At 39.0% G+C, this 103,726-nt stretch overlaps 4 protein-coding genes across 12 annotated transcripts; 3 read left to right on the top strand and 1 right to left on the bottom strand.

The window, feature by feature from the left end:
• Positions 1–31,685: 31,685 nt before the first annotated feature.
• LOC113655191 (golgin subfamily A member 6-like protein 4) lies at positions 31,686–43,532 on the top strand. Of its 8 annotated transcripts, XM_027165579.2 has the most exons (15): positions 31,688–31,909; positions 32,142–32,181; positions 32,352–32,434; positions 32,743–32,814; positions 33,120–33,203; positions 33,340–33,423; positions 33,597–33,680; positions 34,221–34,340; positions 34,831–34,884; positions 35,803–35,934; positions 40,328–40,462; positions 40,902–40,958; positions 41,366–41,536; positions 42,061–42,180; positions 43,178–43,532. In XM_027165579.2, the coding sequence occupies exons 5-15, from the start codon at positions 33,162–33,164 to the stop codon at positions 43,283–43,285; spliced, it is 1,107 nt and encodes a 368-aa protein (XP_027021380.1). In that variant the 5' UTR covers positions 31,688–31,909; positions 32,142–32,181; positions 32,352–32,434; positions 32,743–32,814; positions 33,120–33,161; the 3' UTR covers positions 43,286–43,532. The 8 variants fall into 8 exon arrangements, with proteins under 8 accessions (XP_027021377.1, XP_027021379.1, XP_047666580.1 ...); XM_047810624.1 differs by lacking the exon at positions 32,142–32,181 and having other exon boundaries at positions 31,687–31,924; positions 43,426–43,532; XM_027165573.2 differs by lacking the exon at positions 32,142–32,181 and having other exon boundaries at positions 31,687–31,924.
• A 10,698-nt stretch (positions 43,533–54,230) lies between these two features.
• Positions 54,231–60,333, top strand: cdk2 (cyclin-dependent kinase 2). Its single transcript, XM_027165609.2, has 7 exons — positions 54,231–54,625; positions 55,265–55,342; positions 56,117–56,237; positions 57,498–57,668; positions 57,952–58,053; positions 58,607–58,810; positions 59,250–60,333. Exons 1-7 carry the CDS (start codon positions 54,510–54,512, stop codon positions 59,352–59,354), a joined length of 897 nt encoding a protein of 298 aa, XP_027021410.1. The 5' UTR covers positions 54,231–54,509; the 3' UTR covers positions 59,355–60,333.
• A 1,139-nt stretch (positions 60,334–61,472) lies between these two features.
• Positions 61,473–76,337, top strand: LOC113655145 (SAP domain containing ribonucleoprotein). The gene is made up of 11 exons (XM_027165476.2): positions 61,473–61,624; positions 63,127–63,226; positions 63,543–63,583; positions 67,151–67,218; positions 68,209–68,260; positions 68,852–68,925; positions 69,102–69,136; positions 69,221–69,246; positions 70,511–70,579; positions 75,937–76,023; positions 76,158–76,337. Exons 1-11 carry the CDS (start codon positions 61,592–61,594, stop codon positions 76,197–76,199), a joined length of 627 nt encoding a protein of 208 aa, XP_027021277.1. The 5' UTR covers positions 61,473–61,591; the 3' UTR covers positions 76,200–76,337.
• Positions 76,338–77,718: 1,381 nt separating this feature from the next.
• On the bottom strand, positions 77,719–103,331 carry gdf11 (growth differentiation factor 11). Of its 2 annotated transcripts, none has more exons than XM_027165475.2 (3): positions 102,522–103,331; positions 83,121–83,494; positions 77,719–82,052 (listed from the first exon to the last, which is right to left on the bottom strand). In XM_027165475.2, the coding sequence occupies exons 1-3, from the start codon at positions 103,030–103,032 to the stop codon at positions 81,675–81,677; spliced, it is 1,263 nt and encodes a 420-aa protein (XP_027021276.1). In that variant the 5' UTR covers positions 103,033–103,331; the 3' UTR covers positions 77,719–81,674. The 2 variants fall into 2 exon arrangements, with proteins under 2 accessions (XP_027021276.1, XP_027021275.1); XM_027165474.2 differs by having other exon boundaries at positions 77,719–82,055; positions 102,522–103,329.
• Positions 103,332–103,726: the final 395 nt, after the last annotated feature.

Below are 103,726 nucleotides of genomic sequence, written 5' to 3'. Positions count from 1 at the left end.
CACTTGTTATATGACAAGCAGGCAAGTCATAAAAACTGAGAGCTTAGTGTGTACTGTACTGTAACTTGCTATTTGAACAAGCCAATTTGCAAGTCATCCGGGTAATATGGGATTGTAATGTACTGTGAAAAACACTGCCCCTGAATCGATGTGTGACACAACATTCCCCGTATTTTGTGCATAAAACTGTTATAAGAATACTTTCTTACTCACATACCGCTAGCCTGCATAATCAAGTTGCATATTGCTTCATACAACGGAATATAGCTGCAGCCGCCCTCAACACATTAGCGAGAAAGGCAAAGCCAATCAAACAGCGACATGGGTTAGAGAGGCAGGACTCAAAAAAAAGGCAAAGGCCAATCCTTTTAGAGAGGTGAGTTACAGAGGTGGGATTCATTGCAGGGGGTAAATCTGTTAACAGTTTGTGTTTCACAAGTTGCGCTATTTTTTACAGAACACCGTTGTAAAATATTTTTCATCTTATTTAATGATTCCTGGATAAATGTTAAATGAAATAAGTAAAAAAATTCTCAACACAGACGGACGTCAGTGGTTATGTATAAATATATATAGGCTTGGTCGAATTATTGCTAGGGACAATTGAGTGTTCCCTGGATATTGGTAGGGACATGTCCCTACTGTCCCTACCCAAATCGACGCCCTTGCAAGCAGGAAAAATTCATGTTCATTTAACACCATCATGGTCTATGATAAATAATGACCTGTGCATACTGGAATCTATTTGAATTAAAACAAAACATGCATGTTATCAACCGTGTTGCAAGATATATGGCTATATAATATATCTATATAAATATTAGGTAGAAGAAGATTTTTGATGTACAACCACCTGAAAAGTTTGGACATTTGGGCAATTCCACAAAAACAAGAATCTGTGACATCTTAATTCTATAACATTTATTTGTCAGCAACGTGAACTAAAATGATTCTGAACATGTTGCCTTTAACAAACGTATGAAAAAAAACTTCCATTAAAGGGTTTTCACCTTTTACATTTTTCTCTTCATGGAATAAATTATTTTTTTACATAATTTTTACTATTTACTTTTTTTTTACTCCCTTTTAACATGCACTTGGCTTTACCAGGTACCTTGCCAGAATTGATCTAGTCCATCAGAGTCTTTTTCCACAGCCTGGATCTCCTCTGTAGACCACTTTCTCTGTGGGTTTTGTGAAGATCCTGAATAAAATAAAAGTAATTAGTAATTGTGATAAAAGTGACTAATGACATCAGAAAAATACACAATCTTGTTTGTCTTTTTTAATTGTGTTAGTTTTATAGACACATTTATGCTGAACTGCTGGCTTGCATAGTCACATTTACATACATCAACTTTACATGGTCTTAAGCGTAAATTCCTGCTCTGGGAGTTGGTTATAACTTAATACAGGAGGACCTTTCCCTTTATTTACATGTTTAAGCCTTCAGTAACTAAACATTGTAGATTCATGTCTATTACATGTCTAATTGGTTATTGCTAATTAAAAACTATGCATATGATTGAATTATATTGGTCCAGGGTGACCAATATAATTCAATTCTGGGATATAGTTCCAGGGATCCAATTCTGGTAGCTAGTTTCACCACGTGAAAGTCAAGGGGACTATTATTAAAATGGGTCCTGGTGCAGATTCCTATTGAAATTACTTTTGAATTTTGAGAGAAAATTGAGTGACCGTTTTCATAAGACATTTGTAAAACAACTTAGTCTTTGTTGTATATTGTTCTTCCAAATCATTGCCAATCGGCGGCAGTACTTTTGAACAAAAGATAAACAGGTGAAATTACAAAAAAATCTTTTCAATTCATTCTCTTCTCAGGATATTATAGCATAAGATTAAAAATAATAATAAAAGCAAGTAAGACATTCAAATCATAAAAAAAAAGCCCTGAACAGAATGCAGTTTCTTTACAAGTACATTTATCAGATGTTTTCAGTATCAGAATATTATTACCTTTAGCTGGTTGATGATGTCTAACTTCAGCAGTCTTTGATTTGTCTGGATAAAAAATAGCTCTTTTATTAAATAATTCAATAAGAACTCCTAAATATCATATCATAAAGCACTTACAGTGATTGTTTTCTTCCAGTAATATTTCGCCTCTAGCTTTCCCATCATTCCCTACATTAGCTGACTGCATACCTGCAGAACTTGGAGGTGAAGCACCTTTTTCGTTTTCAGAGTCAGTTCCTTCACTGTCCATCAGTACTCTCTCTAGTAAACACAGCCACCACAGAGAAAATGAATATAATTAAAAATATTTTTATTTAACTGCTACATTCATCAAATATATAACCAACGATGGTGTTTGTGTTAATCATAACATGGAATTTAAGATTTTTAAAACATCTTTATTTACTCAGGCCTGTTTTATCTTGTGGATCAATCTGCAGCTCATCTAGATTCCTTCCTTTGAATTGAGAGTTGTCCTCTCTCCATGGCTAGAAGAACTTTACTTATCTTTGCCAGCTGCAATGTACCTTCAGGTAGCCTGTAGTACTGCCGATGTCCCTGATGTCATGTCCTAAAAAGTCAGCAAGGTCATCCATTTCATTGTCTTTCAAATTAAGGACCTGGGACATAGTGTGCTTTCTCAGTCTAGAGGAGGATAACGCTTCAGGGTGTTCTGCTCCACAGCTTCGATCAATCTGATGAATAATGTCTGATCCTCTGAAGTGACTCTATGCTTGTGGTCGTCCAAACATGAACAAGTTCTCATCAGGCACATCAGTTATTGGGAGTCTCCATATCCGGGATGAGAAGAACGGGGACATTTCACCAACATTTGCCTTTTATCTCAATTCTCTTGAAGTGCTTACACAGTTTCTTTTCAAGGTCTGTCAGAGCGAGCTCTACATCTGGATGAGTCAGTGAGGTGTCCCTCAATGTAATGGCAGTAAGGGACAGCTTGGATACCTCTCCTTCCCTATGGAGGCATATTTTGCTACCTCCTGAATTCTTGTGCAAACGCCAGAATGCTTGCCACTCATGAAGGCAGCTCCATCGTAGCCCTGTCGGAGGAGGTTGCTATGATACTCCAGCCCATGTAATCCAGCCCAGACTTCCCTCTCCCCAGATACTTCCTCCAGCTCTTCCGGGGGAATACCGAGGCGTTCCCAGGCCAGCCGAGAGACATAGTCCCTCCAGCGTGTCCTAGGTCTTCCCCGTGGCCTCCTCCCGGTTGGACATGCCCGGAACACATCCCCAGGGAGGCGTCCAGGAGGCATCCGAAACAGATGCCCGAGCCACCTCAGCTGACCCCTCTCAATGTGGAGGAGCAGCGGCTCTACTCTGAGCTCCTCCCGAGTGACTGAGCTCCTCACCCTATCTCTAAGGGTGCGCCCAGCCACCCTGCGGAGGAAACTCATTTCGGCCGCCTGTATCCGGGATCTTGTCCTTTCGGTCATGACCCAAAGCTCATGACCATAGGTGAGGGTAGGAACGTAGATCGACTGGTAAATAGAGAGCTTCGCCTTGCGGCTCAGCTCTTTCTTCACCACAACAGATCGGTATATCGACCGCATCACTGCAGAAGATACACCGATCCGCCTGACGATCTCCCGCTCCATCCTTCCCTCACTCGTGAACAGGACCCCAAGATACTTAAACTCCTCCACTTGAGGCAGGAACTCTCCACCAACCTGAAGAGGGCAAGCCACCCTTTTCCGGCTGAGAACCATGGCCTCGGACTTGGAGGTGCTGATTCTCATCCCCGCCGCTTCACACTCGGCTGCAAACCGTCCCAGTGCATGCTGAAGGTCCTGATTTGAAGAAGCCAACAGGACAACATCATCTGCAAAAAGCAGAGACGAAATCCTGTGGTCCAAAAACCTGACTCCCTCCGGCCCCCGACTGCGCCTAGAAATCCTGTCCATATAAATAATGAACAGGACCGGTGACAAAGGGCAGCCCTGCCGGAGTCCAACATGCACCGGGAACAAGTCTGACTTACTGCTGGCAATGCGAACCAAACTCCTGCTCCGGTCATATAGGGACCAGACAGCCCTTAACAGAGGGCCCCGGACCCCATACTCCCAGAGCACCCCCCACAGGTCATCACGAGGGACACAGTCAAATGCCTTCTCCAGATCCACAAAACACATGTGGACTGGTTGGGCAAACTCCCATGCACCCTCCAGCAACCTGGTGAGGGTATAGAGATGGTCCAGTGTTCCACGACCAGGACGAAACCCGCATTGTTCCTCCTGAATCCAAGGTTTGACTATCGGCCGAATTCTCCTCTCCAGTACCCTGGCATAGACTTTTCCGTGGAGGCTGAGGATTGTGATCCCCCTATAGTTGGAACACACCCTCCGGTCCCCCTTCTTAAACAGAGGGACCACCACCCCAGTCTGCCAGTCCAGAGGCACTGTCCCCAACCGCCACGCGATGTTGCAGAGGCGTGTCAGCCAAGACAGCCCCACAACATCCAGAGACTTAAGGTACTCAGGGCGGATCTCATCCACCCCCGGTGCCTTGCCACTGAGGAGCTTCTCAACTACCTCAGTGACCTCAGCTTGGGGGATCGAAGAGTCCACAACCGAGCCCTCTGCCTCTGCTTCCTCAATGGAAGACATGTTGGTGGGGTCGAGGAGATCCTCAAAGTACTCCAGAGCCCAAGCTGTGCGTGGAGGCGAGCCCAACTATCTCTAGTCGGTATCTCTCAACCTCCCGCACCAGCTCAGGCTCCTTCCCCCCCAGCGAGGTGACATTCCATGTCCCTAGAGTCAGATTCCGTGTCCGGAGATTGGGTCGCCGAGGCTCCCGCCTTCGACTGCCACCCAATCCACATTGCACCAGCCCCTTACGGTTTCTCCTGCAGGTGGTGGGCCCACAGGAGATCGGCCCCACGTCGCTCCTTCGGGCTGAGCCCGGCCGGGCCCCGTGGGGTAAGACCCGGCCACCAGGCACTCGCATGCGAGCCCCAACCCCGGGCCTGGCTCCAGGGTGGGGCCCCGGTTGCGCCATACCGGCGACGTCACGGACCTTGTTTTAATTTTCTTCATAAGGGTTTTTGAACCGCACTTTGTCTGGCCTGTCACCTAGGACCTATTTGCCTTGGGAGACCCTACCAGGGGCAGAATGCCCCAGACAACATACCTGCTAGGATCATTCAGGCACGCAAACCCCTCCACCACAATAAGGTGGCGGTTCAAGGAGGGGATTTTTTTTTTTTTTATGTTTTTCCAAGCATTTTATAATCAGTCCACTTAGACCTGCTGCATCAAGCTGTTCGGCATTCACAAAGTCAAGAAAGCTCTCATTGATGGTACCATTATAATAATTCACACAGGCCTCGCTTTGTTTAACTTCCTTGATTGTCAAGTTGAACCATCTCTGCAAGCGTTTCTAAAATTTCATTTTGAGTGTTCTTACTGATGTATTTTGCATTCCAATGTGCATGCGTTTCATGCGTTTCTCAATTAATGAATTGTGCTGTGCAGTTGCATCCAAGATGGGGAAGAAATTGCCGTGTTATCCGAGCCTTTGGATTCCGTGTCCACGCTGAGAAATATTTTGAACAGCTGTTAAGAGCAGCACCTGAGCAATGGTTTTGATATATATCTGTTTCTCTCTAACTCTTTTTTTTTTCCTTTCTTTGTTTATTGATTCGATCATGGAGTGTTTTTTTTTCAATGACTAATAATTAGGGTTCTCACTCTTTTTTTCAGAGATTATTTTCCAGGACTTTCCCAGGACATTTCAAATTTAGGAAAAAAAGACAAGGATCACAGATTCACGGCCTAAAGTAATATGTTCTTCTCTCCAGAAGTCTTAAAAACAACGTACACTTTATGGCTATTACTTAACTATAAAATTAGAAAAACACCAGATACACACACACACACACACACACACACACAGCTTCTGAAGTTAACTCTTGACTTTATTATAATGAACACATTATAACAACTGCCAAGGCCCTTCTTGTTAAACTTTCCCTTCCCTCTTCCTTAACTGCATTCTCAAAAAAAAAAAAAATTCATTATGAAAAATAACTGCAGAAGCATTCCCAAATGGAATAAACTAATTGTCTGACAAACATTCACTGCATTAAGCTCCAATGAACAGTATCCTTTTGAACTTTTTATTGTAGTTGCTTCAAACTCTCTTGCATGTTTTCCAAACTTTGTTCTGGAGCTGCTAACTCCTCACTTTTCTCTGTGACACTTTTTGGATAGGCATTTGACAGATTTTGACAGTAAGGTGAAGTCATGCTTTCTCTCTGCCCTGATTGCCATTTCATCTGCCTCTTTTTGCATGGTTTCTATGCTATGCATTATTTTTTGTCTTTTTGCATTGACATTTTGCAATTTCTTGCTGGATGTCTTTTCTTTTCCTCTCATTGGCAGTTTCGACTTTCTTTTTCTTTTCATCCTCCAAGTGTCCAACTGTACATATCTCATCCTTGCTCCTTTGCAGTGTAGTATGAGATCTCTTGGCAGGACTTCATCCAGTGGGTGTTCAGCCATTGCATCCTGGACCATGCACGGTGCTACCAGAGACCTCTCTTTAAGGTTTTCAACAAGCATATCTTTGTTGATAGAGTATCCTCGTTCCACTGCCCCTTGTCCATGAAATAGTGTAAGCAGATGTTTAATCAGGTCCCACAAGGCTGTATATTCTGGTCTGCCACTGATAAGATTTCCAAGAAACTTGTCCAGCCTGGAAGTGTATACAAAATGTTGGAATTCTGCTTTATGGTGTGTGTTGATGTCTATTGAAAATGTTTTGTACTGTGCAAGAATCTCATCACATCACACTGAGGTGCAGTGTACCAACCAGCATTAAGCAAATTTTGTAAGAGTTTCTGAAACATTTCTCTTGAACTTTCTCTGTTTGTAACCATGGCCACAGGGTCAAGGGAGCTCAGGTGCCGCACAACTGGGAACATTTAAGGGACTTCTCTCCATCATTTTCTTGCAAGTCATGGAAAGGAAGGAGATGCATTCTTTCTTAAACTGCTGAATTTTTAGAGGATGGTCCTGGAGGTTTTCAGATGCCTTTTCTATAGCTTTCTTTGTACCAAATCCAGTGTCAAGCTGTTTAAGTGGTACATGGTTTGTTTTGTCTTGTGGATCTAGTTTTAGCAGTTGGAGAGGTGTCTCTTAACTTTTCCAGTTCTTCCCTTTTGGTATAGCTTGATAGCAAGCCTCTCGTGGTTGACTGGAGCTCCTTTGATAAAGAAGGAACCATAGGAGCATCTGTCTGGAATTTTTCCAAAAATGGCTTCAGCTGTCTAGCAACAAATGCAAAAAAATGGAGCTTAGCTACAAAAAGAGGGTCTGCAGTAGCCTCCTTTACTGTCCAATATGATGCTGATGATGGAACTTTACTTTTCGGAAGTTTCCTATGGCTGTTGATGTACATCTGCACTGCGGGCCAAATTTCGATTGCTCTCTCTGCCAAGTCTTCTACCCATTGATGAGCACAGAACTTGAAATGCTGATGTTTGTCATCTCAATAAAATCGTGTCTGGCCGGGGAGTCATGAAACAACTGCCAAAGAGCCCTCAGTACATCTCCCACCTTCCAACCTGTTTCTTTCTCTTCGCTTTGAAAGCTTCCATGCACAACATGCAAAGCACAGCTTCCCAAATGCAGCAACTTTGATGCAGAAGGGTCTGATTGGCTTTTGTCTTCTTGGAACATCTTTAGGAATTTCCAATTGACCATAGGGCCATCCATTGAGCTTTGTAGGAGCTTATTGGGATCAAGTGGTGAGAGGGTTTTCTTAATTTTCTCCAAAAGCTTCTCTGCCTGAGTATGTCCCATAAACTCTGAATCAAAATAGCGAACAGCTATTTTCTCTTCATGATCACACCAGTAATGGACAATTATATCCATCTGCTCCATCTGTGTCACTTTTATTCAAGCATTCATCAAATGACACTACATAGTATTTTGCCTTCCTGACATCTTTGATCAACTTCTCTTTGAAATATGGACACAATCCAAAGGATAAAAGGTAAGCAGATTTTGTTGCACCACATGAAAATTGTTTAGCAATATCAATGTCTGGGAACATTTGATTAAAAATGCCTGACACATCAGAGCTGGAATTGTTGTAGTGTGACCTGACCATTTTGATTACCCAGCAAATTTTGGCTTCAAGCAGAGCTTGGCTGGAAAAGAACTTTGACAGTGTTGAGTTGTTTTGTGGCCTGAGCATGTTGCCTCTCCAAGGCCCTCACAAGATGGCGCCAGTGTATTTGGCTGGCCGTCTACTGCTCCTGGTTGTTTGGATGTTCGTAGTGTTTTTATTGACTGTTTTAAATACTCAGACTCTCTGTTGGTGTATGATCAGCAAACTCTTTTTAATATTAGATCGGCTGTTGAAAATACAGCGATCTATAATGTTAATCAGGGTGGAAAAAACTTCTCGCCCTCTCCTCCGCTCCTGTGTGGATTACCTGACTATCTTTGTCGGACCCTATGCTCTCCCAGGAGGAAGAAGCGACGCCGCAGTAAACGCGATGGCCTACTGGTGAGAGCTACAGTAGGACCTTGATGTCCTTGTTTCCAGAGGCTGATCCCCGCTGGATTTTGTCCGAGCTTGGCGTGGATCGTTGCCAGTACAGTATGTTATCCCACGCTCTTGGGATGCCGCGTATGGGTGGCTGGTGCCGGTAACAGTTGCTGGTGTGGATGAGAAGCAGTCAGCCAACATTTATCAGACTCCTGGTTTTAGAAGAGGTGGTGTGGACGTCTCTCTCCTCCGATCCTTTGATCGTGCACTTCCATTGCTGAAAGACTCTACTCCAGTGAGGTTTTCCTAAGTGAATGCTAGATCACTAGCCAACAAGTCTTTTTATTTTGAATTTCTTTCACTCTCAGGGACTTGGACATGTGTGTGACGGAGACGTGGATCGGTGTTGGTGAGTCAAGTGTATTTTTCAGAAGTAGTACCTCCGAATTGTACGGATTTTAATGCTCCACGGCTTACGGGTTGAGGAGGTGGAGTAGCAGCTATTTTTAAAGAACACTTAAACTGTCGTCGTCTGTCTGCTTATTCCTATTCCAGCTTCGAACTGAGTATTTTTGAACTAAGCTTGAGTTATCCGGTGTTGTGCGCTGTTGTCTATCGCCCACCCAAAGAGGCTTTTAATGCTATAGACGATGACTATTCAAGGTCTTCATACGGCCTTAACACTGATGGTCTGACTTTTGTTCTCTTCAACTTGTCTTAATATCTTGGATACTGTGGCTCCTTTTAAGATGGTTCGAGCAAAACCTAGAACTCAACCATGGCAGAACGCTACGACTTGAACTGTAAGGCTCGAGTGTAGAAGGGCGGAACGCCGCTGGAAGAAGGATAAATTGCAGATTTCCTTTGATATTTTGAAGGAGAATCTTCTTAAATACCAAAAAAACTGTTAAATTTGAGAAATCAAAGTATCTTTCTAGTGTCATCTGTAATAACTCCAACAAGCCAGCTGTGCTATTTAGTACAATTAACTCGGTTTTAAACACTCCCCAAGCAGCCTGCCTAGAGCCTTCAGCCGAGATGTGTGAGAAACTTTTAGACATTTTCATTGACAATATTGAGGCTGTTAGAGCTAATATTTTCCTCCCTTCAACTTTTTCATCCATTTTTTTAAAAAAAAGTGCTTTATAAATAAATTTGACTTGACTTCATTTGCATTTAATACTTGAAAAGCTGTGCTTTCCTGATTGCCGCTTACAACATCTACAGTGGTCGCTTGTAGGTCTTTGCTAGATTGTCAGCAGATTTCCTGTCCTCTGTCTTCAGAAGTCATTTCCCTGCGAAAATGTGTATTTTTTGTCTCCTTTTTCATTTGTGTATCAATTTTTTACATGGCCTTGTCCTCATTCATGACTCTTCACAGCAAAAATATGTGTTATTTCAACTCCCGTAGTGTTAAATTTAACACTTTCCCAGAGTTTATATAATCGACACCAGTTCAGAGTTAAATTAACACTTTGGATAGTGTTAATATTTTAAATCCATAATAGTGTTAAAAATGCAACACTCAGTGTTGTCTTTTTTACATTAAACATGTTATTCCTTTTCACTGGGGGTGTTGATTCCTAACATTCACTGTTATTTTATGACACTTTAAAGTGTATTTTTAACTCTATATCGTGTTACTCCCTTACTCTTAGTGTTAATTTAGATCATTCAGTGTTACTAACACTTTACAGTGTATTCATGACAGTTGTTACATTCAATGTTCTGAAAATGCTTTTTCACTACAAGAAAAAAAGAAACATACGAAGAATTCAACTTTTTTTTAATAAAGACAAAAATATCCAAGCACCATTAAACTTGAACTCTATGCACATTTACAGAGAAAATAATGGTACAATATAAAGGCTGTCATCTCCACCATAAGCACTTTGTAAGTCCAAGGGCTTGTAAATTTGAAGACCGTCTGCTTTTATCACATCTTTTTCATCACTTTCAAACACGTTGTAGGCATGAATGTGCTCATTGAAATCATGTCAACCATAAGCTTGTTCACTATGAAGCAGATCATACTGTTGACTAAAAGCATTTTTTTTATTCTGAAAACACAGGCATTTCCTTTTCTGTGCCATTGCAAATCACTAACCCAGCTCTGTACTCTACCCTACTGATCTTTACCCAGTTAGTAGAGAAGATGTCTTTTGCTACATCGGGCAGGGCTTGGGCAAACATTTCACCATTTTCCTCATTGTCCATGCTTTTGAAAACCCTGTGTTTTGCCTCAAATCTCATACTCCACATATGAATTGACGGGTAATGTAACATAAAATGATGTTTAGGAATCAGGTTTCTATCTGGATACAAGTGTTTGAACAAGTCATGATGTTCCATTATTAAATGCTTCAAATGCAGTCATGCCTAGTGTAACAGATGGAGAGAACATGATGGTAATTATCTGCAGTAAGAGCAACAGCAAAGTCCAGTTCTGGTTTCCTTCTGGCACAATGTCAACAAAAATCAAAGGAATGTTTCTTACCAGACAAAGAGCCTGAATAGAGTTGAGTCCTATATTATTGCCTATACTGTCCAAGTTGACCCTTGTCGGACGATTTTTGTGCTCCAAGTAGACATAGTCAAAAGTATAGATTCGTGACAAAAGACCAGGTTTTGACAAAACATTTTCAGAGAGATTAAAACAGTAACTTTATCTCGTACTGAGCCACCCCTTCAAGTATGTCATGCATTATGTCCAAAGAAAAGTTGTAGCAAACATGAAAGTACTGTTGGCTGTTAAGAGTTGAATTCTTCTTTAGACCAAAGACGCACAGCTTTTGTGGATCTGATTGCAACTCTCTGCAGTGCATTTCAAAAAGCTCTTTTCCACGCCAGATTATCATTGGGTCATCCTCTTTGTAAACATTCTGAGAATCAACGTTTTCAATCAAACACAAACGACAGAAATGATGTCCACTGAAAGACTCTGCAAAACCCATTATTCCATGCATCCCCAGTTGTCCCCAGTTATCTGACACACAGTGCCATAGACCTTTTCAGATGAGAGAGGCAAATCAATGCCATGACTCTCCAAAATTTTGATGTCATCAATCAGAGGCTGTAAAATAGGATCAAAGCCATATTTTTTCACATCTTCCGTGTGAAACAATGCAACCATTTGTATACTTCGCTAATTGCTATTCTTCTTTTTGAACTCTGCCTGTTACCTGATTATTCTCTGCCTTACATTTCAGAATGTATGCTTTGGTTAACCCAAGTTAACTCAAACTTCACAGAGGGATCGAGTGCCCACTTTACAAGACTGTTACAACAGGCTTTTACATAATGTCTGTCTACTGACTGGCCTAGAATGTAGTTGGGGTAACGAAATTGAACCCTACCTCCGTCAACGTCTGTGTTTTTGACGCCCTGCGATGCAACATAAATGCTTGAAAATGTTGCATGTTTTTGACCACTTATTTAATGAATTGTATAAAGTTATAAAGCTGTGGAACGCACTTCCAGCACATTTACGATCCATCACTGTGCTGAGTGTTTTTAAATCACAGTTGAAGACATATTTATTCATACAAGCTTTTAACGCGTAGACCCGGTTTCAACTGCTATTTTATGTTTCATTGTGTTCTTATTGATTTTATTTATTTTGTTTTTTATTGTTGTTTTACTTTACCTTTTGGCTGTTGTAAGGTGCTCTATAAATAAAATTTGATTGATTGATTGACTATGTATTTACTACCATGTATGTATATGAGCTGTCTGTTAAAACTATACTGTAGTAATGTTTTTTACTATACATACTTTTTACTATACTTTACTATATTTTTACTCTTGGTTCATATGAATTCATCTTTGCATCTTTTGTCTGTGTACGTGTTTGTTTATTTTTGTTTAGTCTGCAACTTCAGCCTGTCAGCATCTGAAGAAAATACGTATTTTCAAAAAAAGATTTACCCAGTTTCACTTACATATAAATATTCCATTACAATTTTTAGCATTTAAAAATCAAAATCATATCCAATCATATAGTTAACATGAATGAATTGTATATAGTTATGTAAACCGATGAAAGTCTCTGAAACGCTATGGGAATGCCCCTGTGTGACCGTGCTCTGAACCACGTGTGTAATCTGACCAATAGGCGTTGGGATGTGACGTCATCGGCGGGTGACGTTGCGTAAACAGGAAGCTACAAATGGCTGCGAGATGGACAAGACGCTAGCTTCTGCTGGTTCAGGTAAGCGCTGTTTTTCTGATACTGTGTTTCTGATAGTGATGGCTAGCAGACAGAATTTCTGTAAGTGTTTTTTCCGTGTCCCCGTTTCATTACCGGGAAGGATTTGCATGATCGGTGTGTTGTTTCCTTGGGAGTGGAGCATGCACAATCGGCTCTCGAGGGAGTCGATTGCTCGCACTGTAGTCACATGGCTATGTGCACGCTTCGCTCTCGGAGAGCGCTCTTCGAGAAGAGCTCTCTCCCTCGCCGCTCCGGTCCCGCTCTTGCCGAGGCAAAGCGGCGCTGGTGCTCGTGGGCCGATTTCGCAGCGGGATTGGAGGCGGATGAGTCCTCTCCAGTCTCGTCTGCTGTATCGAGCTCATGCTCCCTCGGAGAAGCAGGCCCGATGGCTGCTTCTTCTCCCGGCGCGAGCAGCACGGCATTACATGTCTCTCCCTCTGAGGAAGGAGATCTGATGGATGCTAGCGAGCCCGTGGGCTCCTCACAGCTTGTGCTGTACGAGGAGCTCCTCGAGGTCGTGACATGAGCCGTAGCCAAGCTGGATTTAGATTGGCCGGTGGAGCAGCGCACACCCAGCAAGCTGGATGAGCGTTTCCTGCATCCTGTGTCACTTCCTGGGCGCCGGGGCCTGCCATTTTTTTCCCGATCTGCACGCCGAGGTGTCCAGATCCTGGGAAACCCCGTACTCGGCACGCACTTCTCCTCGCCACTCCTTGCTCTACGCAAATGTGGTTGAGGCTTGATGCCACGTGTGCTATCTCTCCCCTAGCGTAGCATCATCGCTAAAGGCTCCGGTGTTCCCTACTAAGCCGCTACGTGCTACGTCGGCCTTAGTGGGGAAGGCTTACGCGGCAGCAGGTCAGATGACACCACCGGTGTGTTGCACGCATACCAGGCTGACCTGTTACGAGATTTGGGTGAGGAACTTAGTTCCGGGATCGCTGATATTGAGGAGTTGCGTCGGACTGCCGACTTGACTCTTTGGGCCACGACGCACGGCCCGATTTATATCCTGGGACGGTTGAATGTCAGAGCAGATGCCCTGTCGAGGCAGGGCCAGAGGCCTGGGGAATGGCGTCTTCACCCTGAGGTAGTGGAATTCATATGGTGGAGGTTCGACAGAGCCCAGGTGGATCTGTTTGCCACCCGGGAGACCTCGCACTGTCCCCTCTGGTTCTCTCCCTCTCACCCAGCCCCTTTAGGTCTGGATGCCATGGTGCAGTCGTGGCTGAGGCTACGCCTGTACACCTTTCCCCCAATCGCACTGCTCCCTGGAGTTCTGGAGCGAGTTCGCCGGGATGGAGTCCGTCTCCTCCTGGTAGCACCTCGATGGCCGGGCAAGAGATAGTTTGCGGATCTGGTGTCCCTACTCGGGGGATCTCCTCTCTCAGGCGGGCGGAACCCTGGTGCACCCCCGCCCAGAGCTATGGAGGCTGAGGGGGCACAGTTCATAGCGGCTGGTCTCACTACCGAGGTAGTAGAGACCCTTCTCCACTCCAGAGCTTCCTCTCCGAGGACTGTTTATGTCGTGGTGTGAGCACCATGGCCTGGAACCAGTTAACTGCCCAATCGGCTCAGTTCTGGAGTTCTTACGGGAACAGTTTGCCGCTGGGTTAACCCCCTCGACCCTGAAGGTTTATGTGTCTGCAATCGCAGCATATAGCACCCCGCTGGCGGGGCAGTCGCTGGGTAGGCACCCATTGGTGACACGTTTCCTCCGCGGTGAGGAAGGCTGAGGCCCTGGACGTGACCCAGAGTGCCTGTCTGGGATCTGGCACTTGTGCTGGCGGCTCTATCGGAGCCCCCCTTCGAGCCAAAAACCGAAGTGGCCCTTAGGTTTCTGTCTATTAAGACCACCTTCCTCTTGGCGATTTCCTCCCTGAAGAGGATCAGGGATCTGCAGGCCCCATCTCGCCTGGAGTTTGCCCCTGGTATGGCCAGAGTGTTTCTCTATCCGAAACCTGGGTACGTACCGAAGGTGCCTTCAGCCCCCTCATGACCTGTCGTGTTGCAAGCATTCTGCCCTCCTCTGTTTACAGCCCCCGAACAGGAACGACAGAACCGACTGTGTCCAGTCCAGCACTGGTCACTTACCTCTGCAGGACGAGTCCGTGGAGAAAGTCGGAGCAGCTGCTCGTCTGCTACGGCCCTAACAGGAAGGGTATCCCGGCCGCTAAGCAGCCGTTGAGCAGATGGATAATGGATGCGATTGTGTCGGCTCACGAGTCCTCTGGCCTCCCCGCACCGCTCGGGGTCCGAGCTCACTCAATCCGGAGTGTGGCGGCCTCTATGGCCTGGTCCACTGGAGTGGCACTCCAAGACATCTGCGATGCTGCGGGTTGGTCCACCTCGCTGACCTTTTGTCAGGTTCTATGACCTTGACCTCAGAGCCACCCCGGGCTCCTCTGTCCTACGTGCGGGTGCCAAGGCCCTCACTCTCTAAGCAGGGTCTGGTCAGTGTGGCGTGATTGGACACTCGTTCCCATAGCGTTTTGACCCAGCTCGAGTTCCGAAAGGGAAAGTCTCTAGGTTTCGAACGTAACCCTAGTTCCCTGAGGAACGAGACGCTGCGTCTCCGTGCCACACTCCCTGCATCCCTGTAGCATCTTGTCCATCTCGCAGCCATTTGTAGCTTCCTGTTTACGCAACGTCACCCCCCAACGCCTATTGGTCAGATTACACACGTGGTTCAGAGCGCGGTCACACAGGGGCATTCCCATAGCGTTTCAGAGACTTTCATCGGTTTACATAACTATATACAATTCATTCATGTTAACTATATGATTGGATATGATTTTGATTTTTAAATGCTAAAAATTGTAATGGAATATTTATATGTAAGTGAAACTGGGTAAATCTTTTTTTGAAAATACGTATTTTCTTCAGATGCTGACAGGCTGAAGTTGCAGACTAAACAAAAATAAACAAACACGTACACAGACAAAAGATGCAAAGATGAATTCATATGAACCAAGAGTAAAAATATAGTAAAGTATAGTAAAAGGTATGTATAGTAAAAAACATTACTACAGTATAGTTTTAACAGACAGCTCATATACATACATGGTAGTAAATACATAGTCAATCAATCAATCAAATTTTATTTATAGAGCACCTTACAACAGCCAAAAGGTAAAGTAAAACAACAATAAAAAACAAAATAAATAAAATCAATAAGAACACAATGAAACATAAAATAGCAGTTGAAACCGGGTCTACGCGTTAAAAGCTTGTATGAATAAATATGTCTTCAACTGTGATTTAAAAACACTCAGCACAGTGATGGATCGTAAATGTGCTGGAAGTGCGTTCCACAGCTTTGGTCCCTTGATGGCAAATGACCGGCCTCCAAACTTCTCATAATTGTATTTGGGAATGACCAGAGAGGTATGTCCAGAGGAGCGGAGAGATCTGGCTGGTTGGTAGACCTTTATTAATTATGTGAGATAGGCTGGGGCCAGACCATTGATGGCCTTGAACACACAGAGAAGGACCTTATACTCCACCCTAAACCGCACCGGAAGCCAGTGAAGCGAGTGGAGGACAGGGGTGATGTGTGAGCGTTTGGAGGTGTCGGAGAGAAGACGTGCTGCCGCGTTTTGTACTATTTGAAGCCGATTGAGAAGTGATTGATTAAGTCCAGTGTAGAGAGCATTACAGTAGTCAATCCTTGAGCTGATGAAGGCCTGTATAGCTTTTTCAAGGTCAGCTTGAGACAAGAATGATTTTACCTTGCTGAGTAGTCTTAGCTGATAAAAGCTCGCCTTCACTACTGTACTGATTTGCTTGTCGAAGTGCATACTCTTGTCAAAAATAACACCCAGGTTACGCACGGTGGGAGAAAACTGAGGTGTTAGAGAACCAAAAGTAAGAGAACTGCTGGATGAATCTGGGCTAAACAGGATGTACTCAGTCTTTTCTTCATTCAGATGAAGGAAGTACTGGGAAAGCCACTGTTTGATATCCTGGAGGCAATTATGGAGCGGGTCCAACGCAGAACGATTACTCAGTCACAGGAAGATAGATCTGGAGGTCGTCAGCATAGAAATGAAATTGAACATTGTGATTGGAGATGAGTTGACCAAGTGGCAGCATGTAGAGTGAGAACAGAGTAGGACCAAGAATAGATCCTTGAGGCACACCAGATGATAGAGGAGCAACCGAGGAAGAATAGTCATTAAGCATTACTGAAAAGGTTCTGTTAGTGAGGTATAATGAGAACCAATTTAGCACCGCACCCTGCAGACCAACAACATGTTGGAGACGAGAGATGAGGATGGCATGATCCACGGTGTCAAATGCAGCGGTTAGGTCCAGTAATACCAAAACCACTGAGTTTTTCTCATCCAGGGCTCTAAGAATGTCATTATGGACCCTCAATAGCGCTGATTCAGTGCTATGTCTTGACCTGAAACCGGACTGAAATGTATCACCAATGCCGTGCAGTTGAAGGTGAGACTGCAGCTGTGCGGAAACAAGCTTCTCCATCAACTTGGACAGAAATGACAGGTTAGATATAGGACGGAAGTTGGAAAATATGGAGTGATCAAGTTTGGGTTTCTTGAGCAGTGGTCTCACAATAGTGTGTTTGAGAGCAGCGGGAACAGTACCCACCCTAAAACAGCTGTTTATGAAGGGGACAAGGATGGGACCTATGATGTCAACCGTCTCCTTCAAAATCCTGGTAGGAACAGCGTCTAGGGGGCAGGTGGTAGGCTTCAACTCGTGTACAGCTTTTTTCAGGTCCGCCAGAGTAACTGCATCGAAGTTCTCTAGCACACATTGCGCCGCACGAGTGGACATGGCAACAGGGGGGACTTGTGTAATGGTTTGCCTAACAAACAAAACCTTGTCCAAAAAATGTTGCTTGAATGCGTTGCATATGTTTACAGATACGTCATTCAATGCGACGGACACCGGATTTATAACAGAATTGATAGTGCTGAATAAAATTCCAGGGCGGTGGCTACTGTTATTGATGAGAGCAGAAAGGTACTGTCCTTTAGCTTCCTTAAGTGCACTCTGATAGGTGGCAAGACTGTCTCTAAACATCTCCAGAGACACATGCAACCTATCCTTCTTCCATTTTCGCTCAGCCTGTCTACACCGGCGCCTGAGGGCCCGAGTTGTATCATTGAGCCAGGGGTCCAATGTACCATTGGTCGACTTAACCTTGTAGGGCGCAACAGAGTCCATAATCCGGGAGCAGGTGGTATGGAAGGAGGCGAGAAAACATTCCGGGCAGAGGCGATGCCAATTCAGCAGTAGAGGCGAGATCAGAAACAGAGAAAGCAACAGCAAAGTCATCGACTGTAGATGAGGTAATAATGCGACGGCGATGGGGGGCAGTAGACGTTGGTGCAGGTGGAACAGCACAAATGTCAAACCGTATGAGAGAATGGTCAGAGATGGGAAAATCCATGACCTCACAGGTTGACTCAATCACCCCACGAGAGATAATAAGGTCAAGAGTGTGACCTAACCTATGGGTGGGACAGGAAATGGACTGAGCCAGATCTAATGAGTCTAAAAGTGCCTTAAATTCATTAGCAGGTTTATCAGAGGGGCAGCAAACATGAATGTTAAAGTCACCACAGATTAGAATGTTGTCAAACTTTGCTAGAAACTCTGTCAGAAACTCTGAGAACTCAATTAAAAAATATTTATTTAATTTGGGCAGCCGGTAGATTACTGCACATAAGATCGGACAGGGTAGTGTAAGAACAAATACTTGTGACTCGAAACTGGAATACCCTCTAGTGGACAACTGGCGGCACTTCAGGGACTGTCTATGTAAGGTGGCTATCCCCCCGCCCCTACCCGTTTGCCGCGGCGTGTTTAGGTAAAGGTAACCAGAGGGGAGGATTTCCGAAAAGGCACTGACGTCACCTGGGGGAAGCCAAGTTTCTGTGAGGAAAAACAGATCCAGATTGTGGGAGGAAATGACATCATTGAGGACAAATGTTTTGTTATTGAGCGATCTGGTGTTACAAAGTGCCATGTGGAACGTGGACATGTTGACAGGCGACGATGTCACACAAGGAATTGGACGGAGATTTCCTTGGACACAACCCCGAGTGGATGTTTCAGCGCAGCGGAGACGCGGAAACGGAACACCAGTGTTGGAGCCAACCAGCCGAAGCCATCGATAGCATTCCCGCGATCTTCTAGCATTGTCACATCCTGGTTGATCTTGACTTCTCGGAGATGAAGAATCCAGGTGAGTCCTCAGCCTGACACGTAACCCGCCTCTCCGACCGCGTCTTCTGCGGCGCATCCTGCCTGGTAGCAGACAGACAGGGCGTCACAGGAAAGGCTGAATAAATGTCAACAGTGGCGGTGGTGGTTTAAAGGAGTGGGTATTTAAGAGGTGATTCGTTGTACAACGCAGTTCAATCAGCAAGGTGCGATCATACACAATTAACGATGAGACAGTAGCGAAATTCAAACATGAAAAAACAGAGGAGCAAGTGGCAGGCCAAACATAGCGGTGCCATCTTGGAATCTGAGATGCCAATCAAACTACCACGCATGTCTTTGGACCGGGGGAGGAAACCGGAGTACCCGGAGGAAACCTATAGGTTATATGTACATCCCTAAAAATGTTTTGTGGGACTGCCTCTGTTTCTCTTGCTCTCATTTCTCGCTCTTTAGCTTTGACCTATCCGCTTTAAATGAACTTCAGCCGGCAAATATAAAACGCCAGGAAAAGAAGCGAAAAGGACTTCCGCTTTTCCTTTGATGTTGTTGCCGTGTTACTCATTCTTTATGGTGATTGTGTTATATTGTTACCTTAATATTGGAGTCGTGTTTCCTCTCTGAGTCGTAGGAGCTTTTGCTCCTTTTGTTATACCAGAGGAAGTGGGACAGGTAAGATGTCGCACGACTTCCATTGTATCACACTTGGGTAACTTGATGTTTAAATACATTAGGTAAGATGTGTACGCCACCCCCTGTATGTTTTGTTTTATTTAATAGCATAGAGTAGGGAAGTATACGACGCTCAGTGCTGAAGACTTTCTTTTCTTGTTTATTTTCCTTAGTTAGGTTAGAGGTTCAAAACAGTATTGGTTTTGTTATTTTTCTTTATTTACTTTGGCGTCACTAACATCTCATTTTCTCTTGGGTTTATATTTTTATATTTGGTTTGAATTGTCCATTTATCTACTTTCTCACCTGTACATAATAAATCACACATTTCATTGTTATTTCGTGTCCCTGCATTCTTTTTTGCTTACTACACCCACAAAAATTACCACAACCATAAATGTTACTCCTTACCTTAGACAACTAAGGTAAAAATGTTGTAACAATATAACTGTAAAATTACTAACAGTGTTGCTTTTCAAATGTAGATATTATTGAACAATGACCTAAAATATTGTTAGATAGTTCTTCAGTTATTTTGACTTTGTGTTTGATGATGTCTTGTTGAAACATCCATCTCCACTAGAGATTTTTTTAGACCACCTCACATTTAATCTAAGTTCAGTTCTTTGTAACTAACCACTTTAGATTTGTACATATTAACTTCAAAGATCTCCACCCCTTATATAAAAATGTAATCCGGCACCAACTGCCACTGCACCTAGTTTCATCACAGAAAATCTTGTCATTTTGTCGAAAAATGTCATTGTATAACAATTTTGCCTTCACAACTGTTATAAGCAACTACAAGAAGATCAGTCTGAGCCGTTCCGTACATGAATGTTTGAAATCAAAATATCTAACGTTTAGTGTGTCATTAAATTTAAACCTGACACTGCATGTCGTGTCTATTGTCGTGCATTTAAGAGATGGGGTCCAGTAAACTTTCATCTGTTCATTTATTTTACCCCAATCAACCTTTAAATATTCACTGGACTCCGGTACAGTATTTAATTATCAATTATTTTTTAATTATTACTTAAATTATTTAAAATTGTTTTTTTTAATCATTTGAATTACAATTCTACTTTCTACACCTGCACCATTGAGAGCATCCTGATGGGTAGCATTACTTCCTGGTTCGGGAACAGCACCATGCAGGACAGGCGAGCCCTCCAGAGGGAGGTGCAGTCAGCTGAACGTACCATCCACACCAAGCTCCCAGACCTGCGGGACATCTACAGCATGCGGTGCCAGACCAGGGAGAGGAAGATTGTAAAGGACCTCAGCCATCCCAACAATGGACTCTTTTCTTTGTTGCTTTCAGGGAAACGCTTCCGCTCCTTGATAGCAAACACAGAGAGAATGAGAAGCTTCTTCCCGCAGGCCATTCGGAGTTTAAACCAGGAAACACTTAGGATCTACTACTGGACCTCTCCCTCCATCTTCACTTTTCTTCTGCACAACCTTTTTTTGCACTATTACATTAACTCTGGACTGTCACTTTAACTCTAGACTTGCACAGCACAGTGCCACTTTATACCACACCATACTGCACATGGACACTTTAAGGACAATCAGTAAAACCATACACATTTATGTACAGTATATACATATTTTTCACATATATTTTCATATTTTATATAGTTTATACTTTTTACTTACCTCCTTTTGGTTTTATTTTTATCCTTAATTCCATTCCTTTTTATGCTTGAATACCGGACGTACGTACTGTATAAAGCATTTTACTGCATGTTGTACTCTCTATGTATGTGTATGTGACAAATAAAATTTGATTTGATTTGAGTGGATAACTTGAGAGGAACCACTACTGTCACCAGTGATAGGGAGGATACTCCACACAGGAGGAGATTAGACATCTATGCATGCATAAATTGGCAACAACTAAAGCTACCACACGATGAAACTCAAAAAAATGCTCAAGAACAGTTAAAGAAAATGTACAAAGAGGCCATGAAATCAAGGTTATTGAGGATAAGATGAGGGCCACCTTCTTTATAGTGCTGCTGGGTTGCTTAAACTACTTCTCATTTCAACGAGGAGGAGGTTCATTTGTTCTATAAAGTGGATCAAACAACTCTGCCATCTGAAGTAAACTGTGCTGAACTTCCACGTATGCCATGCATAGTTGTGTGTGGTATGTTTGATCACTTATTTATTTTTTGCTATTATTCTATTGGTATTATATTAAAGGGGTAGATGTTATTCTCTGACATATGATGGTATGATGTGGTTAAGGTGTTGGGCTACCAATCGGAAGGTTGTGAGTTCGATTCCTACGTCCACCAAGCTGCCAATGCTGGGCCCCTGGGCAAGGCCCTTAACCATCAATTGCTCAGCTATATAAAAATGAGATAAAATGTAAGTCACTCTGGATAAGGGCATCTGCTAAATGCTGTAAATGCATGAGTTAATGATATTCATGCAAAATGAATGTATGATGAGCTCAGGCTATGGCATGCAGATAAAATATTTCAGTGAGCCAGCAGCAATTTTTTTTTTATTTTATTTTTTTAAACATAACACAGATTTCTCTTTAAAGTATGGCCAGTTAAAGATTTGAATTTAGAATTCTAGGCTGGAATGTGGAATGTGTGGAAACTAGTTTGATGCACTTTGGTGGCTTTTCTTAATATGGATTAAAACTGCATATTCATTGAAAATGTGTTTGTTTAAATTTAACTTGGCAAGATATTTGTGTCTGTAATTTAATGTCTGTAATTCGCTCAATTTTAATATTAATATGATGATCAGTTCATAATTCATATCACTGTATGTAAAAAAGAAAACCTTTGTTATATGTTTTTTAATATTGCTTACATAACTATTTAGGTGAAGGTTCATGGGGTTTATAATATACAGTTCAATCAGTTTGTAAAGTAAAACTTACATTTAATAATGTTAATGTTTAATGTTGGACTTGAACTTTGGACTCAAGTTTGTCATGAAGTAAGTTTCCTCTCTGTGTACACTAGGAACTTTAGAAGCAGAGCACTTCATGTTACTTGTGGACCAAACCATTGTGAACAGAAACTACCATTAGTCACATTAGTCACATTAGCCAATAGTCTTCAGTGATGCTATTGTGTTGATGCTTGCCTCCTACTACTGCCTGAATATCTCCTACCCAGCAGCCCAAGGAGCAACATTGAAGTCTTTGCAGAGGTAAGATAAAAAAAAGTTCATCAGTATGTGGACTTTGCAACGAGAGGGGGAAACATGCTGGTTCTTGTTTACAAACATTCCTGGCACATATCATGCAGTGCCCCGCCCCCACCTCAGCTACAGTTTCGAAGCAAGTGAATACCTAGCCAGCAGGACTCACTTTTGCTCAGGAAGTACACTGACTGGAACATCTTCAGGGAGGCTACATCCAATGGTGGTTTCGTCAACTTGGAGGAGTTCACATCAGTGTCCAGCTACATCAGTGTCCAACTACATCAGTAAGTGCATTGACAACGAGACTGTCTCCAAGACCATCACCACACGTGCCGTGGTTGGTCTCATCAGCAAGAACAATGAGTCAGCATACAGAGAGGAGGTGCTAACTGTCTGGTGTAGAGTCAACAACCTGTCTCCGAATGTTGATAAAACTAAAGAGATGGAGGTTGACTTCAGGAGAGCACAGAGCGATCACTCTCAGCTGAACATCGACGGATCCTCTGTTGAGATCGTCAAGAGCACCAAATTTCTGGGTGTTCATCTAGCCGAGAACTTCACCTGGTCACTCAACACCAGCTCCATCACCAAAAAAGCCCAGCAGAGTCTCTACTTCTTACAAATGCTGAGGAAAGCCCATCTTTCAACCCCCATCCTGACTACATTTTACAGAGGGACTATTGAGAGCATCCTGAGTCAGTGTCACTGTCTGATTTCGAATTGCACCATCTCAGATCGCAAGACTCTGAAGTGGATAGTGAGGACAGTTGAGAAGATCGTTGACATCTCTCTTCCCTCTAACATGGACACTTACACCACATACTGTATTCACAAAACCAACAGCATGGTGGATGACCCCACACCCCTTAGACACACTAAGTATACATCCATTCTAGTATACATCCATGTATACTACAACACCCATATCAAACTGTTTACTTTCTGTTTTTGCAAACTGTTTTTCCCTTTTGCACATGCTCTCTTGCACATTTTTAGTCGATTTCTGCTTTGCACAATACATTATCATATCTTATATACCTGCTGCTACTATATTAAGTGATCAATCCAGTATTTCTGCAAATGCACTATAGAACATGCAGTATGTACACTGGTCAGTGCTGCTTTTGTGTATTGTCTTTTGTGTAATGTCTTTTTGTTTAATGTCTTTCACTGTTTGCACCAGGTTGCACAGATGCATTTTACTGTATGTGGCTAGGACTAACGTACTTAGCTGTCTTTGTTTTATGTAGCAACATGGTCCTGGAGAAAGGTTGCAACAGCTATATATGGTTGAAATGACATTAAAAAGCTTCTTGACTTGAATGTTGCAAGAGGTGCTAATGTTTTCTTTTCTGTTTTTTTAAAGGATTTAAACAGAATGTACTTATAGTATTCCAGCATTATATCAGGATGCTGGGGATGTTTTTTCATCCAGGGAAGAAATATTGTAGTTCCATATTGTAGGAGGTGGTAACAGCACAACACATCACATGCAGGAAGTGTTGTGCTGTTACCACCTCCTACAATATGGAACTACAATATGGAAGTGGGGATGGATTTTAAGAGGCAAAAACTGGGGGAAGAAGCAATAACATACTCTATATATAACTGCCCAGTAGATTTATAAATTTTTCCAGTTTATGTCTACTAGGTAACTCTCCTCAACAACAGGACAACATCCAACCAAACATGCATGAAAGTAAACATGCAAAGTGATGAATCATGAATAAATTGGTCTTAACAGGGAAGGGTTATCTGCCCTTTTCTGTACACAGCTCACAGACACCAACAATTGGCTGTTGTCACTGAGATAGATAGGGGAGAGGTAGAAATGCTAACCCTTCCTTGTAGAGAGCACTTGCTATTTGACTCAGTCATTTTCTACTTCCCATGAAACACAAAAATACGGAATGTCAAATAAAGAGAACATTCTAAGGCACATTTTATTCCCATTTTTTTCAAATGTATTCCAATTGTAGATCGGTGATGATATTTTTTCCTCCTTCTTTGCGTTCATGTATTGTACAATAGCAGGTAAAAAAAGGGAATTATTAAAAGTGAAAAAGGGAGTATTATTATTAAAAACGAGGAGTTTAGGAAGAAAAACACATTAGACATGAATCAAAAATGTTTCTCGCTTGGATCGCTCATTTTGTGGCATGTCCAATGTCCTTATTTGAAATAAAACATAGATTCTCTGTTGAACCATGCATGCTCTTCAGTTCTTCTTCTTCATGTTGATGTTCTCTTTCTGTAACTGAGTATTAACCACAAACAGTTGAATGATAACTATGTAATATAAATTAACTATATAGACTAAATCAGAAACAGACAGACATTTATATATAAATAGATAGGAATAGGAGTTGCACATTTATTTTTTGTTCTATCATTAGTGGTTTCTTCCAGCATCCTAACCTAAATACTCAGACTTCCTGAACTTCAAACTGTAGCCATAGTTCTACTATAAACATATAGTAATAAATATCTCACAATAAATATATATATATTTATTTAATAGAGCTGCCCCTTCACATATCAAACAGCACACGTGAGCAGGACATCATAAAACTGCTCGGGTCCCCAAAAATTAGTTCTGCAGTCACTGTGATCCAGCAATAAATCCAGAGATTTGTTTATGATCTATCTGGAATTTACTATCATTTAACAAAAATATTAGGTCTTTAATCATAAGTTCCCTGAACTAAAAAAGCAAATGTGGTTAATCAAAAATCATGTTATGCTTATGATTTACTTACAACTTTACAGATTACAAAAATAACAATAAAAAGCAACTGCAATTGCATAAAACTGCAATTAGGCTACTGACTACAGTTTCAAACACTCCAAGTGAAGATTGCACTGTCTTAATTATTATTTTTAAATGCAAAATACCCCACCCACATATTCACTGACTCCCAATAAAAGTTTAAATTTAAATAAAGAGCACCAATCATTGTTTCATTAAAACCCATTATACTTGAATCTTCCTTATAAATTAAGTGAAACAGGCTTCAAAGAAGATTTTAAAATATTGAATTTCACCAAAAGCGATGTATGACGGAAACACTGGTAAACATTTCAATGGGGCATTAATTAACTTTAGGGGACGCTGAGCAGTTCCAAGCTAATTATCAATACAATATCTGATTCTGTAGACATTGGCTATGTGTCTGGGCATTTGTAATTTTTTTAGACCACTAAACATTTGATAGAAGCCTTATGGCTTTGAAACTAACCACTTTAGATTTGTATGTATTGATGTACTAATGTATTAAGCTTGACTATTCTTACAAGAACTATTAAACATATACTGTTACCACTAAAATGCCTATTTCTAAAATGCATCTAGTAATGATAGTAGTTATGGCTTCATAAAAATGCTTACCTTTAGTACCTCCTCATTCTGCTTTACCATCTCGTCATACTTTTCCTTTAGGAGCCTGAGAGCCTGTTGTTCCTGCTCACACCCCTGAAAGACAGTAGCGTTTCAAATATAAGTGCTAAATTAGACCATTTACTTCAGTTCAAATGTATTTTTTAGTCTGCCTAAACGCCAAATAGTAATGATAGCAGTTCATAAAATAGGCTTCTTTAATACCTTTAATACCGCCTCTCTCTGCTTTAAAATCTCTAAAAAATCATCATGCTTCTCCTTTATGACCTTGATAATCTGTCTCTCCTGCTCACACTCCTGAAAGACAGTAGAGTTTCAAACATTCGTGATAAAGAAATTTCATGTACAGCAAATGTCTTTTTAAATATTTTCATGATTTTTTTAAAGTGATTTATAGTCATGTATAATTAAATACAATTAATTAATATTTAGCATAACAAACAATCAAAACATGAAAGATTAATACTGTCTGGCCAGCATATGGAAACCCATAAGTCAAAACATTTATTAAAGAAATCAATAAATAACTGACAAAAACTTAACACTGTCTGGTTTGTATTATTTCTTGCAGATAGTTTTAAGGCACAGGTGAAGATCATTTCCAATGTGAACATATAAAAAAAAGAAACACATACACAGACATGATTTGAGCAAAGATGAATTCATAAGAACCAAGAAGTTAATAAAAACATGTATAGTTTTAACAGACAGCTCATATACATACATGGTAACTATAAAATTACTGTGTTGCTTTTCAAATCTAGATAAATTAAACGATGACCTAAAATATTGTTAGATATTGCATAGAACTGTAATACAAAATCAACTGCCTAACAGCTCATTTCTAGCTGGTAAATTAATGTAAATGAGGTTTAAGGAGTACCTCAGGGGTGGCCATGTCCAACTGTGTGTAATTGTATCCATTAGAGGAATGAAGAGAACCTGAAGAAGCAAAACCATCATGTAAGCATGCATTCATCATTGAGTAAATTTCAGAAAAGATTTTTAAATCTTTTTGTATGAATTAAATATGTATGAATGTATGTATGTAAATATATGAAAATCATCGGGCTCACATTCCCCTCCTCATCACCTAAGGGATCCCTCACCCAAAAACCCAAAAACGGATCAGTACTTCCGGATCACTTCCATAATTACTTACATTTATAACACACACAGTGTTTGTACTTTGCAAGTATTGTTAGCTATTCTTCACACCAAGCCATTTGTTCCAGTGTTCACGTTTTTTTAATCCTGCGCTTTTGGATTTTTATGGTTCCCTTATTGCTATTCTGCTTTTTGAACTCTATGTACCTGTTACCCGATTATTCTCTGCCTTACATTTCAGAATGTATGCTTTAATTTTCAAATAAAGCCCCACATATTGATTTTCACTCCACGAAACCCACGTCTACGTTAAAATTTGAATATTGCTCACCATCTAACTGGTTAAAAATTATTGAAAGCAGTGTCTATAATCAACTGTCTGTCTATCTCTCACAGAACAATCTCCAAGATGCCAACCAGTCTGGCTTTAAAGCAGCTCATTCCACAGAGACAGCCCTTTTGGATGTCTCTGAAAAACTACATGCTGCTAGATCAGCCAAACTGTCATCCGTCCTTATCCTCCTTGACCTTTCATCACCGTTTGATACAGTCAACCACAACACTCTCTTGTCCACCCTCAGGAGTCTTAGGATTTGTGGACCAGCATGGGAATGGTTTGCTTCGTACCTGGAAGAACACTCATATCAGGTAACATGGAGGGGAGTGACATCTGCTATGCTGATGATACACAACTTATCTCTCTTTCCCACCCTCAGATACCACAGCTTTTGATCAGATCTCAAGTCTGGCAGAAATATCCCCATGGATGACTGCTCATCAATTTAAGATCATTCATAGAAAAACTGAACTGTTGATCATCCTAGGTGATTCATACCCAGGTCATAATGATCGGATCTCCCCTTCAGTCATAGCTTGCAACTGTGGGGTAAACACTGACCTTTTCCTCTCATGTTGCTAATGTCCACACAGGCTGCTCAGGTTGTTCAATCTTGTTCAAACTCTTGTCATTTCAAGACTGGACTACTGCAACGCTCTGCTGGCAGGCCTACCTATGAACGCAATTCGTCCTTTGCAAAAGATCCAAAATGCAGCTGCCTGGCTTGCTTTTAACCTGCCAAAGTTCTCACATACCACCCCGCTGCTGCGCTCCATCCACTGGCTTCTAGTAGCTGATTCAAAACACTTATGCTTGCCTACAAAGGAAAAAACGGTCCAGTTCCCTCTTACCTCAAAGCCCCAATCACTCCTCGCACTGCACCCCACACTCTCAGATCTACCAGTACTGCTCGACTGGATCCACCATCTCTCAGGGTAAGAGGTAAGTATACTACAAGACTCTTTTATGTTGTGGCAAGGTGGTGGAATTTTCAAACGACGGTTGAAGGCCTACTTATTCATGAAACACTTCAACTAGAACTTCCTTCCCTGTTCATTGTATGTATGAATATTAAAACGACTGGTGTGTCTTTGACGCCCTTCAAACATCTCTGCATCTTATCCTCAATTTACAAAAAAAAAACATGCTACAGCTCCTAGTGCCCACACAGCAAATCTTGTCAAATTATTGAAATATAGCATTATACATCACTTTCACCTTCACGAGTATTATAAACAGCTTGATCTTATGAAGTTCGGAGGAAGTCTGTAACTTTCCGTTCTTAAATCGTTCTTTTAGAATGTTTGTTGTCTGTGACGTCGCACAGAGCGTTTTAAATGAACGCAAGTCACAAACGCAAGGCTGTCAAGTGTCATGCATTGAGAGTGACAGTCACACATTTTGGTTTTTTGTCACGCTCTCCCGCCACACATCATATTTCTCACGCAGAAAATACTTATACTGTCATTATACTTATACTTAGACTATCATTATAATAATTTATAATGGACACATAGTCAAACAGGGAAAAAGTGATGAGATACGATGTATGAGTGTGGTTAAGTAGATGCTATTGAATTATAAATGATCTGATAATATTACTTTGTTGATGTAATTTTTTGCCACTAATGTTTGGTTTTGTTTTCCGGTTAAAGCAAAGAGTCATGGCATGGTACATGAAATGCCCCATAACATATCAATCTCAGAGTCTGCCATCACACTAACCCCCATTTACAATTATGGCTAAATGCACTGACTTCTATTAATTTAATCCTATTACAATGAAGCTCCTGTATGAACTAGACTTAGTAGACTTATTTAATGATAGTATGCAATGTAAAGTGTATGCATTTATTTCACACCAGAAAAAAAATAATGCAAAATTAGCGTTGGGACTATTACTGGATTTATTTTGTTCAGGCTCAAACATGCTGTGGTTTTTACCATCTCTGTGGCTGGTAAACTGTGTATTTGTGTACTGTGTAGTAGAGGGCTGCATTGGGATTGGGCTCCCGTGGGACCCAACGCAAATCTCGCGGGAGCGGGCGGTTTCACCTTTGCCCCGGGCGGGAGTGGGCGGTCAGAAAATTTAGCGGGAGATCCGTGGGACCCGGTGGGATTTGGTGTGTAGCCTAATAATAAGAATGGAGATTAGTATCAGCATTAGTATTAGTATTAGCATTAGTATTAATCTATCTCACTTAAATGGAATCATGTTTAATTCTGTTATTCTGGACATTAGTCTGAAATAATAATTAGTCTGATCATTTGTATACAATAAAAATTTTCACAAGCTCTCAAGAAAAAATCTGCGGGAGTGGACACAAACATTGCGGGTGTGGGCGGGAGTGGAACACGCAGCTTGCGGGCGGTCCTGGTCAGAAATTCAGGGTTTATAAAAACAGTCCCGCGCAGGGCTCTACTGTGTAGTTTATTAGTACACTTCATCAGAATACTCAGTCGCCATCTACTGGTCAATTTGTAAAATTGTAGAATATAGGCAATCTGAAATAAATTATAAGTTTATTGAATGTTGAATTGAACTGAACAAAAAGGGCTCATTAAAAAATATATAAAATTGCTGCAGGTATTTTTAAGTTTTTATTAATTTAGAAATGTTACAACACATTCCTCATTCTAAAGAAAAATCAGCTTTCCTCGGATATCTTGGTGAACTTCTACCGCCGTGCAATAGAAAGTATCCTAACCAGCTGTCACAGTCTGTCGCAGGGCATTGCAGCGGGGGGTGAAAACCGCCCAGCGCATCACAGGGACTCCACTTCCTGCCATCCACAAGAAACGCTGTCTGCTTCGAGCTCGTGTTTCACTTCTGCCCTCCGGCAGGCGTTTCAGGTGCTTCCGGACCAGGACCAGCCGACTAAATAACAGCTTTTTTCCTATAGAGCTGTGTCTTTACTGAACTCTGCCACTCTTTCTCTCCGCCACTCTGTCTCTTTATTGAACTACTGAACTCACCCACCACCCCACCACCACCCCAACACACACAACTCATTGCGCTAATGGACTGTCTAAACATCACTTGTACATTAGCTCAATCACACCCCACAATTCGTTATTGCACTAATGGACTGTTACATAAAATTATGCTCATTTGCACACTTGCTCTCCTTTTTTGCATTGCTGGTCACCATTGCCTTACTATTGTATATACCCACCTGATTTCTGTTCATAATAACAGCAGTATATTATATTATGATCATAGTACATATCCTCCTGTATATTGTATATTTCGGTTTATCGTAATATCAATATATTTTGTTTATAGCACATACCCTTCTGTAAATTTTAGTTTATAGTAATAGACATCTGTATATTATGTTCATAGCACATATACAGTATATTCATCTGTATATTATATTCATAGATTTATGATATTCATATATTCATAGTACAGTACATATATATTCTTTTTGTATATTATATACAATCATCACACATCTGTAAATCACGCCATATTGCCATTATTTTAACTTATTTAACTCTTGTACAAACTGTATATCCTGCACTTGCAACTATTGCACTCTGGTTAGACCTAAACTGCATTTCGTTGCCTTGTACTTGTACACGTGTAATGCCAATAAAGTTGAATCTAATCTAATCTAATTCTCTTTTTTCATATATATGACTCATATAATACATATTTTGCTGCCCTTGAGGTGACACAGGTTTTGCCCTCTGCTTTCAGCAGTGACAGTAGCACTTAATGAATGTATAAATTCCATAATATACAAGGTTTTGGGCTTAAATACAACTAATCTTCACTGTTTGCCAACTTAACAGAAGTCAATCAATCAGAAAAGTATTTTAAATAATTTAAGTAACAATTAAAAAATAATTGATAATTTAAAACTGTACCGGAGTCCAGTGAATACTTAATGGTTGATTGGGGTAAAATAAATGAACAGATGAAAGTTTACCGGACCCCATCTCTTAAATGCACGACAAAAGACACGACATTCAGTGTCAGGTTTAAATTTAATGACTCACTAAACATTAGATATTTTGTGTGACTTGCGTTCATTTAAAACGCTCTTTGCGACGTCACAGTCAACAAACGTTCTAAAAGAACGATTCAAGAACGGAACGTCACAGATTCCAACAAACGTCATACGCTGTTTATAATACTCGGAAAGGTGAAAGTGATGTATAATGCTATGTTTCAATAATTTGACAAGATTTGCTGTGTGGGCACTAGGAGCAGTAGCAGTTGCTGCCGGATTACATTTTTTATACAAGCGTGAGGATAAGATGCGGAGATGTTTGAAGGGCATCGAAAACACACCCGTTGACGGAGGTAGGGTTCAATTTCGTAAGTTTTCATTTTTTTCAGTGATGTAAACAGAAAGTAAAAGGTGAACACTGGAACAAACGCTTGGTGTGCAGAATAACTAACAATACTTTGCGATGTACAGTACAAACGCCGTGTGTGTGTGTGTGTGTGTGTGTGTGTGTGTGTGTGTGTGTGTGTGTGTGTGTGTGTGTGTGTGTGTGTGTGTGTGTGTGTGTGTGTGTGGCATAAATGTAAGTTTTAGGGTGAGGGATCCCTTCAGTGATGGGGAAGGGAATGTGAGCCCGATGATGTTACACACACATTCATATATTTACATACATACATTCATACATATTTCCAGAAATTACTTAAAAATCTTTTCTGAAATTTACTTTATATAAATAACCCACTTTATTTAATCAGTGATGAATTCATGCTTACATGATGGTTTTGCTTTTGCATTTAGACCCAGTACAGAGAGTTTCTTCAGGTTTTCTCAATTTTTCTGATGGATGCAATTACACACAGTTGGACATAGCCACCCCTGAGGTACTCCTAAAACCTCATTTACATTAATTTACCAGCTAGAAATTAGCTGTTAGGCAGTTGATTTTGTATTGTATTACAGCTCTGTAAAATATCTAGATTTTAGGTAATTGTTCAAAATATTTAGATTTGAAAAGCAACACTGTTAGTATTTTTTTAGTTATATACTATATAATATTGTTTATTTTTCTTTAGCAATGCTTTGTCTATTGTACATGCCTTCAAATTTATTTTGGTGCACAAACTTTGTGCAAACATGTGTGTAAAAGTAAATAAAGCCTTCAACATTTTTTCACCGGTCTTTGGGCAAGGCTGGGGGAAAACATGAGAAGGACGAGGTCTCCAGTGTTCAGCTGAACAGTGAGGAACCCAGTGAAGACAAAGTGAGTGAGAAAAGCCTCTCACACATCGTATTACAAAATAGCTGAGAAAATGAAATATATCCACATTGGAAAGTATGTTCATCTGTGCCTTAAAACTATCCAGAAACAATCCAAACCAGACAGTGTTATTGCAATTTTTATAAAGCCATAACTACTATCATTACTATAGTATCTGCATTTTAGAAATAGGCATTTTAGTGATAAGAGTATATGTTTAATAGTAATAATTGTAAAAAGACATTTGTGTACGTTTTAATTGAAGACATTTTTTCATCACTAATGTTTGAAACTCAACTGTCTTTCAGGAGTGTGAGCAGGAGAGACAGACTTTCAAGGTTCTTAAGGAGATGCATGATGACTTGTTAAACATGATAAAGCAGAGAGAGGAGGTACTCAAGGGAACATTTTTATGAAGCCATAACTGCTTTCATAACTATCTGGCATTAAGGCAGATTTAAAAATACATTTAAACTGAAGTAAATTGTCTGCATTAGCACTTATGTTTGAAACTCTACTGTCTTTCAGGAGTGTGAGCAGGAACGGCAGGCTCACAGGCTCCTAAAGGAGAATTATTATAGGTTGATAAAGATGGTAAAGCAGAATAAGGAGGTATTGAAGGGACATTTTTATAGACATAACTACAATCATTACTTTGTGCATTTTAGAAATGGGCATTTTAGTAATATGGCTACATCTGGCTTTAAGGCAGACTTAAAAATACATTTGAACTGAAGAAAATTGTCTGATTTAGCACTTATGTTTGAAACTCTACTTTCTTTCAGGAGTGTGAGCAGGAACAACAAGCTCACACACTCCTAAAGGTGAAGTATGATGAGATGGTTAAGCAAAATGAGAAGGTACTAAAGGTAAGCATTTTTATAAAGCCATAACTACTATCATTAATTTCTGCATTTTAGTGATAACAGTATATGTTTAATATTAATAATTGTCAGAATAGTCAAGCTTAACAAATTTGCACATTAGTACATAAGAATTTAAAGTGGTTAGTTTCAAAGACCTGAGACTTCCATCAAATGGGTGGTGGTCTAAAAAAAAATTTTATGCTCCAATAAACTCCAGAGTCTCTAGGGAGATGGATGTTTCAACAAAAAACATCTTTTTACAAGAAGACAGCAACTTCAAACGCACAGCCAAAATAACTGAAGAAGGCTTTGCATGGGCTACTACTGACCTTTTTGATTCCAATTGAAAATTTGTCAGGATACTGAAATTGTGAATTAATAATAGACCCTTCAGAAACTTTGGAAATTGACTTGGGATTGACTTGCTGAAAGGAATAAGCCAAAACTGAACAACAGTCCTTCAGAAACTTTATCATTTCTTACTGTATACTAATGTATTAATGATCATTTGTGGTGTCTGAATATGGCATTTCTGGCACTTAGGGTACTCTGGAGCATGAGCATGGCAAACTGAAGGAGCAAGTAAAAACACTGCAAGGCTCAGTGAATAGGTTGGAGGGGCAATTCTATGAAGCCCAAAGGGTGTGCGAAGAGCTACTGAATGTAAGCAAGGAAAGCCTGTAAAAAAATGTAGAGGTGGACATACGTAAAATAATGTTTTTTTCAGTCATGGACAGAAGTAAAAACAAAATCCTGCACACTAATATTAATGCTCCATGAAATATATGTTAATAGTGCAGCCACACTGAGTTGGTGTGTGCACATTTTGCATTTAAATAACATCCATTGGACAATGAAACTCTTTGTTTGTTCCACCTCTTAATTGGAAGAAATCTTGTAACCAACAGAACTAACATCTCTAAATTAAACATATCTGTATCCGTCAGACTTACCAATCTTGAACCCCCAATATGATACATGTTAAGAAAAAGAAATATCTGCACACTGAAAATGATATATTTTTAAGGATTATCAGTTATATCACAGCATACGTTTACTGTGTATTTTCCAGTAATAGTGAAATGGCTTATTGCAGATGTGAACATTAAACACTAATTTTTGAATATCTTCTGTCTGCTTGTTTTAACATCAGGAACAAGAGAAAAGGTTCTGCAATGACCTTTTAACCAGTTCCCAAAATTCTGTGGTAAGTTTTTCCTCTCATTAATCCACAGCTGCTATTCTGTGTGTAAGTTTTCAGTTTATGTACCATATTTACTTTTTTTTTACTTCATCCTGTTTACAATATTACACTACAGTATAACAACCTTTGGGAAATTAAGATGTCTTTCTAAAAGAAAGGCTATACAGTATAAATCTGAATAAGGACATTTGCCAAATGTTGTTCAATCAGTGTATGGGTGGGTGCATGTTGTGTTTTTAATAAAACCATTTATTGGACAGCAACAAATTAGAGATAAATTACACAAATTATGGGACTGTATGTCCCACCTGGATGCACTGCTTCTCTTTATGATGTCTGGGAAATTTTTTGAAGGAAGGAAGATTGCAATCAACTCACAATCACTGAAACAGTAATAAGCACAACTGTCATCTCAAACTTAAACAAATCAGTGCCAGTCAGGCTTAAAGACTGCACAAAGCTGCAGAGGAAGTCAGAAGCTTTACTGCTAACAGGTTTACATGACCAGTTTAGTGTTTTTGTTATCTTTGTATCAGCAAATCTTATCAGTAAATATTGTTGATAAAATGCAAAATGTAGGGTTATATTTGTATATTACTTTGTTGCGTAACTATTTTATCTTCAGCATGGCAGACACTACTAATTGACTTAATATATAAGATTTACTTAAGAAATAAAAAAGAACTAAAACATCTGTTACATTGACAATTAATGTGTGGACAGGGGAAGTGGTAGTTAAGAGGTTAACGTTTTAGCCTAACAACCAGAAGGTTGTGAGTTGAAATCTCAGGACCACTGAGCTGCCACTGCTGTGTCCCTAACCTACAACTGCTCTTCCTCTTATACATGTATTCATATATGTATTTTATATATGTTTAACATCTGTTCAATTTCAATAATCATCAAGTACTGAATTTCCAGGTATCTACTGGAATAACTGAGTTGATTAAGGATGATCTAAAGTTCAACCAGATGCACCAGGCACACACTCAGCAAGTACCACTGGAGATGCTGAAGACAGAACCCTCTGGGACGTGTTGTGAGAAATCAACTGTAGGAATAGTCTTTCAGAATTATTTTTGTTGATTTATTCCAGCAATTTAGCTATCACGATCTTTAGCAGATCGTGATATTCAAGATTCAAGAGGTTGAGCACAGTAAAAACATCTCCCTTACAAAAAGAATAAAAATAAATAATAGAAATAAAAAGTATGGAAAACTACAGTGTATACTAAAGTATATAAACATGAATAAGCTACTCAGTGTGGCAGCAGTCAGTGGGGGTTTTGGGGTATGAGGTAGTGGTGTTAAGTGTTGTTCAGGAGTCTAATGGCTTGTGAATAGAAGCTGTTTGTGAGTCTTTTTGTCCTTGATCTCACACTCTTGTGTATTGTGCCTCCTGATGACCCTTGTGTTGTAAATGTCCTGGAGTAATGGGAGGGCCACCACCGATAAACTGCAGTTTTTATGACCAGCTGGTGAGCTTTCCTGTCCTGAAGAGTGCAGCTTCCGTGCCACACTGTGATTGAGCTGGTGATCACACTTTCAAATGTACAGTACATCTGTAGAAGTTGCTGAGCATCTCGGTTGACATGCCAAATTTCCTCAGCCTTTGTAAGAAGTACAGTCTTTCAAGGAATTGTCTCACTGATGTAGATTGGGTTGTGCTGCTCCTTCCTCCTTTTCCTGGGATCAATAATAATTTCATTGGTCTTAAATGCATTTAAGGAGAGATTATTTTCCTGACACCAGCATATCAGACCTGCTACTTCTGTTCTGTATGATGTTTCCTCTCCACCAGTAATAAGTCAGATGACTGTGGTATCATCCGCAAACTTTATTATCTTTGTATTGGTTTGGGAGGTCATGTAGTCATAGGTGAAGAGGGTGTACAGCAGTGGGCTCAGGACACATCCTTGGGGAGTCCCTGTGCTCACAGTTCTGATGCCTGATGTCCGGTTACCCACTATTACTGACTGGTGTCTGTCTTCCAGGAAGTTCAGCACCCAGTTACAGAGAAAGAGTGTCAGTACAAGGGTGAGGAGCTTTTCAGAAAGAGCCTGTGTGGAATAACTGTGTTGAATGCCGAGCTGTAGTAAATGAATAGCATTCTCAAACATGTTCTTACTCTCCAGGTGTGTGAGGGCTGTGTGGATGGTAGTATTGACAGCAACTTAAGCAGACCAGTTTTGTCAATATGCAAACTGAAATGAGTCCAAGGTGGTTGGAATGTTCCTTTTTATGTGTGACATGACTATCCTTTCAAAACACTTCATGACTCTTGGGGTGAGTGCAACAGAATAATAGTCATTCAGGAAGGTTACAGTGTTCTTCTTAGGGAGAGGTATAATGGTGGTGGACTTGAAGCAGGTGGGCACCAAGGCCTGAGCAAGGGACAGATTATAGATGTCCATTAATATGTCAGCCAGTTCCGATGAGCAAACCCTGTGATATCTGGGCCGGCTGCCTTCCATGGGTTTGTATTCCTCAGAGCCATGCACACCTCTGCTGATGACATGGTGAGTGGTGTGTCCAGTATGGACTCTGAGGCCAGAGTCCTACACTGTTGACCAATGTTTGAGGCCTCAAAGGGAGCATAAAAATCATTGGGTGTTATGTATTCCTCTGACTACTCTGTGATATACTGAAGACCTTGCTACATTACATGCACCGTGAATCTGCAGTGGTGTATTATCCCTCCAGCTTCAGACTGTAGTCTCTCTTGGCCTTCCTGATTGATTTTTGTTGGTTGTATCTGGCCTTTTTGTATTCCCCAATGTCTCCTGAAAAAAATGCTGTGGATCGGGCACGTAGTATGGCCCACACCTCACAGTTGATCCAAGGTTTACTATTGGGATAGATCTTGCAGTGTTTTGTGGGAATGATGATTTCAGTACATGTGCTTATTTAGCCCAGTTACAGCTGCAGCATACACCTCCAAGTCTACAGTAAAGTTCTCTCTCAGAGCAGCATTTTTAAACATACTCCAGTTTGTACTCTCAAAGCAGTCTTGAAGCGTAAGTTCTGATTCTTCATTCTGTAACAGACTTTGTGGACTTCAAAAGGAGAATGATTGTCAGCCACACAGATAATTGGCAGGTTGTTTAAAGAAAATTTTAGAAGAAAATTTTCCATATTCTCCCACCAAGAAAATTAGATGACCACCTTGAGTACCACCATCCGGAGGATTTCCCATTGAGGCATCACTAAAAATAACCAGTTTCAGGGAGCTGTCTTTTCCCAGGTTCTGAAATTTTAAAGTCACCTCATCTGACTTTGGTTTTCTGATAAGCTTGTTTACATCATGCAAAGTCAGAACAGTAGCATGTTTTGTAGTTGAAGCAAAGAGAGAAGTGTCACACATTATATCTGGTCTACTCTGTCTAGCAACCCACTGGATTTGTCCAATTTTAGACCTCAGCATGTCAGCTTCCAAGTTTGTCAGTGGAGCTGTATGTTGCACAGCTCTGGTTAGATAAACCATAACAAAAGTTTGAAGATTCCTTATATATGTACATTGATGTACATGTATCTCTTCATTTCCAGAAGAGATTTCCATTCCCACATAATTAAAACTATCACTCTCTTGACAGCCAACTTCAAAAGCTGTTTTTAAATGTGGGTTGACCAAGGAGGAAAACGTTTTCGAACCAGCCCACAGAAAATCATCAACATGAGATGCGAGGATTCCAATCAACTCACCATTGTTGTCCAGCCAGTAGAACACTGCAGGATCACTCTGTGATACATGACCTCACAGCTGTTGCATAGTATCTTTTACCTTATTGTAGCAGTACAGCGAAGCATCTGCCAAACCATACACACATTTGTTTAGTTTCCATAGCTTTCCTTTGCACATTGCTTCTGGAGGAGGACGAATATAGACATTTCTAGACAATTCTTTTCCCTGAAGAAAAGCAGCTTTGATATCAATTGTGTTCAGGTGCCATTTCCCGTGACATATGATTGCCATAAAAACTCTTAGAGAATCTGAAGCACAAGTAGCAGAGTTTTTAGGAAGGTCACTGACATTTAGTTCTTTGAAACCTTTTGCGACTAGCCTTGCCTTAGGCACTAGGCCATCAGGTGTTTCTTTGACTGAACACACCCACCTTGTGCTGATACATTTTTGACCATCATCTTTTACTTCCTGAAACACACTGAAAAAACACTGTTATTAGCTTAGCTGCAGCAAAAGTTTCATCTTCAATAATTAGCACATCATTTTCATGGTGAGGATTACCTTGTACTGTGGTGACTGGGGTAATGATCTGAAGGTCATCCACTAGCGTTAAGTCAGCTGACCCAGTAACACCTGCAACAGTCTCTGGGTGGGTGTACTGTAGATTGTACCAGTCTTTGTGTTTTCCTGTAACTTTTCCTGCCCTGCTAAAAATTTGTGCTGTTCGTGACTCACCGCTTTCTCTGTATGTAAAGATAATGGTTTGTCCCACTTTCAGTTTAGGAGTACAACTTCTTGCATCTTCTCCTGACTGAGTCAGGGTGTCATCTTCTTCATCAATTTCACCTTCGACATTTGCTTGTGATTTCTCCATGCTACCAGTGTCATCAAAAGGGTCTGCACTTCACTATTAAAAATTCAATGTCTACTGAACAGTGCTTTTCAACACCCTGTACATCTGCACAACATCTATTGTTAATATACACGCAGACGCCTCCTTTGGTATTTCCTAAGGCTACTGTGTGGTCTCCGCGGTAAATGGTGTGTGTGAAGACTGAGAGCCGAGTCTGTCGCTTTATCCGAGAGCCAGGTTTTCATGAAAATAAGAGCACAACATTCTCTTATCTCATGCCCAGGTGTTAATCTGGTTCTCAGCTCATCTATCTTATTTTCAAGTTAGCAGACATTAGCTAACAGTAGGCTAGGTAACGGAGGTCGCATAGCTCTAACCTTTAGCCTAGCATGTAACCCGCCTCTCTCGCCTCGTCTCTGCGTTCGTTGCTTTGTTTGTGGTCTGCACCTCTCACTCTCGCACGATGCTGGTATTGCTGTGTCTTGCTGGGGGGATGTTGGATGGGTTCAGGCTTAGTATAATGTTACAGTCCAACAGGTGATATTTAAGTTCGTGATACACTTTACCTATGTCCAGAAGTTCTTCCCTCCTGTATCTCACTGTCGCATGCATGAACTGTGTGTTTACGAAGCATGACAACACAAATACTCATATAAAATTTTGTTTGTATCGGGAGAGCATATTAATTTACTTGAGAGACTGAGAATTAAATACGAAAGTACTAAAACTTCTGATACAGTGACAGTTAATGTGTGGACATGGGAAGTGTTGAAATCTCAGCAACACCAAGCTGCCACTGCTGTGCCCCTAACCTCCAACTGCTCTTCCTCTAATACATGTATTCATATGTGTATTTTATATTTGGATAACACCTGTTTAATTTCAATAATATTCCAGTACTGAATTTCCAGGTATCTACAGGAATAACTGAGCCGAGTGCTGAGGATGATCTAAAGTTCAACTCGATGCACCAGGCACACACACAGCAAGTCCCATTGGAGACGCTGAAGCCAGAACTCTTTGGGACGCGTTTTGAGACATTAAATGTAAGAATAGTCTTTCATCAAGCTGTAAATTTTCAAATTAATTTCATACATTAAACTGCTGTGTCATGGCTTGATGCACATAGGACACCTCCATGAAACTGGTGTCTGAAGTTTGTGTGAAAACACACCTGTCTTGTTCCCATCATAGGCAACCAGGTTACATACATAACTTGAGATGTTTTTCTTCTTATTAACCCTGGTATAACAAGTGGGTGCACATATAAATAGCTTGGGAAAACAATTGGAAAAAATAGTCCTCAAATAATATGTAAAAATCTGAAGAAACCTGGCTCATGAAGAGTTTGAGAATTAGCTTTTGTGTAATGAAACACTCATGACATGCTAATCCTTCAACCAAAAAAGTAAAATATGGCCCATTATACATGTGAATAGTAAACATTCATTTAGCACTTATTTATTCCTCATTGCTGTGTTTTAGGAGCAGATGAGACAACAGGATTACAATGTCCTTTGGTTACATTATGAAAAAACCCTGGTAAGCTTTTCTTCTCATTGAGCGATTACTAGTATTGTGTGTGTGTGTAAGAATATTTTCTGCTGCCCAGGGAAGGAAATTCAGCCAGTTCTTGGCCTCCACTATACTGGTGGCACAAAGGTGGTTGCAAAAAAATATTTAGAATGTCTTTGTGTACTGTAGTATTTTTTCCCTTCTCTGGAACTAATGGCCAGATGAAGGTAATAAATGTGGGACAGATAAACAAGTGCACCTCGGTTAGGCTGTGAATGAACCTCTCTAATCTGGTCATTCTATGTGCAATAATAATATTATTGTCTACTTTTTAAAAATGTTTTAGATATTGTCATGAGTGATGATACTGAAAGTGTTTGAATGTGTGTAGACATAAATACAGCTGAAAACATGTATGTTTGCTGAATTTCTAGAGATCTCTTGCTGAAGCTGAGGAGGTAGCTAATACTGCTGTAGCTTCCAATAATGAACTGGAGTACATGAACTCGATCCTGATGGAAAAGGTTAAAATGCAGCATGAAATAGTGAAGAAGTTGGAAAGACAATTATGTGAGGATCAAAAGACACGTGTTAAGTTATTTAAGGTAAGTGAAAAAAGACTTATGTTAATCAGTACTTTTCTCCTTTAATGAAAATTTTAATATATTGATGCCCAAAGATGCCTGAGATAGGCACAGGCTCCCCGTGACCTGAGAAGTTCGGATAAGCGGTAGAAAATGAATGAATGAATGAATGTTTCAGGATATAATAGTGTATACTTAAGCTCTTTGGCCATGAACCTGAATCTGGAGAGGAGCTTGATGTTTCAACAAGACAACAATCTCAAACACACAACCACAATAACTGAAGAAAGGCCTTGCATTGCCTAGTATATAAACATACTTGTTTGGAGATATTGAAATTGCAATTCTATATAAAAAAATCTTTAATAAACTTTGGGAATCGAAGATGATTTTAACCACAGTCCTTCAGAAATCTTATTTCTTTCTGCCGCAAAGAAATATGCCTCAAAGCTGTCATAGCTAAAAATAGCTTTGCAATAAAGTACTAATGTTGGTCATTTGTGGTGTCTGAATATGTTTGACCCCTATCATTTACATGTACTCAGAGTTCACTGGTGCACGAGAATGCCAGACTGAAGGAGCAAGTAAAAACACTTCAAGATTCAGTGGAGAAGCTGGAGAGAAAACTTCATGAATGCCACTGCACGCATGAAGAGAACCTTGAGGTAAGCAAAGAAAGCATCCAAACACAAAAATAGATTTGTACAATTGTATGACCAAATGTGTAAAAATAAATAAATAAATAAATAAATAATAATAGTAAATAAAAAATAATAGTAAAGACCATATTAAAGGATATATTACTGTCTTGCTATCTTAGATATATAACCATTTTACTGTGGTGTAAGAGGAATTAGAGACTTTATGACATGCTGTTAAATAATCAACCTAATATTAAAAACAGTTATGTTATTTTAATTGTATGTAGATAGCCAATATATACAGAAACAGATATTGTATAGTATTGTGAACTGCTCAGCATCCCATAAAATTAATTAATGTGCCATTGAAATGACCAGAGTTTCTGTCATACATTGCTTTTGGTGAAATTCAATATTTAAGTCTTCTTTGAAGCCTTTTTCACTTAAATTACAAGGCAGATTCAAGTATAATGCCTTTTAATGAAACAAAGATCCATGCTCTTTATTTAAAATATTACTTTTAAATAAAGTGAATATGTGGGTGGGGGTATTTTGCATTTAAAAATAATTAATAGGACAGTGCAATCTTCACTTTGAGTGCTTGAAACTGCCTAAGTAGTCAGTAGCCTAATTGCAATTATATGCAATTGCATTTGCATAAAATTATTACAGTCTGTATTTTTGTAATCTTTAAAGTTGTAAATAAATCATAAGCATAACATGATTTTTTGATTATCTGCATTTGCTTTTTTTTTGGTTCAGGGAAATTATGCTTAACTACCCAATATTTTTTGTTAAATGATAGTAAATTCCAATAAATGCAGAAATTAATTTTGGGGACCCGAGCAGTTCTATTATGTCCTGCACACAGCGTGTGGGCTGTCTGATATGTGAAGGGGGCTGTATATATGTCATTTGTGATATTTACTATTGGATTAGTATCCATTTTCATTTGATTTATTGCTGGATCACAATGAATGCAAAACTAATTTCAGTTCAACTGTTTGTGGTTAATACTCAGCTACAGAAAGAGAACATCAATGTTACAGAAGAACTGAAAAGCATGCAGAGTTCAACAGAGAATCTATGTTCTATTTCAAATAAGGACATTGGACATTCCACAAAATGAGCGATCCAAGCGAGAAACATTTGATTCATGTCTACTTATGTTTTTCTTCCTAAACTCCAAGTTTCTAATAATAATACTCCAAATGATGTGTTTTTCCTTTTTTTTTTTTACCTGCTATTGTACAATACATGAACACGAAGGAGGAAAAAATATGATCACCGTCAGCCACTGAGACCCCCCCCCCCCAAAAGGATCTACAGGTGGAATAAATTTGCAAAAATGAGAATAAAATGTGCCTTAGAATGTTCTCTTTATTTGACATTCTGTATTTTTGTTTTTCCATGGGAAGTCAAATAGCCAGTGCTCTCTAAAAGGAAGGGTTAGCATTTCTATCTCTTCCCTGTCGCTCAGTGACAACAGCCAATTGTGGGTGTCTGTGAGCTCATATGTACAGGACAGGGCAGATAACCCTTCCCTGTTAAGACCAGTTAATTCATGATGCATCACTTTGCATGTTCACCTTCACCCATTTTTGGTTGGATGTTGTCCTGTTGTTGAGGAGAGAGTTACCTAGAAAAAAAATATACAATTACGAGGCAGTTGTATATAGTCGATGTTTTTGCTTCTTCCCCCAGTTTTTGCCTCTTAAAATCCATCCCCACTTCCATATTGTAGTAGGTGGTAACCGCACGACACATCCTGCATGTGATGTGTGCTGAAAAACGGGGCTCTGGTATAAGTTTCAAGTGAAGTCAAGTCAAGAAGCTTTTGTCATTTTAACCATATAGCTCTTGCATTACACAGTGAAAGGAGACAAAGTTTCTCCAGGACTATGGTGCTACATAAAACAAAAGACACAGCTAAGGACTTAGTGATTAGTCCTAGACACCTAAAGTGCAACCTGTTACAAACAGTGCAAGACAAAACAATACAAAGAAGACAATACACAAAAGACAATAAACAGAAACAGCACCGACCAGTGTAAATACTGTATGTTCAGACAATTTCATTGGAATTGCCAGATTTATACAGATTGATCTTGCTTTTTCATCCAGGTAAGAAAAAACATCCCCAGATATAATGCTAAAATACTAAAAGGTTTTACTAAATGCGAGTGCATTTTGTATAAATCCTTACAACACACAATGTAAAAAAAAACAACATTTGCACCTCTTGCAACATTCAAGTCAAGAAGCTTTTTATGGTCACTTCAACCATGTATAGCTGTTGCAGTACATGTGGCGTAAACGTCAATGAGCAAGGAAATAGAGACTTCAATGATCAACTGCCCTCACTATCTGCTGCAGGGTCTTGCGATCCAAGACAGTGCAATTCCCAAACCAGACAGTGGCATTGACTCAGGATGCTCTCAATGGTCCCTCTGTAAAACTTTTTCAGGATAGGGGGGAGGGAGATGGGCTTTCCTCAGCATTCATAAGAGGTAGAGATGCTGCTGAGCTTTTTTGGAGCTGATGTTGAGTGACCAGGTGAAGTTCTTGGCTTGATGAACACTCAAAACTTTGGTGCTCTTGACGATCTCTATAAAGGATCCGTCAATGTTCAGCGGAGAGTGGTCTCCTGAAGTCAATATCCATCTCTTTAGTTATATCAACATTCAGAGACAGATTGTTGGCTCTATACCAGGCAAAACTTTTTGTTCTTGCAGATGAGACCCACCACGGTTGTCATCGGCAAACTTGATGATATGGTTCGATCTGTGCCTTGCTACACAGTGGGCTGAGCAGGATCCAGTTGCAGAGGGGGGTGTTCAGGGACGATACGCAAACTGCAGGGGGTCCCTTGAGGGTGGTAACTGGGTCTTGATGTGCCTCATGACGAGTTTCTCATAGCAGTTCATTAAAATGGGTATGAGTGTGACGGGACAATAGTCATTGAGGCAGGACACTGTAGACTTCTTTTGCACAGGGACGATGGTGGTTGTCTTATCAGTGATTCTCTGATGGCTCGGGGCAGTTCGGCCCTTGCTGTCATTAGGGCTGCCCTGTCCCCTGCTCTGAAGACTCGGTCTCTAGATTTCAGCAGTGCACTCACGTTAGCAGTCATCCATGGCTTCTCATTAGGGCATGTGGTGATTTTACTGCCCTCACTATGTGTAGGCAGACATAGCTATGCAGCAAGCTTAACACTCCTCCAAAAAGACATGAAACAGAACTGAATCCAAGTGTAATTTAATGGAAGCAGTGTAAAACTGCAAAAGACAACAGTAGAAGTATAGATGAACATAAACAATTTAACAATAAATAGCACACCATACACAGCAGTAGTGTAAACAACATTGCACACAGTTTACATTTCCCTTATGCATATGCAAATGTTAACATTTCCCTTATGCATATGCAAATGTTAACACAAGCTTTAAAATGTGTGCTGAAAGATTCGTAATAATCTCAATAAATTCTTACTAATAAATGCCCAGATTACATGAATACAACAAGCAGAGAAGTACTTAGTCTCATATACACACATGTACCTTCATATAACATCTCCAAATACAACATCATGGTCTAAAAAACATCCAAAAACATTAATTTAGAAAACACTTACAGACAATGAAGTGTGAATGGAGATTGGTATCATCAGTGTGCACTCTCAAACAGCTCACAACAAAATGGCTGAACAACATGTGTCTGCTTAAATATATGCAGGTCACCACTAGGGGTCGCTAAATTACAAACCGAAGGCTGAAAACAGCACAGTGATGGTCTTGGAGAAAGTCACGACATTATTAACAAAAATAGGGGTGCTGCAGTAGCTCACTCACTCATTTTCTACCTCTGATCTCAGGCATCATCAGGCACGAAGGCAGGATACATCCTGGACAGAGTGCCAACCCATCGCAGGGCACACACTCTCATTCACTCATGCAATCACACACTACAGACAATTTTCCAGAGATGCCAATCAACCTACCATGCATGTCTTTGGACCGGGGGAGGAAACCGGAGTACCCGGGGAAAACCCTGGAGGCACAGGGAGAACATGCAAACTCCGCACACACAAGGCAAAGGCAGGAATCGAACCCCAACCCTGGAGGTGTGAGGTGAACGTGCTAACCACTAAGCCAACGTGACAATAAACTGGACTACATCCGACACGAACGCACTACATGGTCTGAGCTTAGAAACTGCTGCGTCTTTGTTTTCACGGAGACGTGGCTCAGCGATAGATTTCCTGACGGTGGTGGTGTGTGTGTTTACATCAGCACGGAATGGTGCAACTCTGTGCTTGTTTCTAGTTACTGCTATTTGCTAGTGAAGTTTGTGACTGTTAGATGCAGGACATTTTATTCACCACGGGAATTCACCATGGTTTTCATTGTCGGAGTGTACATTTCCACCAGCGCTAATGCTAAAGAGGCTCTATGTAAACTCTATAGGGCTATTAGTGATCTACAAAATGTTCACCCCGACAGACTGTTTATCATTTCAATCATGCAAATCTCAAGTCAGTGCTCCATAAATTCCATCAGTATGTGGACTTTGCAACAAGAGGAGAAAAGACACTGGATCTTGTTTACACAAACATTCCCGGAGCGTATTGTGCGGCACCCCGCCCCTACCTCAGCTACTCAGACCACATCTCTGTTATGCAGAGCCACCTCTGCACTTCAGGACTACTTTACCAACAGCAACTCTGTCAACTTGGAGGAGTACACAGCATCAGTGACCACCTACATCAGCAAGTGCCTTGATGATGTGACCATCTCCAAGACCATCACCACCTGCTCCAACCAGGAGCCATGGATAACTGCTAAAGTGCGTGTGCTGCTGAAGACTAGAGACTTAGCCTTCATAACAGGGGACAGGGTGGCCCTAAGAACAGCGAGGGCCAAAGTGTCCCGAGCCATCAGGAAAGCAAAGCATGCACATGCCCAGACAATCCACAGCCACTTCCAGTACAGCGGAGACACCCGGCACAGGTGGTAGGACATACAGGTGATCACGAACTATGACAGCTTCACCTGCCAGTGATAGTGTTGCCTCCCTCCAAGATGCGCTGAATGACTTCTATGCTCGGTTTGAGGTGCAGAACAATGTAGCAGCAAGGAAGACCATCCCTCGCCCCAACAATCAGGTACTCTGTCTCTCCACGGCCGACATGAGGAGAACTCTATGCAGAGTTAACCCATGGAAGGCTGCTGGACCAGACAATATTTCTGGCAGGGTGGTCAGGAAATGCGAAAAAACAGCCAGCGCATGTCTTCACTGACATCTTAAACATTCCCCCAAGCAGCGCTGTTGTTCCTACGTGCCTCAAGACAACCACCATCGTCCCCTTCCCAAAGAAGTCTACAGTGTCCTGCCTCACTGACTATCGTCCCGTCACACTCACATACATTGTAATAAAGTGCTTCGAGAAGCTTGTCATGAGGCACATTAAGACCCATTTACCACCCTCACTGGACACCCTACAGTTTGCGTATCATCCAAACCGCTCTATGTACAATGCCATTGCCTTGGCCCTTCATTTAGCTCTAACCCAACTGGACAATAAAAACACTTGCATATGAATGCTGTTCATAGACTTTAGTTCAGCATTCAAGACAATCATCCATCACCACCTGATTGGGAAGCTGAGCCTGCTGGGACCGAACACCTCCCTCTGCAACTGTATCCTGTAATTCCTGACTGGCAGACCTCAGTCTGTCCGGATCGGGAACAGCATCTCCAGCACCATCACACAGCACTGGAGCCCCTCAGGCCTGCGTGCTCAGCCCAGTGCTGTTCATCTTGCTGACTCACAACTGTGCAGCAATGCACAGATCGAACCATATTATCATGTTTGCTGATGATACGACCGTGATGGGTCTCATCAGCAAGAACAAGGAGTCAGCATACAGAGAGGAGGTGCAACAGTTAACTGTCTGATGTAGAGCCAACAACCTGTCTCTGAATGTTAATAAAACTAATGAGATGGTTATTGACTTCAGGAGAGCACAGAGCGACCACTCCCCTCTGAACGTTGACGGATCATCGGTAAAAATCATCAGGAGCACCCAGCAGCGTCTCTACTTCTTACAAGGTTGAGAAAAGCCCATCCTCCTCCCCCCATCCTGACTACATTCTACAGAGGGAACTTTCAGCACATTCTGAGCAGCTGCATCACTGTCTGGTTTGGGAACTGCACCGTCCTGGATCGCAAGTCCCTGCAGCGGATAGTGAGGACAGCTGAGAAGATCATTGGAGTCTCTTCTCCCTCTATCATCGACATTTACACAACAAGCTGTATATGCAAGGCCAACAGCATTGTGGATGACCCCACACATCCCTCACACACACTTTTCACCCTCCTGCTGTCTGTAAAAAGGTACCGAAGCATTCGGGCCCTCACAACTAGACTGTGTAACAATTTACAAAGAAGCTTCTCTCTTTGTTTGCTTTCAAAGAGCAGAAGCATTTCCCTGAATGCAACAAAGAAAAAAAGTCCATTGTTGGGATGGCTAAGATCTTTTACAATCTTCCTGGCCCTGGTCCGGCACCATGCTGTAGATGTCCTGCAGATCAGGGAGGTCGGTGTGGACGGTACGTTCAGCTGACAGCACCACCCTCTGGAGGGCTCGTCTGTCCTGCATGGTGCTGTTCCCGAACCAGGAAGTCATCAGGACGCTCATCAGAACCTAAGTCATCAGAACCTAAGAAGGTAGTTTGAAGTCCCTTAAGCATCTCAGATGGTACAGACACTGCCGGGCCTTCTTCACCAGGGTGTTGATGTGACAGGACCAAGACAGGTCCTGTGTGATGTGAACACCTAGGTACCGGAAACTGTCCACTCTCTCCACTAGGGTCCCATTGATGTTTAGCGGTTGGTATAACTGCTCCTGCTTCATGCTGAAGTCCACTATCAACTCCTTAGTCTTGCTGAAGTTCAGGAGAAGATTGTTATCCTGGCAACATCTCTCCAGGTTTTTAGTCTTCTGTAGGTAGGCTGTCTTGTCGTTGTTGGAGATCAGTCCCACCAAAACAGTGTCGTCAGCAAACCTGATGATGGTGGTGAAGTTGGAAGTGGCCACACAGTTATATTTGTACAGAGAGTACAGCGGTGGGCTCAGAACACAACCCTGGGGAGCTCCAGTGCTGAGGGTGAGGGTGGATGAGGTGTGTTTGCCCACATATACGGTACGTCTGTCAGTACGTCATTTTCTGCAGTCCAGGTGGCTCATCGTAGTGTGGAAAAGATGAGCAATGGCATCCTCAGTAGAGTGGTTCTGGCGGTGTTCAAACTGTAGTGGATCCGGTGTGTCTGGTAGTGATGCAGTGATGAAGTCTCTGACCAATCTTTCGAAGCATTTCATCACTACTACGGTCAGGGCTACAGGGTGGTAATCGTTGAGGCAGGTGGGCTGGGGTTTTTTCGGGAGAGGAACAATGGTGGACTGTTTGAAGCATGAGGGGACAACAGACTGTTTCAGTGAGAGGTTGAATATCTCAGTGAACACAGGTGCTAGCTGGTCAGCGCAGGCTTTCAGAACATGACCTGTGATGCCATCGGGTCCTGCTGCCTTCCTGGCAGTCCTGCTGCCTTCCTGGCAATCCTGCCGATTGTTCGGTCCAGTGCGTGACCTCCCTCTGAACTGGAGCTTCCTGTTTCAGCCTTTGATTGTATACAAGCATGAGGAAGATGGCGGTATGGTCAGATTTCCCAAACGGTGGACGTGATTGTGCCTTGTAGCTGTTCTTGTATGGTGTGTAGCTGTGGTCCAGTGTCCTTCCGCCCCTGGTGGGGCAGGTGATGTGCTGCTGAAAGTTCGGTAGTGAGTGCTTGAGGTTGGCATTGATAAAGTCTCCCACCACAATTTGCGCAGTGTCCCGATGCTGTGTTTGGTGTAGCATTAGTGTCTTATATAAGTCCCATACTGCAGTGTCCGTGTTCGCTTGAGTTGGAATATAAATGGAACTGACTATGACCGAGCTGAATTCCTGAGGTAGATAGAAGGGCTGACATTTGCTGGTCAGTAGTTCCAGATTTGGTGTGCAGGAGCGTGAAAGAGCAACGATGCTTGCACTGTCACACCAGTTGTTTTTCACCATCAGACACACTCCACCTCCCTTTGACTTCCCCGACTCAAGTGTTCTGTCCATGCAGTAATGGCTGGCTGGATTGCGTGGTCCGGTACCGCTGGGATCAGCCATGTCTTGGTAAAGCAGAGAAGGTTGCAGTCTCGAATGTCCCTCTGGAACTTGACCCTTGCCCTGAGGTCATAGAGTTTTTTTTCCAGAGACAGAACATTGCCCAAAGAATAACACTGCCTCAGCCAGCTTGCCTTCTTTCCTTTGTCTTGGTGCCATGTGTTCCTCAGGAGAGTGACGCACATGCATCTGGCTATCCATGTGATGTAAAAGAAAACCTGATTCATCAGACCAGAGCACCTTCTTCCATTGCTCTGTGGTCCTGTTCTGATGCTCATGTGCCAATTATTGGCACTTTTTGTGGTAGACAGAGGACAGCATGGGCACCCTGACTGGAAAACTGCTGTATTCTGACTCCTTTGCATTAGAAACACCATTTTATTTTACAGCCAAGTACCTGCACCACATGGCTCAGTTTCTATGACTGGCAGCACATAGGCCATGCAATTTCTCACAAACTTTTTTCACTTTTAGACTTCTCCTGACCAATACGAAGAATTATTACTGTCTGCATTGGGCTCTGATGAGCTCAACATGAGTGATTATGAAAGGGCTGAAACTGAATTACTATCCAAAGTAGAGCAATCAATGTGGTTTGAGGAGTTTTTTGGGGTAGTTACATGTGCTGTCACTAAGCTCAGTTTTGACTGAGTTTTCAAGACTCAGTTTTCAACAGACAAAGGCCTCAATGAAAACAGGTATGCAGCATCATGTAATGATAAGGTGGCCAGTCAGTATACTCAGGGCCAGGCCTGCCAGACGTGAAAGGATTTAAGGTCTGCCCCTTCATCCTTTCCTCTTTGAAAGACAATAGTCTAGCCCAGCACCTCCCTACTGCTTAGGCACAGGGCTCATGGCAGCAGCCGCCAATGCTGTTCCTTTGGATATGTAGATAGAATATAAATAAATAAATAGAATATTTAAATAAGTAGAATATTTAAACTCTCAGGAGCAGATGGTTTCTTCTCAGGTTTGCTTTGGGGAAAAGATTACAATATCGATTTCTTCCTTACCAACTAGCTTTATTACCATGCATCTTCACAAAATGCATGGATGAAGCTTCTCTGCAACTCGACGATTGGCTGATCCTAGCTTATTCAGAAAAGTTGGTAGCACAGCAACAAGATGTCATGCTTGCCCACATTGGTTGTTTAGGACAGAAAACACACCATTTTCAGGCATGCACAGCAGATCCTGCTCTGAGCAGGAACCAAATTGCCCTCCCTAAGGGCACGCTACATTCCAAGGCATGCAATCCTGAATCCAGGGCATGCAGAGCTGACATCCTGTCAAGGCAAGGGCTGAGACCCAGGGAATGGTAGCTTCACTTGTACTTGTTTGAAGTCCATATAGCAGAGGTATGGCAGAGCAGAAATGGACTTGTTCACCCACAAGGTGTCAACCCACTGTCCCCTCTGGTTCACCGTCACATCTCCAGGTCTCCTGGGCTGGATGCCATGGTGCAGACATTGCCAAGGCTTTATCTCTATACCTTTACTATGATAGCACTGCCCACAGAGTTCAGAAAATATTGGTGGCTCTGTGCTGGAAATCATTCACCCCAGCACCTCTCAGCCGGGTTAGTCCCTATAGCCTCAAGGTCTCTTGTGTGGGCAAAGCTTGTGCCCACTGAGTGCTACAAGTCATCACAGTCCTAGATTGCAGGCCAGAAGGGGCTGGTTTTGCTGTTTACTCCCAGCAGTCGCCTGTGCCAACCCACAAGGTCTTGTGGGATAGGCATTTTTCCCTGTGTGGTGGTATTGGTATTGGTGTTCCCATAGTGTTAAGCCATGACATGACATTAAGCTACCTCAAAAATTATCTCAGGTTACTTATGTAACCTTGTTCCATGTGAAGGGAACAAGGAGATGCCTGACGAGATGCTATGTGTTGAGATGATATCAGGCATGGCCAGCATCTTCCTTCAGACCATTAGAATCTGGGGCATTACATGATGTAGATGCCCTTTTATGGTCTTGCTGATGTGCATTGCTGTGTCAACTGATCCCATTTTTATCCAATAATATTGGTGCATGTTCACACATGCTTCAGACACCAGATCCATGAAGGGCGTTCCCATAGCATCAAGCCAGTGTTGAGAAAGTAAAACTTGCTCACTCAGTTATTAAGATGTGGGATCTGGGATGAGTTTAGCTATTATTTTTGTAATCAGTCAATTGTAAATAAATTGCAAGTATATGGCTAATTGATTTTTTTGAATTTGTTGCAGAATTTAATTTGTTGATTTAGTCTAGCTTTTTAGCTGATCTGTGGAGTGGCAGGTCTATTAAAAAATTTGTGAATTTCAGCCTAGTTGTTATAGATATATGGTAAGAATGTGTCTTTACTTTATTGATCAGTGCAACAATGTTTAGGTCATGTTACTGGAGCAAAACACTAACACTAATCAAAAAAACTGTGCATTTCTTTTTTGTATCTGGTTTTGTGTAATTATTGTTCATTACGAATAAGTAACTTCTATAAACATGGACTACACTCCCCAGAACACACTCTCACATTCTTTTCACAGTTAACCAACTACTGTTTAAACACAACTACTTTTTAAACAGCCACACTTACACACCTTACAGTCTTTCACTTCCAGTTTCACTGTAAAGTATCTGCTCTGCCTTATATGTGTAAATTGGTTCTCTGCCATTGACCTAGTATCTGTATTTTATTTCATGAATTCTTGCTTACCCCACATTGTGTTGATTGATAATCACCTACATGATATGAAAATTGCACACACTTCAGGCCTAACACACCACACACTGGTTTCCCATGAAGCCAAATTTTCTACAACTGTCAATTAAAAAATAAGGTGAAAATGTATTTTATATTAAAGATTTTATTATAAACTTTTTTTGATGGCAATTCATTTGTGGTCCATCAGTTTATACATACAGTATTTGTATGAGTCTAAGGCATAGAATAGTATTTAGCACACTTATTAAGTACAACTTTTTAAATACATGTTTATTTTATTATTTTAAAATGCTGTAAGACACAGAATTAATTTCTAAACATAAAACAGTTTTAATATTCTTGTACCCTGTATCATAGAATTACAACATTAAAATTCAAGTGATGGCCAAACTGTGTAGACATTTACTAACAAGAAATGATTAATCAGTTGTTTACCCTGGCAATACTACTGGCTACAACAAGACACGTTGTGCTGCCAAACTTTTACATTCAATTGTTAGTGTCTTCCTGTGAGTCTGAGTCAGACTGCAGACAAATTGAACACAGTCACTGGTCATTTTATGGCTAATTACTTGATTAACAATGTAGAATGTTTGCCATCTTTACAGGCTATATAACTGTCTTGCTTCTTTAAGAGTTTATATGACTTGAAGTGGTTTATTTCTGTTATAATGACCTCCAGTTATGTGTTCAGTGGTGCTGAATACATGGCTCTGTGCAGGCCACCCTTTCAAACATTTCTACAACCTTGGAAATGACAATAAAAGCTTCTTGACATGAAACCATGTCTTTCTTTCACTTTTGACACTTAGCAATTTAATGAAACAGGTTTAGCTCCAGTGTGTAATACAAAATTTGTGGCAACTTTTTTTTGGAAAGAACCAAACTTTCATAAAAATAAAACAATCATGTTTGAGTTAGTTTGAAGAATAACAGAAACAAACCACATAAATATGAGAAAATTAAATCATCCGCTCGGTGGCGACACGAATGTTTAGATCCTTCAAAAGCGTTAATAGAAGAAAAAAGTGGGCGGGGCGACGAATGGCTTTGTTTGAAGGCCGGGTTTTAGGCCTTGTCTCAACTTATTTATTACTTCCTCTATAAGTGCACTTCGTAGAGTGTGGCATATAAGGAGATTAGTGACTACGGAGTGCACTAGGCGTCTTATACGGACACATTTTGGATTGAGAGTAACTTAGCGCGGGAATTGGCGGGTATTGGTTCCAAAACATTATTTGTAGCTTTAGCGGTTTTTTTATATACATAATACAGCTAAGGTTATATATATTTATATGTGCATTTAAGCTATGTTTTAACACATCACTCGCTTCCTCATGCTTATAATTGACTCTGAAAGTCGACATACAGGCGTTTGGTGCGTTTAGGTGAAAAGTTTTAGTGGAAAGGATTTATGTGTGTGTGATATGGAGTCATTTCAGAAAGTGGAGAAGATTGGAGAGGGAACATATGGAGTGGTGTATAAAGCTAAAAACAAAATCACAGGCGAAACCGTGGCTTTGAAGAAAATCCGACTGGACACGTATGTGAAATGTGTTAATATCTCTGTGTAGCGTGCAGAATAAGATCATTATTGTAAAATATGCTTTGTATTTGAAATCAACTCCATGTCTTTGTTTGGATTGTGTGCCAGAAAAAAAACACCTTTTTATTTTAACGTGTAACTAAAGTGACTTAATATCTGTGCTCTGCACTTCATATTGTCTTCTTATTTTATTTTTTATTTTTTCTCAGATCATTTTTTTACTTTATTTCTCTCTCTCTCTCTCTCTCTCTCTCTCTCTCTCTCTCTCTCTCTCTCTCTCAGTACTTTGAGCTAATCTTCATTTATGAGCTTATTGTCTGGGTGAAAGCTTGTGTTTTTGGACAGAAACATTATCCATAGAGAATGCAGACGTTACTCCTAACTAAAAACTCCTGTTGTTTATTTAAAAGTTGTAAATAATTGTATAAAAACTATAGAAAAATATTTGTATAACAGATTGAACATTAGCTGTTTGTCACAAAGGAGCATCGTCTGTGGGAGAAGAACCAGATTATTCATCTGGGTGATACTAGGATTATAGTGGGATTATAAATCTTTGCTCTTCTTTATCTGGGAATTATAAAGCCATTATAACTACAGCAGATTATTTATTTATTTATTTATTTATTTTTGCAGGGAGACTGAAGGGGTTCCAAGTACCGCCATTCGAGAAATCTCCCTGCTGAAGGAACTCAATCACCCCAATATTGTCAAGTATGACCGTGTTACACGATATGACACAGTCGAGCAACTTATTGTGCCATCTGTAGACATGCATTTCTAAACTGTAGCTTTTACAATGCAGCATTTTTCCTAGTTTAGGTTTATTGAATCACGTTAAAGCGATACTTGGACAAAAAATATCGTGTTTTTAACATTTTTAGTTTAGCAGTTTTGGAGAAATCTAAATTAATCTTAATGAGCAAGCAAGAGGCAACGCAAAACGTCCTGAGATGAAGAAGAATTTCGTTGATTATCATTAATCAATAATCATTTATCTTTCTTAGAATTACACCATATAGTACGGGTCTAAATATTACCCTCCTATAAGTGTATTGTATGGTCAAAACATGCAATTTAGTAACTAAGGTATTAATTGTAGTGAACATGAAGATTATATTATTGTCATTATCAACTGTGTACTGACTTGAGTGCAAAATTGTTCATGGCGATTGCAGTCTTGATCCATTGTAGCAAAGCTGATTATATCAACTTTAGTCCAAATCCAGCTTTATGCTTTCTAATTGGTACCATCCACAGTAATCTAATGTATCTTCAGGCTGTGCATCTAAGGTCATCCTCAGCAGCGGAAAGCAATTTCCAAATGATGGGAATTAGAAGTAGTGCATCAGGATGAAACAGGCAGGTCACGAGACCAGAAAGGCTCAGGATCACTGAGTGTACATGTAGATCGACTGGGTTTTCTCCCATTTTTTTTTAGTTTTTTTAAACTCTAAACTATAGTGAGATATTGTTTCTCTGTTTCAGGCTGCTTGATGTTATCCACACAGAGAATAAGCTTTATCTTGTGTTTGAATTTCTTCACCAAGACCTCAAGAAATTTATGGATTCATCCTCAGTCAATGGCATTTCACTTCCTCTGGTCAAGGTACATAATAACTGATGCTGCTCTGTTTGCTTAGCCGAGTTTGACTAAGGAATTACTAATTGACTAAGTTTTTTTTTGTTTTTTTTTGTGTGTGTGTGTGTGTTGTGTTTTTATAATTAAGACTATAAGATGTTTTTGTGTATGCTAGGAATGCACACACAATCTTGCTGTAATTTGCATGAAAGTAATCAAAATGTTTTTAGTGTTGCTGGGGCCTTTTACTACAGCAATTCTCTAAACTGTCACTATGTATAGGCGTAATATGATGCACTAACATAGCAGGAAGCTTTTTCTATAATCACTATATAATAATCAGCACCTCTGCACCAGTGCTATAAATTAGTTAAGCCTCTGTCCTCGTAATGTTGCTTTGAGTCATTGTTTTTGGAGCCCAGTCCAAATTTTAATTTCTACGATCTTTTCTCACATCTGAAAAATATGACCCTCAGACTGCACCTTTATGTTGAACTTCTCCTTTTCCTAAAATGATGCTATAACTCACTCACACACTTCTATTTTTGTCTTAACAGTGGCTATCCTGTTTTTGTAGTTCCCACTTTAGACGTATTCAGGCATTTGTTTCCACTAACCCTGATCTTTGTCTTTGTCTTTTTTTGTTTGTTTTTAATGCTTTTTAATGATTTCGAAGAATCACTTGCGTGTATCTCACAGGCAAATTAAAAATTCCTTTCATTTTGGCTGTACCACTTGATGATTTCTGCTTGCTGCTATGCCTGTATATTTTTGGTTTTGCAACTAAAAATGGTCTTTGGTTTCAAAGAACAAATAAACTACAATAACAGCTTGAGTGGTAACTTTACTACAACTAAACTACAGTGTGCGTGTTTGAATTTGGGTAATATTGAGGTGTGTGTTTTGGGGGCTGTTCTCTTATTTCCCCATCCCACCTACTCTTAAAATATTCTAATACTTCTAATCTCTCCGACACTCCATCAGTTTGTTATTATTATAATAACATTTTCTAATGGCCTTAGTTGGTTCTGTATCCAAAAAAACAACAACAAAAAAAACAAATAGGAATTTAAAGCAGAGTGACCTTGACCTGAATAAGGAATTTACTGAATATGGATGCAGTAAACCAGTCATGCAATCAAAGAACCACATCAAGTGCATTCATTTGTTAATAAATGCCTGTAAGCTTCATATTTGACTTCCCACATTATCTCTCTCTCATTTTTTTTCTTTCTTTTTTTTTTAATGCACATATATATATTATTTTATATACATATGTATTTACAGAGCTACCTGTTCCAGCTGCTCCAGGGTTTGTCTTTCTGTCACTCTCACCGGGTTTTACACAGAGACCTGAAACCTCAAAATCTGCTCATTAATGCCCAAGGAGAAATTAAATTGGCTGACTTTGGCTTGGCCAGGGCTTTCGGTGTACCTGTGCGCACATACACACATGAGGTAGACTGCTTTTTATTTTATGCGTTACACAAAAAAAAATATGCAAATAATGAACACTTTTTTAGTTGCACTTATTACGTGGGATGTGGTAGCTCAGTGGCTAAGGTGTTAGGCTACTGATCGGAAGGTCATGGGTTCGAACCCCAGGTCCACCAAGCTGCCACTGCTGGGCCCTTGAGCAAGGCCCTTAACCCTCAGTTGCTCAGTTGTAAGTCACTCTGGATAAGGGTGTCTGCTAAATGCCGTAAATGTTAGTAAGATTATATTTGTCCTTGCATTGTAGGTTGTGACTTTGTGGTACAGAGCACCAGAAATTCTACTGGGCTGTAAATATTATTCCACAGCTGTTGACATCTGGAGTTTGGGCTGCATTTTCGCTGAAATGGTAAGCTGTTTCAAACATTCATTTACTAGAGCTCACATGCCTATAGCAATAGGTTTAGTGGGATTAGTAAAGAATCTGAGGTTTGCACAACAGTACAAAATTTCTTAAATAAGAACTGAAAACAAATATTTAGATTATGAAGGCAGCTGTTTGCTGTCAAAAAAGCCAGTTGGAGTGCATTCTTGCATAACATGATGCATGCTATTGCACATTGAATGGTGCCTCTGTGGTGATTTATAGTTAAATACCTAACGGTTTTGTGGAAATAAAGATTTTACATTTAAGCAAGAAGACTTGGATGAACATGTGCATGTTGTTTAAACTTAAAACAAGACAGACACACTGCATAATATGCATAAATAAAATAAAAACTTGCATCCAGTTACCATACAGTTTTAACCAATCCCTAAAGACACCATAGTATTCTGCTACCTGTAAATATTCTAGACATGTTTAAAATTGTTATTTTGCTCTATTTACTAGAGAGCTTGTCTTTCAGCACCAACCTGTCTAATGTAAAGTTTTGCCATGTCTGTGATGTCTATATTGTCAGATTACGCGAAGGGCGCTCTTTCCTGGAGATTCAGAAATTGATCAGCTGTTCCGGATTTTCCGAACCCTCGGCACTCCTGATGAGACTGCGTGGCCTGGAGTGACTTCGATGCCTGACTACAAGCCTTCTTTCCCCAAGTGGGCACTGCAGGACCTGTCCAAAGTTGTGCCACCTCTGGATGATGATGGCAGAGACCTTCTCGCAGTAAGACATTAACACCATGTTATACCAAAATGCTGTAAATGTGAATAATAATATTCTGTTAAATTAAGTTGGCACCAGTAGTTTTAGATGAATAGAGCGTTATTAATGTTTTGGAATGTGATGGCACTGCATAGCTTCCACCAGATTCCAACAAATGTTAGTTGGTAAATTATTATCATCATCATCATCATGACTCAGCATTTACGGAGATCTTGCTGAACTTACTCTTAAGGTACAATTCATTAGATACAACTAGAATTCATTAGCATTTTCACTGATTTGATGTCTGCTTCAAGCTATGAGCAAAGTGTAATTATATTGTATATTCTTATGTATTCCATTATCTGTCCTTTGCAGAAAAATAAAATGTGATGGTAAATTCTTCATGGCTGACAAATGGTTTATTCTTATCTCTTTCCCTTTCCTTTTTTTCTAACAGCAAATGCTAAGATATGACCCCAACAAAAGAATCTCAGCCAAGAATGCCCTTGTTCACAGATTCTTCCGTGATGTCACCATGCCCATGCCTACTTTGAGGATTTGAGCTGTTTGTGACTGGCAAAGGTCGTGCAGGCAGAGCAATCACATTCATCATATCTTCTTCCTGAGAACATTCTTCCCCTAACTCAGAGACTGTCAGCCAGTTGCAGTCAATGTGGTGCCTTTTATATACCAGGGTTTAGATAAAGTTGAAGTATTGTGGTGTTTATAAGCACAGTGCTCTCATCTGTTCAGATTATCTACTATGTTATTGTATGTTCTGCAGTCTGTTCTTCTGGAAGGTGACATTCCTTAACTCTGTGAACTGCTTGTTCGGGACTTAGTTGACTATCTGTTATATAAAAAAAATCTCTTCATTAAGAGTCATTTGATGCACCAGCATAAAAATATTTATTTTGGATTGCCAAAAATGGTCACTTTTGATAGTTCTGAATTTTTTTGTAATTGGTGATTTTATGCCTTTTTAGGCAGATTTTATCCTTGTTTGATAATTCTACATAAAACTAAGACAAAAAAACGACGTGTTTGTTTTAATTTTTAATGAGTATTAAATGCCTGACAAAGAAAAAATATGGCCATGTTTATCAAATATTTCTGATATCTTATTTATGGCAGTATTTCACAGTTTTGTGAACAGAATTGCCTCTACATTATATATTGTGAATATTGTTGTACCTTCTATTTTATAGTATTGAGTTTTAATCAAGCCTGATTAATATTTTAAAGTGAACATGGTTCATGACCTGTCTAGCTAGACTAAAATTGAAAGCACCTGCATAATATTTCCTATTTCCATCTTTTCAGGAAGAATGGAAATTCTTTTCAGACTCTATGAACATAAACTGAACATTGACTGCAATACAATTTTTAACCCTGTCTGTTCCTATGTTAGCCAAAGAGACACATAGCAGTTACATTTTCTAAAAATAAGTTCTGTTCACTTCAATAGCTCTCCTAATATTTTCCTAACAATGTGTTCTTATAGTTATTTGATCTGATAAATAAAAGGGAATGGTTGATAAGGTGATTGACAGTTTTGGACAAGACAGTTGAGCCTCATGTACAATTTCCAACATACACCTGCACCTCTTACAAGCTCTGTAGCCAAGACATTTCTTTTGTTTTTTGCTATAAACAGCCTAGAGTCCCTCACTTGGGAATTCTGTGCCATTGCTCATTTAGATGTCCACCAACGAAAAAAGTGGAGCATAAAATCCCATTCATTTGGGTGATTTTGTATAGCAGTCATGATAACATCATGGAAAGGAAGAGTGTCAATGTTGACTGTTATTTAGCTGTACACTTTCATTTTCCCCACATTAGCTTATATTATTACATTAACTTGTGTGTATACATATATATACACACACAGTTTCTCACAGAAGTGAGTACACAGCCATTAATGTCAGCTGGCCACAGAATTGAGTACACCCCTAAATAAAAATGTACAAATTGGGTCCAAAGTGTCAATATTTTGTGTGGCCACCATTGTTTTCCAGCACTGCCTTAACCCTCTTGGTCATGGAGTTCACCAGAGCATCAAAGGTTGCCACTGTAGTCCTCTTCCATGACGACATCATGGAGTTGTTCGGTGTTGGAGACCTTGCGTTCCTCCACCTTCCGTTTGAGGATACCCCACAGATGCTCAATAGGGTTCAGGTTTGGAGACATGCTTGGCCAGTCCATCACCTTTACCCTCAGCTTCTTTAGCAAAGCAGTGGTGGTCTTGGAGGTGTGTTTGGGGTCGTTATCGTGTTGGAATACCCAGTCTCAGACTATTTCAAGATATTCAAGGTTTTTACCCATAAAACTTATGATATTATTATTATTATTATTATTATTATTATTATTATTATCTTCAACAATAAACTAATCAGAAAACACAAATATTTATTACTACACAAATATTTTGAATATTCTAAATATTTCTATAGCAATTATTAGTGATAGTAATTCTATAGAAATATTGCAATCATGAGGGCTTTATTACTCATAAAATGTTTCATTAATGAAATATAACATTTAAAATCTATGTTTTATTACTTCAATTAATTTGGCTTTGTAATAATTAATTTGGCTTAGAACTATGTTACTGGAACCCTTTTAGCTGTGCAGTAACTGAACAATAATATGCACGTAGAACTCCTGTCAACCAATCAGAATCAAGCATTCAATAGCCCTGCGGTATAACTACAAAACAATCCCCTTCGCATCCTGGAGGTGGCGATATCTCATTTTTGTGCTCCAAAGGAAAAAGGAAGCACTTGGAAGGCTACGAAAATGGCTGAAGTGGTCGAGCTCCAAAAACTGAAGGTAGATAATAAATAAAAACTTGCTCGTTACAGTTGTTGCCATATTTTTGAATCGCATCTAAATAATGTTGTAAAACGAATGTCAGCGTTAGGTTATTATTTATAATGTTTCCGTGTCTTAAGTTGCTAGTTTGACTCTAGCAAGGTAGCTAACAGCTAGCGTTCGGTCTCTTGTTTTTTTAAATAGCTAACGAGAGATGATCTGTGGCAGGACAAACGTTTGTGTGTTTTGTAAGGTTGCTTATTACAGTAGCTTTGAGACTTAAATTAATCCAATATAACGTGTGACGAATGTAATCGACGCAAGGAATGCAAACAAACGCGCTAGCCGATTATCTTAGCTTAGCTTAGCTTAACTTGGCTAGCTCATTTGTGTCTGTTTCTAATGCTGGCATGATTAAATAAATTCTAATAAAATAAAATGGAATAATAAGGAAATAAAGCGGTGCACAGTAAATAAGTTTAGCTTTCCGGGGAAAATAGACAAAATATTAAAATAGCATGAATGCAACTGCTGATATGAATTAAATAAATATGAACGTAGTATTGTTTGTAAAGTGTAAAGTAGTGGTTTTTAGCCCAATTCACTAAGTACAAGGAAAAGGTCATTAAAGCATTATTAATTGACATTAACCTCCAAAAATGACGACGTTTGGTTTCAGCATATAATCTACTACATTGAAACTTTTATCATCACGCTCAGCAGAATTATTACTGAAACATGATAGAAATATTTGTCAATAGAAATGCAAGACCTAGGACTTATGCAATTCAAATTTATTTTGGATTTATTTTCAGCACTGTTGTATCAATTCAGGTAACAAAAAGGAGGCATTTAATTTTTAATGTCTTAACGCCGTGTGTGTGTGACAAATTAAAAGCATTACAATCTGTTACATTTCAGTATTTGCATCCAATGCACTTCCTAAGTTATTAAACATTGTCACCAGTGTAGCACTTACTGCCAGTATTACTTCTATGCTAAAAATGTTTTACCACTGAAATAACATCTCATCAGTGACAGTCTCTTTACATGTATAGACAGTATAAAAGGGCTGTATTACTTGTACAATACTCAAGCCTGGTTTTGATCCTAGACAGGTAACTAACCCAGCCACTGAGGGATTAATTTTCAGTGCGGTCATAAACCTAGAGAATTGAGAGGGTTGCGTCAGGAACAGCATAAAACCTATCTGGTGCAAAAATTAAAATATATGTAGCAGATAAATCTGTGGTGACACTGAACAGTGAACTACCAAAAGAACAGTATTTGGAGTTTGTTTGCTTACATAATATTAACATACAGCAAAATAAAAGGAAGTCCTGTTAATTTTACATTTATGTGCTCCTGGCCTGTTTTATTTTATTTTTTCTTTTTACCACTAATCCCCACTAATAATAACTATCTTAACATTTATGTGCCAGCATATGTGATGTATTCTTTACTTTGTGCTTGATGACATGATTTAAATTTTGTCTTTGGTGTGTTCATGTTGTTTGTAGTTAGCTGAGCTGAAGCAGGAGTGTGCAATCCGTGGGCTGGAAATTAAGGGCAACAAAGGGGATTTGATTGCACGGCTGCAGGCATACATTGATGAACATGGTATGTACCTGGGTGTTGTGAATGGCCTCTAACATTTTACAATTCATGATGAGATGCAAATTATTTTAAGTGAGATTATATTGCTGAGCATTCAGGATAGTCTTCTACTAATTACTACTTGTAAATTAGGATTTTTCTGTAAATCAAAATGATCAGAATAAGTCCTATGACTTAACAGTGTTATTAATAGTACTAGTAGTAGAAGTAGTATTGCTTTACAAATTTTCATGAGATTCAATGGAGTAAGTTTTCAGTTTATACATGTATAACACATGCTTTTAGAACAGAACTAATAAATGCTTTCAAAAATTTGCAGAAGATGATGTCAATGAAGAAGTCTTAGAAGAGTTTACAGAGGTAAGTAATATAGTAATACAAACTTCAATTCAAGTTTATTTGTATAGCGCTTTTTACAATTCACATTGTCTCAAAGCAGCTTCACAGAACATAAACATAGAACAAAAGGTTAATATAAAGATTAATATAAAAATAAAGATTAAAGGTGGGGTGCACGATGTTTGAAAAATGGCTCAGAAAACGGAGTCGGGCCAACTAACAAAACAAACGTGTAGCCAATTAGCAGAAAGGGGTGTGACTTGTCAATATACGGCAGAGAGAGTGTTCAGTGCACATGTCTGACATTAGAAGAAAGCGATTGAAACATTGACATGGCAGATATCTGCCATTACCTCTAGGTCCTAGGTGTTGAATGTCGTCTTCCACGTGAAACGGAGCTAAACCTTTCACGGTACGACACACAGTACTACAAAAACACATTTAACCTGTATTACCAAAGTATTACTCATTGAGTTCATTTACTGATAAAAATATCCCCTTGGCCAGCTGCCCCAGCAGGTTCTGCTATAAAAAAAAAAAATCCCTGGGCGCCGCAGCATAAATGGCTGCCCACTGCTCCGGGTGTGTTCACGGTGTGTGTTTTCACTGCTGTGCATGTGCACTTTGGATGGGTTAAATGCAGAGAACGAATTCCGAGTATGGGTCACCATACTTGGCTGTACATCACTTTCACACAAAAAAAAAAGTTGCCTGGGTTACTTATGTATGTGTGGGGCAGAGCTATCAAAACAGGGGTGACACCCATTTGGGTTAGGGGTGTGTTTGTTTTGGTGATTTCAAATGTCAACGATAATATTAGATATACTTAGTTCACAATATTTATGTATTTATTCCCAATGAGCAAGTCTGAAGTGACTCAGGCAGAAGTGGCAAAGGAAAAACTCCCTTAGATGGTAAGACGGTGTTACCCATATGAGGATGAGGTTCCCCTTTGAGTCTGCTCATCCTCATATGGGTAACACCGGAGGGTGTGATTTATAAAGATACAGTCTGAAAAATGTTTTATCGATGCAGAAGATCAGATGGAGTTCACATCTTTTCTTTAGTATCGCAGAGTTCAACTTGAGCTCATAGATCTCTAGACGCCTCAGGATTCTCACTGTCGGCCTCATCTCAGTGGAGGCCCAAAATCGTCATTGCACGCAAGATAATCGGAGCTGGTACAATTTCTGGATGCCTCAGGATGGGTAGAAAGAGAGAAACAGTGGCGAGAGATTAACATAGCTGCTGTTCATGATATTTGCAAGTCTGATGTAATAGTGCACAATATTATGGGATGTATTATGTGTATGCCTGACTAAAGAGATGTGATTTTAATCTACATTTAAACTGGGAAAGTGTGTCTGAACCCTGAACACTATCAGGAAGACTATTCCAAAGTTTGGGAGCTAAATAAGAAAACGCTCTACCGCCCTTAGATGTTCTGGGAACTACCAGAATCCTGGGTTTTGTGATCTCAGAGAGAGTGAAGGTCTGTAACATGTTAGAAGACTAGTTAGATACATGGGAGCTAAACCATTAAGAGCCTTGTACGTAAGTAGCAGCAGTTTGTAATCAATTCTAAACTTAACAGATAGCCAGTGTAGAGATGATAAAATTGGGGTTATATGATCATACTTTCTTGTCCTAGTGAGAACTCTGGCTGCTGCATTTTGGACCAACTGTAACCTATTTATTAAAGATGCCGGACAACCACCTAGTAATGCATTACAATAGTCCAGTCTAGAGGTCATGAAGGCATGAATTAGCTTTGCAGCATCAGATAGGATGTTCTTCAGCTTTGCAATATTTCTAAGGTGGAAGAAGGCTGTTTTTGTAGTATGGGCGATATGATTTTAAAAAGACAGGTTGCTGTCTAATGCCCAAGTCTTTCTCTGTCGAGCTACTAGTAACACTACATCCCTTTAAATGAAAGTTGAATTGTGAGTTTCTGTGTACTGGTTTTTGGACCGATAAGTAGTGCTGCATGATTAATCATATAGCAATCGTGATATCAAGCCTGTGTGATTATATGTCGCAAAATGCGGCGATTTCATAAAATAAACAAATAATAAATAAATGCATGTGTGGACATGACAACCCATTCTCTATGAAAGCTGTTTGCCTATTTCATACACTACACCACTAGTGAGTTTCAGTTTAGGCAGTGGCACGTGTGGCGCGTATGGTCATGTTACTTTTTCCGGTGTGCAGCGCGGAACGGGTGAAGATGGATGCCGAGCAGACGGACACTGAACTGGTAGCCAGAAAAAATGCTACCTTTGTTATGTAGTGTTAATTTCATCAACAACCTTTTTTTTCCATGACTAAGACGAGACGATAACACTGCACCACTGTCCAAAAACGCTGACCAAGATAAATTAACATGCATTATTGTTGACGAAAAAAGACGAGACAAATGTTTTGTATAAAGTAAAAACTAAGATAAAATCTCTCTTCATTTTCATCTACAATTGTCTGTTTTTTTCATCAGCTGTTACGCCAGTTCGTGGCTTCGCGCTGTGGCTAAAGTTACAGGTCTCATACGCCTGTGGCTGCAACATGAAACTGCTGAACAATTATATTGCTTCCGCTAAAGAAAATAGTGCGCTCCGTCTCTACGTTTAGAACCTGTGTGTCCATGGCAACGCTCTGTTTTTCATGGCAACGGTGTGTTATAGTTAGCATCGGTCTGTTATCAAGAAATAATAGTGTGCGCGTAGAAAAAATTCGTCCACACGTCACAAATCCTGAGCGCAAGTCCACTGTCTAGGAGGCTTTTTGTGTTAAATTATATTTCCTGTCGCTGTGCAGGCGCTTTTATTGTACATGACCGCTTATGTCCCGATGAAGTATCAATAAAGTAAAAAATGTGAGGTACAGTCAAGTTCGAGTGTATGCACTGATACTTTTGTGATTCGCGGTGTTCTGACAAGTTTTATAGCCTTGATATTGTTTCTTATTCAAAAGTGGTGACAGAAAAAACTCAGCACTCCAACCTGAAACCTCTTCCCCTGTCACAATTGCATCATAATCAATATTAATAATTAGGCTTAAAAGCAAATGTATATGTAAGGGAATCAAGTTTAATAATTACATGTAATATTGATCCAAATATCATCAATAATGGTGTGTGCAATACCATGTATAACGTGCAATAAGTTGGAAATTTACTTATATATTACACATACACCTGCAGTTTTAATCTTAGGCTTTTCATTAATCAGCATTAATGTGTTATTTTATATTTTAATTTGAAAACGTTTGGTGTTTGTTTGTTGTTGTTGCTAGTTTGAGTTTAGTTCTGTGTGCATTTTCCTTGAGAACCAAGCAAGTTGACTCATGATACCATTTGTTTATTATATCGCAATCGCAATATTGACCTCAATAATCGCAATATGACATTTTCCCCAAATCGTGCAGCCCTAATAAGTAGTATTTGTCATTCTATCACTTCTAAGTGATGTTTTTATTTATTAATGGTAATTCAACATTCAGCAGAATTATGATGGTTTTCAGTTGTTGTGCAGTTCTGATTAGACCTAAGTATATTTGTGGGTTGATCAAATAAGAATAAAATCTCTTTAGGAGGCAACAGCACCTGAGGAAGAAGTCGAGGAAGAAGTCCAAGAAGAAGAGTCGGCTGCACCCGAAACGTATGTATACTTCACAAATACTACCAAGACCAATACAGGACACCAGTTTTCAATTGCTTTCTATATAATTCTTTCTCTCTCTATTCAGAGATTGATTATGAGCCCATTGTTGCCCAGCAGATGGTGCTGTAATTGAGAAGTCTTATAAGATGTCTGAATGTCTTGTCAGACATTGTGCTCTTCAGTGGCTTTAAATATTTTAGTTATGAAGTGTGAGGGGTTAATTGATAATACTCCGAAGTACATACATAAACGGCAAAAGTCATGCGAATGAGGCTGATTAACTGAAGTTTGTCTGATCAAAGTTTAAATGCAACTAAAAATGTTTTGTTTTTGTTTGTTTTTTTAATTTGAGAAAATAAAATTTGGTTGGACAGTATCCTAAAAGGAAAATGAAGGTACAGCGCTGGTCTAAGGCATGCTGTGACTCAGTTACTCTTGTAGTTTATGCCTGTCAAAGAATATTTGTCTAACATAAGCACATCCTTCTCTGTCAGCAAAAACAGCGAGGGGAGAAAAACAATTTTACCACTGTGATGAAAACTATTAAAGAAATATTCAAATCTAACAAGTTGGCATAGTGTCAAACAACAAAACTCTGACAATTTTACACCCCTTCTGGAGTTGTTCTTTAAACTTGCAAGATAACACACCTAACTAATATAATACATTGGTTGGTTGATGTTCCTTTGATTTTTCAGTAGACATGAGGTTGTGTAGTCTTATGCAGAGAGTGGCCAGTGTAGCTGGATCATTTGTGGAATGAGATTAGTTAAATAAACCAAACTGAGACACAGGTGTAGCCCCTATAGGTCTGAAAATGGGCAGCCATGCCAAACCTTTTTAGATAACATTATATAGATAAGACCCCTGGATTAGACAATACATGCACTAGCTGATGTTTTAAATACTTTTGTGTTTACTTTTAAACCTAGACCTAAACAATACTGTAATCATTTACTGATTTGTTCTGTTTGTTTCCTTTTGCAGAGAGACGGTGAAAAAAGTTGTCAAAATCAACCTTTCTGAGCCAACTGATGAGGTATTTTACCTTTAAGCGCACACTGTAGACATTCTGCACACTAAACAAGAGTGATATCTAACAACTACAAATCATGTACCTGATTTGTTCCAACTGCAGTCTCTTTACTCTTAATCTGGATGTAGAAGTGTGATTATGGAGCCCCTGCAAATGACTGTGGAGACGACAAAAGCTCAGTTAAAAAGCAAATTTGACTCTAATTTTAAAAAAAAGTATTAAAGTCCTAAAAGCTGTGTGCTAGAAACCAGCCAACAGAATAAACGAGAATAGTATTGTGTAAAAACGCATGAAGGAAATATTTTTCAATTATAAATCAGATGTGTCAAACCACAAAACCCTACCCTGCTTTGGCTCATGAAGGATCATTATATAGGCAAAAATTTCAGTTTAACCCAATTAAATGTAACTTGATTTAAATTTTAATACCATTTATAAATCTTGGTTCTTGTAATCAGTTATTTGCCTGGTCGATTATGTTTAACCATTTTCAACTGTTAGTTTGTCTTTGGTTTTGGTAAAGCATATAATTGCTTTGGTTTTGGTAAATGGTGAAAGTAAATACATTTTGGGACTACTGTCTTACAATTTTAGAGACTGCAGAAAAGAGCAGAACGCTTCAATATTCCTGCAAACCCGGATAGCAAGAAGGCTGCACGTGCTGCAAGGTGAGAAGTTTAAAATGGAAACGTAAATTGAGACTCTACAGAAACAGTGATGGTGTTTTGTGAAAATGTCTTTTGTGAGCATATCTGTCGTTGTTGTTTGGGTTGACAGCGACAGTCAGGTTTAAACTCTTAACATGCTTGCCTGCCTTAAGAAAAATGTATTTGTTTCCTGCCAGGTTTGGACTGCCAGCAACATCAGTGCCCTCTAAAGGTGAATTACAGTATGATTTATACACACAGGATTTGGGGGGGAGAGAAATACAAAAGATGTGATTGCTGCTTTTCTGTTTTACAGGAATTTCTGCTGTTTCAAAAACCAATGTGAGTATGAAATTTGAAATACTTAATCCATTCTTAAAGATTTTCTCCATTAAGTGATGTGGAACTGTTAGCTTTTTTTCCTTAGTATGCTTGTTGGGTTCCAAAATAGGTGTACAGGTACTATGTGTTTAAATAAAATAAAAACATACAACCATAAAACCTAGATAAATTACATAGCATTAGATCATGGTATGGTACTTGTCTATTCCATCCCTGCTTACCACTTGAGATGAGTATAACCTGGATTCCACCATGTGCACATGCGCACACACATCATGCACGAACTAACAGGGATATTTAATGAGGTATGATGCAGTATCTGTAATAAATACTTCAGTCATTGATGTTCTCCGTTACTCAAGTTTGCTTTCCCTTATGAGCATCATTGCCCTGCATTTAGCTACTCACTTGCTGTTCTTGTGCAGATGTTCATCTGTATTGGCCCTGGGCAGTTTGTGTGGCTGAATCTGGGATTTCTGCCCAAGGTCATATCGCCTTACTTTGTGAATCAGTCTGTTGGCCTTGTCGCCTTCAGCATTCCTTGCTGTGCCCAGTACATGCCCTACAATGTTATTTGGACCAGATGGCAGCCATCTGATCTTCGGACCAACTGTTTTTCTCTAAGGGAAGACATGGGGTCATCACTGGGTTATCATCATAGTTTAGCTGTATTTTGGATGTAATTTCCTAACTGGATGGGTTGGACACCCATAATGCTGTAAAAGTAGCCTCTCCATGTCATGGACTTTATGGCGGGTATGCCAATCTAAGCTTTTTCCCGAACACAATTTCTTCAGTTTATTCATGCTTAATGTCTCCTTTCCTTGTAAAGCAGAAGTCTCTGGCGTCGGTACACATTAGCTAGGTGTCACACACTGCCCTGGTGGTTGGAAGGCGTTAAATAGAAGACTAGCTACATGTTACCTTGGTTCTTTTAACACTGGGTCACACATCAATACATTACTTGGTTGATACAAGTTCTTAGCAAGCCAATAACACAAAACAATGTGGTATTCAAATGCCTTATGGGTTAATGACATGTATAGCAATAAATAATGGTCAGATATTAAATGTTAAAGGTGTGTTGAGAGGGATTTCTGCACGCTGCAGTATAAGCCAAATAAAAATGAAGAAATATTTTTTCGAAACTGGTTAGAACAATTTTAACGTTTTAAACGTACTTACTTATACAATACTCGTGTACTGTTAAATACAAATGTTATCATTTATAAATTATAATAGGATTTAAATCCTCTGTCCTCAGGTTGATGTTGAGGTCTTGAAGAAGAGAGCAGAGCGATTTGGCATGAACGTCTCCTCTGTGTCTAAGAAGGTAAGTCGCAGTTTATGGGTAGAAACGTATGGACACAACATGGCTTTCATTGTTCAAGGAGTTCTGACTGAAATGGCAAAATCTGTCAGACCCGATCAATGGTTAAATCTACTTTTAAATGATCTCTAGTAATATTTAAATGATCATTTATTAATCCAATTTTAAACAGCCATACATGCCATAGAGCACTAGGGGACGCTGATATGTTGCTTTGTCGATTCATGTCCTTGACTGGCACTCATGTTAGGCTAATGCTGCTGTTTTTCTACACCGCTACTCAGTAAGTGGTTATAAGGTGACAAACGATAGAAAAAAAAGTCTGTTTTGTGAAGTACTATAGTCCTCACTGCATACAGTAGCTGCTTAAAGTGGAAATTGTGGTTGACTGAAAGATGTTTGCTTTAAACTCTGCTCAGCAGTTTGCACCATTTTCAGCACAATCCTCAAAGCACTTTAAAATTATTTAGGGTGAATCTGTCCTGTTCCTCCAGCAAGCACACAAACTGGAGTGGTATACAGAAGACAGCTCTGTTAACTGTATATATTAAAATATTTCTTTTTTTTTTTTTTTTCAATACATGCTTATGAGCAAGCAAATTCTAAAGCTTTCATTTTTCTTTAACGCAGTCAGGTAGAGGTGGTCAAAGCAAGATGATGCTTGCAGATTGTTTTTTACCATGATCTTTTTCTCCCCTTTTTATTTTTAGATTATTTTGGAGATGCAGGTTTTATTAATTTCCTTGCATATTGAAGAAAAGCTTTGTTACACTTCTTTCTCTCTCTTTTTTATTTTATTTATTTATTCTTGTTTTAATCCAGTGCTGCTTGTTACTATACATGACTCAGTGGTTCTGATTCATACATGCATTTGTTGTCTGTGGTTTGTCAGATCCTTTTAAGGTTAATTGTCTTTATCAGCCTTATTTGCTGTTTTATTAATCCGTTGATTTACATCGAGATGTGATCTATGTGGCTTAATGGGTTCAAATGGCTTTTTGCTGTACTGTATGACCGATTGACACGAAATTAGTGAATTCAAAAACGTAAATCTTTTTATTGTGCTCAAATTTGAAAACTTTGAAAACTTTAAAAACCTCTTAAATACTGTCAAAGTAGCTTATTTTAGCAAAAATTAGGCAAGAAAATCGTTTCCCTCACGTGTGTGTGTGTGTGTGTGTGTGTGTGTGTATATATATATATATATATATATATATATATATATATATATATATATATATATATATATATATATATATATATAATTTGATTTAATAAATAGTTTGCTATTCATTATTTGACCTGTTTTTTTTTTTTATTTGGTGTGCTTGTGGTCAGATTTTTAACATTGCAGTAAATATGTAATGATGCCAGATTGTATTGTTAGTGTAATGCTGTCTCAGAGGATTAGATTTTACAGGATGAGGACAAGTATCTTTTTTTTTTTTCTCCTATTTATTTTCAAGATGGGGTGTGATATGAGGCAGAAGGGTTGTGGGGTTTTGAGGGTAAGCAAGTTGATGAATGCAAAAACGTTGGCATTTTGATAGAGGTAATTTTCTCATGACGGAGCCAGGCTCTCCCATGAATCAAAATGCACCGCGAGTGTGTGTGAGATGGAGAGCCGCCCATTGTGGGTCCTGACACCCGTGTGAGTGAGCAGAGCTGCACAGGGTCAAGTGTGACACATCATTATAACAATGTTGATTTAGCGGGGCCACAGCGCAACACACCTCCTCCCAGGGGGGCTAAGAGGGGGGATGGACAGGCATCCTAGTGGACAAGAGATGGGGCCCACTCTTCTTCACCATCAACGCAATCATTCGACAGATTGCAAATCGCTCCCTACACCCCCCTCACCCCTAAAAAAAAAAAAAAAAAAAGATTCCTTGCTATGACTGGTCGAGAGAAACTTGAATAAAAGATTTCTAAATGCCTATTGTTTTTCAGAGACACGGCATGCATTTTTAAGTAGTATGGAAAGCATGTAGATGAAATGTCTTTTACTCCATGACCCCCACCCCCACTTCTTATACTCTCAACCCCCGTCATCCATGGCCTTTAACCTCGTTTCACCTGTAATGTCACGATAAGCTTTGACAAACCGCAGTTGTACAGGTTCCAATCAATCTGCTGTGTTGTAGTCAATCAAACACTAATATTTAATATGTCTTTTTGTTCGTCTATACAGCAGCCAGAGGTATATACCTAAAAGTGACCCATAAAGCTCAACAGTTAAGTTGAAAGAAATGCCTGACCTGTTTGGATGAGCCTCAACTAGATTTATTTTCTTTTGTTTGCTGTATTCCAATTTCAAAAGCGGAAAGTCCGAGATTGCACTTGTCATTTTGGACTTCTGTGCATTCAAGCTTCAGGGTGAGTGGAAGAAAACATAGATGCTACAATTTTTGCCTGTTTTTGTTTTTTAGTAACCGGCTAGCCAGCTAACTGTGAGAGTTTCTTGTTGACTGATAACTCTAACCCATTTAAGATGCTTTTGTTTTGTTTTCTTGCTGATTCTGTGCGTAGCCATCTTGATTTGGTGTCACTTGCTGATCTTTAAAGAGTTTATCAGCTCATCCCAAGTTGCCATGGAGGTATTACAGGAATGGATACAACAAGAAATTCTAATTTTATAAAGACACAAGTCTATAAAATGTCTAATGAGCATTGACTACTAAAGAAAAGACTGAAAACTGACCATTGATAACAATGAGTTGAGTTATTTCGCTTTAGATAAGCAAGTTCCTCTTAGCCTGATTCAAGGCGTAATCTTTATTTTTACAATCATGAAAATTAAGGTTTTGTTGTGACTACACAAGTTGTATTTGGCACTTCTATTATCAACATTCTACACCTTATTGATTTTTAAATGCTATTCTTATTTTGCACCAGAGTTCTACAGAAGTCAGGGTTCAGTTTGGATAAATGACTTTCTCTGTATTTAGTCACATTTCTCGTGTTCGTGTCTCGAATCTGAGCCCTATAAGATGCATTATCATCTGACAGAATAGCCTCTTGTCCTGTGGTAATTATGCACACACACGTGCACACACCATATGCTCTGTTTTTTTTGTCATGATGTCACATCATTACAAGACTGGCCAATTAAACTGTGGGGGATGAATTGTACTGATGGAATTAAAGTAAACATATTAGCAAAAAAATTACCATTTCATACACTTTACCTTGCATACATTTTATACAGCTATAAAAAAACTGGCAAGATTTGTTGTTTGTAAACTTATGAAGGCTCCTCACCTTATAGAATTTGAGCTTTTTTGCAGTTACTATTTCTGCAACTAAACACATTTTTGTCCAGAAGAGAGTGCATTTCACATGCAGGAAAACGTCATCAACTCTAGTCCTAGCCTCAGTAGGATTTTACTCATTGGTATGAATAACGCTTTGAATCTAAAAGTTTTTCAAACTGTTTCAGTCACTAATTCAATCTATTCTAGAAAGGCTTCATGAATAGACCGAGCCAAGGCCTTGGACAACATGGAGAGGCCCTGCGTTCGGCCCAATATTGTTTGGGAACGCAAAAAGAAAACATGATGAGAGAAAAGAAAGCCTGGAGGGTGGGGGCGCTACAAAATGAACTTGATGATCTCAGGAGATGGAAATGAGATTGGCTGCACTGTATGAACGCTGGGAGAGATGAGGCCATGCTGTGCCCGCTGCTTTGGCTTCGGCGACTATGGAGACCCACAGTGCTATTCAGCCAGATCCTGGCTTAAAGAAATGCTGCCCATTTCAGATGTCAGGCTATAAAGTAACTTGTTTCATGAATGTTGTGGCAGAACGTTTCCGCTGTAAAAAAATATATATATTAAAAAAATCCTTCAGCCCTTTCACTTTCAATTTTAGTTTTGTTAGGGTTTTTTGTTTGTTTGTTTGTTTTTTGTTTTGTTTTTTTAAACCGAGTTGACAATTGTCCATGGTGCTTCACAAATGAGCCAAAATCTAATCCAAGCACTAAGCTGCTAATCATTAAGTGCATACCTAGCGTGGCATGTAACCTATGACCTCATCTTCTCCCCTCCTCCATAGTTTTCCAGTTTGCACTAATATAAATCATTAGTGTAATGTTTGCACTAATATAAAACAGCAGTGTCTAATTAGCAGTGAGCACAATTTTTATTTTTCTCTCTGTCTGACATATGAGCGTGTAAAATAATTTTGATGTGCATTTATTAATTTAAAGTATTGAGAGATTTTACTCACTAGCCACTTTATCCTAATGTTTTTGGAAATCTCCTCTACCCCCTGCTCTCAGATTAGCCTGAAATCTTTTCTGTGGATTCCACACTGTGTTGGAAACCTTTCTTTGAGTTTCATGTTGATTAAACTAAACTCCTTTTGGTTGAAATAATAATTCCAACATCATGCCAGGCCTTCCCTCCTGAAATCAGTGGAATCTAGTGGAAAGCCCACCTTTAGCAGTGGAGGGTGTTCTTGTAGGAAATGGGGGACGAACTCTGCATTAATACCCATGTTTGAAATGGGATTTTCAATACTAATGTCCTCATATTATTGACTATATGTAGTGTAACGTCTGCAGATTTGGCTGCTGCACATTAATGCTTCAAACCTCCTGTTCTACCTCAACCCAAGGGTGCACTGTTGGATTCAGATTTGTTGCCTGGGAAAGCCATTAATGTACACTGAACTAATTTTTATGTTCAATTTTAGTTTTCTACATTGTAAGATGGCACATTATTATTCTGTTTGTATTCATCCATCTGAAGAAGAGGAGCCCAATGTGGTCTCCTGCTGTAGCCCATCCATCTTGAAGTTCAACACATTGTAGATTCTTAGATACTTTTCTACTCACAGCAGTTGAAGAGTTATTTGTGTTCCAATTGCCTTCTTGACAGTTCAAGTCACTTTAGCCATTTTCCTCTGACTTGTTCTTATCAGAAACTCTCATCTCTTCCTGTTAAACTGATTCTCAGTAGATGTTTTTGTTTGTCAGGCCTTTCTGTGCAAAATTTACAAAATTGTACAGAGACATTTCATAAATACTCAGTCTACCTGGTATCAACAACTATGCCACGGTTGAAGTCAGAGATCACTTTATTCCTGCCTTCCATCTCTTCCTATCTGCATGATTGTATGCAATATGCTACTGCCACATGATAAGCAGGTTGAAATGTGTGCCTTTTATAAATAACATTGATAGTCACTATATTATACAGCAAAGTAAAAATTAATTTGCTATATATTTGCTCAAAAAGAACATGCTTTTGAGGTTAAATAGAGCAACCATTAATAAGAATTGTCACCGAGAAATTTTAGCTAGTGCTAGTTCTCTGGATTGTTGGAGTATTGATTATCATTTGCTCTTCTTTGTGTAGGTTGAAGAGGATGAAAAGCTGAAAAAGAGGAAGGAGAGATTTGGAATTGTCACAAGTGCAGCTTCAGCTGGACCTGATGATTCTGAGGTACAATGCCTGAGCTTTAGGAATAAGATGTTAGAATTTTTGTTTTGTGTGGAAAATTAGCAGTAAGTTTATATACTTTTCGATTATTTTAGGTCTTTGTCTAATGTTACAATTTGTTGCCTTTTTTCTTTTAGGCAAAGAAGCGAAAACGAGCAGAGCGGTTTGGAAATGTGTGATTGCATAAGGCTTTTTTCTTTCTTTCTTTTTACTTTTTTGTATTTTTTTTTTAAAATCTTTCAGCTATTAGAACATCGTGTACTTTAGTCACTGGTTGTTTTGCAAGTTCTGTACAATAAACATCTGACAAATTTCTATAAATGTCTAATCTGTAGTTTTTCAAATCTGCAGCAAAATTACCATTATTGGGTCATGGACCTTTATTATCTGGGTGTTTTTAATTATTGTATGTTTACATTTTTCACTTACATTTTTTTCTAGAATTCATTTTAATAATTTTTTATAAAAACAAACTGAAGTATTCATTGAGTGCTTGTCACCGGTCAGATATGAATTTGTTTGTAATCAATCATCGGGACAATAGTGTTTTGATCTAGTGTATTGGTTTTGGATAACATTTTGATAATTTCTTTATTGTTTCACTTGTTTATGATAAAGAGGTCCCATGAAGGAACAAAAAGGAAGACTTCCGTTTCCCCCAGTATTTGTTAATTGTTGAAGGCCTGTGGAAATCTATTCATTGCTATTCAAATAGTATTGTCCTTCTGTTCTGCATCCATTAAACATCCACCTACTGCCAGTGATTGCAAACATTGTGTCAGTTTATAGGCCAAATGTGGGAGGTCTTGCTTCATTTGCATCCATAAGAGGCTCATTTGTTCTTTAAATCCCCTAAATTAGGTTGATGAGAGGCCCTGCTATCAGGTGACACTAATTGGGTCATGCTGCACTCCTTACGTGAAGCCAACAAAGCACGTCCATGGCTGGACTCCGTCATTGGCCTTCTGCTTCCACTTTTTTGAGAGCTAGCAATGAGAATTAACCCTGTTTTTGGTAGCAGGTCAATATTTGTTTTATTTCTATGCAGCTTTCCCTCAGATATGCATGGCAATAGGTAGGACTACAGTACCAATTTGTCCATGCCAGGGACCACTACTGGAGGTGGTCTGTGTTTGCATTGTGAGTGACTGTGTGTATCATTCAGTTTTACTGATTCTCTCGTTATTCTGTTAGTAAAGGCACATACACTCGGTTAGGCTAAATAAATGATTTATTGTAGAAAAAGAGACCAAACAAAAACAAAGAAACCAAGTATTCTTTTCCACAAAGTTCAACCTACAAATTTATAATTCATTCATCTACACAGCATCAAAAAAAGTGGATGAGACAGCAAAAAAGACAGAATTCTTCAAAGCTGAGAACCTGTTCTGAGAAAGCGATGCAAGCTGCTAAAATGCTGAATGCTTATTTACACTGTGAGAACATCCTTGCTTGTCCAATTATGCATAAAGGGTCCACAGTTTTCCAGTCCATTTCCTCCACAGATTTAGCTTAGTGTCCACTGTCCCTTGATGCATTCCTCCACATTTACTTCTCTGCTTAAACTGCTATGCAGAAAGTGCCCATACTTCATGATGTAAAGGTGATATGCTCATTTCATTCTTTATATTTACGATCATAGTACTGAACCTGTGACAGCAATGCCTGCGTAGGTTTTTGATTCATTAAATGTTTAGATTTCAGTTTTCATTTTTAAGATGGTTTCATTGCAAGTTTTGTACTTGCATTGAACAAAACTGACGCATGGATTAGGCAAAAATGAAATGTCTTGAACTTGCCTGGGTAATATGGACAATCAGCATGTCTGAAGTTTTTCCTTGTTTTACACTGGAGGCTAATTTAAAGAGTAAGTGTATCTAAAGTCTGTTATTATGCACTTGCCTCAGAGGACACAAGTGGACATAATGTGTTTGTACATTTTGTTCAAAGACTTTCAGAATAAGCCTCCTTTAAAAATTCATAATATACAGATCAACTTGGAGTTTTTTAATCTGAATCACTTCGAGACCTAATCTGTCCTCAGGAAATTTGCAGTATGCAGATTGACACTGTTCTGCTTCCATATGGACTGAACTTCAGTTTAAAGTTCTGCAACATCATTTGTATCGATGGCGTATCAGTGTCATCAACCAGAGAAAGGACTCTTGAGATACAGAATTGTCTGAGGTGTGTTTTGGTTTTGGGTAACAATGCTAAAGCAGCAGCTGTTAGCTTACTCTAATGTTTTAGCTCTCATTTGCCTCTGTGCACAATCAAGTAAGGAAATTTCAAGCGATCCACCATCACAACGCTCACACTCCAGCTGGAATATATCAGTACTACTAACCAATGAATTTATATCATGTATTTATCTTGCCAGTATTAAGGTTTCGTTTATGAAGACATCAAATGACTACATGAAGACTTTTAAAGCAGGTCTTTACAAACATGCCAGTAAAGATTAACCCCTTGAACTAATAACCTAGCCTTACCTAATTTCACAATGCAGGTAATTAAGCCTCAGTGTATATAGTCTGTTACATTGGTATAGGTGCATTGCATGCTCCTTATTTCTCTTAATATTCGTAACAATGCGTGTATGCTGCCACCTGCTGCCACCTACTACACAACATTGCCTTTATATGTATCTTCTATTTCAAATCTTCAAACTAAGTTTCCTCTAGTGAAAATGCACCATAATGTACTACCAATGTTTCCTTCACCTATTTGTGTTTATTAATTGGACAGGCACTTTGGATCAATGTGACTTGAAACAAAATAAAATCCAAACCAAGTACAGAGCTAAGTAGTGACTTAGGGGTTTTTCTCAATGGAGGTCAGTTGGATGTGAACTCATAAAAGCTTAACTTCAGTATATTGTATTATAATGATCTTTTTTAAATTATTAAAAAAAAAAAGAAATACATCCTAAGTATGGACACTTCTGTTGACACTGCAAATGATCAGGACGAAAAGCTTAAGATGTTCACTGAGAGAGAGCTTCCGGATTCCTTCACCATCCTGCATTCATGAATACACTCCAGTGATGTCTGTCCAAGCAGGAAAAAATGTTGTTTGGAAAAAAACATTTGGTATTTTTTTTTTTTTTTTTTTAAATTTTGTTGGAGGAAATGATGACAGGTCTCTGCTTTAGAAGATGGGGAAAAAAGAACTTCAGGAAAGCATAGAATGAAGGAAAAATATGATGGACAATCGCTGTATATCCACTTCATAAACTCATTTTTTTTCTTTCTCAATTGTTACAGTCCATGTACAAGCTCTTGTGCTTGAAAATGTATAATACAAATACAGACAACATGACTTTTCTTGCCATTCCCATAGTGCAAAATTTATAGTTGGTAAGGTAGAGTGCCCAGAAAGGTTCTTTTGTACCCCTTTTTAAAAAATTCTATACATATATTATTTATATATAACGTCAGAAGGCGTCTCCTTTATCCAACAGCATAGTGCTTTTGTTTCCAACAGAGCAATATTTTTCTTTGCTTAGACATCTAGTGATGATGAGACTTCTTTTTTCCTTTTAAGCACTTCAGTTCATCATACGATTAAGGATTAGTAAGGAGTAATAATGGAGTGAAAGATCATAAAACAAAAAAATCAATAAATGATATTTTTCTTGAAATGTAGTTTTCCACATGATGAAATGTAATGAAGCGTTTCCCAGCAACTGTGTGTTTGGGGGAAAACGGCCTAGTGCATCTGATCTTATGTTGCTGATAATGATATGTTGCGATATATATGTCACACACAATATCAGTATATAGGATACTTCCTCAGTGTCCTGCAGTTATTGTCACATGAAAATGATCAGCACGTGCCTACATGTGCTATATGAAAATAATTTATGTAAGCTTCAGCTAAAGGCCCTGTAATTTAAGTTGGACAAATTTATTCCGAGTCAAAACTGTTTAAAATATGGCCATAATATGAAAGGAAATATATATATATATAATACAGTATTTTATTAAATCATTATTGAATAATATTAATCTCCTCGTATTCTAATATTTAGGACTAGTTGTGGATGACCAATTGAGCTGATACTCTAAAAGTTCAGGCTGTGTGTGTGTGTGTGTGTGTGTGTGTGTGTGTGTGTGTGTGTGTGTGTGTGTGAGAGAGAGAGAGAGAGAGAGAGAGAGAGAGAGAGTCAGTGCTGTGGTCGTAATTCGATTGCCTAGTCAAACCCCTTTTCCTGTCCTCATTGAAAAGTCTTGAAAAACCCCTTTCTCTTCTTGTTTCTTTTTGTCTTTTACAAGATGACGAGTAAAAAGGAGATCAAAGTGGCCATGAAAGGGCGCCTGGATTCTTGGGAATGTCGCACTGGGGTGCTAGCTGTGTTTGCAGTGTGTGGTGGGGGGTCTGCTATAGCATGTTTACCTACTGTAGGTCTCTCTTGGCATATTTTTGCTTCTCTAATGTACTATGTTTTGGATGAAATAAAGTATAAATGGGGAAAAATATTCTTAATCTCTCTCTCTCACACACACATATACATATACATATATATATATATATATATATATATATATATATATATATATATATATATATATATATATATATATATATATGGTTAAGAATATTTTGGAAAAAAGTCATAGTTACATAAACAGTTCCCACCATAAGTATTGGGACAGTGAAGTCAATATTATTGTCTCTTTGGATTAAAGATATGTGATGTTTTTTCATTTGCAAATAAAGATTTTTCTCTTCCTCATTCACTTAACCTATGTTTTATTAGTGATTAGGTTGCCTAGGTAGGCAGCGTTTACATTGCAGCATTGCATGCACTCAAGATGAAATCTGTCCCTTTTTCTGAAGCAACATAGGGACAACCGTATCATTTGTTTCAGATAAACTTGTAAGAACATTTTAAGTATCCTCAAATTTGAAGCACCAATTGTGTCAAACCAAGTAATTGAATTGCCTGTTTATTATTATTATTATTATTATTATTATTATTATTATTATTATTATTATTATTATTATTATTATTTTAACTTTAAAAATGTTAGGCAACTATGATTATATTACAGTTTAATATGAGCGCATGCATAAACTGTTCTAATTCATTAGATGTGGTGATTAAATCTGTACAACAATGCTGTGAAAATTCTTGGTTCTAGCAGGTAATAGTTAAATTAACAGCAAGAAACAGCATTGACTTCACTGTCGCAGTATTTACAGAGGGCATCGCATAATCCATATTAAGTATTGTTTTTTTGCCCTTGCAGTAAGACAGGATGAACACACTTATAAACTGGCTTAATCACTTTGGAGCCAATTTAAAAATATCTATCTTACAACTATTAAACAGTTACAAATGAAACACTTCAAATCAAAACCAGGAGCAACAAACACATAAAAAACTAACACAGAAAAGGAATAAATAAATGTCTCAATCTTCTTTCACCAGCCAGTCTTAAAACTTCCAAATTGTTCACAGAAATCTCTTTCCTTCGACTCCAGTTTTTACCACTTTTACCATGAATTATTCTGTTATTAGCTGACTACAGTAACAAGCTAAATTTGGCCTCCTTGATCGTTGTGTCACTCTTCCAGGATGTAAGAGAAAAGCCAATCAGGAGACATTTGAATAGTCATGAGCAGACCAAACGAGCCACCTTTTGTGTCTAAGAGCAGCCACAGCGATCGACCACCATGCCAGGAATCTTTCCGTGGATGATCTGCTGCTTGTCGTTAAAGTAGAGCATATTAATGGGTGACATTTTGGTTGGTGTACAGCAAGGACCGGCCGAGCCTCGAGGATTAGCGTGTTGCACCAAATGGGTGTGTGGGTACTTCTGCATGAACATGTACTCACACTGGCCTGAACAGTAGTTGGCTTTGTAGCGCTTAGGAGCAATGATCCAGTCCCATCCAAATGCCTCAAAGTCCACTGTGAGTGGGTAGCGACAGCATCGAGATTCAGTCGAGTGCTCATCACAGTCCAGGCCAAGATTACGGCGTGAACGTTTTGTCGTCTCGAGAACTTTCACCTCCAGGAACGGCTGCTGGAAATCAGGGGAGGGAAAGTAAGTGGGAAAAAATGAAGAGAGGGGTGAAACTTTGAGAGACAGAAAATTGCTAAAACCTTAGTCTTTATATTTAGATTATGTTTGTATTTAGAGATTTTGAGTAATTAAGTTTGCAAAGCAAGCACTTCACTGCATCAAGGAATCAAGAGACAGGTGAAAACATGGATTTGGTGGATCACACAAGCTACAAACTGGTGGCTTGATACTTTATAAAATATAAATTCCAATCATTTAATGCAAGTGCTCCGTTGCCACAAAACCCTCACTTTCGTTAACAGCTGTGAGAGATCAGATGCCAAATCTGTAATAATTTTACCAATCCAGGAAAATTGTTTATGTAAAAAAGACACATCTTAAACCCACTCTAGTTATATCCATTGCTGACTTCTTGTGGGGGTTGGTTTCTGTAAATTCTGATGTGTAAGTAGTTTTGAGGCATTGATAAACTAAAAACTGCAGGCTATATGTGACCTTTGGCTTCCTGTTTTTGTCCTAACCTTGACCTGTACGCACCTAGTGATTCTCAAGAGATTGTGAACCCGGTGTCTTAACAATTTCATTGTTCTCAACACTGATCTCATCTTGTGGCCAAGCAGCTGGACACACGCATGAGTTTAGCAAGAAGGGAACAAACCACAAGGCCACTGAGGTCAAATCCTGTCAGCTTGCACTCTGCTTTCTTTGTTGGATAAAGAGAAAGGAGAGGTCCAGAGGGAGTTTCATTCTCTCTCTGCTTTTTATGTTGTTTTTGTAGTCTTGCTAAAGAGTCTCTGATCTTTTTTTTAACTCACTTTTAAAAACATCTTGCTGTCCAAAGGGTTGGGTTGTTACTTACTTCTGGAGAAATGAACTTGCCCTTTCGAGGACCAACAATGGGCATACTTGCCAAGGTTCCTGTTTTACCCGATGTTTTTCTTTTTTAATTAAACTCGTGCCAAGCTCTATGACTTTTACGAATACCAAATTTAAATACCAAATTCAAAACATTCTTGAATAACACCATCAATGATACCACTGATCAGCAGGTCTAAGGGTCCTTACCAGCCCTTCTTCTCCAGGTCTTAGTGAGGTCACAGCCAGGTCGTTGCCACTTTCATCAAAGGCATTTATGTCAATGCCCCAATTTGTGTGTGGCTGTTTAAACCAGTTCTGCAGGACATGTTTAAAGTCAATGCTCTGCCAGTAGCCTGACCGTGAGTTGAGCTCAATCTTGAGGGAACGGATGCGGATGTGGCGACTGCCCTGATCAGTTACGGGTTTCAGACGTAGGATCTGCAGATAAACAGTAGATGTTTGCTGCAATGGTCGTAGATAAACCCAGAGCTGGGCTTTCAGCACTTTAGTGAACATCAACTTGGGACTGAACTTGAAGAAACAGCAGTTTGGTTTTCCATCCACCTGGACTATTGGCTCCGCTGTGTAAAGAGAAAAACAACAGGGCATTTCAATAAGAGTTTAGTGAAGAGTTCAGTTTCTTTTATCCTCATATGACCAGCTTTAAAGCAGACATGTGAGCAGCTTATGTCAATAATATTGTCCAATGCATTGTAATACAGGCAGTTGCTTATGAGTCTCAGAAGATATTGACTTACTGACTGATTCAGCACCTTGGACAGTGACATTTGAATGATGTGCTTCTTAGTTTTGGACAGGGGTTTTAAATGAAATGCTTCTGTCTTGCTTCTTTGTTCTATAAATAGTCTCTTGCTGTCATCACTAAAAAAGTACCAGCAGTGGGTTATTTTCACTTAGCAGAGGTCTTTTAACTGCAAATTACACAGACCTTTATCTGTGTTTCTGGGAAATTTGCAAGGGTACCTCCAGTGTCTTTACATGCCAGTGTCTTGAGCAAAACTCAAAATATGGTATTTTGTGAATATCCTTAAAACTCCAAAAGACATTTTATTAGGAACACAACATGAATACAGATTAGGAAACTCCTACTCCCTTTTCAAAAGAGCCTCAATTTATACAATAGAAAGTATTGGGAACATACCTGTACCACATTTCATCAAATAAATGCTGCACATTCATGGTGCAAAAACATCCCAAAATTGCTCTACTTTGTTCAGATCTGTTGACTGTGGCATTTAAATAAATACTTTGGTATTGGTATTAAAGTGCCCAATATATGGTAAGAAAATATGCCTATTATATCACATACAACCTAAAAGGCTTAATAGATTCATGGTTGATGAATAGATTTGTGGCTGAACCTACCTTAACCTATCTTTATGTCTCATCAGAAATCAGGATAATCAGTTAATGCAACATTTTCATACTACATACTGTAGCCTGAGATTCCTGTTTTTGCTTGACTAGATGTGGTCTTCTGCTGTTGCAGCCTCTCTGTCTCTGATACCTTTCTGCTCACCACAGTTGTAATGAATGGTTATTTTTTTAAAAATCCAGTAGCTATGATAGATGTCAATGTTACCCACTGCACCACTGTGGTACCCTGTAAAATTAGATTCAGAATTAAAATACTTATTCTATGAATTTTAACAATGAGCATATTTTTTTTCTAAAAGCTAAAATGCTAAAAATGAACATAAATCCACACTTCCACAATCCACAATCCAAGCTTTTAAACATTATCAATGCAATACCAGATGTGTACACCAGGGTCTTGAGAACAGAATATGGTTTTTCAGAACCTTTAGATATGTCATGTGAATCATAACCATATGTATTAAATATCTAATTACTAATAAAATACATATCATTATTATATAGCATCATATGTTATATTCACCTATTTGTAGCAAAAAAAAAATCAAAGACATTTTACCAAAATAATTAGTAAATATGCTGAAGTTGGGTGGTGATTTCCCTATGAGAAAGAAATACTGTGACATTTGAGAACAATGCAGCACGATGCAAAAGTACTAGTATAAATGTTTTTTAGAGTCAAAGCAAGTTAATCCTCCATAGCAATATGTTTTTATTTTCCTGCATTGTTTGCTACAGGGAAAAATGTGCCTCCACCATTTTACAAAAACTAAGGGTATCTGTCAATCAATCCCCAATCTGTGGTTGCTTTAGCAACCCACAAGGGCTTCCTGTGTCAGAAGATCACTCAGAAACCTCGGTCCAGTTAAAAAACGAGATTAAAGGTCAGCACTGAAAGCTTTTTACATCCCCACTGGTGCAGGGAGGGGTAGTGCATAATAGCCAAATTGAGTTTGAAGGTCAAGGTCAGCCCTATGGTAATGAATGGTAGTATCTTTCTCCATGTTTTGTTGGTTTTAAAGCAAAAAAAAATTTCTGAGTATTTTTAGTTGTTTCTCGTGAACTTGAAAGCGTTTCTTTCTCACTGAATCCACAGACAGTCGGTAGCAGGTCTGTAATTAAATTATATTGCATGTATTCGGTGACATAAATGCTACAATATCTATTATGTTTGTGAATGGAAAGTTGATGAGAAGCCAAACAAGTTTGAGCAGGAAGATCATCATGCTGAGATGAGCTGCAAGTTTGCTCATTAGTGTAGATTTTGACAATATTGCAGTGTTCCTCTCTTGAGATTTGGCACAGTTATGGCAATTAACATTGCCATTACTGTAATGTTTACCAGAAATAAAAGAACAAGTGATCCAGCACTTGACCTGGATTTATTGTTACTGTCACTATCAAAATTTTCATCTACAGAAAAAGAAAATCAACAGTCTGAACTGGTGGTAAATTATCATTTACACAAAATATAATTGAACAACCACAACAAGCCATAAGTTTGTTTGGTAGTTAGATTATCTTTGGTAATTCCAGACCAATAGAATATTGGTATAGAAACAAAATTTAAAAATATTTGGGGTTAATAAAATATTATGTATTGTGTGCAATATGTATAACTCATGCTTTACATGAAAATTCCCGTAGGCAGAGAAATTTGCAAAAGGCCTAATATATAATAGTAGACAGGATGGATCAATGCTAACATAAATTAAAAACAGAGCAAATGATAAACAGCATATTCAGTCATTTGCTTCTTTATATAATAACGCTGAAAACCATAGCTGTAGAAAAAGATAAAAAGGGAGAAAACTTTAATGTTGGACCCCACCATAAATCATAACAGATAGATTGCATAATCATGCCATATGAATGTTTTATCAGTGTAAACTAGCACATGACAAAGGGCAAAGCAGTAGTGAGGAAAAATCCAAACTAATATTTTCAATATAAACAGAGGTATGGAGTAGAGACGAATCACTGCTTAAAATGTAAATGTGGCTGTGTTTACTACCCGGCATGGCTTCTGTAAATCCTGCCCCTTAGTAAAACGGTCTAATTATCTCATGGGCTGGATTTCAAATCTCTGTTTTAAAGGCCATCCTGTCAATTTGAGTCTGGTATATGGATTTCTCTCAATTCAAGCAGATCGGAACCTGGAACTGTATAACTGAAAATAGTAAGACGTGGAGCATTGTCCAGATGGCCTCTGATGGGTCTGGCCTCCATAGCAGCTTTTATTGGTCAAGAACCACCTAAGAGGACATCTGAATGACATGTAAAGCAACCAATCACAGTTCATTTTGTTCAGCCTCATGTTTAGGGGAATAAAAATGTAAAGTCGATGTTCTTACAAAACAGACAGGCATACAAACTATAGATTGTTCATTTAAGAAAGTCATGTAAATTAATGAGTCTAAACCATTGACTATATATAATTTGGAAAATTCAGCATTTAGCTGATCCAAATAGGTGCTCATTGCCACAGTTATAATAGTAACTTCTTTCTTTCGTGAGGGACAGAGAGCAACACTACGGCTTTGTTTCCAGGCAGGCCATTAAAAAATGTTACACACGTCTCCTGGAAATCCTGTAGAATGCAACCAATCAGAGGATATCTTTGAAACTCCTGAAATGTTTCCAATTTTCTGTGCCATATGCATAAGACGTTCAGCCAACCATTTGTGTGCATGGCATCTGAGGCTGACACAGAACCTGTTCTACACATTTACATTATAGGGGGGGTTTTTTTGCACATTTTTGCCCACCTACTCTTTAATAATAATAATCTGTTTGCTACCTAAAAGAGTTGACCACTTTTGACATTTGACCTTATAATAGAATAATAATATTATTATATTATAATATCCAAATAATAAAATAATATGGCTTCATAACTTAAATTAACTATGTTAATATATTTGTACGGTTGGCTAAATTGATTTAAAATTTAATTTAAATTCATTGGTTAATGAATCTGAAAATACAGTAACTACTGATTGTGCAGTTTTCCATAACACACAAAATCCATATATCATCCATTGTACTGTTTGTAACTTTAAGAAAAACTTCATTCATTTCCACCAAAAATAAATTACATGACCAAAAAAAAATTTCCTTAGACATTTACTTTGACTCTTAATTAAAACATTTATTTCAGTTATACAAAACAAAAACCCACACTAAACTGCACTAAGCAGCCAAGCACTCTATTCAACATCAACAGCAGATATTTACTCAAATGATAAGGCTTGCATGACTGATCTCACACACATATTGCTGCCAGTCTTTTTATATACTACCCACACACACACACACACACACACACACACACACACACACACACACACACACACACACACACACACACACACACACACACACTTATACTAGTTTGTCTCAGAAGGACTAAGAATCACTGAACTTGAAATTTTATTGTGAATCAGGTCGGTAGCTGATGCTAATGGTGAGCATAGCAAAGAGAGGATACTTGGAATAATTAAATTCAGTTCTCAGGGGAAAAATATCGAACAGACTTTGTGGGAAAGGATTACAGAGATGGGGGTTGGGGAATAAAAGAAAATCTGTTCTATTCTGTTTTTTATTTGTTTCTTGTTTTTCTTTTCTTTTCTAAAATCCTATTAATCTGTCGCAATCTTTACACATCAGTTGCTCCAACTGAAACTTGTTACAGATGTGCTAATTGTAAAATATTTAGTAAACCCAGTGTCATGTTGCATGTGTGATTGTAGAGACAGCTGGTGTTCACTCAACAGATCAGTGATGGAAAGAACTTGATACATTTTCTGATGTATTGTTGTCTTTGTATTGTTATATGTGGTGTACATGTAGTGTGATAGTGTGATATAGTGAATCACATGCATTATATGCAAACCACATGTAACAATACTGAGTATCAGAACATGTATCAAATCTTTTCCATCACTGACTTCATCATATAACTTATCAGTGCAATCGTTTTTAAGTGTAGTAATATTATTTTGATATATTTTTGCAAATCATGGCTCCAGATCTATGACTAAAGTATTTTGATTTAATGATTTGACTTTGAATACCACCAAAACAAAAAAATCTTTATACATTTTACAAATAATTAATTTGAATTAATTAATAAATTCATTTTATCAATATTTTGTTGCAGAGAGTCTATATTCAGAGGCATTTAAATAACATTTTTTAACACGTTACCTCATTTTTGCCAAGAAGACAGATTGGTATTTCTAATCTGCATTTTTGACCTGTGAGGTTAATTAGCTCAATATAATAAAATAAACACACCTGTTTAGCCTCTTACACCACTCATGGTCATGTCACATACCGCATGCACATGCTTGGGTTAAGATGAAGTTTTGTATCTGACTGGATGGCAAAAAAATTCCCAGAAGGATTTTCCTCCCCACAAAAAAGCTGTAGAAAAGAAAACGGTCATCTGTTGGGAGAAAAAAGACAGAAGCCAATAATGCTTTCGCTTGCCCCCACTCCAGAAAAAAGGGGGCGGGATTCTATTTGCATATATATCTATATTTTCTTAATGGGAAATGCAAATGTGGTATTTGGAGGGAAGTGTGTGTTAAAAAGAATGAATGTGACTCTAGGGGATCCCTATGCACCTCTGGAAATTAATCATTCTGACACGTTAACGACTCCTCTAATAAGACAGGGGCCCAGCAGCACTCACACAGTCCCTGCACACTCTTTGTTCGGCCCTCGGGTCCCAGGAGGAATTGACGAGGGGAGTGGGGGAGGAGTTCAGGAGAGAGGTCGTTGGGGGATTCTCCATCCCTAACATGAGGGACCTCTCATTTTCTGGAGGGGGAGATGGAAACAACCATTACATCCACATGTGTCAAGATTTAGGAGGCTTTGGCTACAGTTGCAGCTGGAGTGACACAATGAATCCATGGTATGATGATGATACAACAGTATTAGAGATTCCTAGCAAATTGCTGGTCATCTTACAATGTCCAATCAATGGTTGGTATTGAAAATGTACTACCAGTGTGCTCAATAGTATATGAAAAGCAAACTACTATGAATACCATAAAATTATACCACAGGGTGACAACAGTATTATTGTACGATGCACTGTAACAATGCAGGAATGCAAAGAAATTTGTTTGTTACTTGGAGTTTCATTTCAATTCATGCCGAGACTGCTACCTTATCATTGCGTTTATCAGAACAATGTAACAAAAGCTTGTTCTTATGTATTAGGACCCTTCATCATTCCACATTTACATCATTACATAGACCATTACATAGACCATTACATAGACCATTACTATTTATTATTATCACACTCATTTGCAGTATAAACCCATTGATCATGCTGATTATGAATTCATAAATTGTTTACAGGAACATATACACTAGAATTGTGATTTTCATGAAGAGTGAGTTATTAGTTTGGAAAAACGTTTATATCCTACAAGAGCTCATTAGGAAAAATACAATCTTTCACCATATAGTCATCATCTCTGTGAGCTTTCTGCCTTTTATCTTAGCATTTTAGCGTTCAACAACATACATACGTGAGTGTAAAGTTAATCAGCAAAACGTTTGTAAATCAGGAGGAAATGTTTAGTTCAGTTTAGCCTACAAAAACCTTTCCTACAACTCTAAATGAAATGAAGAATGTAGCCCACTGTCAAGATTCAGAATACAGTACATTCATAAGAAGGACCAAGTTTTAATTAAAAGGATGCAGATGTTACGAGCTTGCATGTGTTCAGTGCTTTTTTCAGCTCCTTTTTTTTTATTTTTTTTTTATATGTATAAAATAAGAGTTTATGATTAATTACAATAATTAACTCCTGACACGGTCATCACACTGTCAGTGATGTGATGCGATATATCAGGACAATACGGCATAGTCGTAACATGATACTGCCAATTTTATTTCAAATTTATATCAAATGTATTTTTATTCCTTAGCTAACTGAAGAAATCCATTTAATATATGCATCATGAAAATACTTGCTGTACCTTTAACATTTTTAGGATGAATTTCCAGTTGAATTCTGATCAATAAATAAGAACTTTGAATAATCTTTTCAGGTTTAGTGTCACACACGTAAAGAGTTCACTTTAATAGGTGCCCTAACGTCTGCAGTGCCTGACCTGTAAAGTTACATAGCTAGATAAAAAAAGAAGATAAGTTGTTGGTGAAGTTGTGAAGTCCAAGGTTCACTATGGTTCTCTATCCCAAGGGCATTTGTAACTCATGGTAACCAAAACTCCATGTAACATGTTTCTGATTAAATCCTTTCAGGGGAATTCATTTAGGTGTGCAGACTGGTCAAAGTATAAATGTAGTTACTACAGTAGTTTTGTGTTGTTTTAGAAAACAAGATGTTGTTTTAGAAGGGGTGATTTATTTGTAAGGTTGAATTGTAAGGCTGGGTTTCTTCATAAGTAGCAAAGTGTCAAAACTTCTGTAACTAAATAAATCAATGGATTGGGGTTAAGTAATGTATTATTAAGCATGAGCCTATAAAAGCTAATGAATTTACAAAAGCGATAAAAGTATCAGGTATCATCCAACAGTGTTGTTACCAATGCATGCTAATCATATTTAATGGACTAAATCTGCAAAATAAATAAATAAATAAATAAATAAATAAATAAATAAATAAATAAATAAATAATAATTTAGATATGTATAAATGTACTGTATATCCTGTACAATTCCAGAAAATATGAGTGACATTTAAGAATCTATGAGGATTTGTGTCTTTTTGTCACCATTCAGTTTTCTGATCTGTTGCCAGTTACTTGCTTGCACTGTCCTGTAAATAATGTATTCCTTTAATTCATCTTAGTGTGTGTGTGTGTGTGTGTGTGTGTGTGTGTGTGTGTGTGTGTGTGTGTGTGTTGCCCAGTGATAATTTGTATGTATTTCTGCCTGGCAGTGTTCCTAAGACCAAGATAAGGCAGTTACTGAAGATAAATGAATGAATAATTCATTCTTTTTTTTTTCATTGAAAAAAAAAATGAAATGCCTAACACAGCATGAAGTGAAGCATGCTGACCTGACCTTTCTGCTCTCTCTCATCTTCCTTTACATACATTTTAAAAGACATCCTTATACATTTATTCATTTTTTCCTGAACGGCTTTTCTGAGGCAGCTTCACACAGCCAGATATGTCTGTTTTTATTTCTTCTGTTTGTTCATTCTTTCTATTGTAATTTCAGTTTCAAATGTATATTAATATGCTTTCTTTCTGTAAATAAATAAGTTGAAATAATTTAAGAATGAGCAGTTGAAAGATTAAAAGCCTTGCTTTAGGGCCCAATACTGGCTCTCTGGCAGTCCTCAGGTCTGAACTCCCAACCTTCATCTCAATAGCAGCGAAGCTGTGCGCTGAGATTCCATTGCCCCTAATAACTACTAAAGCTTTCGAAGCAGCACACTCTTTTCTCCATATATTCGCAAGCTGTTCAGTTGTTCTTAACAGCAGTGGCCTTGGACTTCATCCAAATGTGCTTTTGGCAACGGACAACTCGGCATTGCTAATGAACGCCATGGCCAACATTAAATGGAAAAGGAAGTGTGTGTTAGCTGCTCATCCTCTTTGTGAGAAGCCACTCTGTGAACACATAAGATCCTTATTAATTTTTCATACATATGAAGTCTTTTCCGGCTTATCAATGCCCTTAATGGCCAGAATGATTCAGCTGTTCTTCTCGTGACCATCGGTTTTTAAGAATGCATGAATGGCAGCAACAAGCTTGTGGATTATTATTGGTTTCCTCCCTCCATCCCACCCTCATTTCGACAAAGTGCTTAATTAGTGGAGAGTGCTGAGTAATTATTTCCTTTATTAGTGAGTACAGACATCTGTTTTGGCTCTTTAACTCAACCCTATAAAAGCAGCCCCCGATAAAAACGTCCATGTTCTCAGTCCCTTTAGGACAGAACGCTTGTTGCTCCACGTGGCATTACAGAGCTGAGCTGCTGCTTTCACACATTCCAATAGCTGTAACTGAAATCCACCCTTTCTACACCAACCACACCGGAGTGTCCTAACTGATATTTGTAAAGATTTTATCTTCAGCACAAACCTCAGTATATACTAGATTTAAACTGACACATTTTGTTCATATTCTGAAGTTATAACCACAGTACCAGAGTATTGAATTATTTGTTGTATTTCATAATTGTTTCCCACCTTGCAGAAAAACTATGAAAAAACTCAGGTTAAATAGTTCCTAGGAAAACTGCAAAATTCATCTCTCCTGCTTTAATTGAGTAAGTCTACAGCTCACAGGCACACAACAGGTAAACAGTCTTGTCATCCACATACATCCATTAGGAAAATGGAGCTACGCTCTGCTATACCAATCAGCTACTAATCATCTGTTCAATAGGACAAAAGCACAGAAAGTCTAGTTACTAAACTATTTTCTAAATGTAGATTTTAAGCAAATATATTTAACCAAATCAAGCAAAACATTATATTAAAAAAAAAGAAACTACACACAAATGCAGTGTGAGATCCGCAACAAAGAGGCCAATGTTAATCACACCGCAATAAAAAATAGTACAAATCAAGAACATGAATTTACACAGAAAGAAATTATCTATGAGCTACAGTTACATGGTAGTGGTTTCATTCAAAGCGACAAAAGAGTGAGATAATGCTCTGTAAGGTGTAACCATAGCAACTACTGTATAATGATAGCATATTGGTATGTGGGCAGTAAGTTTGTTATTTGCATATCATTCAGTAATGAGGAATTAAACATTGAACACTCATTGAAACCTTGCAGTATAAAAAATTTAAATAAATAGCTCGGCTTAACTTCGATGTGTTCTTTGCCGCCATGTCTGTCATACTTTACATATTATATATTGTTATATATTATGTTAGTATTATGAGCATTGTATATTATATTTAATGTTCTATATGCAATGCATCCATTCAAAACACAAAACACAGGCAGAGAATAACCTAATACAGTCAAAATAACTTACACCAACTCATAATCAATCATACAAAAACTATTTTTCTATAAAATATATTTCTACATACGGTTTATCAAACAGCTGTCAGGATACGGTCTATGTTCATGTTCATCTATACAGCTTCAATACAGTCTCTAAACTCCCCTGCAAAAAAGGGGCCAAATCCAAAATCCAATTTCCACACTCATATAGAATGCCTAGCTGTCAGTGTGTACAAGGTGTTAGTGTTTATGAGATATGTTTAATTATAAATGTGCTTGATGCATCTCGAGTGATGCCGGTTAGGGGTTAAAAATGGCCCTGCGTGGGAAGAAGAGCGAGAGGGAGGAGAGAGCGAGATTCCTGAGAGGCCTGGTGAAATTTTGACTCTGGTATTAATGGACTTTGGGCTCTTTGAAAGTTTATTAGCCATAAAATTGACAGCGTGTTGTGCTAGCTCAACAGCCCCACTGTCCTCACTCTTTATTCCTGCTCAAACAAAACAGGCAGATAACACAAAAGGCTCCGCACACGTTTGCTCGAACAACCCCCCCCCCCCTCCCCTCCTATGGACGGGAATCGTTGAAAACGATCTCAGATGCAGGTGTTACCATCCGGCGTGTATGTAGGTTTAGTCACTAACTCCTCACACACTCCTTACACACTCACTTACTGAAAGGACAGTCGGACGGCCGGTTTGTCTTTTCTGCATTCGACCTCTTAACGTTTATGGTTCCTGCACCTTCAGGAAATGACCCTTTTATAGGGTCAACACTATAAAAGACTTGTGGCTCTTGTTTTTTAAAGTGGGAGTGGTTGGTGGGTGGATGTTGAAGAGAGTTGGTGTGTGTGTGTGTGTGTGTGTGTGTGTGTGTGTGTGTGTGTGTGTGTGTGTGTGTGTGTGTGTGTGTGTGTGTGTGTGTGTATCTGTGTGTGTGTGTGTGTGTGTGTGTGTGTGTGTGTGTGTGTGTGTGTGTGTGTGTGTGTGTGTGTGTGTGTTTGACGTCTTAAGTGTTCGTTCTTTCGTGGAGGGGGGTTGTCGTGTTGTTTAATCTACTACCAGCTCTCTTTTCGTGGCCAAAGAAAAAGACCTGAAGAGGTTAATTGGCTCCTCGTCCGATATATCACATTGCTGTGAACTCTGTGACCCCTCTTGTCAATAGGGGGCTTTTTCCCCTCTAACTCAGTGAATGTATTAATTCTTCTTTCTGCATGTGTGTGTATGTTTGCCCCAATTAGACCATTTGGACAATGGAAGCCGAATATTCTGAGGTAAAAAAAAATGTGTTCTGATATGCATTTGATTTCATCACTGTTTTTTTTTTTTTTTTGGACATATAACTGAGCAGAAAGGTTGAAGTCTACTTTTTGAAGATTTTCACAAAGATGTGTGATAAATATAGGTCGTCAAATCAAATCTAACATTTTTTGTATGGTATGAATGTTTTTTTTCATACATTCTAAACCTCTAAAACTAGGTAACCCAGTTCTTGTGTGCATTATGCAAATACCTTTAAGTGTCATATGATTTTTAACATTCATTTATCACCAGCTACTTCATTTTAAATACATATAATACCTTGCACAGCAAAAAACTGGAATTCATGCATCTAAGTTACACCAAGATGAACTAATCTTTAAAACAAAGGAGAGCAGTCCACGCAGGGGAAGGAGGGGCGACAAATTACCAACAAACGCTCTGGTGGTTGTTAGAGAGGGACACTGATGAGGGAGGAAGGCCTGGTTTAAATATGTAGACAGGTGACAAATGAGGGCTCCAAGGGGTCAGCAACCCTGCTCTGGCCTCACACATGCACCGAGCCACATGCACACAGCATTAAAACTCTCTCTCATACAAACAAGTACTGAATTGACATGCGTTGATGGGCCTGAGATCTACGCACAAGTGGCTAAAAGCAGGTGCACCCTGCACTCTTTTGTCATAAAGCTTTACGTAGTATTAGTTGTACTTAATATACTCAGGCACTCCACAGCCCTAATCAATCAGAATCAAGGGCTGTGAGCATCTCAGGTCAACTTGATTTTGACGCCCATGACCTGTTTTGTGTTACTGAAAACAGCAGGGTCTTTAAAAAAAAAAAACAGGATTGCGCCTTACTTAAAACTGTAGGGAGAAGCACACGAAACGATGCCACAATAATGTTACTGCAATGAACTCTCACGATTCTGAGAGGATTCTAGATCTACTGGTACTTGTAGTAGCAAGGAACTGATACTGAATGTTAGAATGTGTTTATTTCACAAATTTATATATTTGTGAATTAACTTTGCTTATTTTCTTTGAATCTTTTTTTAATCTTTTAAATAATCTGTAATTTTCATAGAAAAATTCTTTCCTTGGTAACCTACAAACTATGAAGACTGTACACACTGCTACATATATATATAAATATACATATTTATTTATTTATTTATTTATTATATAAATAGTCAGACACTAAAGAGCTGGGGCTGCTTACTCCATATCCATATCTTCTCAGAACAATGTTAAAATGTCCACATTGTTGGCAGAGAATGGCCACACTAAATGTTGTTGGATTGTACACAGTGACAATAAAATATCTACCCTTACCTTACCTATTTGGGATAAGTATTAAGTATGTGGTTGGAAATGTGGGATCATGCAATAACACTGATGAATCTTGGCAAAATACAAGGTGAATCTATGAAATAAAAAAATACTCAGAAGCATTCAGAAAATTGATTTTATCAAGATTAACACCTCACACTTTGATTATGTGAGTGCTTAAGCTGTTGAAATAACACTTTTTGGCACTTTGTTGACAAAACTAACTAAATCATGTGAATTGTGTATTGTGCATTTAAAAATCTATGTCTATATCATCTCCTCTAAATAATCATCTCATGTAATAAATGTTCACAGGAAACCTAGTGACAGTAAATGTAAATGTATCCGTGCAATCAGGAAGCACCTAATCTGTGTACATGTGCATGTCTATGTGTTATATGACTAAGGAACATAAACCAGATGAACCCCTATAAATAACTCCATCCGTTTTTTGAGTGCTAATGCCTCCGAGAAGAAAATCTCTTGCGAGGACGGATCAGCGTTTGAAGTTCTTGTGCTTTATCTGCAAAACAGAGAGGCGTTTCGGTCCTCCTGTGGGATGCGCTCATGACGCCACAGGCGAGAGCGTTGCGCTCCTTTGTGCAGCACGTGGAAATAAAGGGGGAATGACAGAGTGAGCGGAGAGGTGGGAGAGGAGAAGAGATGAAGAAACGGAAAGGAGATAAAAGAATGAAAGAGCAAGGCTGAGAGAACGGAACACGTTGAATGATATAAAAGAGAAGGCAGGTGGCAGGAACGATAGAGAATGGAAAAAGTGGTGCCAACAGATGGCACAAGTAGATAGATATGTTTAAAATGATAGAAAAGAGAATTACATAATCATATGAGTATATGTCAGCATCTAGCAAAAAACACAAATGGGCAAACTGTCATTATCATCAACTGTTGGAAGTTGCAAAGCTAGAACTTTAAACACTACTCTGTTCAGTCTGTGCAGATTTCTTTCTCAGGGTCATGAGGGGTTTAATTAAAGATTTCAGGGTTTATGTATAACAAGAGACTAACATATTGATTATTACATGGTTAACTGAGCATATATATATATTACAATTATAACAAGTAGTAATTGTGTCATTTTTTCTGCTTTCTATTTAACTATGTTGAATTTCCCCCATTTTCTCTCCAATTTCATGACCTGCCAATTTCCAACCACTAGCTAACTCTCCCATATTATATTATAGCTACCAGCTGGGGAAATCAAGGCTAATACATGCTTCATCTTTGACACATTAATTTAACTAACTGAATCTTTTTGAACTGCTGCTAATGCTGTTTCACATCACACTTAGAGGAAAGCGCTCACTGCCCTTATCTGCATACAGGAGCACACAGATGGTTGACTAGCATCTCTGTGATTGACAGATGAGAGAGAGTAATGCTATCCCTCCCATTCAGAGAGCACGGCCAGTTTTGCGCCCTTGGTTCCTGATGATCGGGTAAATGACACAAGGCGTGGATTCATTTTCTATTACAGCAGATATAAACAGACAATTCACATAATGTTATATATATATATATATATATATATATATATATATATATATATATATATATATATATATATATATATATATATATATTCCATGTAAAAACCTTCAGCACAATTATCTTTGAAGAAGTTTCACTAGTATTGGCTTTATGAATAAGCGATGCAAATACTTTATAGCTGCTTCTAACATTCCACAACCTTAAACGTGACCAAAATTATGTTTTTCGGTGTCTTTACTCCCCTCTTTGCTCTTATTCTTATTAAGTCTGTTTTCTGCTTGAGAAGAATGCAATTTAGTGGATTAATGATTATACGAATTTGTATCGCAAATACATGTACCTTTTTACAAAGTTCTTCAGAAAAAACACTCCTGATAAAAACTGGTCATCATTTTAGGTGTTGCATGAAAAAACTACTTTGTACTACTACATCCTTGCATCCTTGTATGTACATAAACATCCTAGCTAATCTTGTAATCAAACATACATATATATGTACAGTATATATATATATAACTTGAGATGTAAAATTTCACCGTATGGACACTATTTTTGGAGCCCTGAGTATCACACACATATGTGGCACTTCCCCAAACTGTTACCACAAGGCTTGAAACACACAATTTGGGTGTCTTTAAATGCTGTAGAATTCAGTGGAACTAACAGGCCTGTTCTAGCATGACAATACCCTTATGCACAAAGAAAGGTCCATAAAGACATGATTTACTAAGGATATAGTGCCTATCCTACTCGAGTGTCCTGCACAGAGAACTGACCTCAACCCCACTGAACACCTTTGGCATGAAGTGGAACTGACTGCACAACAGACCTCCTCATCCTACATCATTCCTGACCTCACTAATGCTTTTGTGGCTGAATGAGCTCAAACCCCACAATCACCCTCCAAAATCTAGTGGGAAGACTTCATTAGAAGAGTGGATTTTATTCTAAAAGCAACTTATAATACTAAATATATAATATTAAATCACATATGGAAAAAAACGCATGGGTGTGATGTTCAGGTGTCTACAAGAATCTAGTGTTTCAACCAGAACATTATATTTATTGCATTTACAGTACACGTTCCCAGGCATCAGAGTCAGGCTGGCGGAGGCCAAAAGTTTGAAGGCGGAATAAATAATTAAATAATATATGATATTTTACTGTATGCTAATGTTTATGAACTTCTGAGCTGAAATATTTTTAGATTCAGGAGAATATGCTTGAGAATTGCTACAGAATGATGCATGAAGTCATGACAACACCAGGTTTCTAGGCACCTGGGGAAAATGTAGAGTATACGCCAGATAATGACTAGAGCTAAACAGATAGCTAGCTACCATGTTAGGCTTTTATATGGATAATGTAAAGGCAAAAACCTCATCAGTTCCTTTAGGATTTGTTGTAAAAATGACATATATCAACAGTGAGCCCCAACTCCTGAACATTGGTTCTTGCTTCTCAGTGTGAATTTAACACATCTTCAGTAAAGTTAACTTATGATAGCCACAATACATTTTAAACTGACATAACTTTTTTGTTTGTTTGTTTTACAAAATAATATAAATTGCCTTAAAGCTCTGTTTGTTTTAATCAACTAAATGATATGTTGGAGTGTTTAGAACTTTCTGAAGTAAAATGTTTTGATAGTTTAGAGTTGTGTGGCAACGTTGATGTTTCTCAGTGTCTTCACTACTGTTTCTCACATTTCTTCACTACTGAGGCAAATGTTCTCAATAGTTGTGTCTCATTTATACTTTTCACAATGTCTGTATAAACACATTAATAACGACATGCTAGTAAGCTAAAACATCAGCCAATTTCATATATAATTTGATCATATTTCCCTGTTGCCTAGCAACGCTGTTCTTTTTTTTTCTTGCTTGCTTATTTCTTTTGTTGTACCTCTCTAGGTTTCTTTTCAAAAATTTTCTAATAGCTTTTTCAAAATATCTCTGTTTTATTTAAGATCCGCCTCTGTCATCCTTCCGCAAACAATTTTAGCTCCTTGCAAGTACCATATATTCTCTATATTGTCAATGTATGCATTCTGTACATGCCATATATTTCAGCTCATACTAAGGGCATTATAGCTTTATATGCAGTACTGGCATGTGCACTACTTTGCATGCCTGAAAGAACGTGAAACATGAAGTTTACAAGGTGGTAAAGCATTACTGATACCATATGTGCTTGGTTTTTTCTTTAACATGTGCATCATTAGTAGGCGCACAGCAAAATTCCCCAGTGTTGAATTAACACCTACAGGGATTATATAAGTCCAGCTGGACACAAACGAACACTGTGAAAGTGACTCTATGGAAATAATGGAACTTTAAAACCCAGGAAAGTCTATTTGAGAAATTTAAGACTCTACTTTGCAGCTGTTAAAAAAATTATAGTTTATGTGAAATCACAAGCTGCGTTTAAACTGCGGTTCATTATTCTGATACGTGAACTGAGTGACAATTGAGTGAGAGTTTAGTGAGGGGGGACACACAAACCCCAGCTTTGTTCACATCTCGTTCTCCCAAAAAAAGAGAAAGAAAGAAAGAAAAAAAAAAAACGGGATTATTTGCTCGGCTTTTCGTCCGCCTTGTGCAGAATACATTACGTGTGTAAATGTTGTTGAACCCCCGGCGTTTCTTGGCGGAAAGGTCACACACTCCCCCTCGACCCTGATTCTGTTCCCCCAGGGCTTTGTGTGTGTGTGTGTGTGTGTGTGTGTGTGTGTGTGTGTGTGTGTGTGTGTGTGTGTGTGTGTGTGTGTGTGTGTGTGTGTGTGTGTATTTTGTGTGTGTGTATCCACACCCCCTTCTCCCCAAGCTGCGCCTATAAAGTTCGCATTTAAAAGGCGAGTGCGCTGCTGAGGGCCGAACAATAGCATCTTTCTGGACACACTTTTTCTCACTGCCCGGGTTGCCAGATTGCCACTCAATTGAAACATATTTTAACAAAATAGTTGGGAAAGTATATACTTGAACTAGAAGATATGATGTTTAGTTAATGTTTGGTGTGGATTATAATAAGTTAGGTTGCAGCTGATCAGTATGTTTCTGCTCTAGGGATTGTGAGATGGAAAGTTTGGTCCCTTTAGGGTTAACATTTTTAGTCTGAAATGGACAGTGGCATGGTTAGAAATCTACAATTAAGATTTTGCCAAACAGATAAATAAAAATCAAGAACAGTCTCAAACCATAATAGAAATTTCCAGAACTATAGGGTTGGTTTTGAGGTTCACTTAGAAAACCAGCATTTTGGGCTCTATGATTTCAGTTTTCTGGCATCAATTAAGCTATCTGTTGAAACATCTAATATTTGAATTCCTACACAAACAAAAAATGCACAAGAGAATATTTTAAAATAGAACATACTTTTAATATCACATTTGAACTGTGGCCAAGGCTGGAGGCAGACTATGTTTACTTTATGTGCATCTGCTTGTCAGGTTTTGAATTACATTATCATTATTGATTTAACACACACCCCCACCAAAATACCATGCACAAGCTGTGACTGCAAACATAAAGTTAAAGGGATATGGCAACCGAGTATGTTATTGCGGTTTGTAGCGAATTCTTGAAAACCACCAATATGGCAAACCTAAAGGACATCAAGCAGAGCCCTTAGGCCTGCCATATGTTCGCTCATAAGTATGCGATTAAAAAAACAGCTGAGAGAGTTCAGTAGTAAACTGACCTCTCTGTAAGCAATGGATGAGAGCAAAAAATCAGTGTGCATCTAGACATATTTCCTCATCTCTTGAAGGAGGAAAGTGCGATTCTTGCCTATAGGGAACATTAAAAAAGATGAAGTGCTCTTAAGGCATGAGTACTTTCCTATACATTTTCAACACTCATAGATCCTGTCACAATAAATAATTATAAAGTCCCAATTGGCTAATGGATTTTAACAGTTCGCAGTATGATCCCTAAGAATGACCCCTTTAAATTCTTCAATGTAACCTTTCCTAGAAATCTCTTGTCGGGTATAATTTAGCGTATTGACCTGATTAAATCCATGTGCATAGTGTGGCAAACATTTTTAAAACTGGGTTAATCTATGAAATGTTATCATCAACAAAATGTAATGACTAACAAAGAAAATGTTGTATTATGTGATATGATGTACTCTTTAAGCATCGTAGCATATCGTATCGAATCGTTCAGTGCTTCCTGTGTTTCAGCATCAAGGATGGAAGGAGGGATTATTCAAACGTACCTTATGCTGAGCAATGTCAAAGAAAGCGTCTAACTAGCAAAGGCTGGGATTAAGGCTGTGTCTCTTTGGTCAAATATGGCAACGTGTTTACCCTTTATTTATGTTAAGTCTATTCGCCTGATTAAAGACCTATTAAGGTTTGTAAAAAAAAGGGGGGGGATACTTAGGGATTAAAATATACGAGATTTGACTGTGAAAACACTAACAAGAAATGTTGGGTTAGACGATACGGCAAAAGTATGTATCTTGAGCAAAATTTGTACAAATTCAAAGTGAGTGCACTTAAGGAATAAAAGAGTGCTAACCCTGTCCCTGACCTCACACTTAACTCATAACTACAGATGAGCTGTGGGAATTCTTATATCTCTTCACAAGTCGTGTCAAACATAAGCTTTACTTAGGTCTGCAACTGTTTACAAACACTGTTGTAATAAACTGGATATATCACATATGGTATTTAATATGAGTGAAAGTGAGGATGCTGGACCCAAACTCTTAATAAATAAAATATGTGGCTTGATTTTGTTTTGGATTGTGATTGAAACTCATAATAGCACTTGTTAATGTTAACTCTGCTCTTACTCTAATATCTGGAACTTTCTATACCAACTGATTGGTGAAACGTGTCACTAGTTCACAAGCAAAACACCATCCTGAGTGTTGCAGAAACGAGCTGTGACGTAATTAAGCACAACATCGATATGTCTGTCCATCCTTTACCACTGTGTTGAATCACCCCATGTAATGTTAACTTGACTCCTACTTTTACACTGATTCATTAACATTTACGTTTACCTCTCGTTTATCACTGAACGAGTTAAATGCACATGGTGTTAAATCAACACTGGAAGTGCTGTGTGTGCCTTAAAACTTTCTGAACACATTTTCACATTTGAAAGTTGGACACTTTGTGGCACTCACGCTCTGAGGCCATGGCGATCACCGACTCAGTGGTGGCGTGATACTCATCCGCCTCAGTGAACTCGTCCAGCTCTCGCGCTGCTCCTATTCCTGCCGCGTCTCCCTGGAAGTCGTGCTGGTCGAGGAGGCGCTGCAGCGGCGGCGCGCGAGGAAGCAGTTGCTCAGCCACGGCGCGGCTGATGTTAGGCGCATGTTTGAGCCGCAGCTTGCTCAGGATCTGTGATTTGATGGTCTCGAGGCGCAGCGCGCGGCTCTGCTCCCGCCACGCGCACGCCGAGCACTGGCGCGCGCCGGCTGCCTCCTCCTCCTCCTCAGCCTCCTCCTCCTCCTCCTCCACCGGCACTTCCTCCTCGTGCATCACCTCGAGCAGGGAAAGAGCCGAGGGCATCACGGCCATCACGGGCACTTCAGAGGGCGCCGCTGCGCGCGATAACAATTCGGGCTCGTCGCTGCCGCACAGCTCGAGAGCCACGAGCACCGTCAAACACAGCCAAAAGTTAGCGCGCGCCATCCTAAGCGTGCTTTATCCTTCTTTCTCTCTTTCCAACGTGATGCAAAGTTTGTCAACCGCAAAGTGCAAAATCCTACAACTGGCTTAAATGAAATGTCCCTTTGCGTGAGTTAGATTTCCATAACAACAACAAAAAAAATACAAAAGGAGCCTCAATGCAACCCAAGAAAAGACAGATCTGATTTGGTCTTCGTTCACTTGTACAAGGATAGTGGGATGGATGTTTTCCCGCTCCGGTATATTGCAGGTTTAAACTGCTGTCTTGTTGGAGGATGTTGCTGAGCGTGGAGGCGCCTTTATAGAACCTCAGCTGGTGTCGTAATTCGCCTCGATTGGCTAAGAGGGCAAACAAAGGGCTTTTAGGATGGACACTAAGTGAGTGTGAGAGAGAGAGAGAGAGAGAGAGAGAGAGAGAGAGAGAGAGAGAGAGAGAGAGAGAGAGAGAGCACTTCTTATTGCTCGCCGTTTAGAGATCAGTAATATTAATATCAAACCCTGCATCTTAAAGGTTAATAGAATTTATATGTTTTTAATTATGATTACTTGTAGTTATACTGAATCAATTGTATTACACCAGCAATATTAATATTAACTTAATATCAATTAAATAGACTAATATATATCAATGAAAAATATATCAACTAAATGGGCTAATATATATATATATATATATATATATATATATATATATATA

This window comes from Tachysurus fulvidraco, chromosome 2, assembly GCF_022655615.1.
Source record: "Tachysurus fulvidraco isolate hzauxx_2018 chromosome 2, HZAU_PFXX_2.0, whole genome shotgun sequence".
Lineage (NCBI taxonomy): Eukaryota > Metazoa > Chordata > Actinopteri > Siluriformes > Bagridae > Tachysurus > Tachysurus fulvidraco.
This window is presented reverse-complemented; position numbering and strand designations above follow the sequence as displayed.

Bases quoted from the DNA above. Each gene is read 5' to 3' on its own strand.
- gdf11 (XM_027165474.2), bottom strand. From the start codon at position 103,032: ATGGCGCGCGCTAACTTTTGGCTGTGTTTGACGGTGCTCGTGGCTCTC. The intron at 83,495-102,521 runs GTGAGTGCCACA...CTCTTTACACAG, and splicing joins GATCGCCATGGCCTCAGAGC to CGGAGCCAATAGTCCAGGTG. The intron at 82,056-83,120 runs GTAAGGACCCTT...CCTGATTTCCAG, and splicing joins GACCTGGAGAAGAAGGGCTG to CAGCCGTTCCTGGAGGTGAA.
- LOC113655145 (XM_027165476.2), top strand. From the start codon at position 61,592: ATGGCTGAAGTGGTCGAGCTCCAAAAACTGAAG. The intron at 67,219-68,208 runs GTATGTATACTT...TTCCTTTTGCAG, and splicing joins GAGTCGGCTGCACCCGAAAC to AGAGACGGTGAAAAAAGTTG. The intron at 68,261-68,851 runs GTATTTTACCTT...TTACAATTTTAG, and splicing joins TTTCTGAGCCAACTGATGAG to AGACTGCAGAAAAGAGCAGA.
- LOC113655191 (XM_027165573.2), top strand. From the start codon at position 31,765: ATGCTATGTTTCAATAATTTGACAAGATTTGCTGTGTGGGCACTAGGA. The intron at 33,424-33,596 runs GTATTGAAGGGA...ACTTTCTTTCAG, and splicing joins TGGTAAAGCAGAATAAGGAG to GAGTGTGAGCAGGAACAACA. The intron at 35,935-40,327 runs GTAGGAATAGTC...CTGAATTTCCAG, and splicing joins CGTGTTGTGAGAAATCAACT to GTATCTACAGGAATAACTGA.
- cdk2 (XM_027165609.2), top strand. From the start codon at position 54,510: ATGGAGTCATTTCAGAAAGTGGAGAAGATTGGAGAGGGAACATATGGA. The intron at 54,626-55,264 runs GTATGTGAAATG...TTATTTTTGCAG, and splicing joins AAGAAAATCCGACTGGACAC to GGAGACTGAAGGGGTTCCAA. The intron at 58,811-59,249 runs GTAAGACATTAA...TTTTTCTAACAG, and splicing joins ATGGCAGAGACCTTCTCGCA to CAAATGCTAAGATATGACCC.